This window comes from Natator depressus, chromosome 3, assembly GCF_965152275.1.
Source record: "Natator depressus isolate rNatDep1 chromosome 3, rNatDep2.hap1, whole genome shotgun sequence".
NCBI classification, from domain to species: domain Eukaryota; kingdom Metazoa; phylum Chordata; order Testudines; family Cheloniidae; genus Natator; species Natator depressus.
The window spans coordinates 203,274,225-203,387,253 of NC_134236.1; the positions used below are offsets into that span (position 1 = coordinate 203,274,225).

The following is a 113,029-nucleotide window of genomic DNA, read 5'->3' on the forward strand; positions in this document are numbered from 1 at the left end:
GATGGCAGAAAGCGCTACTCACAGATGCTGCTATGTATTATCTCAACATCAGTGAGGAACCCAAGAGTACTCAGACTGAATTGACCAGTTGTGGGTGTGCGTCTTCAACCAACGGAGACCTCTCCTTGGTTTAACCTCTTCAAAATCCTTCCCTTTGTCCACCAGCATCACCTCTGTCTTCATTGGGTTCATCCATGAGCTGATCTCATGTCAGTGCTGGGCCATCGTGGGTAAAACTGTGTATCATCTGCACATTGCTGGTCCTTGAATCCATAGCATCTGACCAGCTCACCTCATGGGTGCAAGTAGATGCTGAGAAGGACCAGAGAATTGAACATTATGGAATTCCACAAGTGGGGGCTCTAATGGTAGAGGTGCTATTTCCCATCACTACTTGTTGAGCGTGTCCTTCCAGGAAGGACTCGAACCGTTTTAGCGCATTACCCTTCACCCCTGCCACCTCTCTCAGGTGAGACAGAAGAATCTCAGTCAGCAGTGTCAAATGCTGCAGAGAGGTCCAGCAGAATGAGAATGATGTTTATCTTTAACCATTGACAGGAAGATATCGTCCATCAGTCCCCTAAAGTGGTTTCTATTCTGCGTCCTGGGCCTGGCCTGAATCCAGATTGTGCTGGGCCTAGCATGTTGGCTTCAGTTAGCGGAGCTTCTGGTTGGCCTCTGGCTAGCTTCTCTATGACCTTGCTCAGGAATGGGAGGTTTGACACTGGGCAGTAGTTGGCTAGGACTGAAGTGTCCAGGGTGGGTTTCTTTGTGTTGGTCGCACTATTGCATGTTTGAAGGATGAAGGGAAGATTTGCTCTCTGAATGAGGTGTTGGCTATGTTGGCATGGGTTGTTCATGGCTCTCTTTCACAAGCCAGGAAGGGCATGAGATGGATTCACAAGTCTTGGGTCAAGACTCCTTTAGGGTGTCCAGAACTTCTTGAGGAGTGGATGTACTGAACTCTGGGAATGCAGGTGGGGTATTGAGGGTTGGGTGCAGGTGAAGCAGATCCAGGCTCTTTGAGAAGGCTTCACAAATCCATGTGATCTTTTCAGCAAAGTAGAGTGATAGTTCTTCGCAGCACTTCGTGCTTGGCTTTGATGCAGGTTGTAGGCATTCGGGATTGCCACCGTGTATTGCAACTTGTGATGGGATGTGGCAGTCTCAAAGGAATCTGATAGGAAGGTTCTCTTGGCCTGTAATACAGCCTCAGCATAGGCGTTGAGGCATTAATTAAATTTCATCCTGTCTGAATCAGCCTTTGTTTTTCCATCATTGAAAAGTTTCTGCCCCTCTCTTGTCATTTAGCACAGGATGGCAGAAAACAAAGAAGACCTCCGTGGGAGATGGGGAGGACGGAGCTGTTTGGGAGCAAGCGTATCAAGGGTTGAGGCCAGTGTAGAATAGTAACGATTCACCAGGTCCTCAACTCCTTGTCCTAAGGGTGAGATACTGCTGTGATTTAGCAGGCTATGGAATTTGTTGGAGTCCATGAATCTTCATGGTTGAAGAAGGATCATTGGTCTTTCTTGGTGCCTGGATAACAGAAGGTCTCTGACCACTGCTCTAAGGATGTGATGGCCTGTCCAAGAAAGTGGCTGGGTTGCGATGTCCTCTATTTTAATGTCTAGGCCAAAGATCAGGTCCAGGGTGTGACCAGCTATGTTGGTTAGACCTTGCATAAACGACAAGGCTGGAGCCCATGGGAGTTGGGCACCTAAAAATAAAATGACAACAGGGCATAAAAACTGGCCTGTTCTGGTTAATTCATCAAAGATTAGAAAGATGATCATTGGAAACCTTCAGGCTGCAAAGACCCTCCTGCTGTTGAAGACCCTGTTGTGTATTGTATTCTGTCTCTTAGGCCGCTTTGAAAATCCAGGTTCTGTTCACTCCATTTTTAAAAGGAGCCTAACTTTGCCTTTTTATCACTGTAGTTTAAGTTACATTTTCACATGAGCCATCCAGTATTAACCGAACAAACCAGCCAAGTGAAAAGAAAAGAAATCATGCTGCACCTGTTCTTTTTGTGTCTGTTTCATTTTAAATGCGGCATCAAAGCTCTCAATTGCAGTCTAGCTTGTCAAACAGTGTGAAATTGCTCCGTTGAATGGGTGTGAAGCAAGTTTGCCTTGCTGTATATTATCACATTTGGATAGCTTTCTCCGCCTGATGAATTATTGTGTATTCCAGCAGAGATTACAATTGCACATTGTTCTTCCACAATTCAGCTCCCCAGGCTATTGGAATACGTTACTGGATCCTTTCTCTTTTTATTTAGCAGCAGGGGAAGGGGGGTGCAGGGGGGGGAAGGTTGTCTGCACCAACCAATGAAAAGTTTGGCCTTTTCTGTATTTGAGATTAGCTACGATTTAGCCATCAGTGGCCAGTAACCAGTGTAGCTGCACCAGGGCAAATGCCAAATGTAGACAAGGAGAGCCATGATTCGTATTGGCTAAGTTTACTCTAATATTAGGCGGGGATAGATTCTCTCTCTCTCTAGGGTGACCATATTTCCCAAAGGGAAAATGGGTCACTACGTAGGGCTAGCCTGAGCGCCTCCCCACCCCTGTGTGGGGCTGGCCCGAGCCGCTCGCCTGAGCCCCCCTGCCTGCACGGGGTCACCCGAGCCCTGCCTGTCCCCCCTTCCCCCTTGAGAGGCAGGGGCTGGCACTGGTGCTCGCCGGAGCCCTGCCTCCCCCCCGCGCAGGGCTGGCATTGCTGCTTGCCCCCCTGCACATTCCCTGCACCCCACGTTTTCAACAAAGGTGGGCATTTGTCTTGTTTGCTCTTGACAACCAATCAAGTTGGCCAGAGCAAATGGGACAAATACCCACTTTTGCCAAAAAAGTTGGGACAACCAGGACAGGGCTTAAAAAGGGGGTGTATGGTCACCTTCTCTCTCTCGGGATGCCTTAATCCCCCTCCCCCACAACCCCCAAAATGTAGGGATTGCATGAATAAATACAGGAAATTCTGAGCTTGGAACTCACCCCCAGACTCACCCATACATGTGTGTTCACACTCTCACACCCAGACTGTCTCACACACGTGTTCACACTCATTCATGCCCACTCACACACACCTCTGCTCACTCTTACCCACCCCCAGACTCACTCACACCCATGTGCTCACAGTCATGCACGCAGACTCACATAATCAAGTGCTCTCTCACACACACACCACTGCCCCGTTCTGAAATTCTGGCTCCAACCCTGGGAGATGGTGGCTGGGGCTCCATCTGGTCCAGAGTGGTGTGTGCTGGGGCCCTCATGGCACCAGAGTCCCTCCCTGCTGAGAGCTGGGGTGTGGGTTGGGGAGGGGTCCCTGCTTCCTGTGCTCCCTCCCACTGCTCCCGGCACTGCACAGGGAAGACTTGCTGCCTCCTGGGGGTTTTGGTTGCTCCCCAAGGAGGCCGTTGATGGAATCCTTCCTTCCATGTTTCATGGAGCCACAGGGGCTGCTGGAGGGAGGCCAAGTGCCCAGACTGACCCCTTTGATGAGCCCAAGGGGGCGGGACCTGCCAGTCCACCCATTATCAATATGGCTGCTCCTGGCAGTAATCCCATTGGACAAATTGCTCACAAAAGGCAGCGTATCAACAGAGATACCGGACACTCTTTGAAGGGATGAGTATGCAACACACTTGTCTGCATCATAGCAACATAAACCCAGTGCTCTGGCTGACTTTACTCTGCACGGACATGTCTTCCTTAAAGCTGATTATAACCCTTTACTTTTAACCCCACACACCAAGTATTTCTGTACTGGTTGCATTTTGGTCTCCTAGCGATGCCTGTTACCGTGGGACATTCCGTGCAATTTAAAGGCCACCAGTTTACAATGGACAAAAGAAAAGGCATTTTCACAAGGCACACGGCCTGTGGAACCCACGGCTGCAATAGATGATTGAAACCAATAACTTAGCGGGATTCAGAATGAGAGCAGATGTTTATATGGACAATGAGAACATCCAGTGTTATAACAGGAAGCATTTTAAAAAACACAACAAGAACACGGCGGGATATAAATACGCATGCTTCAAGGCATAATTCAGCCTCTAACTAATAAGGGTCAGGAGGAAATTTTCCTTAGTGGCAGATTACTCCAGAACTGCCTTTTACATCCCTTTCTGCAGATCTGATCCAAGGTAGCCGTTCCTAGGTTCCTAAAAATAATTAAAACACTTTCTACAGTTCAAACATCTCTATTAAGCTGTACAAAGGGGAGGGAGGGCTGTATTTTAGGACAGCTGCATTTTCAGCTCCCCTGCGAACAATATATCTGTGTTAGCAATCCCCTTTAAGCATAAACCTTGCGTTATAGAAACTTCCTGTACTAGGAGTACAAATGGCATCTCTTACACTGTGCTGGGACTTCCTCATACATGTCATACAATCAGTTGTAATAAAATCAGTTGAACGCAAACACGAACATTGAATCTCCTTGTAGTTTAAAATGAACATTGTTCTTTTTACATCAGACTGTCTGCCAGGTTGGGCTTGGTGTATAGTCCCCACCCAGGACCTGCTGGTCATTTTCTCCAATAGCATTCGTATTGAGAGGCTCATGGGCATGGTCTACACTGGACTTCATTTCCTGAAGTTTCCCCATCATTGCTGTCACTGGCCCGTTTCCCCAGGTGGTACCAGTGGTAGGGTGCTAGTGTAGACAGGACCGTCCTGGCAGCTTCTGGGGTTTTAAGCCCCTGTCTCCTAGATCTGCCCCGAGCATTAGATGACAGAGTGGCTACAACCCTGGCACCTGGTTTACGCTAGCACTCCCATTGGTGGACCTGCACTGGTGGTGGTAGCAGCAAGGGGAAACATTAGGGGGGAAGCGAAGGTGGATGCCCCAGGCTGCTTGGAGATGGCTCTGACTGATGATTCACCCGCCCTGTGACAGACTGTGATCCTTGGTTTGCTCACTATTTGGAAAAGACCTGGTTATAGGTCTGCTATGCAAATGCCTAAAGCAATGCAAGTGTCAAGTGTGGTACTTGGGACCTCTATTTGAAGCTCTTTGGCAGAAGCATCTGTGAAGCATAAGGCTTTTATTTGCTAATTGCCCATTCCTTCCAGTGGGCCTGATTCTTGTCTGTCTTGCTCCTTGCCTGTCATTTACTCCCATGTAAAGTGAGTGCCTTGTAAAATGCTGCTAAATCAGAATGAGAGGATTTTACACTGCCTTTGCATTCAGTCTACACAGGGATAAACAGCTACGCAAGGGGCAAGTGTATAGGGCCAGATCCACAGGTGATGTGAATTGACATCACTCCCTTAAAGTCAATGGATGGAGCAATGCTGGCATAGACAAGCTGAGGATCTGGCCCTATGGGTTTGTACCATTGTGCCTAGTACAATGCCTCCATGTCCAACCAGTCCTGTGGTCTTTGAGCCCTGGCAGAACATAATACATCAGTAATTCCCAGAGAGGGTAAAGTGTATTAAGTGTTTTAACTGCTTCTGTTAGCAGGGAGGCGAGTATTTGGGCATTAATTCGCCATAGCTATTAATTGATATTAGAGCAGAGCATAATTGGAACGGGCCTATAAACTTTTAAACTTTGTAATGTTGTGAACAGTCCAGAGTAAAGACATCAGACTTGATCCAGCAGCAGAACAGAACAACCAAGGATCTTTCGCAGGCCATGGCTTTAGACTAGGATTTTATCGTGGGCTAGATTATGCATGTTGGTAAGCCCCATGCTCTATTGATTTTAATGAGACTACTTGCCAAGTAAGGTACTACTGGACATGAGTAAAGCTATCAGATTTCAGCCTAATCTAGGTCCTTATATCACAATGGTCTATCATCACCTGTATCTGGTATGTGCAGCCCTGCCCCAAGGGGAATATAACAGGAAAATAGGAGAAATGAAACAGAAATGGAACCTGGAATTTATTTTACCACAAAAACAGGTGGAACAAGAAAGCACATAGTTTGTATTAGAGAAAGCATGCTTGTCATCTAACATCCTACCGCCCTTGCGTTCAGTAATTCTGGGAAAGTCTCTCTCAGCCTGGGGGTGATATGCTGACTGCCACTTGTACGCTGATACTATTAAATCATTTCAATAGTGATTGGAGGCCTGAACTGAGATCTGGATTTTGTGGCACTAGGAGTTGTTCTCCCACATGAGACACACCCTGCACCCAACAGCTTACAAGGGAGGAGAGGGGAAATAATCACACAGCTGCTCAGGGGCAGACCCAGGAATTGAACTCAAATCTCTTAGCACAGCACTGGCTTTGCCCGCTGGACCATTGGTGCTGGTCATTAGACATGCCCTATTCTAGCTAACATACAGCTAGTCTGTATCCACAAAAACAACGAGAAGTCCGGTGGCACCAACAGATTTATTTGGGCATAAGCTTTCATGGGTAAAAAACCCACTTCTTCAGATGCAATCCATGAGTTTTTTACCCACGAAAGCTTATGCCCAAATAAATCTGTTAGTCTTTAAGGTGCCACCGAACTCCTCGTTGTTCTTATTGGCTTCTTTGTGCTGGCCCAGCTCCTGTTTTCAGCCAGGTGAATACTCTTCCCTGGTACGATCGGTTTCCCTTCTGTGCCCATATTGCTTAGTGCAGATGGTGTTGGGGAGAAATGTCCCCTGTATATTAAGGGTCATATATGCACCAATGTCCCCTATATATTAAGGATTGTATTAAGGCTCCAAGATGTGGAACTGAGTCGGGTGGGGCAGCAGTGCCCTGCAAGAGCAAGTGGTACCTAGGGGTACACTGCTTGCATAACAGAGAGCCAAGCATGACAGCCCAGACCCTCCAAGGTAGTTAGGTGCCTAAGTCCCAAAGAAATCACTAGGAGTTTGGTGCCTAAATGCTTCTGAGGATCTGCCCTGAGGGGAGTGCATTCACCAGCAGCCCCTCACCTGTACTGCTTCCCACACAGCCCTTCCGCTACTGCCCAGAAGAGTGAGGCCATGGCTCTAATCATCCTCCCTGATATGTTCCCTCTGCTGCCAGAAGCACTAGTATCCCTCCGTCCTTGCCTGGCATTTTGTGGGAGGGGATTTCACTCCTCTCCCCCCTGCCCTCCCAGTGCACCTACACTGAGGGGCCATAAGTTGGTGTCCAGAATTCCATCCTGGGGAACTCTCAGCTCAGCATGCAAACCACACAGAGAATTCCCTTTGTCATGCAAGCTGCTGCCTAGTTCTTTCTGGATTACTTCACTATCATTTTGGCACAGGGGCCTTTATCACCGTTGTGTTTTACAATGTTTGCAGATACAACACGCCTCTAAATGTATTGCCCAGACTAAATTCCCAGCATTACAGCTGCTGTATTTGCCTCTCTCTTTCTACCTATGGAAAAGGTTGTGGGAAATAAAACGTCTATGTACAGTAATTATAAAGCTCTCTGTCTTTATACCCACCTCCTGCTATTGGACTACGAGACTTTGGCCCCTAACTGAGTTATAACCTCCTAGAATTCACTATAGCCGCAGAAGCTTTGGAAATGTGTTGGGTGATCCTCACAGGGGTCAGAGGTTTGGTTCAATTCAGCAAACTGCCCCAAAATGTAGATTTTTGTCCATCATGTATATGAACCCCTTGTCTCTACAAAACGGGGTTGGGAAACTTTACAAGAACAGAGTTCCTTGCTGGCTTTCTAGTGTTTCCTGCTTCTGACCTGAACCAGGAAGGGCAAAGGCAAATTAAAAGTAACTTTTTTACAAGGTGAATAAAATAGAAAATAAAAAGCGTGGCATTGTGCTCTCAACCGAAAAACCTGGGTTCTGTTCTCAGCCCCGCTACCGGCCTGCTGGATGACTTTGGGCAAGTCATTTTGCCTGTGTAGGCCTCAGTTTCCCCATGTGTAAAATGGGAATAATGATACTGACCGCCTTTGCAAAATGCCTTGCGATCTACTGATGAAAAGTGCTGTATAACAGCCAGGTACTATGATTATTAGCTTCTGTCAGAAAAGTGTATTTCTCTGCTTTGTTTTAGCCTTAGAAATATCAGAAATGTCAAGTTTGCTTTTCCCTGGCTTTGCTGGAGAACTCATTGGGAGGCACAGGGATAGCAGAGTGCAGCCTGCAGCTCTTAAGTGAAAGAGTGAGTAATGAATCAGTAGTAAAGAATCTTCTCTTAAAGTGTTTCTTTGGTTAACAAGGTGCTAACAAAAATAACCCAAAACAAACACAAACAATTAAAGTCTGCATAAACCTGCCCCTGCTCCAGTTAATCATGTTTTACTTGTATGATGTCTCTGCTGTCATAATCTGTTCTCCAGGTGTGCACAGTGTCTTCCAGGAAAAAGAAAAAAGATAAGACCTCAGTTTTTAAGATTCAAAAGAGACATCTGGGACAGAAAATGCAAGTTTAAGAATCAGTTACTCTGTTTGTAATTATAAAAATAATGAATAAGAAACCTTTATGTAAGGCATTGCATTCCAAAGCACCTCACAGATTGTACACAGTGCACTGCTGGAACACGGCCGGGTGGAATGAAGAGTGGCGGACGCCAGCCCATAGCGTACAGCGCAAGAGTTTGGGGAGGGAAAATGTTGGCTAAGGACTCCAGGGCAAATTCCCACTCCTAGAAGAAGTGCCCTCATGGGCTCTGTAGCCACACATTGCAGACAGGCCTTTGGTTTTGAAGGCCTCTTCTAGTAGACCCACCTTCGGTGAATTGCACAATACTTAATATATGTATATATGCACCTCCAAACAAGCAAATAGAGTTAGCAATTCATTATCAGCCTGCACATGGCACAAACATCAGGTAAGATCAAGGGCTCATGTTGTTCTGGGGCTCTCTGACCTCAGCAAGAACCTTTGAAAATCCCGTAAGAAGTGCTTGACTAAGCATCCTAATGGTTTTTTTTTTTTTCATTTGGCCAAAGACCCTTTTCTCTGAAGGCCTGGTTAAAAAAAAGCTGTCCATTCAGCATCTGACCTCAGACATGCTACAGAGGGCAACTGTACATGGGTCAGGCCTGTCTGCACTGGGGGAAAAGGGTCTGCTGTCCTATCCCATGTCAATAAGCATCTCCCAACACCTCTGTGAGGTAGGGCAGTGCTATTATCCCTTTTGTACACAGGGGGAATTGAGGCACATAAACACTAAGTGGCATGGCAAAGGTCACAGGGGGATTCTGTTGCAGAGGAGAGAATTAAACCCATTTCTCCTGAATCACTCACAATCCACTGCCTTAACAACGCCGTCCTTTCTCCCGTACCCCACTCTGTTATATGAGAGACCCGGGCTGTCTACACTACAGCCACTGCAGCTGTGAGGCTGTAGGGCCATAGTGTAGCGGCTTCCTACATCAACAGAAGGGGGGTTTCCATCAGAGTAGTTAATTCACTTCTCCGAGAGGTGGTAGCTAAGACCTAGCTATGTCTACACTGGGGGTGAGGTCAATCTAACTATATTTTACACAATGTGAAATTTTTGACAGCCCTGAGCAATATACCTAGGTCAATCTAATTTTCAGTGTAGACTGGGCCCCACTAATGTACTGTGATCTTCTGAAGTAGACAGCCTTCATCCTACCACTTGGATGTCTGATTTTCTTCACTGCAGAACTTAGATCCCGTGAAACACCTTTGAGGCAGTCCTGGACCAATAAGATCCATGTTGGCTGTGCAATACCCTGCAAGACCTATTTGCTCATATGTTTCTGCATTCTCACTAAACCATCCTGATTTGGATTTTAGCCCTTTGCACTGCTAATATTAGAGCGTCCGCTGGTGTAAACCAATGGACCTCCCCAGATGTCAACGGAGCAATGCTGATTGACACGAGCTGAGGATCTGGCCTGGCTCCCTCCCATGTAATATCATTTCCTGCTACCAGACAGATGATTATTCATACTTCTACAAATTAGTAAACATACCAAAGTGGACAAAACAGTTATGCCAAATTCAGATGTTATCGGCCAAGCCAATTTTGCACTCTGGTTTAATCATGTTTGCTCAATATACAGATATGAGAAGATTATAACTGAGAACAATGATTGGCTTTATACATTTCATGACGTTTGGTTTCCCATTCAGATCATGGCTGGGTTTCAGACACACTGCAGCATTCAATTGGTGGCAAAACAGTACAGCTGAAACTGCAAAACTGTTTGCAGTATAACCCTCCTCTTTCACAGGCTCACAACTTCCAAAACATAAAAAAATCTCCTTTTGAACTGATAGTTTCCAAGCTTGTGTTTGGGATCAACTACACCATTCAATCCAAAGAGATGTAAATAAAATCGTACAGTATTTTGTTTATGACAACACCACTTTGTTTTACAGGAAAGAAAGAGACAGAAAGCAACAAGGATACATTAAAAAGTAAGATGCCCATTCCTCCTTCAGAATATTGGTACAAAATTGATTATATTATAGGCAGGGCCAGTAGTGCCACCAATTAAGGTTGCCTAACCCTTCCCACTATAAGACCCTGTTTTCTGTTGCTTATAACTTTCCCAAACTTTAATAATTTGGGCTGATTTTTTCTGTGTTAGGTGTCTGCTTCAGGCTGATTGTTTTTGGAAAATTTCAGCCAAAATGGTTCAGTTGTTTCCGAAAACAAGGCCCAGGGGGAAAAAGTTTTTTTGCCCATGTTAAATGCCGGTGATCTTTTCTTTGAGAATCCACAGCACCTCAGTGTTTTCTTTGGAGCAGGGACTGGAAATTTGGCAGAAGAGTGACCTTTGTGTCAGTTTCAAAGGGTGACTGGCCCCTTTAAGGGGAGATGAGCTCACTCACACTTGTGCCATAATTAATTAGCTGCTTCCCAGCCAGAGGAGGTGGAGCTAAGGGAGTCAGGTGATAGCTTAAGGGGTGCCTGGGCATTACAAAAACGGCTTGTGAGGACAAGAAAGATCAGTCTGTGAGGTGTGAAGCTATGGGGAGTGGGTATGCTGCTGTGGATAACTCTGGGCTAGGCTAGGCAGAGTGCTGCGTACTTCAGGGCAAACAGTCTAGGAGCCCGGTGCTCTGTACTGGGGCAGGGGAGGATGTAAGGGACAGAGTCCAGGAGGGGCTGAGAATGGTGCTCCAGATGAACCAGCCTGGGGTCTGAGTGCTGAACTCCAGAGCCAGAGGGACTCTCAAAGATAGCCTAGAAAGGAGTTGTGAAGGGAGTGGGGGCTAAAAGGAAGCCCTTGACATCCAGAAGAGCTCTTCTTCCACTGGAATTTCTTAGCTGGACTTTTGGTAGCCTGGATGGGATTACATTTGTTTACTGGGCTGGCCATGGCTCTAGTAGAGACTGGTGGGTGGAAAGCTGAGACCTATCCTGGGGGTGGGGGGAAATGAAACTGAGACAGAGTGCCACAATTGGCCAGCAGGAGGTGCTATTGGGCAGTCATGATCCCATGATAGTCAGGTATGCACCTTTTGCTGTCCCTGTGAAACTCTGGCTGAATCATAAGCTCTTGAAAAACTGCAGTCCACACATGCTCAGTCTGGATAGAGTTTTGCAGCTATATCCCCTATAACTCCATCCAGGAGCAGGATGTTCCCTGCAATTGTCACTCTGGGTTGGTGCGGGCCAGGAGCTGGTATGGAGAAAAGGAAGTCTCTTTTCTCAGCACTCAGTGCCTCCCCTGCTGATGCCCAGGCAGTGAGGAAGAAGCTGACTGACCTGAATGCAGAGGGGAGAAGAGATGGACTGGGTAGGCACAGAAGGACTGGGAGGGCTTGTAGGTACTCCACCTCCCCAAGAAGAGGTAGCTACTTCAACAGGAGAATTGTCCCTAGCATGGTCTTCACTCGAGGTTAGGTCAGTTTAACTGCACCACAGGGATGTGGACTTTGCACACCACTAAGCAACATAATTATACCAATCTGATTTCCTAGTGTGGAGCAGCCCTGAGCCCAGGAGCTAGGGGCTACTGTGGATGCTAAGGGCTGGTCTACACCAAAAAGTGGTATCGGCATAGATACCTCTTTCAGGGGGGTGAAAAATTCATGCCCTGAGACGTGTAGTTAAGCTGACCTAACCTTCGGTACAGACGCTGTTAGGTCCATGGAAGAATTTGTCTGTTGATCTAGCTACCGCCTCTCAGGGAGGTGGATTGCCTACAGCAACAGGAGAACCCTTCCTGTCACTGTAGTGAGTATCAATGCTCGAGCTGTGCTGCTGTAGTGTTTTAGGTGTACACCTATCCTAAGGTTGGACAAGGACACTGGGAGCCAGTAAGGATGGAGAACTTTGGTGGAAGGTAGACTGGATGCTGGGGGGCAGGCAGACAGGTTGAACAAGAAGCTGGGAAGTGGGGGAACTAGGAGTGGACCTGGTCAAGTGGACTGGGAAATTGGACAGGGGGAAACCAGGACAGGCTGGGGTTGGGACAGAAGGGGTCAGGCTTGTAGGGAATGGGCAGAAGAGTCTGCCCACGAGGCAACACTCCTCTCTAGAGCCTAGAATGGAACCCAAGGTTCCTGTGGCTGAAGATTTCTCTGCTGTCAGCAAATATCTATGAAAGTGTCTTCCCACTCCAGCACTGGTCCACACAGAGGATGACAACCTACTACTGTTATCGGTTACTCCATTAGCCCAAGAGGCAGAGATCTGTGCGGTGGATCTCAAGGTTCCAAACCTGCTGCTGACTCTTGTGGGAGTCTATGTATTGCCGCATGATGGAGTGTCTGATTTTTCAGTTTGCTTAAAAAAAAAACAAAAAACAAAACCAAATCCTAGGAAATTGCATGCACATACACAAAAATGCATTAAAAGAACAGGAAGCTTGCCAAGCCCAGCACTCAAAAGTCAGGACACCCCAGAGTTAAAGAGGTCAGTGAGTTTCCTATATTTTTTAAATGCCAGACTTCTCAACCTGAACAATGCAGCTGTGTGTGTAATGTGTTATTTGTAGTGCAGTAGCACCTGGAGACCCCGATGGAGATCAGAACTCCCTTAGTCGTGGTGCTGTGACAGTCCCTGCTTTCAAGAGCTAATGGACAAGGCAGATGTGGAAGTGACTTGCCCAAGGTCACATCACACCACAGGCAGAGTGCAGGTCTCCTGCCTCCTGTCTACTAACTAACCCATGTGGCCTCGCCTCCCCAATCTATCATTTTACACCAGAGTCTTGTGTCCCCCCTAAAACACAAGCTAGAGTGAACAGGAAGAAATCAGAGGGAAATATAACTTCATAACCTTCCACAGGAATGGCTCATAGGGTTTTTTTTTCCTTTTCCATTTTTTTCTGTTTTTCTCTTCCCTTCCTCCATCTCTCCCACTTTCTTTTCTTCTCTCCCTTCTATTCTTTCTCTCCAGCAATTGTTTTCTTCACTGTATTTTATTGCTAAGGAGTAGCAGAAAGGTTGGAGTAAAGGGAGAGACTAAAATGTACTCTTTTGCCCTACTAGGGTGTGGTTATCTTTTGAGAGCTGCATTTAATGCTCTCTGTGCAAAAGTTATTTCCTCTACAGCCTGATTAGTGCTTTTCATTATGAAGGATCCCAAAACACTTTATGATGTAAAGTCCATCAATGGCTATTAGCCAGGATGGACAGGGATGGAGTCCCTAGCCTGTTTGCTAGAAGCTGGGAATAGGTGACAGGGGATGATTACCTGTTCTGTTCATTCCCTCTGGGGCACCTGGTATTGGCCACGGTCTGCAGACAGGATACTGGGCTAGATGGACCTTTGGTCTGATCCAATATGGCCGTTCTTATGTACTCAGTGGGGCAGGCCCTCAGCTGTGGCAAAGGGCATAGCACTATGGAAGTGAAAGGGTCTATATAACTGACTACAGCTGAGGATCTGCCCCTGCCTATATATGCAATAGTGGGTGTGGGGAGGAGCTGTTCTGGTTTATGGCTTGATCTACCACAGTAAGTGCTGCATGCAGAAATAGGTTTCACAAGATTGAACCATTAATGGTTACCACCTGATGTGCTGCCACATAGGAGGATGCCACATTGCTGTTGGAGTACAAAATAACACCCCCAAAACTGGCAAGGACTTGGCAGCTTAGCCAATCTAACGCCCCTGCATTCTCCAGCAGTTTGCACGGTGTGGACTCTGGTTGTTCTAGGCAAGAATACAAATACAGACCTGGGAGTTTTCCCATAATGAAGCAGTCTGCCTTGAATTCAGGAAGGTCTTTTTTGTTTGTTTTGACAAGGTGGGTGACGTAATATCTTTTATTGGACCGACTTTGTCACAACTAAATACCAGGTATAACAGATTATTTAGCATAAGTAGTTAACACATTTCAAGGGACCATTCAGAGTGAAGTGGACTGTTAACACCCCTCCAATCACAGGGGGAGAAGGGAAGTGTGTGGGGGGGGTTGTTAGTGGGTTACAGATTGCTGTAATACAGTGGCTCCAACCTTTCCAGACTCCTGTTCCCCTTTCAGGAGTCTGATTTCTCTTGCATACCCCCAGGTTTCACCTCACTTAAAAACTACTTGTTTACAAAATCAGAAATAAAAATACAAAGGTGTCACACCTACTATTACTGAAAAATTGCTGACTTTCTCATTTTTACCATATAATTATAAAATAGATCAACTGGAATATTTAATATTGTACTTACATTTCAGTGTATAGTATATAGAGTATTATAAACAAGTCATTGTATGAAATTTTAGTTTGTACTGACTTCACTAGTATTTTTTATGTAGCCTGTTGTAAAACTAGGCAAATATCTAGATGATGTATCCCCTGGAAGACCTTTGAGTATCCCCAGGGATGCGTGTACTCCTGGTTGAGAACCACTATTGTAATAAGCCATAAATCCAGTGTCTCTATTCAGTCCATGATTCTTAGTATTTAGTAAAGTTATGAATTTTAGCACCCAGGCTTGTCTTTTGAAGGTGTTGTGCAGGGTTCCTTTGAGGATGAGGACTGAGAGATCAGCTATGGAGTGATCGCTTTGTAAAAAGTGCTTGCTCACAAGTGATATGGTGTTTTATCTTTTATAATTTTTCTGTGTGAGTTCATTTGAGAGTGATTGTCTGGATTTCTCCCATATAGTTGTTGGGGCATTTAGTGCACTGGATGCGGTACACCACATGTGATAGGCATGTGCAAGACCCATGGATCTTGAAAAGTGTCCTAACCACACAGCACTGGAGTTGTTGGCCAGCTTCTACTGACCGACCTTCCTTGAACTACGGGTAACAAGGAAATCAAACTTCTTTTGTTGGTGATTTTAACAGTGGCAAATGGAGCTTTACTCAACAAATTGTGTCTGAGTTTCTGCTCTGATACAATCTGCAGAACACCAGAGGGAAACAGTTTGGCCATTAATATGATTTGGGGGGGGGGGGGGGGATTATCCACTTAAAATACCCAGCTTGAGGTATTTCTTAGCATTTTTAAAGGGATGCCCTCTGGCAATCTAGTCAGTTTCAAAGGGATCTACAGTAGTTTTGTGGCTTCCCCATCCTGAGGGCTTATCTACACTTGAAATGCTACAGTTGCATCACTGTAGTGCAGGGGTCGGCAACCTTTCAGAAGAGGTGTGCCGAGTCTTCATTTATTCACTCTAACTTAAGGTTTCGTGGGCCAGTAATACATTTTAACGTTTTTAGAAAGTCTCTTTCTATAAGTCTAAAATATATAACTAAACTATTGTTGTATATAAAGTAAATAAAGTTTTTAAAATGTTGAAGAAGCTTCATTTAAAATTAAATTAAAACGCAGAGCCCCCCGGACCGGTGGCCAGGACCCGGGCAGTGTGAGTGCCACTGAAAATCAGCTCGCCTGCCGCCTTTGGCACATATGCCATAGGTTGCCTACCCCTGCTGTAGTGCTTCAGTGAAGACACTACCTTTGTTGACGAGAGGGGTTCTCCAATCAGTGTAGTTAACCCACGCCTCTGAAAGGCAGTAGAATTCTTCCATCAACTTAATGCTGTCTACAGGGGGAGAGAGATGGTTAAGTAAGCTTAACTACATCATTCAAGGCTGTGGATTTTTTCAGGTTCCTCAGCCTCACAGCTTAACTTCTTAGGCTATGTCAACACTACAGACCTTACAGCAGCACAGCTGTACCACTATAAGGTCTCCCGTGTAGCCGTTCTATGCTGACAGGAGAGAGCTCTCAGTTGGTATAATTAAACCACCCCCAACGACTGGTGGTAGCTGGGTCGGCTGACATAGCGCTGTCCACACCAGCTCCCAAGTCTCCCCTGCTGCATGCCCAGGCCCATCTGCTTGGCCCCACTGCGGCCATGATGACACCAGTCCCACCTGGCAAGGACCTGCACTGCCCCCAGAGACCACCACTGCCACCCTGGGGCCTGGCTCCCTCCCAATTTAACATCAACGGCAGGCTGCTCCATCGCCCTGCGGGGAGGAATTTGCTGCTGTTCCTATGTGCCTTGCATGGAGAGATGCTTTGCTGGGGTTGCTGGTGCTGCTGGAAAAACCCTGATCCTTGCACCTCCTTTACTTCTCGCCTTGCACTGCACACCTGCCCAGAGAGGGATGCTTGGTCTCTGGGGAAACCTGAGACTCCATACCAAGGATTGCAGTTATTGCCCTGCTGCAAGAGAGCCCTTCAGGGAGGGGGTGCCACAGGGATTGGTTCTCCCCCACCACTAACACTGCTGCATCTTGATCGGATGTTACCTGCCTGTTTAACTACTGGCATGCAGGCAGGTGTACCCCTTAGTGATGCCAGCTTGTGGCAAGCTCAGGCACCTGGAGTCACCTGCCTATTACAGCAGCCACGACCCAGGCTTCCATGTAGTCTCATGCTGAGGGAGCAACTGAAGCAGTGCAACCCCCTAACGAAGATGCAAATGGGCATCATGCAGGGCTAAGTTATACCCGTGCAAGCCCTGTTTTGAACCAGTGCAGCACATCTTTGTGCTAGGTTTAGAGTGCTGTAGCTCCAGCCGTGCAAATGTCTCCAGTGCAGACAGGGCTTAAAAGAACAGACTCCAAAAGGAAGGATTGGAAGGAGGAGAGTGAAGTTATGCAATTCACGGGATCAAGGAGGAGATTCCAGTCAGGGGGGCAATATGAGAAAAGGCCCAATCACTTATGAAGGGAGCAGAGGAGGGGTGTAACAAGGGGGGCTTAGATGGAAGCAGAAGGCACAGGGAGTGTAGGGGAAATTAAAACAAGGAGTAGCAGAGCTGACTCTTCAGATGTGGTTTGTGTGTTTTGCATGAATATCAGCACAAATAACAAACTGCACTTATCTGGTACTGTTCCTCCTTTGTAAGTGAAGCTACTACAGGGGTAGGTGGCCAAGCATGGTACCCCCTTGAGACAATGCACATCGGAGCACAGGAAGGTGTTGATGAGATGCACTTGGCTTTGAGGTGATGTTGGTGGCAGCCTGAGGACTTAAGAACCCTCCCCCACAAGTCCCCTTCCTACAGATAGATGCAGCACTCCCTGAAGAGGCCCATGGTGGTCCAAGCACTGAGCTCCCACAACATCACTCCACCTAGTAGAAAGGTAGGGAGCTGGTGTGGGAGCAGGAGAAGAGGTGGCCAGAGCTACGTGTAGACAGGCAGCCAAAGGGAGACAGGAGATGACAGGAAGGCCTAAGGTGGGGAGAAGGTAGCAGTAGGCACTCTGCCCCAGGCAAAGGAGCTGGAGCGTGCTGTGGGGTGTCTCTGCACCATAGCAGGCCCATTCCATATCACGGGGCTATAACATCACTGATGGAAGGTGGGGATCACTCTCCCCTCATCCCTGGGTTCGGAGTGGCTGAGGCTCACAGAGGGGAAGAGGCCAACAGCAGAGCTGAGGAGTGCTGGGGAGGACAGCTATGGGGTGGGGGTGAGGGCTGACAGCTCCTCTGAATGTACCAGTGCAATGGCCTAGCACCCGCCCTGCAGCCCCCTCCCCCTCCACGCATAGGGGCAATGGCCCAGCATCCCCAGCACAGCGACAGCCCCCTCCCCTCGTACCAGAGCAATGGCCCAGCACCGGGAGTTCAGCCCCCTCCAGCATCCCCTACGCAGGGAGGCACAACAGCCCCTGCCCAGGGCAAACAGCAAGACCCCCTGAGCCCTGCTGAGCTCCAGCCCTTCCCCAATCCCGATCTCGGGTTTCGATTATTTTGGGCTGGGGCTGGGTGGAGTGGAGGGATCGATGCGCTCCGCGTTCTATTTATCGCGCGAGTAAGCGCGCGCGCGGCCCGTGCAGAGAGTCCCGCCCCCGGCAGCCGCGGGCTAGCACGCACGCGCATGCCCTGGCCGCTCGAGCTGTGCGGCTCGCGCTCCGCAACGGTCGCGGAGGGGGAGGGGATGTCGACGGCCTCCAAGGTGGCGCTGGGCATCTCCGTGCTGCTCTCGGCCGGGACGGTGGCCGCCGTGCACATCCAGCAGAGGCGCGTCAAGGAGGTGAGTGAGCGTCACCTGCCGCCGCCCTGGCTGAGGGGCCGGGGAGAGGGGCCGCCCCGCCCTATGTAGGTGCTAGCGGCCGCCCGTCACCTGCTCCTCCGCAGCCCCGCCCCCGGCCTCCGACCCTGTCCCTCACTCAGAGCCCCGCCCCTTCACGTCCGGCCCCGCCCCCCGCGCGGTCCGCCCTTACTCAGCCCCACCCCCCACGAGGTTCTGGCCACGCCCCTCAGTGAGAGCGACCCCCCTCTCCTGTCCTGCCCCATCACTCAGAGCACTGTGCCTCGCTCATAGCCACGCCCCTTACATTTGGCCCCGCCCACACAAGGTTCTGGCCCTGAGCCTCGAGTAGAGTGACCTCCTTCCTGTCCCGCCCGCCAGTGAGTCCTGCCCCCTCATAGTCCAAGCTCCACCCAGCGCGCCGCTCTTCTGCCCAGTGCCCTCCAAAGGTGTCATCGAATGCCTGCCCCGCAAGCCTCCTGCCCCCTGCATGCATCCAGCTGAGCTGTTTCCGTTTCCATTCTGTGCCCAGAATGCTGGGGTCACAAGTTCGAATCTCGCGGGGCCCCAGGTAGCGGTCTCAGACTCTCCTCGCTAGTGCGCTCATGCTCTGTGGCATCCCCTTCCTCCACGGCACGCCGAGAGTGTCTGTACCTGATCGTGCTCCATGCCATCCCCTTCCTTCGAGGCGTGCTGAGAGCGTCTGTACGCGCTCGTGTTCAATGGCATCGCCTTCCTCCCAGCTGTGCCGAGAGCGTCTGAACCCACTCATGCCTCACGCCATTCCCTTCCTCTGAGGTATGCTGAGAGAGTCTGTATGTGGGACCTCCTCGTCCGCCTCCTCCTGGAATGGCCAAGATGGCCATCGGAAGCTGAAAAGTGGGGTGCTCTGTTTTTGTGGGGCCTATTTCTGTTCCCTTGTTTGATCACGTCCCTTTGCAGAGTTCTTCTGGGCAGTGTCCACTGAGTCCTTAGATGCCTTTGAGATGCAATGGGTGCTGTCCAGGGTTCTCTGCTTGGGGTCCCATTCTGGTTCCTTGATTTTCAACCTTTGACCTCACTTCTGTTCCTGTTTTTTCATTTGTTGCCCTATTTACTCACTTGTGGCCTGGGCTTAGCAGTTTCTCGCCGTGAGGGCCATTGGTTTTGGGCGGGCCTAGACCTGTCTGTCCCATATCCAGATAATACCCTTTCTCCCAGTCTTGCCTGTTCCCTCTGCCTCTTCCCTTCTGGAGTCCTGCCCGTTCCTGTGGCTTCCCCTTAACTGCATCCACCCCCTTCTGTGCCCAGCCCTTCTTCTGTCATGGCCCTCCTCTTTTAGTTCATATCAGCATTAGGCTAATAAGTTTGACGTTCGGTTAGTATATGTCCAATAAATTTTCCAAGCACCTATCACATCCTCAATGTCATCTCCTAGAAGGGCTGTAGATAGGCACTCGGGTATTAAATTGATATGGGGGTAGACTTCTGTCTTGTTTAAGGGTGCACGTTGGCTGCTGATCTGGGTGAAGTTATGGGAGGTGGTTGAGGAAAGGAGTTGATGGGGCATTTACTGCCTTCACTGCTTGTTCCTTTGCATTTCACGGTTTGCACTGATGGATATGCAGTCTAGCAATCCAATCTCATAGCTGACAAAGATTTTGCATGGGCTTTAAACTTGAGAAGATTGTTGCCTTGTACGTGCATATCTGAAAGCTGTTGGTGAACCCCAACCCTGAAGGTAGTTTCCTACAAACTATGAAGTGTCACTTGAGAAGATGCTGAGTCCTTGTATGGAGAAACCTGACTAAAAGTGTTCTAATTCTGAATGAAATACTTTCTTGTAGGTGGGACTGGGAGCACCACCTATAGTTAGGGTTGTCCAACAGTTCCCATTATAGGGTCCCGTTTTCAGTTCCTTATAACTTTGCCAAACTGTAATTGGTCAGATTGAAATTTTCAATGCTGGTTGTATGTCTTGGTCTGGTGTTTTTTTGTTTTGTTTTTTTGAGCTAAAATCATTCAGCCATTTTCAAGGACAACAATGGGGAAAATGCACTGTTTTGTCCATGTTAAAATAATTCTTTCAAACAGTTTGTTGAGAAGCACAAGCACCTCCTTGCTTTGGAGCAAAGAGTTGGCCTTTGGCCTTTGTATCATGGATGTGCCTTTCTGCTGTTCTGTGAAAAACTGGCCAAATTATAAGCCTTTGAAATATTTCATTTCACACATGCTCAGTAGAGAGTTGGTGGCGTTTAGTAGCTAATTTAATTGAAGATTCAGTCTGTGTTGAGTATGCTCCATCCTGGGGCTGTAGATTAGAAGCTGAGCAGAACTTTCGCTGCAATTGCTGCTCCCCACTGCTTTGTACTGGGGTGGGGTCGAGCACCAGAACTGAGAATAGGGCGACTGTCTTGTGCTCTCATTCCTCACACTGCTTCATCACCAAACAGTGTGGAGGAGGAAGCAGCCTGACTTGTATGCAGAAGGTATAAGAGCCTGACCAGGAATGGGGTTGTTGAGGGAATTGGATTGAGACAAGGAACTTGGTGGCTGTGCAAAGAAACTGGGATTGGGATGAAACTAGGACTTGGATGGGAAACCCAGAAGGGAAGATGGACTGGGTAGGGCATGAGACTTGGACTGGATGGGGGAGACAGGACTGGGAAAGGAGTCACACATGGGGAGAAAAGGTGTTCATTAAGTCAGCACTATCCATTCTGTGCACAGGGATGCTGTGAGGAAAAATAGCATGTGATCATGTAATTAAAGGCTGTATCATATTGCATCCACGCAAGGGGCTGAATTAAGGTGGTACATCTGGCATTTCCTCTCTCTTGAGTGCTTAACTATGCAAACTTAGTGTTCTTCTAATGTAATTTGTGCATGTATGTGTATGTAAAAGGGGAACTGTGTAGTGGATAAATTCATGTGGTCAGTCCCTCAAGATGGCTCATATATTTTTTAAGGTTACAAAAAGTATGGGGACTTAGCCTGACTCCAAACAGCCCTGTCCCCATCTTTCTCTGTATCATTTCCAATGCCCCCTCCCTTTCTATAAGTTTCCATAGCCCCAGGCCACAATTCCTCCTTTAGACTTTCTCTGTTGACCATAAGGCTTCTCTCCCTAGTCCTGTTCCTTAGAACTGTGAAGATTCCTGTAGGTTCAGCAGTATTTCTGCTACTACCTTCAACTTCAGCTCCATTCACAGAATAGTATTGAGTGTCTTTGGTCAGGCACGTTCAAGATTGCCACTGTACTTCTGACTGGAAATCCCAGAGGATGAATAATTGAAACAGTTGTCCAGCTGCCTAGCAGACATACTGTATTGCCAGATCTGATGGACTGAGTGAAACCCTCTAAAGATGGAGGGTACAGAGGAGCTTGTTGGTTAGCTGGGAAAATCTGTCTCGTGGGGCACAGTCAGCATTAGCATTTTGTTGGGTGGCCTGTGAAACAATGTTATATCCCCATCCCTTTCCACCCAAATTGTAATCTGTTCCTCCAGCCATCATGATCACACTACTTTAGGCACAGACAGCTGGCCTAGAAATTTTAGGGAGGGTTAGTGAGATGATTCTTTGGGATATACCCCAAACTTAACTGAATTTTACATGAAATGATTGTGTGCACTGGGCGATATTTAGCATTCCCCAGAGCCCTGATGCAGAAGTGGGTTCCAGCTGCTTGATCCTTTCAACCCTAGTGATCAGCTTAAATTGGTTCACATTTTCAAGGCTCTGTTCACAAGCAGTAGGGCCAAAAACTTAATCATTCTTAAATGAAAGGTGAGATTCTCCATTACATTTCTCGTTACCCCAGATCCAGGGACTGATGACCACAGGCTTTATGGGGACCTAAAGATTACAAGGAGAGCAGAGTCCCTGGTTAGGGCTATGGGGGAAAGCAGAGACATGAAATGAAAAAGATGGTGTAGAATAGATGGAGGTGTGGATGGATACAGTCTTCAAAGGTTCACATAGATTCCCTAGTTTCTTAGCTATAACTAAGGCCTGGTCTGTACTTAAAAGTTAGGTCAGCATAGCTATGTTTCAGAGTAACAGCCGTGTTAGTCTGTATTCGCAAAAAGAAAAGGAGGACTTGTGGCACCTTAGAGACTAACCAATTTATTTGAGCATAAGCTTTCGTGAGCTACGGTTGCATCCGATGAAGTGAGCTGTAGCTCAGGAAAGCTTATGCTCAAATAAATTGGTTAGTCTCTAAGGTGCCACAAGTACAGCATAGCTATGGTACTCAAGGCTCGGAAGAATGCTTCCGTCAACCTAGCTACTGTTGTTTGGGGAGGTGGTGTCCTGCAGCAATGGAAAAACACCTCCTGTCGCTGTAGAAAGCATCTACGCTATGATGCTACAGCGGCATTGTTACGACACTGTAACTGTGCTGTTGTAGTGCCCATAGTGTAGACGTGGCTGAAACCTTGTACGTCTGTGTACTCTTCCCCCAGTTCTCCTGCACTGTATAAGCAAAAATGGCCTGTCTAATCCAGGGCCTGATAATCAGCATTTACTAATGCTTTGTCTATGCTCAGAAGTGCACCAGTTTATCTAAATTGTTTTAAAAATTAATTTAGTTAAACCCAAGGCAGACCCCCGAATGTGGACACTTAAATCAGTTCATGTCTGCTTTATGTTGATTTAATTTAAGAAATTTTTGGCCTTAATGAACTAATTCGAGATAAGTCAACTGAATTTAAACTTGCACAGGTTTAACTAAATTGATGTAAAAAATAAACTGGTGCAACTTCTGTGTATAGACCAGACCCAAGTCAGTTTGTATGTATTCTGATTGTGCTAATGATGGATGGTAGCTCTCTGTCATTTGGGACAAAATATAAAGGTTTTTTGCAAAACCCGTATATACCTGTAGCTGTGTAGCACTAAAGTGAATGAAAACACAGCCTGGTAGGTTACAAGACTGCTGTATTTTATTGGATAAAGAGACATGCTTGATGCCTGCATTGATCAAAATCTCTACCTCTTTTCTGTATTTTCATTAACTAATACTACCTACTAGTCTGTCAGGATAGTAGTAATTTTATAACCTGAATTAAATTGACTGAAACTGATGGGAAAGAACCTCTGCCATCAAATTCATTTCCAGAGAGATTGATATTTTTGGGTGAAATACTTTTTGTCTTTGACTCCATATTTTTGAAAATAAGATTAAAATATTTCTTGCGCAAAATATTTTTTCTTGATGATTTTGATGGAACAAATTATTTCCCTTGAAATGTGTACTTGGTGAGAAATAAAGCCTCTTTCTGTTAGAATTGGTCACAGTATTCACAGATAGTTTATTTGATCATTTTTGGGTGTATTTTTTCAAATAAATGATTTGCCAATGCATTTTTAGCTCTATTCAGCCAGCCCTACGTCGTTTCAGATGATATTAATCAAATAAAGTATTCATCTTTTTTGTCATTTGGCTATTAATTTATTCATAAATATATTTTTCCAGCATTCAGCCAGTCAGCTGTAGTGCCTGTGAATACATTTGTGTCCTGATGATCATAGAATCATAGCACTGGAGGGGACCTCGAGAGGTCATCTAGTCCAGTCCCCTGCACTCAAGGCAGGACTAAATATTATCTAGACCATCCCTGACAGGTGTTTGTCCAACCTGCTCTTAAAAATCACAAATGATGGAGATTCCACCACCTCCCTAGGCAATTTATTCCAGTGCTTAACCACTCTGACAGGAAGTTTTTCCTAATATCCAACATACACCTCCCTTGCTGCAATTTAAGCCCATTGCTTCTTGTCCTATCCTCAGAGGTTAAGAAAAACAATTTTTCTTCTCCTCCTTGTAACAACCTTTTATGTACTTGAAAACTGTTATGTCCCTTCAGTCTTCTCTTCTCCAGACTAAACAAACCCAGTTTTTTCAATCTTTCCTCATAGGTGATGTTTTCTAGACCTTCAATCATTTTTGTTGCTCTTCTGTGGACTTTCTCCAATTTGTCCACATCTTTCCTGAAATGTGGCACCCAGAACTGGACACAATACTCCAGCTGAGGCCTAATCAGTGCGGAGTAGAGCAGAAGAATTACTTCTTGTGTCTTGCTTACAATACTCCTGCACATACATCCCAGAATGATGTTTGCTTTTTTTGCAACAGTGTTACACTGTTGATTCATATTTAGCTTGTGATCCGCTATGACCCCCAGATCCCTTTCCGCAGTACTCCTTCCTAGGCAGCCATTTCCCATTTTGTATGTGTGCAACTGATTGTTCCTTCCTAAATGGAGTACTTTGCATTTGTCCTTATTGAATTTCATCCTATTTACTTCAGACCGTTTCTCCAGTTGGTCCAGATCATTTTGAATTTTAATCCTATCTTCCAAAGTGCTTACAACCCCTCCCAGCTTGGTATCGTCCACAAACTTTATAAATGTACTCTCTATGCCATTATCTAAATAATTGATGAAGATATTGAACACAACCAGACCCAGAACTGATCCCTGCAGGACCCCACTCATTATGCCCTTCCAGTATGACTGTGAACCACTGATAACTACTCTCTGGGAACGATTTTCCAACCAATTATGTACCCACCTTATAGTAGCTCCATCTAGGTTGTATTTGCCTAGTTTGTTTATGAGAAGGTCATGCTAGTTGGTATCAAAAGCGTTATTAAAGATATACTGTTTCTACTGCTTTCTCCCATCCACAAGGCTTGTTACCCTGTCAAAGAAAGCTATCAGGTTGGTTTGACATGATTTGTTCTTGACAAATCCATGCTGATTGTTATTTATCACCTTATTATCTTCCGGGTGTTTGCAAATTGATTGCTTAATTATTTGCTCCATTATCTTTCTGGGTACAGAAGTTAAGATGACTGGTCTATAATTCCCTGTGTTGTCCTTATTTCCCTTTTTATAGATGGGCACTATATTAGCCCTTTTCCAATCTTATGGAATCTCTCCAGTCTTCCATGACTTCTCAAAGATAATCACTAATGGCTCAGATATCTCTTCAGTCAGCTCCTTGAGTATTCTAGGATGCATTTCATCAGGCCCTGGTGATTTGAAGACATCTAACTTGCCTAAGTAATTTTTGACTTGTTCTTTACCTATTTTAGACTCTGACCCTACCTCATTTTCACTGGCATTCACTATTTTAGACGTCCCATCGCCACCAACCTTCTTGGTGAAAACCGAAACAAAGAAGTCATTAAGCACGTTCTGCCATTTCCACATTTTCTGTTATTGTCTTTCCCCCTTCATTGAGTAAGAGGCCTACTCTGTCCTTGGTCTTCCTCTTGCTTCTAATGTATTTGTAGAATATTGTCTTGTTTTTATGTGCCTAGCTAGTTTGATCTCAGTTTGTGCCTTGGCTTTTCTAATTTCGTCCCTACATACTTGTGTTATTTGTTTATATTCATCCTTTGTAGTTTGACCGAGTTTCCACTTTTTATAGGACTCTTTTTTGACTTTTAGATCATTGAAGATTTCCTGGTTAAGCCAGGGTGGTCTCTTGCCATACTTCCTATCTTTCCTACGCAGTGGGATAGTTTGCTCTTGTACCCTTAATAATGTCTTTTTGGAAAACTGCCAACTGTCTTCAATTGTTTTTCCCCTTAGACTTGCATCCCATGGGATTTTACCTACCAATTCCCTGAGTTTGCTAAAGTCTGCCTTCTTGAAATCCATTTTCTTTATTGTGCTGTTCTTCCTTCTACCATTCCTTAGAATCATGAACTCTACCATTTCATGATCACTTTCACCCAAGTTGCCTTCCACTTTCAAATTCTCAACCAGTTCTTCCCTATTTGTCAAAATCAAATCTAGAACAGCTTCCCCTCTAGTAGCTTTCTCCACCTTTTTAAATAAAAAGTTGTCTCCAAAACATTCCAAGAACCTGTTGGATAATCTGTGCCCTGCTGTGTTATTTTCCCAACAGATGTCTGAGTAGTTGAAGTCCCCCATCACTACTAAGTCCTGTGCTTTGGATGATTTTGTTCATTGTTTAAAAAAACCCTCATCCATGATGCAAAGCTTAACTTTACATATATCAATTAGTAAATTAGGGGGGCATATAAGCCTTTCAAGGATCAAGATCATACATAGGTAGTAAAAAATATGGCCCTGATCCTGAAGTTGGATCCATGTGGACAGAACCCTGTGTTTGTTACAGTATTGGCTTCCATGCAACCATTTTGTGTTTTCCTAATCAAATATCATATTTTAATATCTTCTGTTAAATGTGCCACCATCAGCTTGAAATCTACTAGTAGTTATAAACAGTTTCAGGTACTACTCCTGCCACATAGTTCCTTTGCCAACTTTTATGGTTTTGCAGATGTATTTTCTTGTTTTCAATATGCCTTTCTTTCCCCTATTGTTATGCAAAATACCCACATAAACAAAAAAGGAAATTGGCAAAGGCCCAGATTCAGCAGTTGGATCCACTTGCAGGGATCCAGTTTCAAGATCAAGGTCTGACTTACTATACAGGGGAAACAGTTAAATTGACTATATACAAAGTACTGTGAGCTCTATGTGGGTGGACCCCTATGTGTGCATTGGAATCCCCACTGAAATTTGCGTGCTCTCCATGGGTGCGGAGCACTGTCCCTGGGATTAGGACCAAAATGCTGTCAAGTGCACAAAATAAAAAAGTGGAAAAACTGTTTCTCTTTCAGTTATAGTAATCTTATTAAATTTTCATTTAAAAAAAATGTAGCCTCCATGTTGTGTATACCAATGTCTATTTAACTTTAATGAACATTTTGAAGAAAAGATGTGATTCTTCAAATACGTCCTACTTTTTCAAGAGCCCACAATAAATGTGTTGTGGGACCTCCAGTGGATCTCCAGCAAAACCAGGGAAGACTTTACATACCAGATATTTTTAAGTTAAAAAAAAACAAGCTGAAATAAACTTTTTCAGCCAGCTTTTATACATCATAAAGAAGCAGAAAAGTTCTTCTTAACATTCTTTTCAGGTCACCTTAAAAATTCTTCTCAAGCAGAGGAACACAGGTTGAGAAATTTGGGGCAGATTAGTTGAGTTCTGGTAGGGATGGGGGAGAAGTCAATCTTCTATGGAGAGATTGCTGTCTCTCCATAATTTTGTAGAGCTTATCAATATACAATATTTACAGTTGTCCAACACTTTATCATTATATTAAGATCATACAGCTAAGCCAACAAATACAGTATTCCTGTATACCAGTATACCAGTAGTTTATCAACATCCACACATCAGATCTCAGCTCTTGTAATTTTAGACTCCAAAAGTAGCTCAGGTCGCTAACAGAGAATTAAAGGTTTGTAACAGTTATACTCTTGGCAGAGGGTGACAGAGGTTGGAATGCAAATGGGCATTAGTCCTCCGCAACCCAGGACACACTATAATGAACCGTCTCTTGTATTTTCAGAGGCTGCACGAAGGAGTAATCAGAGACCTTGAGAGACAAAGCCGTAAACTGGAAAACATTCGTCTTTTACAAGAACAGATTACTCTGACCAAGCAACTTGAAGCAGAAAGAGACAAGATATTAATGGAAAAGGGGTCCCCACAATCCTAGACCTAGAACTGAAGTATTAGAGTTTGGACTGAGGAACACAGCAAGGATTTGTATTTGACTATTCCCAGGTGTTTGAGTAAACAGAAGTCATTTCTGAAAGTCCATCTCTTTTAGATACATTTTGATCAAGTCCAGGAAATTATATACATTAAGAAGTGCAAACACAAAGTTTTTTCTCTAGCTTCTGTATTTTCACTTGTGCAGAACTATTGTGTAGGAAGCTTCATACCTGGCTGGCTCATCTTATATGGATAGTATTTTAAATGCTGGGAGGGAGAGCCTCATGTAATGTAAAAAAAATCTTCCTCTACTTGCCAGGAAGGGATGGATAATAACGTTCACATGAGTGGGCTGATGAGTCGTCATGATGACGAAGCTACAAGGACATCAACTTCAGAAGGGCTGGAGGAGGGTGAGGTGGAAGGGGAGACTCTCCTGATTGTTGAATCTGAGGATCAGGCTTCAGTGGATTTATCCCATGATCAGAGTGGGGACTCCTTGAACAGTGATGAGGGGGATGCATCCTGGATGGAGGAGATGTCCTATTACTGTGAGAAGTGTCAGAAGTGGATACCAGCAAGTAAGGGTCAAGATTTTCCTCTGTTATCTTTGTCACTTTCCTTTTCTGGGTTTACTGGTTCTTTTCCTCCCAAAAATAATGCATGTTCTTTTCCTGAATGTATGGGAGGCAGGGATGCCTAGTGGATAGAGCACTGGTCTGTGACTCAGGAGATCTGAGTTATATTCCCAGCTCTGCCACTGGCCTACTGTGTGACCTTGGGCAAGTCAGTTCCCCTCTCTGTGCCTCAGTTTCCCCATCTGTAAAACAGGGATATTGACAATTCCTTTGTAAAGGTCTACGAATGAAAAGTGCTACATAAGAGGTAACTATTATTTTCCTGATTGGTTTGTCATTTCAGTGGGATGTATGAATAAATTTCAGCCTTCTGTATATAGGAATGGTTCCGTGGTCTCCTGAACTTAGATTAGCATTCACAGAACAATATAAAACCAGTAGCAGCAGTCCTGGGAAGAAGGTATTTTGTGCTAAATAGCTAAAATGCTCTTTCCAGTATCTCCATTTAACATTATATAAACTCTTTTAGCTTTCTTCATATTCTAGTACAGCAGTTTTTCCTTTCCAAAATCAAGATCTACCTGAACACTGTTCATTTTGTGGCAGGAAGTACTGAATTCTTCTGGCTTGCTGCACACCTGTCAGTTAGTTCAACTGCCCAGTTTGGCAAAAGCTGTAGCGTGAAATCCTTTCTCCAGTGAAGTCATTGGGAGTTTTGCCATTGACTTTACTAGAGCCAGGATTTCACATTTGGTGTTCAGTAGGAAGAAGTTAAAGGGACACAGTCAACTTGAAATCTAGTCTGTTTAGGTACTACATCTGATCCTGTGTCCTTTTGCCAGTTATTGTGGTTTGACAATCAGTTTTTTATGTTTACTTTTTTTTTTCTGTCTTCTGTTGCTGTTTGAAAGACCCAAACAAGGGAAATTGATCACTAGAATGATCAGTGAAAGTGACTAGACACAAAGTGCTGTCAAATGCACAATGTAAACAAGCCGAAAAAAATGGAAATATATTTTTTCTAATGTCTTTCAGTTAGTGTTTCAATTACAGTCTGAGAAAGGTACTGAGTGTGTCAGTACCTTTCCCAGACCTGAGAAGAGCTCTGTGTGGCTCAAAAGCTTGTCTTTCTCATCAACAGAAGTTGGTCCAATAAAAGATAATATTTCCCACACTTTGTCTCTCTAATATCCTGGGACTGACTCGGCTCCAATAACACTGCATGTATTAAAATCTTTGCCTTTTTACATGTATTCAAGTATTAGGTAGGAAAGCCCCTCTTTAATGTGTGGTTTTTTTGCTATTGATCCCTTGTTGACTTCTGTAACTGTAAATTAAGCATCACACTGAGTTTCTATACTTCTGTAATGGAATTATCAGGGTTGCTGATCTCTTGCTCAGCGGATAAACACTGTTCTGAATCCAAATTTACTTTGCTCCATTTTTCCTATAAAAGGACTGAGGCATATCCCTTTTGCTTGTTTGTTTTAGGTCAGCTGAGAGAACAACTCAGCTACCTCAAGGGAGATAACTTTTTCAGGTTTACTTGCTCTGATTGCTCAGAAGATGGAAAGGAGCAGTTTGAACGGCTGAGACTAACCTGGCAGCAAGTAAGTAAAAGCATTCACTCAGGCATAAAACCAACAAGACCTTCAAAAGTTGCTGTGTGTACAATGTACATAACACCTAGAAATTTGGAGTTAGTCACAGGTGGTGAAGAAATTTACCTGTGAGTTTTTTGTGGATTGCTATGTACCTGCTTATCAGAAAGTGGGACTTCTGTGAGTAAATTGAAAAGATTGTCTTAATGTGTTGTAAAAAAGCCAAATTCCCCATTTTTCATCAATACTGTGCATTGCTCAATACAACTGAACACAATTTTAGAAAAGCAAAGAGAATGTGATTTAGCTGCTGTGCATTTAACAATTTTTTGACATATGGGCATTGTTGGAAAAGTAATACAGCAAAACACAAAATGTCCAGTAAATTCTTGGAATGTTTGGGGACAACCGTTTGTTTCAGATAATAGAGGGAGTAACCGGGGGGCAGCCATTTTAAATTTGATTCTGACAGAGAGGAATTGGTTGCGAATCTACTGGTGGAAGGCAGTTTGGGTGAAAGTGATCATGAAATGATAGTATTCAGAATTCTAAGGAAAGGAAGAAATGAGAGCCACAGGTTAAGAACAATGGATTTTAAAAAAACAGACTTTAACAAACTCAGAGAACTGGTAGGTAAGGTCTCATGAGGAAAAAAATTATAAAGGGAAAAAGGAATTCAGGAGACCTGGTAGTTTCTCAAAGAGACAATATTAACATGACAACAGCAAACTATCCTTCTGCGAAGGATAGAAAGAATAGTAATGGGCCAATATGGCTGCACCAGGAGGCCTTTAATGACCTGAAAATCAAAAAGGAATCCTGCCAAAGTAGGTTCCAGAGCCCTAAGAAAGAGGAGAATAAGTCTCTATAGGAGACAGCCTCCACGGGAGTTGAGTGGTTGACAGCAGAAGCTCCAAACTCATCTGCACCATTAATATTTGTATTCCAGGCTGAAGTGGTTCAGTGTAATTGATAGTTTGTCCTCTTAGATTTATTCACAAACAGACAGATTTCCAAAACTGTGCTTTAATTTAGGCTCTTAGTGAGTCAATTGGGTTTGTTTGTGATGTATGTAAATGTGCTCTAAAAGGACTGTGTTCAATAAAGACAAAGCAAAAGCAGAGTGATCCATGGGACGCAGTGTATTTTTATAGATTGCTCTGCTTTTACTGGATTCTAAGTGGCAAGAAGACATTAAGCAAATAAAAACACCCGAAGAGTCTGTCCTTGTGCACACATTTCTATAAGATTAGCAAACTGGGGCATCTCCATCCTTTCTGGAGAGAAAAGACATCTTGTCCCCAGTCTGGATCCTCACCCCCTGATATGCTCTTTTATGCCACTCAAGCTGTGCAAAGGGGCTATAAAGCAGCATCACCAGATAGCTGAGGATTCCCCTGGCATGAGAGAGTCCCTGGGTGAATAAAGCAGGTGAGTGTGACAAACAATAGGAAGGGAGAAAGGATGAGTACAATTAACAAGATCATGGGTTACATAGATTGGCGCTGTGGTTGTGAATCAATTGGAAGCTTTACATAAATAGGTCAAATCGGCAAAGAGTGGAGGGGGTGTTTCCCCGCCAGACAAAATGGTAATGGACCATTTGAATCCATTCCCTTTTGTGTTCCAGGTTGTCATGCTGGCGATGTACAACCTGTCTCTGGAAGGAACTGGCCGTCAAGGATACTTCAGATGGAAAGAAGATATTTGTGCTTTTATTGAGAAACACTGGACTTTCCTATTAGGGAACAGGTAAAGCCAATATTTCCCTGAAACTTTGAATGGAGATCACAGAGGGAAGAAATTGTGTTACTCAGTTAGGAAACAGGAATTCCAGACTATTCAGAGATATTTCTCTCTATTCAATTCAGGGCGGACAAGAAGGAAGAAAGTGGAGGGTTTGATCTGCAGAGCTCAAACAGGGATACGAAGCGATTTCTCAGGAATAAACCTGTTACATAGTGAAAGAGAGTTAGTGTTGTACAGAACTGGACACAGAGCTTTGTACTTTTGTGGGAATTTCCCAGCTTCCGTTCAGTGTAACCCTCCAAAATCATAACCCTAAAATCTCACTTAATTGCTGAACACATAGGGCCTGATTCTAATCTCATTTACGCAGGTGTAAATAAGGGAGGATGCCATCAAAATGAATAGAATTACACTGACACAAAATTGATGTGGGATCAGAACCCACAGAGAAAGAAACTAATTTTTCCTATTTCATCTTATTTTGGATCTTTTCTTAATGAAATCTCTTGTTTGCTAGTCACTACAAAATATTGTGACACTGTGGTGTTTTTCACAGTATATGTAGGGCCCTACCAAATTCCCGGTCAGCAGCTTCCTCTCTCCAGCTGCCCAGCTCTGAAGGCAGTGTCGCCAGCAGCAGCGCAGAAGTAAGGGTAGCAGTATTGCAATCCCCTCTCCTCCCCCCTCCCCGCCAAATAACCTTGCAACCCCCTTCCCTCAACTCAGTTTTTGGGTTAGGACCCCTACAGTTACAACACCATGAAATTTCAGATTTAAATTGCTGAAATCATGAAATTTATGATTTTTAAAATCTTTTGACCGTGAAATTGACCAGAATGGACTATGAATTTGGTAGGGCCCTAAGTATATGTTTTAGCTATAAATTCGGGGGGTTAAATAAAAGAGGCTCACTTTACATTTTTAACCACTCTGGGATAGCCTAAAAATTTCAGGGATGTACACCAAAGTTTGCTTATACCATGTGTGACCTTTGGATGCGTGTGATAAGGAGAGAGTCAATATAAGATTTTCCTTCAACAGCAGGGATCATTCTATTTTCTAATTGATTTAATGGTGTCAGGAAAGTAGCTAACAGAATAAAATGTCCTGTTCAAAGCTGATAACCCTTTTCTCTCTCAGCACAGTAGTTTGACATTGTTAGGCATGCAGAGCATGGAATGTGTTTTTCTAAGTATGCCCTGCAACTCACTGAATCTGTTCTGATTCTGATGGAAAGGGGCACGCATATGCCAGTGGGGACACAAGGCAGACAAAACAAGCCTCTGGAGTTATAGTTTGGATTGACAGAATGGACATAAGTGTCTGGCCTTTCTGTCTAATTGGAAGGTATTTCTTTGCGTTATTGTTTCTGTTTAAAACACAGGTACCTGATTTCTGTGTTACCCTGACCACCACCATTGAAGGTACCAATAAAACAGGATTCAAATGAGGCAGCTGTCCCACCAGGCTCTGCTTCTAGAGGTTTTAGGACTGACTTCTTTGCAGGCAGCAGCATCATCATAGGAAGACAGCTGATGGCTCATTCTCCCTCACTGTGAGATCCATCACTTCCTGTGTGTCCTACTCGATTCTGGGACACGTTGCATGCACTCTTCTCCTTTCCTTGTTACACCTAGCCTCCAGCAGGAATGCTTCCTGTCCTCCATGCATGCACCCCTGTGGGAGAATGGAGGATGGTTCCACTTGCTTGGAGGAGAGAAACCAGAACAGCCTCCTGCAAAATGACTTCTGCCCTGCATGTTGTCCCAGAGCTTGGTGGTGCAGCTGCTTCATTTGAATCTAATCACAGGTGAGGCTGAACCCAGAACTCTCTTAAATGGCTGGCTTGCCCTGTGGCAGCCTACAAAAAAACTCAACACCGTCTGACCTGCTGTCACGGGTTGAGGTGGCCATTTAAAGGGAGTCCTAGGTTCAGTCTCACATGTGACTAGGTTACTTCTCAGTCTACTAGATCATGTGATGAGACCATGTGACTCAAAACCAGGCCTGCTGGGAAATGCAAAGGCAGCCTGAGAGAGCACTCAGAGAGAGTTCAGGGAGTCTGCTGGAAGAGGGCAGGTTGGTAACAACTCTCCAGTGCTCCCAGGCAGAAGGCCTGAGAGAGAGAGACCTGCAGGGAGCAAGAGCCTATTGAGGAACAAGTCTTAGCTGAGGGGCTTGCAGGAGCGGGCTGCTGCTGGGAGAGAAGCCACAGCTTGGAGGGCTGGAAAGGATTGTGAGCCTGAGGAGAAGAGCTGTAGCATGCTCAGGACTAAGTACCACGTATGAAAGGTGGGAGCCAGCTAGGAAGGGCTGGATGGAAGATTTGTGTTGTTGTGAACTTTGTGTTCATCATGCCAATTCCCCCAAAAAGGGGAGTTAGTGAGAAAAGGCCCACAGGGTGAAGTTGGATTAACTGGGGAAGAAGGGGAAACCGAGGAAGTGACAGTGCCTCAAGCCCGAATGGGTAAGGCCTGCTACACAGGCAAAGAGGACATACTCTTCACAAGTGCAGAAACAAAAGCAAAAAGGCAGTTTAAAAAAAATCCCACCAGCGGTAATACCCAGTGGAAGCAAAGCAAAGGAAGGAGAAGTTCTGCTCCTTTCCTCCTCCTTGTTCTTTGTCCCCACCATGTCTCATTGCTTCCCCCTTGCCTGACTCCTGTTTCAAAATACTACGGAGGTGGCTGCCGTTCCCCAAGAGCAGAGGGGGCGAGGGCAGGGTCGGGAGAGAGCATCCCCACTACCTTTCCTCAAACAGCATCATTGTGCAGCCCCCTCACACACCCCCAGCCCTCTGCCCTGACTCTGAACCCCCCACACCCCCCAGCCCTCTGCCCTGACCCCTGCACCTCCTTCACACACCCCCAGCCCTCTGCCCTGACCCTGAACCCTCCTCACACACACCCAGCCCCCTGCCCTGACTCCGGCACCCCTACACATACCCGGCACCCCTACACATACCCAGCCCCCTGCCCTGACTTCTGCACCCTCTTCACACACTCCCTGCCCAGACTCTTGCACCCCCCACACATACCCAGCCCCCCCACACCCCATGCCCTGACTCTTGCACCCCCCACATCCACATCCCCACCCCCACCCTGAGCACCAAACGGGAGCTCCTGCACACACACCCCCACATTCCCACCTGCACCCCTTGCACCAAATGGGAGCTGCCCAGGTAAGTGCTCCACACCCAAACCTCCTGCCCAACCCTGAGCCTCCTCCCTCATTCTAGCTCCTGGCCAGACCCTGCACCCCAACCCCCAGCCTGCTTCTTCACCCCCAACTCTGTTCTCAGTGCACCCCCACCCTCATCTCAGTGCAGAGAGAGGAAGAGAATGGGCCAGAACCAGGGAGAAGGTAGGTACCTACTCTATGTGGACAGGACTGGGACCCAAGACCAGCAGCGGGCTGAGTGGGGCCGGCAGCCGGGACCCTGGCTGGCAGGAGCCGGCGGACGGAACCCCAGACCAGCAGTGGGCTGAGCCGCTTAGCCCACTGCTGATCTGGGGTCCCAGCCACCGGCCCCGATCAGCCCGCTGCCGGTCTGGGGTTGTGGCTGCCGGCTCCTTGCCAGCCGGGGTCCCGGCCGCAGGCCCCGCTCAGCCTGCTGCCGGCCTAGGTGAACGGAACCCCAGACGGGCAGCGGGCTGAGCGGGCCGGCGGTGTAAGATCAGCATTTTAATTTAATTTTACATGAAGCTTCAACATTTTGAAAACCTTGTTTACATACAACAATAATTTAGTTATATAATATATAGACTTATAGCGAGAGACCTTCTAAAAAACGTTAAAATGTAGTATTGGCACGCGAAACCTTAAATTAAAGTGAATAAATGAAGACTTGGCACACCGCTTCTAAAAGGTTGCCGACCCCTGATGTAAAATGACACCTTCTTACTCAGTAGATCTCTCCCTTCTCTCTCTCTCCCCCTTCCAATACCCCTCTCCCTTATGTGTCTTGAGTCCTATCTACTGAATTTAACAACAGAGTAAGTTTTTACTCTTCTTAGCACTGTTAAGTTAGCACAGCTACTGGAGAGTGAGCTGGATTCTGTTCTGGCTCTTCTATCGTCAATAGAACTGTTGATTAAGACCCAACTGCAGAATCTTTATGGTTTGTGATGTGAAAGCCGGAATAAACAAAGCACCAGCAGTTAGGAAAACCATCTCTTTACTTGTAAACTCCGCATATTTGATATTGCGAGTCCCTGAGAGAGAATCAAAATGGAATCACTTTTCAGAGCAGAGTCTAGTTGTTAATTCATAGCTGGGTCTTGGAACTTGGTGCCCCAGATTCCAGCTGGAAATCACCCAGTGGAAATCAGAAAGAGTGGCACTGCTGAAATGCTTCAAGTCTGGAGGTCAAGTGAACTACTACATCAGAGTAAATGGCACAAGCATTCATCCTAGTCTTTTTGGCAAAGGAGAATAAAGTCTAATTAAAATGTTCTTGGTGTCTCTCATTTTTCCCTCTCTTGATTTAGGAAGAAGACTTCAACTTGGTGGAGCACTGTTGCTGGTTGTCTTTCTGTAGGGAGCCCCTTGTTTTTCCGCTCAGGGGCACAGGAATTCGGAGAACCAGGATGGTGGAAACTTGTTCACAATAAGCCTCCTACGATGAAACCTGAAGCAGAGAAGCTCTCTGCATCTGCACTGAAAGCAAAAGGTAACTGTCATGATGACAACACACAGAATGGAATGGCACAGCTGTGGATGGGGTGGGTGGGGTTACAGGGCCTGATTCTGCTCTCATTTGCACTAGTTTTACACTGGTGTAAATCCACTGACTTCAGAGGAGTTTCTCCGGATTTATACCAGTGTGAGAAGAGACCCATAGTTTTTTACACCCTCTTTGTAGCGTACATACACGTATTGTCATTTAAATGATCCAAGTGCTTTTGTATTTTGTATTGCTTTCCTGTCTCTGTAATTACCACAATTTCTCTACTCCCTGTTACCTTGATGTTCTTCTCTTTTTAAAGCATCTTTTGTCAGTTTAGTCACAAGGAGTGAAATTCACTCCTGTGCAGAGGGCCAATATCGGAATTCAGTGGTGCCTAACCTTTATGCCGGATGCTCTGCACAGGGGAGAATTTCAACCATGGCTTGAAGGCCCTTCTTAAAAGACTACCATCAAAACTTGCTCATGTGGATACAAATGATGAGTAAAGGGGCATCAAAAGCTCAGTGCCTTTTAGAATAAATAAGCTATTTATTCTCTAGCAGCTTCAAAACCACCTCTGGATCCCATCATTACAGTGGAGGGGCTGAGGAAGCGGGTGAGCCGCAATCCTGTAGAGTCAGCCATGGAGCTGAAGGAGAAGAGGTCTCGCACTCAAGAAGCCAAGGACATTAGGAGAGCCCAGAAGGAGGCAGCCGGCTTCCTGGACCGAAGCACCTCCTCCACTCCTGTCAAATTCACCAGCCGAGGTCGTCGCCCTGACATGGTCCTTGAGAAGGGAGAGGTGATTGACTTCTCATCTTTGAGCTCCTCGGATCGAACTCCTCTGACAAGCCCGTCTCCTTCCCCATCTCTGGACTTCTCTGCTCCTGGGACGCCAGCTTCCCATTCAGCTACTCCCAGCCTGCTCTCAGAAGCAGATCTCATCCCGGATGTAATGCCGCCACAGGCCTTGTTTCATGGTAAGAGATGCCATGTGTTGTGTTTAATAGGAAGTGACAAGCAGTTTCTAACAATAGGGTTGACATAGTTATCTTGACAAAAGAATACCCTGTTTGCTTTACTTCAAGGCATGATGGAAAATAACTGGCAAAGTGCAGTTTTCTTCCTAATTACATGACAATCTAAATTAGATTGTCACAGACAGATGTAGTCAGAGATTCTAAGGCAGGAAGGGACCACTTGGTCATCTAGTGTGACATCTTTTATAACACAGGGCAGACAACTTCACCCAGTAATTCCTCCATAAAACAATATGACAGGTAATAGTGTTGCAGTGTCACGTCAAGGCAAAATTAGAGAGCTCTCTTAAAGGAAAGAGTCTTTCACATCAGTAAAGTATTGAGGTTTTTGTTTGTTTGTTTTCTAGTGCTTTCATTTGTCTGAGTACAGACATGTAACATTCCCTAATCAAAGAGATGAATTCTGGGTCAGGTTGTGAGATGCTTACTGAAGCTGAATAGTACTTTATACCATGAGTAGTCCATTGAAATGAATAGGGGGAACACATGGAATAAGCACTACTCACTGTAAGTAAGGACATCACATCAGCTTTGCTCCATTAACTTAAGCGGAACTTGTCCAGCTTACACCAGCTGAACATCTGGCCAGTAATCTGTAAGGCTTCAGCTCAACTCTGCCATTTTATTGCATCAGTTTTCATGCTCTTAAGGAATTTTTAAGGAAGCCATTAAGTAAAGAACAATTTTAAAAAGTGTTCCTTTAAAATAGAAAAAAAAATGAGTCTACATTTTGAAGGGACTATTGGTTTCGGTTGCTCCTGTTTTAAGGGGCCAAACTGTGAGACACTTTAAAGAGACCTTAAATGGCAGGTGCTCAGCACTTCCTGAAATCAGGCTCCTTTAAGATGTCTCAAGTTGGGCATCCAAAATCACTAGTTACTTTTGAAAATGTAGGCCCAGGAGTGTCTGACAGGCAGGCTATTACAGGTAAACGCCACATTATATTTCCTTCACACTTAAGCCACAAACCCCCTGGGCTGATGATGTTCTTGCTATGCTGGGTTTGCATTTGTGTGTGTCTACTGAGTTATTTTGGTCTTCTGTACAGATGATGAAGAAATGGAAGGAGATGGAGTCATAGATCCAGGAATAGAGTACATTCCCCCTCCTAGTGGGCCAATGGGTGCTGGGCCTATGATAGTGAGCCGAAAGAAAGTGAAAACGCCTGAGCAGATCAAGCAAGAGGTGGAGAGTGAAGAAGAGAAAGCAGAGAGGATGGAAGGTGACAGCGAAGACCCTGAAGATTCAAATGCATCCCTACAGGCCAGGGGACGAGACAAGAGGAAGCCACAGGTGGAGAAGGACAATAAGCCCAAAGCTCCCAAGTACACATCTGTAAGCATCTATGAGGAAAAGCTACTTCTGAAGAGGCTGGAGGCCTGTCCCAATGCCGTGAGCATGACCCCAGAGGCCCGGAGGTTGAGGCGCAAGCTGATAGTCCGGCAGGCCAAGAGGGAAAGGGGACTGCCTCTCTTTGACTTGGACCAGGTTGTGAATGCTGCTCTGCTCTTGGTTGATGGGATCTATGGAGCCAAAGAAAGAGGCATTTCCAGGCTGCCAGCAGGGCATGCAACATACAGAACGACTAGCCAGGACTTCAGGATCCTGGACAGGTACCAGGTGAGTGCTTTCAATTCCAAGTTAGTTCCTGGGGCCATCTGTATCAGGGTTTCTGTTACATGCAGTAGACATCAAACTGGGGAAATCTGGCTCCCAAAGTAAAAAGGATTACAAGAATGAGCTTCATTTTTTAAAGGACTTGTATCCACACCAACGCACTTCCCAGCTCCATTCTACAGTTGGGTAATACTCTATAACAGGGGTGGCCAACCTGAGCCTGAGAAGGAGCCACAATTTACCAATGTGCATTGCCAGAGAGCCACAGTAATATGTCAGCAGTCCCCCATCAGCTCCCCCACCCTGCTCCCAGCGCCTCCCACCCACCGGCAGCCTGGCTGATCAGCACCTCCCCCTCCCTCCGCGCACCTCCCAGTCAGCTATTTTGTGGCGTGCAGGAGGCTCTGCGGGGGAGGGGAGAGGAGCAAGGGCATGGCAGGCTGAGGGAAGGGGGCGGGAAGGGGTGGAGTGGGGGCAGGGCCTGAGGCAGAGCCAGGGGTTGAGCCGTGAGCACCCCCTGGCACATTGGAAAGTTGGCGCCTGTAGCTCCAGCCCCGGAGTCGGTGCCTAGACAAGGAGCCGCATGTTAACCTCTGAAGAGCCGCATGTGGCTCCGGAACCACAGGCTGGACACCCCTGCTCTATAAAATACAAACATGTGTAGATGCCACCGTTGCTAAGTTCCAGTTGCTCATGCTCCTTCTACACTCAAACACTTTGGTGATGGAGCCTGTGTAAGTACCTTACAAATTGCATTACTTTCTTGCCATCCAGGACCGTGGGCACTCCCAAGATGACAGTGGGTGATGGGTGCACTCAGAACCTTGCAGGATCAGGCTCTGAAATTTGGGGGAGCTGTGGAGTCACTATGGGCAGGAGCACTGGACTGTAGGTGCCAGACTCCCTGGTTGGACAGGTGGAAACCCCGACTGTGAGAAGTCTTTCCCCCTCTGTAGCTTTGGGTTCCAAACATTAGGCTGTTGGCAGCTCCCCTGACATGACCATTTATTTTTGTCCTGCCATGTAGACTACGCTGCCTGCTATGAAGGGATATAGGCACCAGACAACAAAATTTCTGTACCGACTAGTAGGCTCAGAAGACTTGGTGACAGACCACAGCATCGTCAGTCCCTACACGTCTCGCGTCCTGAAACCTTACATCAGGTACAGACTCCTAGAGTCTGAATCTCACTTCTGTCATTCTCTCCTCCCATTCTTAGGGGCAGACTGGTGCAGGGTGCTCAGGATTGCAAAAGCATCCTGGCTTCTGGTGAATAGCTTGTATTTTTGCCTGGTTGGGCACAAGTTTCCACAGGAATGAATGGAACACAACATCCTCTTGTAGCACTTGTAGTATATCAGAGGAATATTTCCTGTGCAGCAAACATTTAGTAGCAGTGGCAGTTATTGTTACCAGCTTGTCTTTCACATTGTTGATTGTTTTTGTGGTACTGGCAGGCGTGACCATGAGACGAAGCCTCCTAAACTCCAGCTGCTGGCAGAAATCTGTGCCCATCCACACAAGAACGATCCCGACTGGAAGGCTGAGCCTGAAGCACCCATTGATTACTGCTACGTTCGCCCGAACCACATCCCCACGATCAACTCCATGTGCCATGAATTCTTCTGGCCTGGTAGGATTCCCTCAGTACTTGGTTTTCTAGGAAAGAAAAGGTTTTGTTTCAAAAATTATTTTTGGAGCAGGTCTGTTTCCTCAGTGGTTATTTGTTTGCCTCAGTTATTCTAGAAATATTTATTTAAGAGGAATTCTGTCAGATGGTCTGTGGTGGAAAGACATGTCAGTCTCTATATTTCTGAGATCAAACCGTACTGGGCAATTGGGCCTTGAGTCAGCAAAGCACTTAAGCATGTACTGTGCTTGGAGTGTGTGAGCTAAGAGGACTACTTGCATGCCTAAAGTTAAGCACCTGCTTAAGTGTTTTGCTGAATCAGGGCCTTATCATAGTAAACAGAGGTTTTACCAGACACTGTTCCTAACTGGTGTGAGAAGAAAGTTTCTTCCCAGTAAGCACAAGGCCGCAACGCACTGGACTGGAACTCAGGCAATCTGGGTAGGATTCCTTCCTCTGCCACATGCTCCCTATGTGACCATGGGCATGGTCCTTAATCTCTCTGGGCCACAGTTTCCCTTTGGTAAAATAGGGATTATAGTATTTATTTGTCTGTGTTGCTTTTTATTTATTTTTTTTTATTGTAAGCTCCTTGGGGCAGGATCTGTCTCTTACTATGTGCATGTCACTATGCAGCCCTGATCTTGGGTGTGGTTCCTAGGCAGTAGAGACTTAGTAATGATGATCTGCTATGTGGTTCAGCATCTCTAACACTGCAAACTAAGTTTTTCATAACACACAAGCAAGCAGTCCACACCTATATTTTAAAATCAATATTTGCACTACACTTGGCCGATTATTATTATTAGATATTATTTGTATTGCAATAGCACCATTAAGCCCTAAATCAGTAGTCGATAAATTGGCATGTCTGTCTTTACACATGCCACTTTGGAAAGCATGAGACACCCTCTGGTTCTAACAGAAACCGAACGCCTTTATCACAACTCTCCCCCACATCCCTCCAAATCCCTCAATCCCCCATCCACTCAGTGCCTATCCTTATGGCACAGACTGGAATTTGTGATAAGCACCAAGGCCCAAATACACAGTTATTTAGGCTCATAGTGGAAATATATCTGTCTAGTTTTAATCTAGCTAGCTCATGTACCAGAGCACTGAAGATGCGACAGAGTGGGCTAGCCCTGTGAGTAATTACCCAGGGTTTTGGTCAGCTGCCCTGGCTTCCCTGCTCTGGTACCTGAGCTAATGAGATTAAAGATAGCTTGGGTATGTGTAGCTAAACTGCAGTCACACCGGGTATCAGTTAAAGGTGAGATTTTCTACTGAAATAGTTATACCAATACCGCCCTTAGTGTGAATACAATTATACTGGTATAAAGGTGCCTGATACTGATACAAGAACCTCCACAAATAAGGCTTGTCTACATGTGGAAATTATACCGGCATAAGAAAGGGTGTGAATTTAAAGTGCTATTACCAGCAGGAGAGTGAGTTTGTATGTGTGTCTGTGTGGGGAGGGGGGGGGGGGAAGGGTGAGAATACCTGGATTTGTGCTGGAAATGGCCTTCCTTGATGATCACTTTAGATAAGCTGTTAGCAGCAGGACAGTGGGGTGGGAGGAAGTTTTGTTTCATGGTCTCTGTGTGTATATAATGTCTTCTGCAGTTTCCACGATATGCTATGCATCCGATGAAGTGAGCTGTAGCTCACGAAAGCTCATGCTCAAATAAACTGGTTAGTCTCTAAGGTGCCACAAGTACTCCTTTTCTTTTTTCTTTTTACGAATACAGACTAACACGGCTGTTACTCTGAAACCTGTAATTATACCAGTGTGACTCCCTATGTGGACTATAAGGTGGATAGAAAGCTGGCTAGATCATCAGGTTCAATGGGTAGTGATCAATGGCTCCATGTCTAGTTGGCAGCTGGCATCAAGCGGAGTGCCCCAAGGGTCGCTCCCGGGGCCAGTTTTGTTGTATATCTTCATTAATGATCTGGAGGATGGCGTGGATTGCACCCTCTGCAAGTTTGCAGATGACACGGAACTGGGAGGAGTGGTAGGGATAGGTTTGCTGGAGGGTAGGGATAGGAAACAGAGGGACCTAGACAAATTAGAGGATTGGGCCAAAAGAAATCTGATGAGGTTCAACAAGGACAAGTACAGAGTCCTGCATTTAGGAAGGAAGAATCCCATGCCCCGCTACAGACTAGGGACCGAATGGCTCGGCAGCAGTTCTGCAGAAAAGGACCTAGGGGTTACAGTGGACGAGAAAAGCTGGATATGAGTCAACAGTGTGCCCTTGTTGCCAAGAAGGCCAATGGCATTTTGGGATGTATAAGTAGGGGCATTGCCAGCAGATCGAGGGACGTGATCGTTCCCCTCTATTCGACATTGGTGTGAGGCCTCATCTGGAGTACTGTATCCAGTTTTGGGCCCCACACTACAAGAGGGATGTGGAAAAATTGGAAAGAGTCCAGTGGAGGGCAACAAAAATGATTAGGGGGCTGGAGCACATGATTTATGAGGCGAGGCTGAGGGAACTGGGATTATTTAGTCTGCAGAAGAGAAGAATGAGGAGGGATTTGATAGCTGCTTTCAACTATCTGAAAGGGGGTTCCAAAGAGGATGGATCTAGACTGTTCTCAGTGGTAGCAGATGACAGAACAAGGAGTAATGGTCTCAAGTTGCAGTGGGGGAGGTTTAGGTTGGATATTAGGAAAAACTTTTTCACTAGGAGGGTGGTGAAGCACTGGAATGGGTTACCTAGGGAGGTGGTGGAATCACCTTTCTTAGATGTTTTTAAGGTCAGGCTTGACAAAGCCCTGGCTGGGATGATTTAGTTGGGGAGTGGTCCTGTTTTGAGCAGGGGCTTGGACTAGATGCCCTCCTGAGGTCCCTTCCAACCCTGATATTCTATGATTCTGTGTGGAGTTGTAGTTATGGCATAAGAGTGGCTTTTTTCTGGTTTAGCTTATGTAGCTTTGGAAGCAGTTTAAACAGCCTAAAAAAGTTACTCATTCTGGAATGTGTGTGTCTAAACAGGAGAGTTCTACCAACCAGTATAATGTACAGTGCTTTAACCATACTGGTATAATTATACTAGCATAAGGGAAACACCTCCCATGTAGATGAGCCCTAAACTGTACTTATGTAAAGCCAGTATACACGCCATGTTGGGGCTGTACTGCTTTATAACCAGTAGTCAAAGCCATACAGCTTTGTATACAGACAAGCTCTGAGTCATTTCACAGTAGACTGCAGCCCTGAGATAATTAACACTTCTTATCACTGATTCCTCTCCACCCAGCTCTTTCTCAAGCAAGAGATTGGTTAATTCCACTGTTTGCTCCCAGTATTCCATGAAGTTTTAAATCTCAAGAATAATTCGTGTTACAGAAAAACAATACGCTGTTACTCTGTTACTCCACCTTTGCAAATACATCCGTTGTTGGCATTTTTGTGATGGTTTTAATGAGCATATGAGGAAACATGAAGGGTCTGATTCTTCCCTGCCTTGCATCTTGCTTAGGCATTTCCATCTGTGGAAAATGGGTATAAAATATTACCAAATTAGAATGGTAATGGCTTACATGTACTGGGCACTACCTTTGCCCAGGTGTAATGGAGAATCTGGCCCTTATATTTATTATTAATGATTTCTGTTACCATAGTGCTTAGGAGCCCCAGGCGTGGCCCAGTACCCCATTGCACTAAGGACTGTACAGACACCGATCAAGTGCACTGTTCTACTCTGAAAAGTGACTTAAAGGATAAGTCTATTGCCACTTAATTAAAGGTAGTTCAGACCTTTGTAAAGGCTTAGAGAATTAAAATCTTTTGTTTACAGGCTAGGAGGGATCAGCAGAGGGTAAACCAAAAACATGTGAGGAGTGTCCAAACTAGCTTTTACAAAGGTTATGTCTTCACTGCAAAAAAAAAAAAAGAAAAGAAGAAGGGGGGGGGTTGGGTTTTTTACACCGAGATAATAAAATCCTACTAGAGATAAGGCAATATAGTTTTCCCCTTGAGGTAGCTAATTGAAGTAAACCCCGGGTGGGGATTGTAGGGCTGATTAACTGGCTATGCTAAGATAAAAACTACAATGCCTTGTATCCACTAAGATTGTGCATCAACATCTTGCCATAAAACCATAACTTTTTTTTCCCCCAATGAAGACATAACCAAAGATACTCACTTCCTCTATTTAACTGATGCAAAAAATCTCTAGTGAATCCAAGCTCCATAAATCAGATTTAAATCTGGGAGGATCATTTTAATTTCTATGCTTCATTTCAAAATCTATGAACCCTTTCTTGCATCTGCAAAAAGTCCAGTGTTACTCTATCTTCCTTCTTCATGAAAAGAGGTCTCATCTGCAGAAGAGAGGAGGTGGCTTCCTTACACATGGCTTCTTGGGGTTCCACATTGATTGTACCTCCCTGACTCTCGACCGGATCTGACCAGTGTACGAATACAAATACAGTTTTTCAGTCTGCAGCCCTCGAATCTCAACCTGAGATCTGAAATTCTTTTGGAGTCACATATTGCCAGCAATACAATCCTGTTGATGAGCAAGCTGTAATAGAATCCATTACACTGTCCCATAGCTTTATTGGCTATGCAGGGCAGAAGTACTATCAGAAGTAAAGAGCAGTACAAACACATTTAGGACCCAGTCCAGCTATCATTTACACATGTAACTTTATTCATGTATGTGTTTGGAATTGGGCCCTTTATGAATTCAGTAGCTGTGGCTCTGAATACACACAGGAAGATCATCAGTTGGGTAACAAGATGCCATTTTTACCATCACTTTTTAGAGCAGAACCACATTTTAAGTTAGTTTTTTGTCTTTATTTTCATACCATTTGGGTGTGAATCAGTGTTGTTAATTTCTTAGCACCGGCTGCCGTAGAGTCCATTTTTAAGGATTTTTTTTCTTCTGTACATGGGCTAAATGCTGCTCCCATTGACTTCAACAATAGGACTTCTTTTCTGGCCCTACAGGCTGATAGCATCTTTCTATGCATAAGAGTTTGAAAATGACAACAAAAAGTAGTAGTTGAGCAGATTCTCCTGAAAAACCTGCTTTTTAACACTCTTTAAGCTGTTAATTTCCCTTAAATTCCATCATGCCCTGACTGTATAATATTGTATGAACTGTTTTGTATTGAATTAACATTTCCCTTTGGTTTGCAGTGCTTTATAGCTGTGCTCTTCTCACACCCTGTAGGAATTGATTTGTCAGAATGCCTGCAGTATCCAGACTTCAGTGTTGTTGTCCTTTACAAAAAAGTCGTCATTGCCTTTGGCTTCATGGTGCCAGACGTGAAATACAATGAAGCTTACATCTCTTTTCTGTTTGTTCACCCTGAGTGGAGAAGAGCAGGGATTGCAACCTTTATGATCTACCATCTTATTCAGGTAGCTGCAAGATTCTTCTCTTTGATAAGGAGCCAGCATTGTCCCCATCTTTATGTGTGGATGCAAACAGTGCTGAGTCAATACCGCTTGTTTTTATCCTCTCTCTCTCTCCCCTTCCCATCCTTTGTTACCTTGTTTGTCTACTTACATGGGTGACGTGCTACCATGTGTGAATTTTTATTGTGAAAATCATTATACTCAAACAGAATTTTTTAATGGATTTAAAAGGACATTTTCAAATAGGGTAGGCTATGCGTGATTGGATGGCCTAGGAGATTAGCCAAGTGATATAGGCCTTGTCTGTCTTTGGGTTTGGCTCTAATTCATCCATCAGCAGCCAGTAACTGTGCAGCAGCAACATTGCAAACCGCAAGCGTAGAGAAGAAAAGTTGCGATCTGCACTGGATGAGCTAATCCCAGTTTCAAGCAGGGGAAGGCTCAGTCAGTAACAATACAGCTTTCCTTACCTGTAACTCAGCTACACCAGTCACTGGCCACCGATGACTAGATCACAGAGTTAATGCCATAGACTCTGACATGTAGGGTGCTTGTTCTAATGTATCTTGGTTTAGGTAAAGAACAAATGTTTGTCACTTGGATCAAATGTGAGGAATGCCCACATTTTACAAATGTGTTAACTGCCTCGAGTTCACTGGCATCAGTGAACTCAAGGTACAAAAGTCTAGTGAGGACACATCCTTAGAAGAGATGCCAAAATTCAAAGGGGCATGAAAACTGAATTAGGTCTCCCCTGTGGCAGCGTTTCGGCCCATTGATGGGCCATTGTGGAAAATTACCACTACTGTTTGAAAGTAACAGCCGTGTTAGTCTGTATTTGCAAAAAGAAAAGGAGTACTTGTGGCACCTTAGAGACTAACCAATTTATTTGAGCATAAGCTTTCGTGTAGCTCACGAAAGCTTATGCTCAAATAAACTGCTTAGTCTCTAAGGTGCCACAAGTACTCCTTTTCTTTTCACTACTGTTTGCAGGATCTAAAATAAACAGTTGACCAAATTCTGCTCCCAGTTACACTGGGATAAAACCAAAGTAATGCCATCAAGTTCAGTAGAGCTAACCAGGATTTGCACTGGTGTCCCACAAACAGTGTGGGTCCCACAAACCGACTCCAGTGATAACGAGAGATTGCCACTTCACATTAGGCTTCTGTTTGACTACCACTGATCTGCTGTGTATTTGGGTCTATGGTGGGAGGCAGGTTATATTCAGTTTGAGATGAACTGCTGGCAGTAGCATAATCTACAATAGACTAGATTCCATCCTCTGATGCAAACAGTGCACTGTGAATTGTGTGAATGCAATTCCAAAAGTTACACATTTCACTGGGGGCAAGGCTGAATATTTCTAATGTTCTGGTTCTAACTTTTCTTTTTCAAAAATGTCCCTAATTTTGATTGCTTTATTCTGGCCTCATACAGGTGGGAGTCTTATTACTAGCCTCTGAAAACAAGAATTAATTTTTCTTGCACGCCAAGATCAAATGCTCTGTCATTAAAATTCTTTAATGGCTGTATCCTCCTCCTTCCTTGTACTTACCGTTTGGATGTAATGGATGCAAAATGCTTTCAGAGCATGGCATGAAAGGAGTTCTAAAAGTCAGAAGAATTATTATATTAAACATATTGGAGAGTTTTTATGAATAATCTGATTGCTAAATAACAAGGAATCTCCAAGTTAATGTCAGAATTGCCAGTTACTATCTGAACACAGATATTTAGCTGGGCTTCTCAGGCTGTGAGCCCGGGGGCTCAGGGATGGGAGTGGATCAGGCTGGGATCTACTGGAATTCCAGTGTGACACACCTGGAGGTAACCTAGTGGTGCCAGTGTGATTCTAGCAAGTCTAGGTGTATTTGATGACAGAGATGTGTCCAGCCCCAGAAGCAGAATGCCTACTCTTTTGGATGTTTTTTTCTTCAGGTCACTGTTAGTAAGTGTTTGAGATTATTTTAAATTAACCATTACACTGAGAAGGAGATAGGAAAATTGACAAATTAAAGTCTAGTTTCTGTTCCTGCCCTTAAACTGCTGATTACTCAATCACAAAGGTTTTTGATAAACAATAGTTCATCTGATTTCAGCTGTTGCTGTGTGTTGTAATTTCTCTGTTTCCAGGCCTCTGCTTTTCCCACATTTCTCTAAGTAGTTAAATTCTAGAATTTAAGAGTTTCTTCACCTCCTCCTTTTCCCTGGAGGCGCTCTCATTGTCTGGCTGTTTTTTTTCTTTGGCAGACCTGCATGGGCAAAGATGTTACTCTTCACGTCTCTGCAAGCAACTCCGCTATGCTGCTGTATCAAAAATTTGGATTTAAGACTGAAGAATACATTTTGGATTTTTACGACAAATATTACCCCTTAGATAGCAAGGAGTGCAAGCATGCATTCTTTCTGAGATTGCGACGATAATATATCACGGATACACAGCTCCGTGGAAAACCTGACAGGCTGTATTAAGAGTTGCCATGGATTTCAGCTCAGGAGGTTGGCTGTTAGGGTGCAGTGATGCCATTATCGCTAACATCAGCAGTGATACACTGTATGCTTAATTTGCAATCTGAGATTGATTTATGGCCTCCATGGGGGTGTCGAGCAACAGGCCTGAGAATATGAACTGGGACACAATGGAAGGGGAATTTCCTGCCCTCTTTTTGGAGAGCCCTTTGACAAACAATTAGACTTCAAAGGGGCTGGAGGACATTAAATTTCTCAAACCTAACAGTGTGTTGCAGTGGTTGTGTGTTCAGTATGAAGTTTGTGCAGTGCACAGTATTCTGTAGCAGGAACAGGATGTCAGGTGTGTTCGTAGCTAGGTGAGGTTAGCTACAAGAGCTGCTAAGTCAGCTCTTTGAAATCTTTAAGTCCATCTATCAGTTGTTGAAGCTATAAAGCACCCCTCCAACCATGGGCCCAGCCTTGCTGGCTCCAGCACCCCACCCCCTTATGCCATAGGCAGTCTGGCTTGAGGAATCTTAGCACAAGAGGAGAGGCAGTTGTGAGATTTGAAATCTGATCCTTGCTTTATGGCATTAACCTATTGTAACCTAGCGGGAACAGGGGGCAAAGATGAGGCAGTAACTTTTCTCCGAAGAGCCCAGTCTGTGATTGCAAGGCTCTAAATGTTACCGGGTAAGCCAAGAAAAGTGTTAAGGCAACAAAAAAAGCAAACACAGGGCTTGCCTCACACGGAGGACTAGTCCTTTTCCTACATAGTTTAGCAGCTCCTACTCCCCTTTTACTGCAGGTGAACGGTAGCTTGCCAGATTGTTTTACAGTTTAGCAGGTTGTAGATACGGCAGTCTGTGCATCTGGAACATGAGCCACACCTTCTGCGTAGTCTTAATGTCAGAGCCACATAGCTGCAGAGAACAGATGTGTTTTTTTAAATCCACCTTGTATACATTTCAGGTGCCTAAGTATGGTAGTTGTTGCCTTAATGGAGTCTGCATTCTAATCTGGGCAGAGAGACCGACACTCTGTCTGTTTCTGTACAGCCAAGGTAAGCCCTCCCTGAGACACATATGTAATTGGTACTAGAAAAAACTCATGACTTTTGAAACCATTTGAGAACTATCTGCCCTGCCATCTGTGCACATTTCCAAATATTTTATGACTGTGTGTGAAAATCCTTGATGTTACTGATGTTAAGAGTTAGCTGTTTCCGGAAAGTTCTGTCCTTGAGTGAAATTAAAGACCTTCTCTTGGACAAGCCCAGCTGCAGTCATATAGTGTGTTCATTTATTTTTCCCACCATTCACTTCTACTGTCTTTTTTTGATGTTGAGGGCTCCTTACACTCGCCTCTATTGCGCAACTGCATAAGGGCCATAGAGGATCTTGCCTTAACAGGCCCTTTCCACACACTCCAGAAGACAACATAAAAAGTGTTTGATTATGATGAAATCAAGCAGTTATCTTAAATAATCCATGGAAATGAAACTGTTTTTTGGATTTTAAGACAAAATATGCAGTGAGATTTTCAAGACACCCTTAACTTTGTATGTGCACAACTGTGCCCCATCCAAGAGAGGAAGGATGGGCCAGTGATTAGGGCACTAGCCTAGGACTTGAAGATCCAGCTTCAATTCCCTGCTCTACCACAGACTCCTGGTGTGACTGTGAGCAAGTCACCTATCCTCTCTGTGCCTCAGTTTCCCATCTGTAAAATGGGGGGAATGGCACTTCCATACCTCACGGGTGGTGTTAAGCAAAATATATTCTTGATTGTGAAGTGTTCTGACACAATGCCAATAGAGGACAAATAAGTTAAATAGATTCCTCTGCAGTTTTGTGGGCAAGTGAGATATAAGCACAAGTGACAATACAGAGATGGCTACATTCTCTGACTTGTAAATATTGCTTGTCCATGTAAAGGCAGCCAGTTAGCTGTCTAAATTCTGCGCCTGGTTCCTACAGTTTATTGTACTCCCAGAACTGGGGGGTTAAAATGAGATACCTGATTACCATGATTAATATACTCTGCAGTGTGCTATTGTGCTGTCGATGCATACACAAAATCCCTTTCACAAAGTGCTACCTTGTTGAGGTCCCTTTGGAAATGTGGTTCTCATCTATTCGTCATAATGTTCTTCTGGTGTGAAAGCAGGATGCCACCAGAACTGGCAGTAAAATCGCTCTCGCAGGCAGTCTAGCAAGACATCGCTGGCATTGAATGGCCATGGAAATGAAAGCAACCTTGAGCCCCATGAAAGTCCTTCCGAGTTGAATCTGAAGTACGTGGGTGGGGCTATGCTGCTCGTGTTGTACCTGTCCAGGGTGGGTTTGGATTGATGGCTCTATAGGATATGGAGTTTGTTTTCACTTGTGACTCAAACTGCTATAGTGTCTCAAAATTCAGCTGCTTCTATTTTATCAGCTAACCAGGCAGAATGCAGAAAAGCTCATTAAACTGACGTTTCCTTTAGAGATGATGGGCTGGGCCGTCCCCAGTATGAGAGATCAGGGTCAGGTCCTTAGGCTGGTAGCATTGAGGAGGCAGCATGTCCAGTCCTGGGGAAGCACTTCCTTCTCTACGGTGCAGTTTTGATGGGTTCCAAGGGAGCTGTGCACAGCCTTTCCCCATTAGACAGTCACCACACCATGAGGCCTTTGAGGGGGTGGGAGTCCAATGAGGGAATTCTTTGTGCTCAGAGGACCCACCTGAAGAGGTAAAAAGGCAGTTTTACATCCCAGAATATTAACCGTTGGTCTCCCCAACCACCAGCTATGGTTGTACTATGGGGTGACTCCAGTCTCCTTTCCTCTCACATGTTGAATCTATCTTAGGCCTTGTCTACACTATAAAGTTTTGTCCATAAAAGTTATGCCGCCTTAATTGAAGCCACTGTTGCATGTCCACCCTAGCTCCCTGTGGGGGCAGAACACATCCACACTAACAACTCTTGCATCAGACCCAGAGAGCAGTGCACTGTGGTACCTATCCCACTGTGCAACTGGCCGCAGGGTGCTTTGGGAAGGGTTTGCCATGCCTCATTGGGCAGGTACAGCATCACATGGGGCAGGTTTCTCAATCCCATCCTTGTCAGCCACTTTTCAACTGAAGCGTGGTGCGGGAGGGAGAGGAGAGCAGTGTGTCTGGGGTGCGGGAGACAGCAGGCAGACTGACCGACCTACCATGCGGCAAGGTGAGGGGGACACCCTCCCATGTCATCCCCCAGCTCTGCTTGGCACAGCAGCCTCTCCCGAAACAACCCGCTCTGCCTGTCTGCGTACCTATGGTTCTGGGATTCCTGCTGAGTTCTCCCACAGCCGTATCCTGAGCACCTCCGTGAGCTCAGCTCTCCCTGCTGAGGAATGTCAAAGCAGCCCAGCAGTCCCCTCTCCCATGCTCCCCCACCCCCGCTCCCTGCAGCAGCAGTCTGCCTGCCCCTGTGTTCCCAGTGCAGGGCAGAACAGCAGCATTCCCCGCTAATGATTTGCTCTTTGTTCCCGAAAGGGAGCAGCAGGCTCAGCTGTCAGATACTTTCCAGAGTTTTGAAGCAGAGGGGCGCATGCCTGCAGGGCAGCAGAGATCAAAACAGTGAGCAGAGCGGTCACCACAGGCATTGTGGGATACTGGTGGAAGCCAGTTATGTCAACAATGCAAACAGCAGTGTCTACGCTGATGCTTTGTTGCTTTAATTTTGCTATAAAAAGCTCTATGCCTCTCGTGGAGGTAGTTTTATTTTGTCGGGAAAACAGCAGATTTTTGACCCCTAAAGTAGCTTTGTAGTGTGTACACGTCCCCTGTTTTGTCGGCAAAAGGCAGCTTTTGCTGACAGAACTTTGTTGTGTAGAAAAGGCCTTACATAAATGGAAAAGGGACCCAGAACTCTGAACTTCCAAATGGCTCTTTGCCGTTCAAGGCCACTAGTATGAAAACAAGCGCACACACAAATCTCCATGGGGCAGCTGGCTTTCTCTGGAATAGCTAGAGCCCTCTGGTAGAGTGTAAGTAGAGCATGCTATTCACTACTGAGCTTTCCTTTCCTTTCCGCCTCAGCCATTTGACTGCCAAGCAATCTTACCACTGATTAAAAAAACAACACCCCATCAACTTGAATTATGTTGCAGCTCCACTGAGCTGTACAGTGACTGTGCAATTCCAATTGCTAAACCAGCACCTTGGCATAGCCAAATTCAGCTGAGCAATCTTACCTTTGTGACTAATAACTGAATTTCACCTTCCTCCTACGGGACAAAAATCCATCTAAGTGGCCTTACCTGTGTAGGTTAATATTACGTGATAGGGAAGCTGCCTGTGCCAGCAATGCCCCCTCTGCTATGTACATTGGTCAAACTGGACAGTCTCTACGTAAAAGAATAAATGGACACAAATCAGACATCAAGAATTATAACATTCAAAAACCAGTTGGAGAACACTTCAATCTCTTTAGTCACTCGATTACAGACCTAAAAGTTGCAATTCTTCAACAAAAAAACTTCAAAAACAGACTCCAGCCAGAGACTGCTGAATTGGAATTAATTTGCAAACTGGATACAATTAACTTAGGCTTGAATAAAGACTGGGAGTGGATGTGTCATTACACAAAGTAAAACTATTTCCCCTTGTTTATTCCGCCCCCCACTCTCCACTGTTCCTCAGATGTTCTTGTCAACTGCTGGAAATGGCCCACCTTGATTATCACTACAAAAGGTTCCCCTTCCCCCCTGCTGGTAATAGCTCACCTTAAGTGAGCACTCTCCTTACAGTGTGTATGGTAACACCCATTGTTTCATGTTCTCGATCTATATAAATCTCCCCACTGTATTTTCCACTGAATGCATCCGATGAAGTGAGCGGGAGCTCACGAAAGCTTATGCTCAAATAAATTTGTTAGCCTCTAAGGTGCCACAAGTCCTCCTTTTCTTTTTGTGAAAACAGACTAACACTGCTACTACTCTGAAACCTGAATTTCATTGGGGTCATCTTGCATCTAGATCTGCAACATAAGATGAGCAAGATAGGCAAAAGAGATTGTTTTATAATTACCTGAGCACTAAATAATTTGGGCAAAATCATGCTTGGCACTTCACCTTGACAGAGGAATCTAATTACTCTTTGGACAAACAAGGCTGGGAACTGGCAAAGTCTGGTACAGATACTGCAGTGGTTCTCAAACTCCTGTATTTGTGACCCCTTTCACATAGCAAGCCTCTGAGTACGACTTCCCCGTATAAATTAAAAACACTTTTCAATATATTTAACACCATTATAAATGCTGGAGGCAAAGTGGGGTTTGGGGTAGAGGCTGACAGCTTGCGACCTCCTATGTAATAACCTCAGAACCCCCAGTTTGAGAACCCCTGATATAATGCTACAATCTCGTGTGTACATGTACTTTACACAGCTACAAACATACATGGTGGAGCATTCTGACTGTTTGCAGACTAACAGGATAAATTGCTATCACCCATCTCACGTGCACTATGGTCACTCATCCCTCTCCACCAAGACTAAGAATATTCCAGACCAATGAGCAGCTTCTAATAGCTGTCATTTAAAAAAAATCAACCTGACACAAAAAAATGTTTCCTCCTTTCCCCACAAAACTGGATTTGTGCCTGTTTTCGTTCGGCTGTAGGAAGCACTGAATGGCCTAAGGACAAACACAGAGCATCACAAGCAACATGTAAAGTAACATGCTGTGGGATGTCCTACTACAAAGAGCTGGGGCAAAGAAGGATGACTGTCCAAATCCATTACGCAGGCAGTTAGGCGACCTGTCCATATCGCACAAAAGCAACATGCTGAACTGGTTACAGAGACAACCATATGGCAGCCCAGGCCCGTGACAGGAGCAAAACACCATGAGCATTTGAGGGCTACACAGAACGTTAGACATATTCTGTGCTGTCACAAAAATCATGTTTAGAGCCAGTCATACCATTAACTGGCTACAAATTCCATGAGATGTTATTGTATAGATAAGGCCTTAGGACTTGAGCCACAAAATTCTTATTCACTAATCCGTACTCATGGGAGAAAGGGCTTGCATGATTCGGCCTGTACAGTGCACCTATTGTGTAATCAGAGACAGATTTTCAAAGCCAACTAGGTGATTTTGCCACACAAATACCATTGAGTTATGTGGCTAAATGCCCCAGTCGGCTTTGAACATTTCAACCTTGGTGTAAAACACTAAGTAAATGTATAGTTAAGGTTCCACAAGGAAGCACTCTAAAGTCAGGAAATGAGAAAGTTAAGGTTTAACATGCAACTTTCATTCTATCATTTTGCATGCAGGCATTTATAATGGGATTTTTAGTCATGTGAGCACATAGGATTTCAAATACCATTTTCCTTACAGCCTTACATACACTCACAAATCTAAAATAACGTATGGGCGTGTATTTAAAGGCTAATTTGATCATACACACAAGTAGCACGATTAACCCTAACATTTGTATTTTCCAACTTTTGGCTGCATTTTGAGTTACACAGGAAGTGCTTTGCAACTTGACCTGCAGCAATGACTGCTGGTACAAGCACTATGTCTTTTTGTATTGAATAAGAGTGATTAATTAGCTTTCCCCATGGAGCTAAGCATACAATTGTGCAAAGTGCTGTAAAAAGTTCTTCAACCCAGCTGTTTTAAACTCTTCTTTTTCTTCTTGTTACATTCATTCAAAAATGTTGGTCAAAAATGTTAAACTTTGCCCTAAATATGCTTTTAATAGTCCGTGTTATTTCTGGGTTTGATATTATTTCTATTGCAGTAGCATTTAGAGGCCCCAGCTGAGACTGCAGTCCCATTATGCTGGGCTCTGTAAAAACACTTAGGACTTGTCTGTACACAGGTGTTGCACCGTTTAATTAAAAATGTGATGTTAAATCAACTTAGTTAAACCAGTGCAAAAGTCCTTGTGGACACTCTTATTTTGGTATGGCTTCAGTCAATTACTTATTGACTGAAGCTAACCAAAATAAGACTGGTTTCAGAGTAGCAGCCGTGTTAGTCTGTATTCGCAAAAAGAAAAGGAGGACTTGTGGCACCTTAGAGACTAACCAATTTATTTGAGCATAAGCTTTCGTGAGCTGCAGCTCACTTTTATAGTTGCACATACAACTGTCGCCACATAGAAGTCACATTTAGAAGTTGTACTGGTTTAACTAATGGAGTTCACTGCTCCACCCACCAGATAACACTGCCTCGATAGGATCTGTCCTACATTTTTTTAATGCCTATTCTCCTTTAATATTTTCTGTGATATATAATGTATTCATAAGAACAATGTTTACAGGAACTCATCTATTCCTAACTGAGTAAGCCAGATTCTCACCTAGTAACAAAACAATGTTTCCAGCCAGTTTATTGCCTGGCCTAGAGGTAAATACAGTTGGCAGGAGACTTCTTCATCTCTCCTGAGAATACAGTTACAGATTGTTAATGTCTAGTTTGTAAGGGATGTTAAAAGAAACATGTTCAAGTTTTGTACTGTCCTCAGATCATTGCATCTATTTGAAGTGGACAGGAAAAAAACACCTCTGTAGGAGACTTTTAAGTTACACAGTTCTATTCAGACCCTTATAGTGTGATCACAGTAATCGTTCTCAATTATTGTGGGTTCTTGCTACTGAAGTACTATAATCTTATAGGAGATCTTTTTATTCAGTTGTAAGGCATGGGATTTATCATGGTATTCCAAAAGAAACCTTTCCACATGTATTGAAACACACATGCTGTTGACTCAGATTACACTTATATCTTGATGACTGATAAGTATAAAATCTTGGATGGCCAATCAGAAAGTTCTGTGACTGAGCCCAGTTCATGATTTTTAAAAAAAAACACTTTAAATATGAAGTTAAATGGTCACATTTTGGGCTTAATTGACAGCAGGCATCCCTGAATGCTGTCTTTGTGGTATTAAGCACGCACCCATACCCGTAGAGAGTATTCATGCCAGCAACAGAAATGGTCCTCAGAACAGGGGTATGTGGGGCTGCATCAACATCAGCCAGGCCTCACAATGTGACCACTATACCCCACCAGGCTTCCCTTGTCCTTTCAAGAGAACTAAGAAACTTCAACGTTCTTGTGTGCCTGGCTGCTCCCACTGAACTTCACCATGCTTTCATCATGAGTACACCAGCTCTTATATAATTTTTCCCATAACATCAAGAAGGGCCAACAATCCTAGCACCCCACCATAATCCCACCCTAGAGAGCAGGCTTTCCTAGAGTGTGACTTTTGTGGAAGTGACATTGTAATAACCACACTGGGGAGGTTCTATGTCTGATACGTCTTCATGATTTCCTGACCAAACTTGTTCAGTTTACAAGTAAAACAATGGATTTTTAACTGCCAGTCCTGCAGACTCAGCCTGGCATCAAAAACTCAAGGATGTTTTTTTCTGGCTCATGTATTACCAACCATAAAAATTCTGCAATCAAAATTTAGCTAATTGTTCTACCAATGATGCACAAACAAAAATACAATCCAGCTTACTCTCTTGGCTCTGGAATGTTTACAGGAATAAAAAGTAGCACAAACTTATTGATAGTCAGTAAGGTCAGCAGCTTTGACTACAAATGGGACCATGTTTTTAAGTAAGATAGCACCACTTTTACAGAGTTGCTTTTAAGATTGGAGCTGCCCTTTAAGAACTTCTCCATCTTTGCTGTTTCTGAAGCTGGAAATCAAGTTTATATGGGAAAAATATGAGGCCTGTATAATCAGCACAAAAACTGAAGGCTGAAGGAGGAAAGACTCAGAGACCACCCTCAAAGGGCCTATGTCTTCACTGCAGAATTAGTTCAGGCTCTTACTTGGTGTTGCCTCTCTAACCCCTTTCCCGATCACACAGAAACTTCTCATACAAATTTAGTTATACTTTCAGTCTGACACAGCTGGAGATGTGAATTAAAGGCCGGGTTCCACTTTCACTTGGGCTGGCAACCAGCCCACTTTGAAGTGAGGACACAGGTAAACCACTTTTGTGCAGACAGTTCTCCAATGCCTTCCCACACGCCCCCCATGTTCTCAAAAGGACAAACAAGTTCTCACACAATTCACTGGGAAATAATAAAAGAGCAGCTGACCTTACTGCAGCACAAAGAACCATAGGCAGTCAGTCCCCAGCAGTTCTAGCCACACACATGGGTGAGCGTAGCACCAGTGAGGGTGCAGTAACTGGGGTATGGCTTTGAGGTGTGGCAACTCACGCATCGGCCAGACTAACCCAGCTGCTGATCACCTGGGCTAACTCTGCAGTGAAGAGCTGCTGAAGCTTTTCTTTATATATGAGGAAATATCCACAATTACTGCAATGGGTTCTGTGCCAAGAGCACAACCTGCCCCAAATACCAATGCATTATCCAAGTAATGGTATACCAGAGGACCCCCTCCTCCTCCGCAGCAGAATGGCCAGCTGATAAGTAGAATAATTCCAAACCTTGATTGTGCCATCATTCACTCATGACAAACAAGGCAGTTTCTTCACTTATGACAAACAAGGCATCTGAGTTCAAAAACAGTGCAGCCTGCTTTAAAGTAGATCTATTTCCATTCACAGGAAATAATGTTGAGAATCTGGATTAGAGACATATTCTTTCTGACACAGGGATGAGGACAAAGCAGTTTTGATTTCTTTGCAGAAATATATAACAATTTTATTGAAAGTTAAGGCCTACATTTGCAGCAGTAAGCTCTGATTTTCGATACATGTTTTGAGACACCTATAGTCTGATTTTCAGAGGCGCTAAACATGCCCACAGCTCCATCTGAAGCCAGTGGTGTTACACCTCCAAAAATCCTGGCCCTTGGGTCTCAAGTTGGGTACCCAAAAATTGAGGCACCTAAAATGAGTGAATATTTCTAAAAATTTGGACTGGATGCCAGATATTCCACTTACTTAAGGAGAAACATCAAGGGCTACTACCTGGGTACTACCTGGCTATAATATTAATTTGCAAGTTCAGTGCACTATGAATTATGCACACACTACGGAACAAGTTTTTAAACACGAAGACTCAAAGTCCGTAGGTAAAAATGTGTACCCAGTAACTGAAGGCACAACCTGGGTACCTGCTCAGAAAAATGGTCATTTAGGAATCAATAATACAATTTAAAGGTCAAATAATCAAGTACTCAAAAATTCCAAAGGCTGAGCAACAGTGCTCCCTTGTGCATCTGCCTCAAGGCCCCCCAGCACCTCCACAGCATCAATGAGCAGCTCTAGCTGAAATGGACACACTACTTGGCATTTATCCCCCTGAGACACTGCTCTGTTTCAGCAGCAGGAGATATCTCTCAGATCCACTGTGAGCTATTATCTGCAGTGTAACATGAATATTTTTCCCAGTGGGAAAAATTCAGTCCCCCATATCAAATCATATAAATGATTAACCAACCTTTTAATCACCTAGAAGAGTTCTGTAGTGTGTAACTGTGGACACTATAATGGGAAAAAAGATGCCTTCCTTCACCTTCACCATAACAAGATCCAGTGGCAGTTAATTAAGGCCTGTGTTATGCAGCAGGTCAGATTTCAGGGGTCAACAACTTTGAGAAGTGGCATGCCAAGTCTTCGTTAATTTAAGGTTTCACGTGCCAGTAATAAATTTTACATTTACAGGGGCCCCCCGACAGAACCCCAGACTGGCAGCGGGTTGAGCAGTGCCGGCGGCCAGGACCCCAGCTGGCAGGGGCTGGCGGCAGGAACCCCAGACCGGCAGCACGGGCGGCAGACAGAACCCCAGACCGGCAGCACGCTGAGCTGCTCAGCCCGCTGCCGGTCTGGGGTTCCATCTGCCAGCCCCTGCCAGCCAGGTTCCCGGCCGCCGGCCCCGCTCAGCCCGCTGCCGGCCCAGGGTTCCGTCCATCCAGGCCAACAGCAGGCTGAGCGGGGCCAGCGGCCGGGAAACTGGCCGTTAGCAGAGTGCCACTAAAAATCAGCTCGCGTGCTGCATTTGGCATGCGTGCCGCAGATTGCCAACCCGTTTGATTAGACGATCACAATAGTCCCATCTGGTGTGGTAACCTGCAACCATAGAGTTTTGAACATCAAAAGCTCTTTATTCTGCAGAGCAGTCAGACTGGCCACAAGACTTCCACCAGGAATATTCTCTCTCCACGGTTGTAGGGAATCAGTCTACCATTGTGACCTATGAAGATGAAGCTAGTATAGAAAGTGTCTGAAGCCCACCATACCAATAACAGAAGACAAAAGATCACTATAAAATCTTACCACACCACTGATAGAGCAGTCATTCAGCTGAACAATATTCTCCCTCATGGCGGTCTGGAAACAGAACCAGCAAAAAAGGGTCATTGCCCTGACAGAATAAAGAAGACAATGGTCAGCCCATGACAAAGAAATAATATTTTCCTGCTCAGCTTTCAGGCTGGAGCCAAACACCAGGAGTGAACTATTGGCCTTATGAAGGCAATGGGAGTTTTGCCATTGATTTCAAAGGGGCCAGGATTTCACCCTGACTTGAGCGTGTCCAACACTATGAGTAAAGATGGCAACTGTCTACATGACATGTGATGGCAGCCATAAAATCCTGAGATGATCCGGAACAAACATCATGTAAATGACATTGAAAGTTTTCGTCAAGATAGTTGTGTAATAGCTAGGTGTATTTATAATGAGTTTCAGTGGAACTGAGAAACAGGGTTTGACTAACTCCCTGAAAAAAGCGACAGCATAACCTTTGATTTCTTGTGAATTACAGACACCCACACAGGGCTGTTATTCATCTGCCAATTGTGGCAAACATTCACAAAACAGAACTCCCTTTGGACTGGGTTGTTAAGGATTAGCCTAAGGGGTTGAGTGCCCCACAGTACCTATTATTAAAGTTACAGCATATTTTCCATAAAAGCTTGCTTTTCACATTAAATAAGGAGTTAAGCAGAACATACCAGTAAGAGCTAATTTACTATGCAAACTCAGTAGTGATCTTAGCAGGCAGTTATTACACTTAGACAGCTACAGCTTGTATTGTTCTTTTTCAAACCAGTAGCAACACCACCATCTTTCGTAGTGTTATTCTGTGGGAGCCAGCATATATGAATTGATACACAAAAGCACCACGTTGTGCATCAGATAAGGTTGCTCTGTACATAGCATATCTAACAAAAGGAAATAAGTTAAGACTATCAGAAATATATACCCCAACCTCCTCCACTCAAAGACACACCTCATCTTTAGCACAACCATCATATACCTCAGAATATTAATCAAGCCTCAGTCGGGATGCCAGCCTATCAGCAACCTTTCCCCAAACGGGCCACAATTCTCCACCCCCTCCAACCTCAAGTTCTGTGGTCTGAGGTCAGTCTTTATTGTTGGTGCAGTTGGGATTAGCTCCCTGGACTGTATAGAAGAGGGAGACTAGCAAATACAAGCTATACAAGGGTTTCACTCCCGCCTCAATTATAATATAAAAATTTCATCTTTAGGTAGCACTAAACAAAACTGGCTTTCATGCTTAGATCATAAGCCTCTTGGGGTGGGGACTGTCATTTTTTCCTGTTTGTACAGTGCCAAACATAATGAGGTCCTGGTTTGTAAAGGGCTCCTAGGCATGACTGTAAAACAAATAATAATAGTGCTCATTTAAATCCAAAAAGCAATGAAACCTGAATCAACTGAGCTTGCACCTGTTTGTGTCTGTTCCCTATAAGGGCCCAATCTCTGCTCCCAGCACAGACCCAAACCCATCCTCTCATTCCAGCCTTTCCTTTTCTGGCTACAGGCTCAGACTGACGGGTAGGGGTTGCGATTCACCACCTCAAGTATTAGGGGGTAGCCGTGTTAGTCTGTACCCACAAAAACAAGGAGTCTGGTGGCACCTTAAAGACTAACAGATTTATTTGGGCATAAGCTTTCATGGGTAAAACACCACTTCTTCAGGTTCACCACCTGTGTCACTGCTCATGCCCTGTTCCCAGGATGGGGTGAGCTCTGTCCTGCTCCCCAAACTACCAAGCAGCAGGGCTGGGGCAAAGAAGGGCAACACCGCCACTCAGCGCAGAGTGCCTCAGCCCCTGCCCTGACACATATCAACACCCTCGCAACCCTGACACCCCTAACATCCCCCCTTGGCCCAGTGCCCCCCCCACAGGTCAACAATCCCACAGCCCTAATACCCCCAATGTCCCCCCCACAGCCCCTCCCTCAGCTCAAGCTTTCCACAGCCCTGACACCCCCCACATCCCCCATGCCTCCCCTACAGCCCCCCTCTCAGGTCAACCCCCCCACAGCCCTGACACCCCCACATCTGCGCATGGCCCCAATGCCCTCCCCATGGCCCCTCCCTCAGGCCAACACCCCCCCACGGTCCCGCTCTCATCTAAACACCCCCAAAGCCTTGACACCCCCACAACCCCCATGGCCCCGATGTCCCCACAGCCCCTCCCTCACATCAACCCCCCCCCCCGATCCTCTCTCTCTCTCTCTCTCTCTCACACACACACACCAACACCCCCAAGCCCCGCCCCGCCTCTCTGTGACGCGCTATCCACGCACGAGGGTGCAACCGCTATAACGGCCCGCCCCGCGCAACCCCTCCCCCGCCCAAACTACAGCTCCCAGGGTGCCCCGCGCGCGCGGCCGCGCCCCGTCCCGGCAACCCCCGCGCCGCCGCCGGGATTTGAAGATGAAGTGCCCCGCGGCCGCCGCGCTCCTGCCCGTCGAGTGGCAGCTCTACCTGAGCGAGGCCCGCCTGGCCACCTACCGCAGCTGGCCCTTCACCGAGGGCTGCGCCTGCACCCCGGAGCGGGTGAGGCTGGGAGCTGGGGCCCCGCGCCCGCCCGCCCTGCTCGGGGGCTGGCCCCGTTCCCCGGCCCCAGGCTCCCCGCTCTCCCGGGGCTGCGGGCGGCGGCGACTCCAGGACCCCGGAGCCTTCGGGACTGGGGCCCCGCCCTCCGGAGCGGGGATCTCCGGCCTCTGCCCCGGGCCCCTGCTGTGCCCGCCGCCAGCCCCCGCGGGCCGGGCCGGGCCGGGCCGGGTCAGTCCCCCCTGTCGGGAAGGAGCGCGGTGGTCTTGCTGATCCGGCTTTCTCTTCTCTCCCCCCCCCCCCCCCCCCAGATGGCAGAAGCCGGATTCGTCCACTGCCCCAGCGAGAATGGGCCTGATGTGGTTCAGTGCTTCTTCTGCTTCAAGGAGCTGGAAGGCTGGGAGCCTGAGGATGACCCCATGTAAGTATCCCCGTCCACGGGGGCCACCATCGCCCTGCGCTCTGCCCACAGGTAGAAGCTGCCTGTAACAGGGAGACGAGACCCCTGCAAACCAGGGTGCCGAAGGGTCCCGTGGCCGCATTCATTTTCTTGGCCATGTGGCACGTTGTCTAATTACACATCACTGAAGCTACCCAGCATGTGCCTCTTGGGTGGAGTTGTCTCCTGATTATTGCAGGACTACAGGCTTATGTATTGAATTTATGCTCCTCAGAGGAGAACAAGGCGCCTCTGCTACCCCAGGCCTGCTTTGGTAGCTGGGCCCAACGTTCTCCTAAGTATCACAAGGAAAACGAATGTCCTCTGTGTCCTCAGTAAGTAACTTGAATTTTTACTCAGGAGTGGAGCCAGTCTATTGGACCTCCATAGAAGGAGTTCCACTGTAGGAACCACAGTAGCTTCCCCCCCTCTGGGGGCGTGTGAAAGTCACAGACACAGAGGTCCGCTAAATATGGGAGTGAAGCCAGAGTACCATACTATGCAAGACAGCACATCACTGAGCAGCAACTGGAACACTCCTGTCTTTAGCCTCCTCTAGGACCTTGTTCTTCACTCATGCCAAGTGAGACGTGGTTACGTTCTACTTTTCTTAACTAATAGCAATCAGAACAGAGGACTAGGATCCTTTAAATAGTTCCCTGAACCCACAGCCCAGTTGCTACTATGGGTTTGGGACTGAGCCCTGAGGAGACTGAAGTGGCTGAGAGTGAGGAAAGTACTTTAGGATTGAAATGCCAGCTGAACCTCAATGGTGGAGTGTTTTAGCAAAATACCAGTAACTTGGTATCTTCTCAGTATCGCAGGGTGTGGGGTTGAGGAGTGACTCACTTGTGGTTCTGAGACTAGTGGACATATGGTAGAGCACAGGTTCTCAAACTTTTTGTTGACAGACCCCTTTTCAAATGTAATGTTAATCACAAACTCCCAACTGATAAACTGATTGACAAAAGTATGTATACTTCATATAAACATGTACTGTTAGTAATGGTTTAAGAAAAAGTGTAAGAGATCTGTGAGATGGGTGTGCCTGCTTCTTACTGCAGCCTCTATCCAGAGGCAATGGGTGTGTGTGTGCACGCAGATGTGCCCTGCCAGATTTCTGTCTTCCTTTTGGCCCTGCTACCTGAAGAGCTGATGTAGCAGGGCCGAACAGTGGTGTCTCTCCTTGGCTAGCTGCTGCCTGCTCATGCAGTCAGTAGTTGTGAGGCAACTCCTTCTGATGGCAGGGGGAGATCTCTCTTCTGCAGTGACACACTGCAATTTTTAGTTGCGTGACAGGTGAGGTGGAGGTGGCACTCCCTCCCTGGGCCCATGAACATTTTGATGGCTCCCCCTGCCATCAGAAGGGGTTGCCCCACACCATTGACTCCACAAGCAGGACCCCATATGGCCCCCCAGACATCGCCTCTGCTCATAACATTTTGTGGAGCGCCTGTGCAGTCTCTAAGGACCCCAGTTTGAGAACTCTTGTGGTGGAGGATGGGGTGAAAGCAAGTAACTATTTGTGCCTTTAACATGAACCTGGTCTCCCTTTCCTAGGGATGAGCACAGGAAACACTCCTCTGGCTGCGCTTTTCTCTCCCTCCGTAAGAACCCTGTTGACCTGACACTGCAGGAGTTCCTGAAACTGGACAAGGAACGAACAAGAAACGTGATTGTACGTACAGCTCAGAATTGGGGTGTGTTTTAGGTCTCTATTCCAAAAGGCTAAGGTAGCCTCCAGTCCTAGGACCTGTTGGGCCAGCCAGCATGTCACCTTGAAGTTCCCTCCCTTTGCCCTGGGGGGGAGTGCTGAGCTCTAGTACCTTGTCCTTTTCCACCAAGCTGAGTGTGATACTCCCTGTACTAAGCTGAAGGAATTTTATTTTTGATCTTTCCAGAAAAAGCAAATCTCTCAGAAAGTGACGGAGTTTAAGGAAGAATCAGAGCGTGCACGTCGTGATATTGAGAAGCTGGTCTCCTAGGCCCCTGCGACTTGCTTGTGTGCAGTGTCTGACTTGTATACATGTTCTCTAGAGTTGCCTCTTTGTGCCTGCGTGGTGGTGGTAGTTCAGGTCCCTTTCACGCAAGGATCAAAGGGATGTATACTTATAAACAAAGGGGGAGATTTTCAGAATCATCTAAGGCGTTTAGGACTGCAACTACCATTGATGTTTGTGTTCCTAAATCTCTTACATGACTCTGCAAACCTCCTTTGAAATTATTTTGTCTCATGTTGACACATAAATAAATGTCTCAAGGAAACAACGCACAATGATTTATTTAACTGCTCAAACTGACTATTCTCTAGTGAAGTGTATCAATCTCTCCTATTAGAATAGTTCACATACATTCTTTTTATTTTAAAATGTAAGTTAATCACAGTAACTGCTGTCTTAAGGGCACCACTGCAAAAGTGGTGAAAGATCCATTTAAGATATTTCCAACAGCACCCTAATCTTAAAGGCACAATTACTCTCCTTGGGCTCAATCCTGTAGTTCTTACAAGTATAAGAAGATTACTTATGATTTTGATATCAAAAGGTGTCAGCTACTTGCTTGATTCAAAGTCCTAGTCAGTTTTAAAAAAAAAAAAATGCATCGCCAAGGCTTGCTGTCTTTTAAAAACCAAAAAAACCCACTTTCTTCCTCTCACACACACACAGCATCCAGCTCTGCCTTGGATAAGAAAGCTCCAATCAAGCCATGGCCAGACTGATATTCTTGGGCTTGGTCAGTTTGTCCAGCATTCCCTGTCCAAGTTTACTAGCAAACAATGAAATTATTTCCTCATTCCCAGTCTTCAGTGCCAAGTCATATGCTGATAAGCCTTTTCCATTCTTCTTTTTAATGTTTGCATTACAGCTGTAAATAAAGAACAGGCTGCTTAAGCTAATTTAGAAAAGGAATCTGTTTCAATTCACTACAACTCAAAAGTAAATCACAGAGGGTCAGATTCTGATGCTTACTCGTGTTACAATGTAAGTGATGATATCTGAGTCTGGCCCTGGGTCCTGTTGTACATGTACAGCACAGTATTAAGTTGCGGGCACTCAGCTCCTTGCTGGATGAAGCCCATACCTGTTACTGATTACACGTAGCCCAGAGTTGCACTGGATGCCACAACAGCAGAACTTACCCTAACAAGACTTTGATGCATTTCTTTCCCTCTAATCCAAGCAAAGCTGCCTCATGAAGAGCAGTGGTGTTATGCCTGTGTAGGTGGAAAACAGGGGGTACTCAAATAATTTATATTATTTAAAAAGAAAGTCATGACTTTATTTAAAGGAATGTTTGATCTCTACTAGTATATCAACTGCCTCAAACTAGGTGGGAAAATCAAGGACCAACAAATGTAGTCTCCGGTGAGGTGGCTATCCTCTCCTTTTTGATAGGGAGAAATGGTGGAGGAGAGAGAGGGGGGGGGGGGGGGGACAAGGAAGGTACCAGTGACGGGAAGATTGAGGGGAAGGGTTTAGGAGGAGGATTGAGGCTTTGTAGAGCTAAAATATGGGGCCACATTTTCAAAGCTGGCCAATTAAAGTGAAGCAATAAAAGGGGGAGTTGTCTGTTGATTGACCTGTTTGCAGCTGTGGGTGTGTGTGTGTTTGGTTTTGAAAATTTGATTCATGGTCGCTTTAGGAGATTTTAGTCCCTTTTGGTGAAATTAAGTCTCAAGTCCCCCTGCTGGTCAAACTCTATAGAGGATTCTTGTTAGAAATTGCTCACTTACGGTCCTGACTGCTGGTCAATATCAGCACCTTTCTGAACAAGAACTGGAACCACTTCATCATGTCTGTTTAGGACAGCAACTGTTAAAGCAGGTCGGTCTTCACTGTTGGTGCAGTTTGGGTCAGCTCCCTGGAATGTGCAGAAAAGGACTAGCTTATTACAAGCTATACATGTTTCAACTTGCCTCCCCGATTTAATATAACAAATTCAGCTTTAGTTGTCACATGTACTGTCACAGTCTCTCTCAAATCTGCTTTAACGTTCAAAACACTAAAGAAACAGCCAAACCTGGAAAATTCAACTTTCATGTATTTGTCTTTTTTCGGTCAAGCCCTTGTGGTTGTGCCGAGCACAAAACCAGAGTAATCACATGGGAGGGAGAAAAGGAGTACTTGTGGCACCTTAGAGACTAACCAATTTATTTGAGAGGGTCAAAGGCTTCCCCACCCATTTGGAGGAAAGACATTGCAGCTACTTTGTGGCCACAACTCCAGGCAGAGGTGGTGGTAGTGTTGTTGTGATGATGAATTTGGCCAATGGAGGACTCCCCAACCTGCTTTCACCTCAGAGCTCTCGCTCTTCTTGCGTTCTACTGTGCAGTATATCACCATGCAGTTAAGGTGCATGCCCTACTTTAGGGCAGGCTTGTGGCAGTTCTTCTAAGGATTTGACCTTAACCCATAAAATGGTTACAGAAAAGGTTACTTTTTTCCTTACTGCAATGCTGCTGGTGTGACGAGGGCAAACTTCTCATGTATCTGTTCATTATCAATTTTGGAAGAGGATATATGAAAGTAGATTTTCCTGTTTCTTTTTATTTAAACATTCATTTTCTTTAATTCTGGGGGCAGTAAGGCCCAGAGCCTCAAAAATATTTAGGACTGGTCTACAGTACACAGTTAGGCTGACTTAACTACATCGTCCACGGCTGTGTAAAACATCATGCCATGTGTAATGTAATTAAGCTGCTCTAAGCCCCAGTGTATCACTGCTTGGATGATGGAAGAATTAATCTGTTGTCTTAGCGACAGCGTCCTGGAGAGGTGGATTCACTACACTGACAGAAGAACCCCTTCCATTGCTGTCGTAAGTGCCTATGCTACAGCGGCACAGCTGCTGTAGCATTTCTAGTGCAGAGGTTCCCTTAGGCTCCTAATTTCCATTGAAATCAGTGGAAGTTAGAAGCCTAAGTACTTTTGAGGATCTAGGCCTAAAAGCTCTACTGCAGTGATTGCCCTGGGAACAATCGTGTTGGGTTATGTTTATTATTTTTCTTTTTAAAAGTCATGAAGGCAGGACTAAAGTTTTAAAAAAGAGTAATTTCTAGTTCAGGTTTTCAAGACACCGATCCAGGCCCATTTACTTCATGAACTTACTTCATCAAGCAATTGTTCTACCAATGAAATTTTTCCTTCCCCTTCTGGACCCACTTCTTTCAGGAGCTGTCTAGCCTCAGGCTGTGAAAATACAGAAATCAACAACACTCGATAACATTTCACAGAGCAGAAATATGATCACAGGGAACTCACACTGGCAGAGTAGTGCAAATGTAGCTGAGGGCAGAATTTGGTCTTATGTATGTTAGGCATTTGAACCTCACTAATCCACACACAATTTCTACAAAAAAAGGCCGTCTCGCCCTACTACTGAGCAAATATTGAACAGCAGGGTGCTATCGTCAACGGTCATATTACTAAGGTCCCAATCCTGAAATCACTTATACATGAGCTTAACATTACTACCATGAGTAGTCCTATTGAAATAAAATAAAACACAAGATAATAAGGTTAAGCACATGCATATCTTTGACCATTCAGGGCCTTTGACTTCCTGTTTTTACAAAATACACTGCATAATATTTAGTAGCATACTATGAAGTTTTATCAAATTAAACTCCAACTGCCAAAGCACTTTAACAAAATACACTTTGTGATTTCCTAGCCTTGCTTTTTAATTGTGTTTGTTCACTTAAGCCAAACTCCAGCATCCAGTCTGAAAATCTGGGCTGTACATGGGTGACACGAGGACAGAAAGAGGTGGGAAATCCTACTAGGCCTCAGAGTCACTCTATGGCATGCAAACTCAAGCCAATGGCGGGATTAGCCTATACAAATATTTTCACCCCACAGTTCCCTAGGTCTATGGCCCAGTGGCTTTCGGCTGAGCCTAAATATGTGCAAAGCCCAGGAGAGACTATAAAATAGCAGGGAGTGAGGGAAGCACTTCAGCATGTAAAACACATACAGTGGCCCCATCACATTGTCACACAGAGGTTCTCGTGAAGTATGGCTTGCAGAAATGTGATCTTTTATTTGGGGTGTAATTCACTGGAAGTGTTTTTATTTTTGCACTGAAAATCAGTTATCTGGTTTTTTGTTCATTTATTTTTTTAAAAGCCATGAAAATTCAGGTATTCATGTTATATTTCTTACAATGTAACATGGAAGTCTCCTCTTGTCCCCACTGGATAAATGATGTAACCACGTCCATGGTAGCTTGCTTTAAAGGTTTCCATAACACATTTTCTGTAGCATTAACACTCCCAATTAGTAACAGTGACAAAGATTCTGGACCTGATCCTGTTCCAATGGGAGTGCTACCATTCACTCCAAAAGAGAAGAATGGGTCCAAAATACTTTAATTAAGCTATTTGCATACTGTCCAGACAGTAATGCTTTTGTTAAAAAATGAAAGCTATCTAGTTAAAAAACAACTTTTTCAGGGAGTAGGGGAAAATTTGGTTAAATCCAACTTCTACAAAAATATACACATGCCAACCAACCATTCCTATTTAGAAAGAGAGTCATTTTTTAAACCAAATTTGACTATGTTCCACCTTTCCCTTCCAAAATGTTCTCCTAGACCAATGCATTTAGAAGGTGTTAAAAAATAAAGCAGCCCAGTTTTTCCATTGGATGTGTCGATTAGCATTAGCACTTTGGCAGTCCCACTATCCTTCTTACACTCACAGATTGTACATATACGTACAGTTAGCTTATCTTCTTTTTCTAACAATTTTCTTGTCTTCTTTGCTCTTTTTACTTTTTCTTTGGGGCTTGTGATGCTGTGACCCTCTTCACACACTAAAATGGGAGAATCCAGAGTTAAAACTAAAAGTCATATTAGTGGTGTAGCAAGAACTCAGGAGCCATATGTGGTACATACATTCATACACTGTTGTGGCAGCGTGAAATCAACGCCTATCCAGAGCGCCAGCATGAAGCCTAAACCCCATTTAAGTGGCCCCTTGTGCTGGCCATTTGCACTGGAAATGAACTTCAATTGGAGTGTTTCGGATTTGAATAGCATTGAAAATGGGTTAACTCCACAGACCATGCCACATCCCAAATCTCAAGTGACTTGGTGTACAACAGCTCTAATAAGGAAAACTGACAGGAATGTGTAAATGCAGTGTTGTTGTAATCGTGTTGGTCCCAGGATATTAGAGAGACAAGGTGGGTGAGGTAACATCTTTTACTGGACCAACTTCTGTCGCTGAGAGAGAGAAGCTTTCGAGTTACACAGAGCTCTTCTTCAGGTGCACGCTTGAAAGCTTGTCTCTCCTACCAGCAGAAGCTGGTCCAATAAATGATATTACCTCACCCATCTTGTCTCTCTAGGTATATATAAAAGCATTAAGAAATAAATAAGGCACCATGATAATTCACATGCATGTGCATTTATAAGAGCAGTGTTGATAGTAAATGGCAATAAAGCCAGAGTCCAATAACAGGTGGCCTGATTTTCACGTGTTAAGCGTTCACACCTCCTACTGAAGCCCATGGGTGGTACGAGTGCTCAGCACCTTGGAAAACTGAGCCCTAGGATTATACATGTAATCATTTCTGTTTCATTTGTCAAATGTAGCAAAACCAAAACCCCGCAAACAACAGCTCAAAAATCTAGGAGTTGTGGCCTTCAGATATTAAACAAACACCTGTCAGGGATGGTCTAGGTATACTTAGTCCTGCCTCAGTGCAGGGGCTGGGACTTGATGACCACTTGAGGTCCCTTCCAGCCCTCCATTTCTCTGATTCTATTACTGCCCGATTAGAGCCATACAGTGTCACTGGGCATGGATTTTACAACTAGGATTCAAAACCCTGAGCTTCAGCTGCACTTACATGATCTTTTCAGCTATTCTCTGAAGATGTAATTCAGTGTCTGTGAGCACTCAACACAGCCTGCACAATGCCTATAAATCACTTAGGCCCAGATCCACAAAGATACTGAAGCACCTAAACCCCAGACTTGCTTGGTGCCGATGTTTCACCCTCTGGGCATGCATACTGCTGCATCCTGTTAGGTGTTCGGACTCCTGTCTCTCCACTTAAGCCCTAGAGTGAGTTACAAGATAGGGGTATGGACGCCTGACCTGCATGCAGGGCTCAAGCCAGTAGGCATACTCGGAGGCCCCTGACTGGATCAGGTCCCATTCAAAAACTAGGGTGGGTGGGAGTGGTGCCTGCCTTATAACTTTTAGTCCAGTGGTCAAAGCGCTTGCCTGGGATGGGGGAAAGAGGATTTGAACAAAGGTCTCCCACCTCTCAGGAGAGTGCGCTAACCACTGAGCTGTGGCTATTCTGAGGAGGGTAGGGTCCCTCAGTCTGTCCCGCTGAAGCTCTTCCCCTGTGAATAAATAATGAAAGAGTGAGTGGAGCACGGTGGCTGGACTCTGGGTAACACACCTCCCAGGTGGATGCCCTAACCACTGGACCACAGAGTCATTCCCTCTGTGGCCCAGTGGCTATTTAAGTATTTATCCACAGTGGAACAGCTCCAACGTGAGAGCTCAGGGATTACAGCATTCCTGTGAGAGGCGGGACTTGAACCTGGGTCTCCCACATCTCACAGGAGTGCTCTAATCATTAGGATAAAAGTTATATGGTGGGTACCAGCAGCACCACCTCCTTCTCCAGCTATTTTGTATGGAGAAAGGCAGGCCTAACTCATTCCCTCAAGAAACGCTTCAGGAGCCTAAGCCACCTGACTCCAGGAAAGAGGTTCCTGGTCGTGCACCACTAAGTAAAGACAGGCGCTTCTCTGCAGCCTGGATTTAGGTGCCTACATCTTTGAGAGGGATGGAATTTAGCACAGCCCCCTCTCATTGGCTCCCTGCTTCATGCTGGATTTTGTGGATTGCATTCTAAGACTCTGCTCTCTTCCCATTCCTAGGCACCTAACTAGACTTTAGGGAGTCCGTTGTTGTTCTTTTGATTTTTCTAGGCACCTAAGAAGTAGGTGCCGCAATGCTTAAGTCCCTCTGTGCATCCCACCTCTAAATCCCACTTACACCCTATTTTGAGGTTTTAAATGTTGCAGGCTGTCTGCACAGTGATAAATTTCCCTGTTTGAGCATCTAATATGTTATTCATAGGAGACAGATTCCTATTCTTGACTGCTGTAGTTAGGTCAGGTTATAAAGATATAGGAAAACTCACCCAAACTAGCCTGACTATCATACCATCCATCTCTGCCTTCTGTCACAGTGCTCAGATAATGATTGTCAAACTTCATTGGTTTACCAGTGAGAATATCCTGGGGAATCATAACATGTGGACATTTAATCAGATGATCACATAATTCAGTAATATCCTCAGTGGCATGAAATGGGAGGAAGTTATATATGAGAAAAGATATACAGCTATTTAAAGTCTTCAATCTTAGTTAATCCTGTTTCAACACAGGCAAAGGAAACAGGTTTTTAAAGCACCTCACTATTCAAGACTTCTTTTAATGCAAAAATTTGATCACCACCTCAATATTGTGAAATGAAGACACACATCCAAGGAAAACCATTATATATATATTGATTAAGAAAACCTCTTAACATATTGCTTGTCAAATGAGATACAGCAATAAGAAGCCAAATGATACACCTTCTGAAACACCTTTCATCAGGGTGCCCTCCAAAAGACATAATCTCTAAGTTGAGCTGGATTCCTTGGAAGGATTGGGAATGTGGGTAAACAAGGTAATATTGCAGGAACACGCAGAGCCTCAGAGCAAAATTAGAAAAAGCTCTGGCATGTGCTGCCTCTGACCTGTATTTGGAATTAGAAAACCTGTGCCACAAGACAACCAGTTGCAGTCTGGAGAGTAGGAAGATTTGAGAGCAGGAGGAAAGTGGTATTAAGGCTATTAAAAATCTTCTCAGTTGAAAGAAGAATGTTAATATGAATAGCATACTTTATAAGATGCCTTGGCAATGAATACAAGATAACAGCAACATGACCATGAAGTCTGGTTTGATCAATAGGGATTCCTGTTTACTTAGCTCAAACAGAAAAAGAAAAGACTTTCACTTTAGAAAGGAATAACACCCCCCCAACAAGAGACATTCTGGAATAGGGTTAGAGATACATATTAGTGCTGAGCTGTCAAGCAATGGCTATTGGCTCAGTAGGTCAACTTCTCCAATGATTAGCCTAGTCCCCTAAACTGACCTTGTTTATGGCAAGAGTATAATTTAATCTGAGACTGACTTCATAACCATCCTCATGGACTGTAGCAGAAATAATCTATAAGGAAAAAAGCACAAGTTAGCATCTCTTCTTATAAAAGTACAGGAAGACAGTTTCAGTAATGCTAAGTAGTCCTGATGTGGGCTGAAAGTGTTTATCAACTGAACCAGTACATTCATAAATAAATAATACAGTAATAATAATAATTAATAATTCACACTTTACTTCTTTACAGCACTGTACGCACATTAACTAATAATCTTTCCACAGTAACTGAGTGAAGGGGTAAGAATTTATAACAGGTGATATTTTGAGATAAGTAGAGAAACCTGAATGACTGAAAATGCCAAATGTCTAAAAATGATATTAATGATTCCTCATACTCTTATCCCAAAATGTTGTACATGCCATGAAACAGATTCACACCCATGGCTGCAGAGGGATGGCATTTACACACACACACCCTGCACCCAGAGGGGCAGCTATTGGCAAATACTACAGTGCACAGTGCTCCATAAATACAGTAGATGCAACAGATATGATAAATAGAGATGCTTTACCATGAAGGAGGGCTGGTGCTAAGTAAGCATATTTCTCAGCTGACCTGGCCTCTCTCCCACTTTGGGCTGTACCATATGGCTACAGAGCCCCAGTGGAGCATGAGGTATGGGCAGCTTGTGCCACCCTGCTCCAGGAAGACTTATCACCAGTGGACAATTGCCACCTGGGTTGTGCCAGTTTGCGCCAGCACATGAGCAGAGTGCTGTATATACAGGGGGGCTAACTTCACCCGCTACTGAAATGCAGCCTGCTGCGGAGAGGAAACGGCACCATTCTGTGGCAGCCACACCATATAAACACTCTATGAAAGTGATTTCAAGAGGAGAAATGGTGTTATTTATAAAATTGAAACTTTAGACAAGTGGCACATAGCTGGTTGGCTTATGAAAGCTGATAAGATTACAATGCAGGTTGGCATCACTGCAGGCTAAGAACTTTGATTTTTATACATTTATATATAAATATTCTTCATGAAACATGAAAAAGCATTAATAAAGACCAAATATTGGCATTTGCCTTGAATCAACACTGATACTTTTCTTGGCAGAGGTTTCATTACAGTAGGATTATAGAGGCCTAGAAATTGCAGGAATATCCCTCCTGGAGATGTTTTCCATATCTTTCCAAACTGCATATGCCTGAACCTTCTCTCAAAGAAAACAAATTGCAATGAGCCTGATTCTCATTTCACTAAAGGCACTTTACACCTCTCTGGCAGTGTAAAAAGGCTTTAAAATAGACACCACTCACATGCAGGACCCTGCGCAATGTCAGAGAGGTAATAAGGACGTGATGGGATGCCACACCGCCAAAGAGTGGCAAATGGCTATGCCATTCCTGCTGCCAGCCACCTGCATTTTCAACTGTTTCTGTTTGGTATGATTTTTGCATTTGTGCCATTGAGAGCAGTCACGGCACGTAGAAGGAACCTCAAATTTCCATCTCCCCAGTATGACCATTTTAGCCATCAATACAGCCACAGCTAACCATTTTTTAGTGTTGGCTAGTGATATTAAGTCAGCTAATATCCCTAATATGCACAAGCCAAGTGCCTGAGGTAAGAACACATTGTTCCAATAATGGCATAGTTTGTGGCAGAAATAAAGTATATGACACAAAGTGACTTGCTGCTGTCTACTGGGGAAATTCATCCCTGTGCAGAGGGCCAGCCCAAGGCAAATGCACTACTTATAAGTAGGACTTAAATAGTGCATTGGCCTTGTGCTGACCCAAGGCACAGGGGTGAACATCTGCTCTGGGATATAATAAAATCAGTTGAATAACACCTCTGCTCTGATAGGTCAGCAAGGCCTTTAAGGTTGTTGTGACCATCTCCCCTAACTTCAGGGGTGGTTCCAAAGAGAATATGTGAGAGAAGGAAGGAAATTATAACTAGAGAGAAAGCAGAAAGAGCTCAACAGCAAACTAAGAAGAAAAAACCGCAATAGAATGAAAGAAGTGAGAAAGAGAGAACAAAATGGAATTAGAAAGAGCGAGCAGGAAAAAAAGTAGGACAGAAATAAAACACAGGTAGATGAATCAAGACAGTAATTGGCACAGTTATTTAGGCCAGGTCTACACTACAGACTTCTGCTGCGCAGCTATGTCAGTCAGGGCAGGAAGAGGTGTCTGATCCCTGAACAACACAGCCGCGCCAGCAGAACCCCCTAACGTAGATGTAGCTCTACTAGCAAAGCTGCACTTTAACCGGCGTCGCTTGTTTCATTCATGGGGGGTGGTTTTCCTGAACCCCTACAAAGTGCTGCTTTGTTGGTATGGCGGCATCCACACTAGGAGCACTGTGCTGGCATAGTGCGCTGGTATTCCTATACTGGTAAAGCGCTCCTAGTGTAGACATGGCCTACGGGGCTAATTTTCTAGAAAATAAAAAAGTATTTTGATCAGATTTATTTGCTCTTCAATTGTTCCTTGATACATCACAAGAAAAATGTTAGGTGCACAAGCTATTTCTTACCTTTCCCATTCGAGGTTCTCCAATCAAAGCCCTGAACTCTGGGTTGTTCTGAGCATAGCTTCTAAGGTGAGCGCAGACATGATCTAACTGTTTTCTCCAGTACCCTAAAAAGTAGGAGTTATGAAAATGAAAATACCCTGTAATTGTCATCAATAACGCTTCCACTGATGTGGTGGAGTAAGTAAAGAATTGTAGATTTTGACCAGGACAAAGAACACTGCGTTTTTCTGTAGCAAATCCAGTTTACCATGGAGGAGGAAGAGAAGCAAGCTGCACCCCATAAAGGGGTGAAATAATACACTGCCTCTCAGATCAAAAGTGGAGCACTGAGTCATTCCTTCCCAGTGCTCCTCTTGGGATGGAAAAGCTATGTGCTGGCCCATATTCAGTGTTGAGTCTAAAGACTCACGCTAGCCCTGTGTGACAGAGAATGTAAAACAATTTTAGGGGAAAAAAAGTTTGCATTAGTGCAATATTAAGCCGGAGTTATCAGGCATGACTGAACTGATTTTCAGGAAATTTGGCTTGCTTTGTAGATCTCACAGAGAGTTAAAAATGAAGCCAGGTCTGAAAACTGCATACACTGTAACAGCGTATAAGGGTTTCCAGTTTGTATTATAAACTGTATTATTGGACAAATACTTTATAATTTCCTAAAGACAAAGTATATTTTAAGGCATAAACAGAAGGAAGTACAGATAAGGATGAGTTTTGACATGCAATTTGTTGGGAACGGGAGAAGTTCTAACAAATCAATATTGGCTCATTAACTCCAGATGAACTGTCTCTGTATTTCCTTCCATAGGGGCCCCTCCACTTGAAATGGACTGAGCTGATACAACTGACAATTGCCTTCTCATCTTTCAGAGCCTTTTTCCAGACCCACTTCTGAGACAACACCTACGAGACATTAGCCAATTGCTAGGTAGCATCTAGGGGGTAACTGGAGACAGTTTATGCATATAGTGTGGAGCTGCCATTAGATGTTCCAGTCCTAACACTGATCTCTCTGCTTGTATATTGCAGGGGTAGCCAACCTGGGGCTCCGGAGCCACATGCGGCTCTTCAGAAGTTAATATGCGGCTCCTTGTCTAGGCACCGACTCCGGGGCTGGAGCTACAGGTGCCAACTTTCCAGTGTGCTGGGGGGTGCTCACTGCTCAATCCCTGGCTCTGCCACAGGCCCTGCCCCCACTCCACCCCTTTCCACCCCCTCCCCTGAGCCTGCTGTGCCCTTGCTTCTCCCCCCTCCCCTCCAGCGCTAGATATTATTCATCCCTACCTCAAAAAGCTTGTAGTCTGATAGACGAAGAGCAGACAGAAAACTGAGGAAAGAGATACAATATACCAGGGGTGGCTAACCTGAGCCTGAGAAGGAGCCAGCATTTACCAATGTACATTGCCAAAGAGCCACAGTAATATATCAGCAGTCCCGCATCAGCTCCTCCACCCTGCTCCCAGTGCCTCCTGCCCACCAGCAGCCCTGCTGATCAGCACCTCCCTGCACCTCCCGATCAGCTGTTTCATGGTATGCAGCAGGCTCTGGAGGGGAGGGGGGAGAAGCGAGGGCACGGCAGGCTCAGGGGATTGAGCAGTGAGCACCCCCCAGCATATTGACTCCGGGGCTGGAGCTACACGCACCAACTTTCCAATGTGCTGGGGGGTGCTCACTGCTCAACCCCTGGCTCTGCCACAGGCCCTGCCCCCACTCCACCCCTTTCCACCCCCTCCCCCAGGAGGCACTGGGAGCGGTCGGGGAGCTGATGGAGGACTGCTGACCTATTACTGTGGCTCTTTGGTAATGTACATTGGTAAATTCTGGCTCCTTCTCAGGCTCAGGTTAGCCACCCCTGGTATATTGTATCTCTTTCTGTCTGCTCTTCGTCTATCAGACTACAAGCTCTTTGAGGTAGGGGTGAACAACATCTAGCACATTCTGGGTGCCGCCACAATCTAAATAATTAATAAGAAGTCAGAGTAGGATTTATTTTAAATTCTTTTGCAATCTGAATACATTAATTCCAAGGCAATATTCTGTGTTTAGTGGACAAAGGGATGGAAGGACTTGTTTTAAACCTTAAGTGGCTGTGTATTAGGATCCAGCCAACTTTACTGTAGAGTGCACTTATAGAAAGTACAGAGAGTAAATAAACTGTGGAGAGTACAGAGAGTAAAATAAGCTGTTATATACTTAGATAAAAAACAGTCATCCCTGATTTAATATCAGGATGTACAATGGGGCCCAACCCAATGGAGGCCTCTGGACACTACTGCCATATAAATGTTATATATATATATATATATATATATATATATATATATATATATATATATATATACATATATATACATATATATATATATATATACACACACACATAAAGGTCAAAGTATAAACAAAGAAATGATTCTCTAAACATCTTTGCCCTTGAGGAAATCAAGGTAAGGAAGCTTAGAAGAAAAATCAACAAGTTCAAAGGTTGGCCATGTAGAAACTATGGTAAAGCAAAAAGACAGACTTTTAGGGTATTGATCATCAAGATAAGCTTTAAAGAAACAAACTAAGAGGGGGTACTCATCTCTACAGGACCCAAAATTGTTCCCCTAATGGCTTCCAAAGCAGAGGCATTTTGCTTTAAACTAAATCACAGACTGCAATAAATACTAATTTAAAGTAACAATTAAACGTTACAACTGGGCTACTACTTTGTGGATGCAACGCCCAGTGAAGTCAGTGATAGTTGCACTAGGTAAGGCCAGGGTTAAATTGGGCCAGGTGCCCGTGACATAAAAATCAAGATGTAAAACCAGGACGCCAGAAATACATTTGTGCGTGCTTGGCTTCACGCTACTTATGTTCGTTATGTATCTTAAAGGATTTCTGGCAGCCTTGACTGAATATCTGAACTCATGTTGTCATTAACCGGTTACACCTAGATCGGACCGATTTACTGTATATTACAGTAAATAAAGGGATGGCTTCTCTGTGATATTTACTTTGCAAATGCTTTTGGCTCCTGTTCAAAACCAACTGAAAATACAACAGATAAAACAGAGCTCAGATCAGAAAACTGAAACTTCTGTTTTGTTATTTCTCTCTCTCTAAATTGTCCTATACTTGTACATCTTTCCCTGGAAGCATGATTGTCTATTCAGTGCAGGAGGCTTATTTGTTTAGGGAGGAAACAATTACCTTAATTATTTGGCTTTTTAATTTAGCAATAATGTCATAAATCAAATACAGTTGCATTGAAGAAATGATGTATGTATGTGGCCTGGGTGTCACTGAATGGCTGTGGTTGGTACAAGTGTCTCTGGCCTACGTAGCTTAGCACGAAGCGAGGGTGATGATGTGGAAGGCTGAGTCCTGTGGGCTAACAAACAAACTGTTATGGATGTGTGGGACAAAGCCTAGGGGATTCTAATGGAGAACGACCTGCCAGCCACCCCTGCTCTATATTCAGCAAAGGCCTCTGGGGACTCTAACTCTATGTCAGTTGATGAGGTTCAACTGTAATACAAAGCAATTCAAAGCTTCTCCTCAACTTGCCCCTGTGAAGGGAGTTCTCTTTCACATGGTGAAAGCTGCACTTCCGATGCACAGACACAAAAGTCTTTAGAGTTAAATATTTTCTCAGCCCTATTTTGGGCCAATCCCTTACCATTATCTGATAACTTCTTTGACATGTTGAGTCAAGTACTCTATTCACTGCAGTGATGGGAACTATGAGGAGATTCCTCACTGCAAGGCAGTGTAAAGAGTTATTCCCCAAGTACTGTAATAGGTTAAAAATAAAAAAGCCTCACCTAGATGTTTACAAAAAATTTAGGAAGGCCTGAAAGATGCATTAACCCCTTTTTTTACACTACAGACATATACATCATTCTAACCAGTCCTTTGGCTGGCACAGTGAAAAACACCAGTGTTCTAAGAGTTAGGTACTCTACTGAATGGGAGAATAGCTACAGATGGGTGAGCCAGCTGGGTCAAAAATCAACCCACCGAACCATTGCCCTACAATACAACAATACAATTAGTTGTATTGAGGCTCTAGCTCTTTAAAAGTTAAAATATCCTCTGGGCTGACAGACTGGAACACATCATGAGATTAATGAGGTCAGTGGGAGCTGCTGGGTGCTCAGCACTTTTGAAAATTAAGCCACTTATTTAGGTGCTCAAATATAGCTATAGGAGTCTGTCTTAAGGCTTCTTTTGGCCCTAAACTGGAATTCTGCCAGGACACTGGGGCTACGATCCCTAACCGTAAAGGATTTTTAATGACCACAAACAGTCAAGATGTTGGGTTTAAGCTTGTCTATACAGGGAAATTGATCAGAATAGTTATTGCAGAATAATCTATTCTGCAATAGTTATTCCAGAAGAGCTCCCTGTGTGGACACTTTATTCTGGAATAATCTAATAATCTATTCTGCAATAGTTATTCCAGAAGAGCTCCCTGTGTGGACACTTTATTCTGGAGTAACAGTGCCTTTTTCATTTAATTTGTTTCCACAGTTTATTCTGCAATAGCTATTCAGGTCAATGTTCCTGTGCAGACAAGCCCTTATATATTTTCCACAAGACAGCGCCTCCAGCAGCACTAAATGCCACTATTGCCAGAACGAATAAGAACACTGATTATGTGAACACCACTTTCAGACAAAACCTGAGTTTTCCTTGGTAGTCTCCAATCCAAATACTGACCAAGTCTGATACTTCGCTTGTGAGATTTGATGACATCACAGTCAAATGGTAAGGCTGCACAAAGGCCTTATAATATAATTCTTGTGCATTCTGTGAAGGCTTGCTGTGCTTTAGAGAATGGCTGGGGTCTCAGATCAAAGCACCAGACACAGGGTATACAGTTATTAGGGGGAAGAGAGACCAGAGTAATGATGTAAAAGAGTGGCTTTTCAAGGGATTATTCCACAGAGGACCCGTTTTAAAACAATACAAGGTAAAGTACTGTAGTTTTGTTTCAGAACCAGAGGAAGTTTTCCTTGCTGACCATGTGCAATCATGAACTATTTCTAACCTCTTCCAGGACTAATAGCTGTGAGCAGGGGCTTGCGATCACTCATCTTATCCTGTTTTTCTTTTTGAGAAATCAGCTCAAGTTCCTTCTTCTCCAAGAGTGTGCTGGATGGGTAGAACAGGCCAATGGTCTGGGTTCCTTTGTCTTTTCTTTCTGTTATATCTAGTCTTGACTTTGGTAATGAAACAACCAGAGGCTCCCAGGCAGCTCGAGTCTGTAATCCTTTATCCTATTGGGAACGATCAGTGCCCGGATGACAAAAGTGATAATAAAGTGTAATTAATAGTTATATAACTTTATACAAGAAAAAAAAATCACCAAAAAAGGAAAGAAACTATGTCTGTAAAAACAATCCTAGAATGAAAAAAAGTCATCAGAGATGCAAACTGTTTAAAGGAAGAATTTTAGTAATGCCCAATTACAGTTAACATTTGGGAAAAATGCCACCCTCACATATCACAAATACTCAGAAAAATCCATGCAACCTATTTCTTGTAAATAGAAATTGACTTATGTTCTAATACCTTACATTTGTGCTTGCTAAGTATTACGGTCTTCTCTTAAAATATAGTTTTTTAAAACAACGTGGCATATGCATTAATCAAAGAAAACCTTAAATTAGCCAGATATAATTTGTGAGTGATTGTGTCAGAACCAGATAAAAGTACTTAAAGAGCAAACACTTTAAGAAGAGATGGATTGCTTCTCATTTTGCTGTACGTAATAATGATTAGGGATGAATAAATATCCACAGCAAACAATTCCCTCAGTGAACGTATGTAAACTCTTTTTCTGCTCACAGAATGCTTGCAAGCAGAACATGGTATCCTCAGATGGAAGAAGTCTATGGAGTTACACCAATTTATACCAGCTGAGGATACCAGTCTCTCTACTGTGGTCTCAGCCTCGTTTGTGACGTTATGTGACTTACCTCAGAAAACACAAAGGTATCTCCAGCACCCAATAGCATGCTATTCTGAGAGCCCAGTCTTGATGAAGGCTCAATATAAACACCACAAGATCCACAGAATCTAGCATATGGGTGGTTGCTTGCACCACACTTGAAGCAAGTAAAGTAGCTTGGAGGAGGACCTGGCTGAAAAGTACAATGAAACTGTTGTCACCATAGGAGCACATAAATATATAGCACAATAGAGATCTATCTTCTTGTACTCCCAGAAATAAACTACCAATCAGACCAACCAGTATGAATTTAGAGAAACTAGAGTAATAGTGGTTACAATTGTTAGACTGGTGACTTGGTTGCCAGTTCTAAACCAGGCTCACACACTGACAAAAGCCAGACCAAATATACAGCTCATCACCGTCAACTGTGGCTGAACCAGGCCATGCAGAGGTAAGGTTTTGCAGATGGAATCAGCAACTACATAGGTTAATTTTTAGGCCTACCAACCTTAAAATATTGATATCAAATGCACTTTTAAAATATTATTCTCCTCTTGGAAACCCTGTCATCAGTACTGCAGAGCTCTGGAACATCAAAGCATCTCAGTTAATATTCTGTTCAATGGTGCTCCTCCCCAGGCCCTCTCTCTATGAAGACCCATGATTTCACTTTCACCTTGCGTCCGACAAAGTGGGTATTCACCCATGAAAGCTCATGCTCCAATACGTCTGTTAGTCTATAAGGTGCCACAGGACTCTTTGCCGCTTTTACAGATCCAGACTAACACGGCTACCCCTCTGAAGCATGATTTCACTGGCATATATAGCAAAGTTCCTAATTTTTATAAAAAAACAACGAGGAGTCCTTGTAGCACCTTAGAGACTAACACATTTATTTGGGCATAAGCTTACACAAGCTTATGCCCAAATAAATGTGTTAGTCTCTAAGGTGCCACAAGGACTCCTCATTGTTTTTGCTGATACATCAGACTAACACGGCTGCCACTCTGAAACCTGTCTAATTTGTATGTGGCCCTAGAAGATACAGTTTGAACTTCCCTATCCTGGTGGGGGTGAATCTAGCACATTTCTATGAAGAAATACATAGAAATATGGTTGCAGAAATACATTACATGGGGACATCTTTACATTGACTATTTTAGGTAAAAACTCCTCTGGTCAGGGAACATGGGTGAAATTCTGGCCCTCTGGAAGGCAATGGGAGTTTGGCCATTGACTTTAATGGGATCACAATTTCATCCTATGTCTTTAATTTCTCTTTACTGAGCTCTGCACATCTATAGCACTTTATACAAACATTAAATAATAACAATATAAAAACATGCCCTAACCCACAAGATTTTTGGGAATGGAGCTATGTAATTGCTTCAGGTCACAGATGAGTAAAACCAGGCTTGTCAACACAAACACCAAATGCCAATGAAACAGAAAGAGAAAACAGTCTTTACAGAAGCCTGAGCCTAAAAGCATACCTTGGCTCCACACCAGTCACAGAAACGAGCATCACAGTGGTTATCACGGCCACATTTTGAGCAGGATATTGTTCTCCCTAGATGACTAGACAAAGGTGGGGGTGTATCTCCACTTAGTGCAGGCTAGTAAAGCAAAACAAGAATTTCATAGGCTACAGTAAAAGAAAAGCAAACAGGAAATAAGGGGAGCGCAAAAGCAAGCCAATTTGAAAGCACAAAGCAATGTTCAATCTAAGGGACTGCTCAGACTAAAGCTATGCTTTCAGCAGTGAATTAACACTGGGTTTACTCTGATCTAATGTGGAATTTTCTCATTAAAAGGATACAATAAAATATGTTTTTAAATAGTTTTTTGTGCTTCTAACTTTCCATTATTCATCCTCTGAGAAATCTGACCACAAAACCTTATTTCCTAACATATTTTGTCCTTTCTTAATAGTGCAATTATTTACCTAGAAACATGGCGGCATAAGGAAAATCTGAAATTAAAACAGGCTATGTTGAAAAAACTACATTCCACAATAGAAAATTTGACCAATATTTGTCTTATTTGTTTGCAAGATTCGTGTACATCTTAAAATGTTGGCGTGAGTGGAGGGCCGGGGGGATTAGATCACTGGTTTCACATTTATTTTGAGCCCTCATCTTCTATAGTTGTTTCACTGCCAGCAAGTCAGCTCCTCAGTGTAACCCTACTACAATGAACCAGTGAGAGTGCACAATGTGCTTAATTTAAAGCTTGTGAGTAGTCCCACTGAAGTTTCAAGATTACAGGGATTGTCCAGGAAACCTCTACACCCAGGTCCTGGTAGTTTTAGCTAAGATCTAGCATTGTTGTCATAGTGACCAGTAGGCAATGAGATCCAAATTATTACTGTCTTCTCTCATCTCTATATCTCTCCCTGCTTAGCAAAAGGAAATCTCTCCTTGGGCATTTAGAAGAGATTTTGCCTAAGGGGTAGAAATTAAAAACTACTCCACCCAGCCAAATGAACACAGCTAAACTGGAAGATGACACAGACAGCAATCTTAGAGGGAAAATTCACTGTTGTTTCTCTCACCTCTGGACAGAGTCACTGCCAAAAACAAGCATAGCAGTTGTACGCTGATAGGGAATGCAGGAAGTGGACATAACAAAAATAATTAAAAGATCACGAATACACACAAAATTTTAAATTGATATGAGTGGTCTTTCCTGCTGCAAATACCCATCATTGTTGTCAAGATTTATAGCTTTTAATTGCAATTTAAAAGAGAACTGAACATACACAAGCTTCACTAAATTAAGGAAACTTTGAGTCAAGACCATCACCTTTAACAGACATTTTCAAAGCACCTTTTGGCAGAGACAGCAGCACTGTACAATTGTGGCTCCCGCAGGAGAAACAAGAAGGTGTGTGATGGGATTTCCAGTATTCTTGCAGAGCTCGGAGCAGGGTATTTCAAAGGGAGAGCTGCTAGGTGCCAGAATTCTGTCCTAGGCTATGCAAGAGAAAGCACAGTCCCCAGCACAGGACCAGATTTGGCCCCATGTTTTCAAGAATAAGAAAATTAAGTTCATTCACTGATCTCATGTAACCAAGTGTGACTGTTTTGTACATGAACCTTACCGTCTGTATTTCAGGCAGTCTGCTTTCACAGGTCACACAGTGTTTTATGTGAATAGGATTTCCTGTGCCACACACCCGACAGATTACTTTGCCCTTTAAAATACAGAAAAAAACAGACTAATCACTGGATAATTTTAAATTGCAGCCAACAGGATGGTAAAGATAAACCATCTGCTCAACAGGGATTTGAGCCTGCAGAGGTACGAGTAGCTTCGTCCTGCAGATGGAGGAACTCCCTCAAGTGTGCACACACAGTGCTCAAATAACTCCTGTAATGTGGGCTTTAATAAAGTTAAGCTACCATGCCCAGCTGCCATGCAGATCTGCAGCTGATGGCAGTGTTGTTGAATTGGCAAGACATTTGCCTCAGGGGCTCCAACATCAGTGTTCCCTTCAGGCTGTTTATACACTAGTGCCAATTTGCTTAGTTATACACACAGTTCCTTGCAAACAGTCTATTATTTGCAGGGAAAATCAAAAGAAAGCCACCTTTACCTTTGGGCTACTCTTCCTGGGGAGATCTCACTGGCCAGCCCTGGTTACTGCTACGGAGTGTGAGTTTCCACCAGTGCTAGGAATTATGAGTATGACAAATTCTAGTGTCGACAAGCGTGTCCACACTAGACATGCTCAATTGGTTTAGGATTGCCGCTCTCTACCTACATTAGGGCTGCTCTAAACCATTTAAAGCGTGGGCTGATGTCTATGACAAATGTAAAAACAACAACGGGGAGTCCTCAGCCAGTGAACATCCCCAGTTCACTTTCTGACAATCCCCATTCCCACAGTTCTTCCTTCAGCAGCCTCCTCCCTTTCCCAGAAATGCCTCCCCAGCCCCTCATACCCCATGATAACAAGCTAGCTGAGAATCACCAGCTGAGACTGCATTCTACATCCCACAGGAACCCCCCAGAACCTGTCTCCCCCTCACCCCATCTCCAGTAACTGCTCCAGCTGTGCCATTCTCATAGAATAAGTAATATTTCACAATCAAGAGAGGCAAATAGAATTGTGAGGACAGATTTATTAGAGTTAAAATAGCTATGAGTAAGGTATAAATGTCTAGACAGATCAAATTAACATACTCTATACTGTGCAGAAGAAATGTATCCCTACCTCACTCAAATAGATATTACTGACATATTGCGCTCTTGTACAACATGCTTTGTCATGCTACTGAGGTCTACCTTTAATGACAGCTACTGTTCAATAAACATTTTAAATCCTACTAACTCAAAGTTGCGGCAAGGTAAAGACCCAAAGCCAAATGGAATCAAAACATCTGTGACAAAAAATCATCTATGGGAAACATACAAAGCTCTAGGTAATTTACTTATTGGTTACATTGATTCTTAATTACCTTTAAACAGATGCTGGCCTGGGGCTGCAGCTGTGGAGCTATAGGGGCCTCACATACAATACAAGTTGGTGTGTTCATTGGTACCATAGTTCTGCATTCTACACATAGTCCCATCTGTACAAAAGACAACATGATGTTTCTTTATAATGGAAAATTACACTATCACGAAAGTTAATATCAGACTTTACAATATTATCACTTAGCAGAGGGTAAAGCAGTAGGCACAGGAACCTGATATTAGGAAGCACCTACCCTACATATTATTCCTGCTACAAACGGTAAGATGTTGTCATTACTAGAGTTCTTTATAAGACAAATCCTGTAATCCTTAGTCTTTACTCAGGAAAAAAGCCTCACACTGATTCCAGTGGGACATTTACTCAGCATTGAGTCATAACACACTCACAACAGACTGGCTCCTTTCCTCTGAGATAGGGTGTCAGGGAATGCTAAGGAAAGTACACACTGCAGCACACGGAGCATTACAATGAAATATCTATGGCAATTCACACTGCAGGAAAGTGGAATGAAATTAAGAACAAAAGAACGACCATACTGGTTCAGACCAATGGTCCATCTAGCCCAGTATCCTGTCTCCCGACAGTGGCCAATGCCAGGTTCCCCAGAGAGAATGAACGGAACAGGGAATCATCAAGTGATCCATCCCCGGTCGCCCATTCCCAACTTCTGGCAATTGCTTCCTAAACAGCTAAATCCTGGGCTATGCCCTGAGTAGATAAACCTTAGGCTATGCTTGGAGTAGCCTCGTGGTTGTGGTGGGGAAGGATTTCTTTCCCCTGACAACATCCTGCCTCTGTAGGGAAGCTTCACAGCTGCTCTTATGGCTGCAACAGTAACACAGTGGGGAAAAGGAGGAGGAAGGGAACATCAGGGACCTCTGACCTCACCCTCACTTAAGCCGCCCCCCCCGGCCCCAGCTGGAGTTTACATTGCACAGGGGTATACCCAGGACATCTATGGGTATTTCAGGAGAAGGGAAAAGAATCTTCCCTCCAGGCTGCAGAGTGCCATTCTGCAGCACTTATTGCTGCTTTAAGGTTCCAGTAGGCCGGGGAGATGATATGTGCCCAAGGGCCACTTGCACAAGGAGAATAACAGTTGTATGTGCACACTTCCACACATCAGCTGCTCTTGCCATGCCCATAAATTACACCTCCCCCATGAGCCTCGTAGAAATGGGCCCTGTGCCAGACAGGATCTGCTGCAATCCACCCACCATACAAGGAACCATGCGAGTTCCAGAGCTTTCTACAGCCATGCAATAGATGGGGCAAGATTTTCCTCAATAATCATAATAACCAGTGTATAATACACAGTGAATACTAAAAAGCGTCATGAACCATAGCTGTCAAAAGGAACTATTCCCATTAGACAAGTGCTCTGCTAAAAAGTGGATTCTAAGCTCCTTGGGGCAGAGGCTGGTCTTCCTATGCCTAGCACAAAGCACCTAGCACAAAGTCCTGATCAAGCCCTCTGGCACCACTGCAGTACAAATAATAAAGATTATTGTTACTTTAGCTGGGGGAAAGGGGAGACAAAGTAGAGACTGGAAACCAGGGCAGGGACGGTTTTTCAGAGTCCCATAAAACTAAGAAAACAAAAACAAAGGACAAACTCATACAAGGTAAGTTTTGCTCAAAAAATAGATGCCTGAGTGGAAATTTGTAACTTCATTTGTCAACCCATTTATACACATTTTAGAGCTAAATTTTACCTCCCTCAAAATAATGGTTTCATTGGAATTGATGATGAACTCTAATGTTGCCATTATAAGAGTTAATTCCAGAGTAACGCTGCCATTCAAAAACAAGTCAATCCACATTCTCATCTAGATACCCAGCTCAGCAGATTAAATAAGGAGGCTGCTGCTGTTCTGAAGGCCTGGTGTTTATTTACTATTATTAGAGGAAAACAAGTCCAACACGAGTACTGTACTGACATGTAAGACAGTGTTTGAGGGAGAATATTCTCATTTGTTTCAAACAATCTCTCTCTCCTCATATGTGATCTCAGAGATTACAGGATGGGTTCTTACCAGAAAATACCTGTTGCTTTTCTGTGTCTGTCATTCAGCATTACCCTGCTATGAATCATTTTTTAGGATAATGGGACAAGTGATTTGAATCCCACAACATTACTTATTTTGATCCATGCAGTCTTAACACAGCAGAATCAATGTTACCCATGCAATTATGGTGTACTTATTCCATAGATATACCATATCATTCAAGGTCCCTAAAGTTCTTCTCTTTCCTACTACTGTAACTCTTGTCCAGGCCTTGGTCAGCTCTCATCTGATATAACCTCCTATTTCCTGTTCTCACTGCTTCTTATTTCAACCCCTACAGTCTATTCAAAATGCCACTGCCAAACTTGTTCTTCTCCTGTCACTCTGACCATACCACCCCTTTCACTGGCTTTCCACTGGCATTCATGTCAGATTCAAACTTCGCATCTTTCCCTTCATTCAAGCTGGGCACTGCCTACATCTCTACTCTTTTCTCCCACAAAATGTCCCTGTATGTCTTCACACCTTTGTCTTTGCACTGTCTTCTATGCTTCCCCTTGTGCTTGGAACTCCCTCTTCTTCACCAAATCATCTCCACCACAAAGTAATAAGGGTCAAATCCTGGCCCCATTGAAGTCAGTGGCCAAACTCTCACTGATCTCAGTGGGGCCAGGAGTTCATGCTAAGTGTCTAATGTAACATTTAAAAGAAAGTGAAATCTACACTTTGTCCATCATCTGGCATGTGTCTGCATTGTTTAACTAATTATGGCGTCAATATTGCAAACACACACCTAAGTAGCTTTAGGTATGTGACCAGTCTCATTGAAATCAATGGGACTGCTTACATGTGTGAAATTACTCGAGTGTTTTCAGGATCAGAGACTTAGACTATTACTTGTGGCAATGACTATCTCTGTGTTTTGTACAGGATCAAACATCCTGATTATGCTTAATAGATAAGAAATAGAGCTATACACTAGGCTAAGATTTTCAAAGCCACCTAGTGGATTTAGACACACAATTCCCATTAATTCCAATGGGAACTGTGCATCTAAATCGGCCTCATTGTGTTATTGTGACTATTATATGTGTGAGCAAAATCCTAAAACTGTGACAGAGTGCTAGGAATCAGCACCTATTGAAGCACTATGGTCACTGTTTAATCAATTAGGCCTAGGGGATTAAGAAGAGGAGTTCCTGATGTTCTGATTGGGGCTGGGGAGCTAATGTGCTAATTAGCACATTACGGAGACTGGATAAAAGAGCGCAGGAAGGAAGCAAAGGAAAAAGCAAAGCAGGAAAGAGAAGGAGAGGAAGAGTGCAGAAGGAGGAGTCCTCTGGGAGGAGGGAGACAACTTCTCCCCTACCCTTTGTAACAGGGGTAGTAAAGCCGGATAACATAAAATACTGTGACTGCACTAGTATAGAGAAGGTGGTGGAGTAAAACACCATAAATGAACTGTACGGTGGTATCTACATGGTGTCCCTCACCTCTGTTTGCCAGAAGCTGGGAATGGGCGACAGGGGATGGATCACTTGGTGATTACCTGTTCTGTTCATTCCTTCTGGGGGACCTGGCACTGGCCACTCTCAGAAGACAGGATACTGGGCTAGATGGACCTTTGGTCTCTCCCAGTATAGCCTTTCTTATGACTCTCTGAGAAGCTTATGCAAAGCAAAGAGGATGGGAGAAGTGTGTGCCCCATCAGAGAAATAATTAAACCATACATGCAGTCCATCAAAAGCATAATATTCATTTTCAGCTGCAACAAGTTCAACATTAATGATACTGCAGCAATGTCAAAACCTAACTATCGCTAACGGGGTGTGCTCCAGCTATAGTTAAAGTTACCTAAGTAGTTCCATTTTAAAGGCTGTTCCTTAATTACTGACAACTGTCTCAAACTTTCACTTTTCAGGCTGAAATTGTCCAGATCCCGTCTCTGCCTGAAGGCAGAAAGTTAAGCAACAGTTCTGAGAACTAAAAGAGTAAAAAAAATACACTTTTGCCACAATAACATTATTCTTGCAACTCAGTGACCCTGGCTGAGTTATAACCACCTAACAGCACGTGCATGCTTGGTCCATTTTTAATAACATTTTTAAAAAAATAACAAGTTCGCAAAATTCTAAAGGAAGGGGGCTACACTATACTTTGTATCACACTGTATTTTGTATTGTATTAAAATGGATCAGCATTAACTCCCAGGTTTATTTATCCTAAGAAATCTGCTGGGCTCAGTGGGAACTGTACAGTAGCTGATCCTCCATTTTAGCTCCTCCTGTCTGATATATTACCTTGAGATCTGCAGAGGTCAAAACCCAAGACAGTACCTGAAGAGGGGTTTCTTGGGCATAGCGGGAGCGTGATGAAGATCCGTTGTTCTCTAGTTAAGTCACACTCCCTTGTCCAGTCCCACTGACTCTTGCTCCCCATCATGAGCACAAGGGAAGGGTTACAACTGATCCTATACCATTCCACTTTCAGTATCAGGTTGCTGATAGATTTGTGTGTGGACTCCAGTAATTGCATTTGCTTTTCAAGTAGGAGCCATTTATGGAGCTGAAATAAACAAGACCTACTCTTCCCATGGGTATTTAACCCTATACATTGTTCACTGAGGCAAAAAAGCTCATGAATAAGCAAAATCTGAAATTGGTTTTGCTAATTCAGTCAGATTTCTGCAGAACCCAAGAGTACAATCCTGGGTACAGATACGTTCTTGTGGAAGTTACATTGTTTGTTGGCCTGACCAGCTCATGATTGGATACTGCCCCCTCTATGAGACAGAAGGAGCAAAAGTGTTAGTTGCAAAAGCAATTTATTTTCCAATCAGAGCCTGACCCTGCTCTCAGTGAAGCCAGTAGAAATGTAAGTATTCGTAACTTTACAGTTTCTGAAGATTTGTTGGTCACTGCAGCTCTCATGGGAATCTATATCGTTGCTCTTTTCTGGCACAGATGAAGAGAAAATAATTTATTTTTCCAGAATATGCTTACAAGAACAGATCCCATTAGAAACTTGCCCTGGTCAGCTGAAAGCCACAGGCAAAACAAACCAGAAAGAATTATTATTGTCCCTCCTGCCAAAGTTACTGACCGATATGAAGAATTGCAGAGAGCAGGATTTTCCAACGGAAAGTGTGATGAAAACACAGTTCCCTCAGCAGTAACTTATATAATTTGTGGAGGCTGATTCTCGAAATAGGAGGGAGTTGGTTACAATTTTTTTGCTGACCTGAGCTCCTTCAGGGGGTGGAAGGCGACACCCTGGCACTGGCAGGATAGGAGAACCACATTCTTGACAGAAGCGAGCAAAGGGATCAGATGGGCGAGGAGCTAAGCAATGTGCACACCTAGAAATAACAGGAAACTGGTTGAACGTGTTCTCAATTTGTGCTGCTAAATCCTGCAACCTCCTGTAGTGAAACCCAGCGCAGGGAATCAAAGAGCCTAGACTGGTGAGCACTTACTCACACTCACTGTCTGGGACTACTCCTGGGCAAACGCTCACCAACACGAGAAAGGGCTACATACTGGAATTTTAAACCCAATTCCTCCCCCTCCCCATTCCTTGGGATGTCAGATCACTAATTAAGTTGACATCTCACTATAATAAGACATTATCAGTAAGATACAGTAACATTAAAACAATATGACAACAGCAGTCCCCTTTTATTAACTAAATGTCCACACTTACCTTCCTCATTTTAGTTTAATTTAACAGCATTGTCCCTTCAATTGTTAAAGCAATTTCTCTGTGATTCCCCTACCACAAACAGCATGGGGGAAAAAAACACCTTACTTGAGGAAGTCTGTTTCCCTCTGGATTCTCATTGTCTGGGTGCTTGTTAGACTTTTCCTGCTAGACACTGCGGAACTAATGAACTGAAATAAAGATGGTTCTTTAAGGTAGTGAAACATGCACTGTAAAAATATTAATTTGATTACAAATGACTTATTACCTATAGGCTGATCTACACTGAAAAGTTAGATTGGCATAGCTACTTTGGCAAGGGATGTAAGAAACCACACCCCTGACCACTGTAGCTAAGCCAACCTAACCCGCAGAATAGATGCAGCTATGGCAGTGGAAGAGAGCTGTCAACACAGCTGACTTCGTTTGGGGAGGTGGCGTTCCGACACTGACAGAAAAACCCCTTCTCTCAGTCCAGGCTGTGTGTACGCTGCATTAGTCTCCAAGTACATTTATAGTCTCTAAACTGTGCCAGCATAACCCCAAAGTGTAGATGCAGCCTACTCCAATGAAAGGGTTTTTTCCCCATCAGTGTAGGAAGTCCACCTCCCTGAACTAAGTTAAGTACGTTGATGGAGGTATTTTTCCATTGACATAGCTGAGTCTGCGCTTGAGTATAGGTCAGCATAGCTATGTCTGAGGAGTATGTCTTTTCCACACCCCTGACCAATGTAGCTATGTCCACCTAACTTTTCAGTGGAGAACAAGGGCTGGTCTACACTGAAAAGTTAGGTTGACCCAGCTACATCCCCATATGAATGCTTATTGTTCAAGGTAAAACTCACTGCAATTCAGAGGCTTCAGGTAAGGCCTGCTAAACCAGTGAATTTCATCTGTGATCCACAATAAGGACCTCCAGCTCCTGATAAAATAAATGTGAGTCTTACTATTTACTTTAATGAGAGCAGGATCAGATCCTACATTTTAACAATTTCACCTGTATTTAACAAACAGAAACTACTACTGCTGCAGGTCTATCAATCACTAACGAGTTAGAAAGAGAAACAGTAAGAGTCAGTCATCAATTATTTGCTCTGCCTCATCAGTCTTTACTGATGGCTGAGTTCTGCTTTGGACGTTCCTTGAATTATGTATTACAGGCCTGTCACCACCAGCTTGTTTAAATCAGTACTGTACAGTATAGGCAGAGAAGTGAACTAGATGGAAAAAGGAATGAGGATGACTATGAAAGCTTCAAATATTTTTAATTGTTTAGGGCTCAGTTCTCATCCAGTCCTGCATGGCTGTGCAGGAGAGTAAAGGGATCTCAGGCCACCCTGCAGGACTCACTCATCATAAATCATGATCTGGGGGAACAGTAAAGCCCATAGACCTGATATTGACCCCAGCAAGCTAGTGCATGGGGAGCGGGAAGGGCCATCAACCTGCATCCTTTATACACCAGCCAGCAACCATGCTGGTTCTGGAAATGGGCCAACCCAACCAAATTCCCCTGCCTCCAATTGGGTGCAAGGCAGGAGCGCTGGAGGAACTGTGATTCATAGGCCTGTCTCTGACTCACAGCTCCTTTCTGGAGCTATTCCCTCACACTGGGCTGAGAGTCAACTCTCAGCCTAGCCCTTATTGTTTCCCCCAGTAACAGTTTAACTTACCTGGGACTGGTGTGTTGGTGGTGATGAGATGGACTTTTCTCCATAACCTTGTGTTTCCAAATGACCATTCACAAACCGTGGCCCTTTCAAAGACTTGTGGACAGTTCTTCTCTCTACCTCCAAGTCTAAAATTACAGGCAAATTTCATCCCATCATTCCTCTATCATGCACTTCAGAATAACATGAGATTTGGTTAACATTATGCCACATGTAATCCCAGGATCACATCCCAATATCTAAGAACAGTTCTAGCCGTTTTGGAAAAGGTTATTTGGCAAACAGTTTTCTGGTAGTGGAAATCTATCACAAGTTCCTCACTAACGAAGTGTTTCCTTTTGCATTTTCCCCTAAATTAAGATTTTCTCCTCTCCTAAAACCTCCACCCAAAAGTAAATTAGTGAGCGATGGCATTAGGATCTTATGCTCTTAAGCAGGCTCATTTATAATAGCTATGGAACAATCAGCTTTATTTATAGCATGAATAAAATCTGAGTTAAGTTTTCATTTTTGCCTTGTGGTATAATCCTGCACTCCTTATGCAGGCAAAACTCTGAAGGCCCTCGACACAATTGTGTCTAAGACATCTGAAACTCCCATTAACTTAAATGTCTGTAGCGTTGTTGTGGCTGTGTTGGTCCCACGATACGAGAAGGTACGAGACAAGACAGGTGAGGTGATAACTATTATTGGACCAACTTCTGTTGGTGGACGGTACAAACTTTCAAGCTTCAAAGAGCTCTTCTTCAGGTCTGGCGAAGGTAACCAGAGCGTCTAAGCTAAATACAAATTGGGACAGATTGTTAAGCATAAGGGGTTCTACAGCACATGGGAATTCACAGAGAATGCTCAGTCTCTGAGATATCTGTGAGGTTTCCTGCAGAGAACAGAAAAATACACTCCTACCAACTACTTTCAGTGGGGTTAAGGTCCAATTTGGCTTCAATGCAGTCATACCTTGAAACTCTTGGGCTGTATCATTCCAGCTGGATTTGCTTTCCACTTTCACTCCTTTCTTTTTTAATTTTGTGACAGACAGTCCACCTTCCAGCTCCTACGAATACAAAGATTACCTGTCTATAGTCACACATGCACACACCTTAGAACACTGAATTGAAACACGTGCCTGTGCTCAGTCTAGTCATCACTCACCTCAATTATTGTCGCCTCATCTCCTTCGGCTTCCCTGATAACAATATCATTTCCCTCCAGTATGCCTTAGGTTATGTCTACACTACAGCGCTATTGTAAGGTCTCTCATGTAGCTGCTCTATGCTGATGGGAGAGAGGTCTCCAGTCGGCTTAATTAAACGACCCCCAAAAAGTGGCGCTAGCTATATTAGCGAGAGAACGTGTCCCGCCGACATAGCATTGTCTGCACCAGTGCTTTTGTCAGGGAAACTTCTGTCGGTCAGGAGGTGTTTTTTTCACACCCATGACCGACAAAAGTTTTACCAACAAAACTGTGTAGACATAGCCTAAAACACAGATGCTAAAATGATCATCCTTCCCTTACCCTAACTACATGGAAACTCCCCTGAAGGGACTTAGGAGGTGTCCAGGTCTTTGGGTTGGGAAAGGAAAGGTATGGAAGGAGGAGGGTTGTCACTGCACTACCAGACCACCCTCATAGTATAAATTTCTTCCTAACCAATGAGATTTGTACCCCGTGGAGATAGCAAGTGGGTGCAATCTCAGCATGTGGTGGAGTGCAAGAACTATAGTAGTGCCAGGCAGTTGCAGTTGGTGGTGGTGGTGTACAAGTGGGACCAGATTTCTTGTGCACATTCCCCCCTTGCACACCCAAGCAGCAGGGCACAACCAGGCTCTGAGTAAGAATTTCAAGATTTGGCCCTTTCCGGACTTCTCGTTTTCAGATGGTTAATTTTTCTAATGAGATCAGAACAATCCCAGAGAAAACATTACAGGACACGTTGAAGTGTTATTTCCAGACGAAGTCTCTGTATAAACCTTTCAGTTAAACACAACATTCCCTGAGCACGATGAATGGCAAATGTTGTAAGTTACTAGAAACTGAAACAAAACCATTCTTGCATAATGTCAGCAGCTCATAAGTAAAAGAGATGTATCACAATAGTTTTAATTGGCTGTCCCAATAAAGAACCAACCATTTGAACTTTCATAGATTTCAATACCAGAAAAGGTTGAAAACAACAAAGATGGGCAGATAAAGAAATAAAAGTAATGAAACTCTACAGCTACCTGGATTTTGTCTCTCTGTAATAGAATACAAAATGTTATGGTCAAACAGGGATTTACCATTGCTGTAACTTGCCTGGTTGGAGAGGTCTTTCAGAAAATTCTCATCATTATCTTCATCAGCAAAGAGTATGTTTGGTGGCTCATATTCTACCAGAAATACCTTTGTTACAATGGCGCTCTCCCTGCAGTCTCTGAAAGTTAATAATCAAAAGGCTACAGAAAGCTAGAGCACAAAATTATGGGTATTATTAGAAAGGAAATCAGTGGTGAAAATGGGTCTTTTATTGAAACTCCTCCTGCTAGCCAGATTACTATTTCAGTAAGCTGCCATGATCCCTTCATACTCCCAATCAATCGGTGCTTTTAAAAAACGATAGGAATTCTATGTGTGATAAAAAATTACCCGTTTAAAATGATGAAAATATGGATAATTTTAATATCTAATTCCCTTTCATATAAGATATTCCTGATATACCTTAATCCATGTCCTCCTTCTGTCCTTGTTACTGTACAACTCCCTTGTGGTGGGGAAAGGTGATATGCTCCACATTATACATAATGCCACATGGAATGGGAGCACTTACCTCCAAAGCTGAACCACATTCAGCTTGCCATTCCATACCATTCATTATATGTCATCGCTGACATTTGATACCACAGACATTCACTGTCCATGCCATTCATTTAGCAGGGGATGAAGAGCTGAGAACATGTCTTTTCACAATCACAACAATAAAAAAAAATGTATGGTCTGGACAGCGATACCAAGAACTATATATAAGCCTTGATTCTGCAAGTCCTTGCACAGGGAATGCACGGTAGTTTCACTCCAGGGCAAGTATGAGCAAAGGCAATTTGTCCCTGATCCATGGTTGGGGCCCTAAGCACCCCTGCAATACAAGTAATTACTATATAATAATAATAAATGTTCTGGCATAGAAGATACTGATGTCCATACAGAGGAATACATAAATATTAATTAGATTGTAAGCTCTTTGGAGTAGGGGCTGTCTTTTTGTTCTGTGTTTATACAGCACCTAACACAATGGGGTTCTGGCCCATGACTGGGACTCCTAGGCACTACAGTAATGCAAATAAATTACCATAATTATAATGCACTATAGACAGTTGCTACTTACTTGGTGACTGCCAAAGCTTTTACTGTTATTTTCCCATCAGGTAATCTGATAGGTTCCTTATACTTAAAAGTGTTATGTTCTCCATAGCCAGGTCTCCTAACGAGTTCTGGTTTACTTCCATCTAAAGTGTAATATATAGTGACATCAGGAGTATCTGAAAGACATGAATAAGATAATTACCAAAACTGTATTAGAGCTGTTCAAAAATAAGCCTCACTCCTGCAAATGCTTACACATATGCTTAATTTACTCACATGAGCAACATAAGGATGTGAGTAAGGGATTGCAAGATTAGGGCCATAATGTGTGTTTTGGTTTTTTCCCTTTCCCTCTCTCCTCACAAAATTTGGTGACAAAATAATCACAATTTCATTACAGGCCATTCATCTTCTCACAAAAAAGTTGCAAAAAGGGTATATGAAAATATGCACAGGTTCTACATGTGGCATGTTCGGATATAAAAAATGATCATGGTTGAAATATAAAAGTTGGAATTTCAAAACTGAGACTCTTGCTAACAGATAGGGCCTTTTCAGTGAAACTGACCCATGCTATTTTCAAGTACCAGTTTTGCAAAATCACAAAACACAAAATAATCAAATTCTAAGATTTTCATATTTCATTGTGACTATGAAACAGACACAATAGCACAGAAATATAAGGCCCGGATCTTGCAAACACTGACACATTTGAGTTACGTTACACATGAGTAGCCCTATTAGCTTCAACGGGACTAGTCACATGAATGAAATTAAGCAGGTGCACGTTTGCAGGATAGAGATGTAAAGGATTAATTTATGCAAGGTATTTATGAAAACAGATACTCATCAAAATCACAATAAAATGTGAACGCAAACACAGTATCAAAAAGTGAGAGTCAAATGACAAAATAAAAAGAACAGGGTTTATAGAACAGATTTAAAGCTGTTGTTTATACCTGATTTTATTTCTACATGTGTATTTGTGTCTATTTCATGTTTAGCCTTCCCTGGCAGAGGGAGTCGAAGTGGTATAATTTGAGGCACTGACACTGAACCAGCAGTCATTTTTCTTAGTAGTGATCTGAAAAAATAGCAGATGTTTCTTTTAAAACGTAAGAGTAAAGCAGAAATGAATCTTCATGCAATTTCACACCTCTATTCCACCTCCCTGAAAAAAGAGAACATTAGATGCAGTAAATTGTTAATCCTTATAACAATAACATTCTTATTTGTTTTGCTGTCCATTGAAAATTTTTTCCTATTGAACCCATCTGAGCATGCTAAAAGCTAATCAAAATTTTGACCAGTTCTGCAACTCTGGAATTTTGGACAGAGTGTGAGAAAAGTACCACTACTTTCATTCCAATCTGATCTTCATTGCACGAGTTTAATTGATCTCTGCATACACAGCTGAAACCAGCTTTGCCAAGGTCAGCCCTGTCCATGAGGTGTCAGTGATACATGCCGGATCTGAGTGACAGTTCATGAGATAATCATGAAGAGTGTTGGCCTTGTTTTTAATAGATGTGGCTCCATCCATCTAATATCTCATGCAGGAGAAATCAGCTACTTATTTCACTATGTCTATATGAGTGCCTACATGGAACCCAAGATTATTTGCTGAAGAGGACTAAAATAAGGCACTCTCTGCTATTCCTGAGTGGTGTCTCACCTGCAGTATATTAGGACAAATGATGCTGAACATGATTTTGTCCTGGTTTACAATGGCCAGCACTGTGTCAATGAACTTAATTGCGAACAACTGTGCTTAGAGATGATAAAAGTGTATAATCTAGACAAGCCCCTAATGTAGGTCTTGGGTGGTTATGTTCACAGCCAAAGGCCTTGTCTACACTAGCAAGTTCTGGTTTTAGAATCAACTTTCTAACCCCCCAACATGTCTGTAACATGTCACACATAAAACTACTACCCACTCTGCACAGACAGTCATTCGTTCATGAGAACACTGGGATTGCACCTGTTCTGATCAAGGGTAACTATAGTGTCAATCTGCACTTCTGTATTGCCTGTACAGATAGCAAGCACTGTTAGAGCAATTTCCAGCACTGCCATTACTCCTCCCACCAGATACGCCCTGGTGCAGCACATTTGCCAGAATCTGCCACCTCGAGCGCAGGATTAACAGATGGCAGAACCATTCCGATTGGTTTTCTACCACCCTCAGGTGGCCAGCTGACCACACCGGTTTATTTGAGAAGCTGGATGGCTCTTATGCACCTGCGGGAGGCAGAACCAAAAATGGTAATTCTGTTGGTGCACCGAGTAGGTTATTTTACCGCATTCAGAATAAATGCCAAAGCCGGGCAGCCACCAGCAGCCCCTGGCTCTGGTTGTTCTACACGGCTCCCCACGCCCCGGACACCCCCCACCCGGGCTCTGGTTCCCCCCGCCCCGCATCAGGTTCCCCGGGCTCCGGACCCCCCCCCAAACTGCGCCCCGGGCTCTGGATCCCCCCGCCCCGCATCAGGTTCCCCGAGCTCCGGACCCCCCCCAAACTGCGCCCCGGGCTCTGGATCCCCCCGCCCCGCATCAGGTTCCCCGGGCTCCGGACCCGCCCGAAACTGCGCCCGCCCCGCCCCGGGCTCTGGATCCCCGGGCTCCGGACCCCACCCCCCCCAAACTGCGCCCGCCCCATTCCGGCCTCTGGATCCCCCCCGCATCAGACTCCCGCCCCACTCCAGGCTCTGGACCCCGCCCCCATGAGGCTGCTCCCGCTCCACTCCGGGCTCGCCACCCCGGCTCCCACCCTAGACTCCAGTCACCCCCCACGCGGCTCCCTCCCCATTACTCACCCGGCTCCTGTTCCCGTTCCCGTTACTAGAGACGCTGTAACACCGGCAAGAAGGCGGCCCCGGATTGGCCCGCCTCCGGCTGCTCCATGGCAACCGGGTCCCCTCTGTGACGTCATCTCCCCGCGCCCCGGCGTTGGGGGACCTGGCTGGGGTTTGCGCCGCCGGGGCAGTGTATTGCCCCGCGTCACTGCGGGGTGCCCCCCCCCCCCCTCCGCCCTCCCGGCTGCCATGGCCGAGGTGAAGGTGAAGCCGGAGGTCCCGGACCCGCTGGAGATAGAGAACAGGTGCGGCTGAGGGGCCGGGGCCGGGGCCGGGGCCGGTCTGTCTGGGTGGGGGTGAGCGGTGCTGGGTAGGGTGCGGGCCCCCAGCGCCTGCGGAGTGGCCTGGGACAGAGCTGGGGGGCGGGGACGGTAGGGGGATGGGCTGAGATGGGGGCAGGGCTGGAGCGCAGCTGGGGTTGGGGTTGGGGTTAGGCCTGAGAGGGGTCGTGGTGGGGCTGCGTCTGTGTGTTGTGATCTGACTCTGCTCCTCCTGTTCTCGCCTCCAGGATCATCGAGCTCTGCCACCAGTTCCCTCACGGCATCACCGACCAAGTGATCCAGAATGACATGCCCCACATGGAACCCCAGCAGCGGGCCATGGCTATCAACAGGCTGCTCTCCGTGGTAGGGGTCACCTCCCCATCAGTACAGCCCGTTCTGCGGTGCTGGAGGGATCGCACTGCCCTTTCATATGCATGCACGCAGTGGACTTCATCAGCCATTACCAGCGTAGAGCAGCTGCAGAGTTGGGCCTTGTGTATTAATCTTCTGCGATCTAGCAAAGCAATATGAGTGCGTTTCTGTTAACGACTGTAACTGCATCTCAAACCTCATTGGTATTGTTCTGTAATATAGGGACAATCTGAAAGAGCCATAGATTTATCTACCGTTATTGAATCCTGTTGGTATCTGCTTTTAGAGGGAGGGTGACATCCTGGCCCCATGGAAGTCAAAGGAAGTTTTGCCATTGACTACAGTGGGGCCAGGATTTCACCCAATGTTTACTAGATTCCAGCTTTTAGGTCAAAGTGTCTGGGATTATCTCATACCTTTTGACTTACTGTAGTTTTAGTTGCACTTATTATTATAAGACACATGTAACCAATATAACTGAGTGCCATTCATATGCGAGCATGGAACCAACCAACATATTACCCAAAATGGCGACAATGTTTCCTGCATTTCTCTACAGTAGCGTACTCAGCTTCCCTGTAAGGATTTGAAGTGGTGTTTAACAATTTAGCAGACCATCAGGAAAGTCCAAGCCTTGCTGTTATAGTTAAAACCTTAATAACAAGACATCTTGAATCTTGCTCTAAAAGTGACCAGACCTGAGTCCTGATATAGATGTCAGAATTGAACTGCAGATGCAAGAAGCCACCACTGAGAATACTCTGCACTCATCTCTCACATGCTTCACGCTTGGCATAGATAGCAGGTGTTCCCTCTGAGCACAGTTATGTAGCACATGGGAAGAGCATTCTTTGAGATAACTGGGAGCATAGAGTATTTAGGGTTTCCACCTATAAATTAATTGGCAGGCAATGTAGAAAATTATGCACTGGCGTAGTATGCTTCTGTCAATTTGCTCTGTCTAAAAAGGTAGATCTTCAAAGTTAGTCCAAGTTAGACCATGTTGCACTTTTCCTGCTTTGAGGTAACAGACATAGGTAATCATGGCAAAGCCTGCCACCATCTCTTGGCCAGTTGAAGATGAAAGAATGTGTTCTTACTCACAGCTGTTATGTGGGAGTCTGGGAATGATAAGGAGGAGAATCTAGCAGCATCCTGAGAATGTGAATTATTCTGACAGTAGGTGGGTAAATTCACTCAACTGAAGGAACTGTCACAATTTTTACTGCAGTTTAGAATGCTTTCTCATACCATATGTATCACCTCCATCTTACCTGAGCTGAGCCGAAGTAATTTTTTTTTTTACATTGACTTATGTTTTCAAGCTAACTGTTGGCTATGTAAATGAGCAATTAAAAAAATGATTCAATGGACATGTTACTGCAGGCTGAGAGAGGTGCATGCTGGAGCTTTACATCCTTTGTGCCGTGGTGGAAGATGAAAGAGTAGATTTCTACATTTTAGTTAATGACACGTGTTGCAGAAAGAGACCAGGAGCAATGTCAATAACTTCTAGCAGCTGGATGATAAATGAACAGAATATTTCCTGAGCAGAGCTGTCTAAAATGTCCTAGTGTTTCCAAAGGATGAAAATGTATTTTGGTTTATATTTTATTTAGGCAAAATTAAATGAGATTTCATGTTTAAAAGGTAAATGTCAAGCTCTTAATAATAGTATTTGTGCCTGTCTCTTTCAGGGACAGCTAGACCTTCTCAGGAGCAACACTGGCCTTCTCTACAGGATCAAAGAGTCTCAAAATGCTGGGTAAGCTTTATTTTGTTGAAGGGACAGTCATTTGATCATAGTTCTCATGCACTCTCCCAGTGCAATCATGGTGATGGTAGTAATCATCAAGTGTTATTCACCCATTCATTCCAAGATGGCACATTTACTTACTTTGGGCCCCATCTTGTAAATGCTCTTGGAGGTCATGCTTCCCACTGTGAATAGTTGCATTGAAGTGGGATTACATGGTGTGGGAAGCCCTATTGCTGGTTGTAAAGCCCCCCATCAGGTGATCTGATCCATGCAGGCAGACCTGTATGCCCAAGTGGAGTCCCACTGAAATCAGTGGAGCTCTGCTGTGGGTCCAGGGGGTCTGCCTAGATGGAGCAGAGAGCAGGATCAGGCCCTATATTTGTAACAGTCATCCAACCCCAAGTATATTACTCTGTATACTAAATGGGAGTTTTATTTGGTTCATAAAATGTGCCTGTACAAAACTGAGTAAAGACATACTCTGTTTGCTTCAAAGAAGGAAAATCCCCCAAACCTAACAGTCCTCCCCACTCCACCACCACTCTCAAATGCTTCAAAAAAGAGATGAACCTCCCACTGTGGCCTGGAGCTTGGCAGAATCAGGCTGTCTTAGACCAGTGGGGAAAGCAAACTTCAGAGCTGAGAGCACTTTGCTGCACCTTCCCAGATGTTCCATCCAGGGGCTGCTTATTTTGGGTAAGATTTTATTTGGGATTGAGCTACTGCAGTTGTAGGTGAGCAATTGGTGGTCGTGGTGGGGAAACCAGAGTACTGCACCAACAAAATGCTGACAGTTACTTTGGCTGACTTGCCGTGACATGTAAGAAATGATTAAAAGCTGTCTGTAATAACAAGGAACTGCAATAACCAGCTAGTGCCAGCTGCTTTCTTTTTGTGTAATTGAATTCATTTTATAGTTTTGCTTTCCACAGTTTAAAACAAATCTAGTTTACTTCTATCCAGCCTGCTGGACATTCACAATAACTAACTCCTTTTCCTTTTGTAATCTGTCCTTTACAGTAAAATGAAGGGATCTGACAATCAAGAGAAGCTGGTCTATCAAATTATAGAGGATGCAGCCAACAAAGGTGACTTATTCAAGGGCTATTATAATTTTATTCATGACTCGTTGCTTAGCGTGTATTTGGGGAAAACAGTGTGTACTGTTTCTCAATGCTCAAGAATTAAAGGCATGGTAATAAACAACCAAAGCATTATTAACTCTAGCTTCTTTACTATAGTTGTTTTAAAAGCATCTGTTTGAGGTATTACATGCTTAACTAATCACTAAAAATAAACAAGTAAAGTATCAGTATCCACATTAGGACTTGAGTCAATTCCTTTCCCAGCTCCTTCTGTGACTAAAAAGTACAAATTCCCTATAAAATACCCTCCCCGGCCGGACTGTTTCATATCCCAAACTCTCTGAGAGAGCCTAGGAAATCAGATGAGCCTTGCAGCATATGAAGGCCAAGAAACTGGGATTCTGTCAGACTGAGGAGTGAAGGGATGAGAGTTCCAGAACCAAGGGGCCCTCAGAAAAAATGTTTTCCCCATTTTTTGGCCAAGTCTGTTGACAAAATATAACTCACCTGTATGAGCTCTCAGAGCAGGCAAGTTTGTGTTATAACAACTGTAGGGAGATGTTTGAATAATACGCTACACAGTGCATCCTATTTAGGTAGCGCTCAAGCAACATTGTGATGCGAATTCTGAATCGGAAAGGAACAGCTCGAGACTTGGCTTGAACATAAGAACAAATGTAATGTGCCTGAGACTTGTAATGCTCTGTTCATATTCATTTGAATTCAGCTTTCCTTTTTTCATTTTAAACAGGTATTTGGAGCAGGGATATTAGATACAAAAGTAATCTACCTTTAACAGAGATCAACAAGATACTGAAAAACTTGGAGAGCAAGAAACTTATTAAAGCTGTTAAGTCTGTGGCAGTGAGTAATCTATAGTTTTAAATACTTGAAATACTGTATATACTGCAAAGTATGTTTGTTAGAGCAGGTGACTGGCAGTCAAGAAACTTGGGTTATTCTCCCAGCTATGTCACTGACTCTCTGACACCTTGAGAAGATCACTTAACTTCTCTGTACCTCAGTTTGCTCCTCTATAAAATGGAGCCAATACTTTAACTACATTGTAAAGCACTGATGGCCTCAGATATAAGGCACTATCTAAGTGCAAATATTAGAGAAGGGTAGAGGTGCAATAACTTTAGCAAAGAGTTGCTGGTATCCTTTATTCAAAACAGTAGGAATCATAATAACCCTTATCACAATTGTCTCTTCTGCTATTAGGAGTGCACTGCTTAGGCCAAACTAAAACTTCTGTGCTTTGCTCTTTCCAGACTATCCCACAGCCAAAATTTTCTTTGGACATAATTTCTCTTAAGTGGGGGAGAGTTTTTAACCTGCTGATTATTATAACTGTGATTCAGGAAAACATTCCTATTCAGGACAAACTTAAAAGACATGCCTAAGTGCTTTCCTGAATCAAAGCCTATACTAATAACATGACTTCAATGGAGTTGAAAAAGCATCTAACCCAGTTTATAAATACTTGATTTGGAATATGTAAGCCATTTATGAGATGGCTTTGTGAAGTGTCTTCACCCTTCATTTATTGCAGAATCCAGGGGCTTTATTCGGGGGTTGCTGCATGTTCTGAGCTTTTTTCATCTCTTGCCATAGTTAATGAAGCTTCAGAAAGGCTCACTTTCAAATGTGTTCATTAGGCACTTGTGCTTTAGTGCAGTGTTGCTGCAGCCTTCGTGTGAGTCAGTTACACTATTACACTAAACAAGTTAGAAAGACAAGGTAGGTTAGGTAATATATTTTACTGGACTAACTTCTGGTGGCAAGAGAGAGAAGCTTTCAAGCTACACAGAGCTCTATGTGAGGTCTGTGACTGAAACAGAGCTCTGTGTAGCTTGAAAGCTTCTCTCTCTTGCCACCAGAAGTTAGTCCAGTAAAATATATTACCTAACCTACCTTGTCTTTCTAACTTGTTTAGTGTAATAAAACCCTTTTCCTGTTCATAGTACTGAATTCATGTTCACCATCCTGTGCAAAAGCTTGGGTACCGCTTATTGCCTACAGCATAATACATCGCTCTGGAATTACCAGAGCAAGATTTATAATTTACGGCTAAAGGTACACGTTTATATTTAAAAATCTTAAGATTAACTTCTCTAATTTAAAGATGCCATTGTATAACTTCAAAAGTTAACCCTCTGAAGTTTCATAGCCCCACTGTATTGTATGTGTAAATTCACCTGACTCTGTATTTCATCTCAGACAATGTCCTGTTGTAGCTGTTATGAGTCAAAAAGCAGAATAATGAGTGTCCTTTCCACAAAGAGTAAACTCTCAGAAGTGATTTTAAAATGGAAGCTGATTTAACTGGGAATGTTTATAGCGGGCATTTTGGCTATGTCTAGGACTAGTTCTGCATTAAACAATTTTAAAAGCGGTTTCTCATCCCCTTTAGACTAGGTCATCAGGCATGCTTAATCATCATTCTATTATAGGAGGGAGAGCTGAACCACATTCTGACCTGAAGGAGGGCCAAAACCAGGCTCAGAACTTGGAAGGATATCAGATAACAGGCTAAATTCAGATCTTTTGCAGCTTCATTGAAATGAAGTTGTAGCGATTCACACCCAAGCCTGAATCTGTCCCATTTTCTTTAAAGCCCTTTATCTTTGTGTAGTTTTGTTTCCCTTTTCCAACCCTGCTCCATAAAACAAGTTTGAGAGTCAGAATCCAAAAATACGACCTCCTCTTTAACCCCGGTATTCTTGGCGTGCAGATAGTGCTCCTAATGGTTTGCTGCAGCTATGCACTTCACATGTTTCGGGGCACATGGCACTACATGGATTGTTCCTATGCTTGTTTAAATGACATTTTCCTTTCATGGAAGATTTTCAGCTATTAAAAAAAAGTGTGTATTGTTCAATAGGCCTCAAAGAAGAAGGTGTACATGTTATATAATCTGCAGCCTGACCGGTCCGTGACTGGTGGGGCCTGGTACAGTGACCAAGACTTTGAATCTGAATTTGTGGAGGTGTTGAACCAACAGTGTTGTAAATTCTTACAGACTAAGGTGAGGGATTGCTACAGATTAACCCATCTTTGATTGTTTTTACAAGTAATTGCTTTTCCTTTAAAAACTGGTCGAAGAAAAGTTTGTATACAGTTGTTAATATAAAAATAGGTGGATTTTGTTATGTAGTTGCTGGACCATAATTCTTTATTGGCACTTTTCTAATTTAATTGCTGCTGCAAATGCATGCAATGGATCATTCACCTTAATAAACCCATAATTTGTGCTTTTAAACTTTTAAAAGAAAAGAAGCATCATTCCCCCAGATTCATATCTCAAACTGAGTATTGAAGAATGTAGGAACAAATTAGGAAAGGTCAGCTTTCCCATACTACCTCAGCTGTGCAAAAAAGTTGTCGGCCCTGATTATTGTGGACTGTGTCTAGAAAGTGTTACTCCCTATCCATGCGACAGGGAAAGCCCAACCTCCATCCTCTGAGTCCTAGTCAGATCGTGTCAATTTCCGTTTCCCTCCAAATTATACATTACAGGCCACTGGCTATGGCTGAGGTTTTTCCATAGTCGGGAAACTCAGAATGATGGTGCCTACGTTCTAACTCCTCATGTCAATATAGTGTTTCATGTTACTGTATATAGTGTTAACTTGTAATTTGCCACTTACTGTTCATTGTGCAATATATATCTAGGATTATTCCATTTGTTGACAATCATCTGCTTAAAACAGCAGTGGGGAACCTTTTTCTTATCAGGGGCCATTGATCCCCAGAAAAAATCAATTGTGGGCCACACACAGCCCCTCTGGTGGTGGGGAAGGTGGGCGCAAAGGCTCTGGGCTTCCCCTAGGGTTGCCAACTTTCTAATTGCACAAAACCGAACACCCCCCACACTTCTTTTAGACCCCGCCCTACACTCACTGAAGCCCCCCCTCCCTCAGTTGCTCACTCTCTTCCACCCTCACTCATTTTCACTAGGCTGGGGTGGGGGATTGGAGTGCGGGTGGGGGTGAGGTCTCCAGCTGGAGGTGCGGGCTCTGGGGTGGGGCCAGAAATGAGGGGTTCAGGGTGTGAGAGGGGGCTCTGGGATGGGGACAGGTGGTTTGGAATGCGGGAGCGGGCTCAGCATTGGGGCAGGGGTTTGGGGCGCGGGCTCCAGCCAGGCAGTGCTTGCTTCAGGCAGCTCCTGGTCGGCGGCGCAGCGGGCCTAAGGCAGGCTCCCTGCCTGCCCTGGTTCCGCGCTGCTCCTGGAAGCAGCTGCTGTGTCCAGCCCCTAGACAGAGGCGCAGCCAGGTGGCTCTGTGCAGTGTGCACTGCAGGCACTGACCCCGCAGCTCCCGCTGGCCACGGTTCCTGGCCAATGGGAGCTGCGGAGCCAGCACTAGGGGTGGGGGCAGCACACGGAGCTTCCCTGATCACCCCTGCACCTAGGGGCTGCAGGGACATGCCGTCCGCCTCGGGAGATGTGCGGAGCCAGGACTGGCAGGGAGCCTGCCTTAGCCCCGCTGTGCCACTGACCTGACTTTTAATGGCCTGGCAACCCTAGTTTCCCCCCGCAGCGGGCTGAGCCGGTGCTCGCAGCTCCAGCCCCGCGGGGCAGTGTGGAGGCTCAGGGTTTCTTGCCCATGGCGCCAAGACTTGCCACGGGCTGGATGAAATTAAGCAGGGGGCCAGATTCCCACCCCGGCTTAAAACTTGGGAGAGATTGTCTGGAAATTGCCTCTACAATGGTTTAAAAGCAGCTTGTTGTATACCTATAGACATTCTCTTCACAGGGAGCACTGACTGCGTATGTCACACTCTCCCCTCCATGCTTCCCCAGGCAGAAGCAGCTCGCGACAGCAAACAGAACCCTATGATACAGAGAAACAGTTCGTTTGCATCATCCCATGAGGTGTGGAAATACATTTGCGAGCTGGGCATCAGTAAGGTCAGAATGGCGTTTAACTTACCACCTTTCAAGTTGCTGCCGAATGGCTAGCATTTGGAATTGGGCCCTAAGTCCTAATTTTGGTGCCTGACTTGATGCATCCAAGTTTGCACATTGGGGTCTTATATTGCAGTGTGTATGAAGTAGGGGGTTTGTGCTGCATTACAGCTCAGAGCCAATTTAGTCTGGGATTTCCAAAGGCACCTAAGAGAGTTAGGCATCCAGTGCCCAGTCAATGCGAGTTGGGACCCATTTTCTTTTGGCAAGCCCAGCTATAGGGAATTTTATAATTGCTCTGTTGGAATTTCCCTATAAACATAAACTGAGATTCTTGAAGTCAGCTAGGAATTTAGCCACACAATTTTAATGGGAGATGTGTAACAAATTCCTAGCTGCCTTCGAAAAGCTCCATAATAATATGTAAGAGCAAGAAAACAGCCATGGGTTCCCTGTTAAGTGAAGATCTGGTACAGCCCTGGTCAAGCTTCCCCTGCTGGCCTCTCACCAGGCTGCTGTGTTCAGACTCACGCTGGATCTATGTGCTCTAAAGCTCCCATTGCTCACTGGGTAGGCTCTGGTTTAGCTGCGCTCTCTGGCTGTGGCCTCTCTGGCACCCTTCCTGGGTGCAGACTTTGTCTGGTGCCCTTTCTGGAAGTGGGACCCCATGGCCCTGCTGTCCTGGCCCTAGGACCGGTGCTGACCCCCGAGATATCTCAGTTGCTTTAGCATGCCCATTCCCAGAGCTTTTGTTCTGTGAACACTCTCTAGTTTACAGGTGTCACCTTCAGGGACACATGATAGTTGAAATGACTAGACACAGACTTTGTAAAAGGACTTCTAAAAACAGTCGCTCTGCTTTAGACAGCATGGAATATACAGACCCATAACAACAACAAATGCCTGTGTGCCATTCCCTGCCTCAGTTTCCTCACCACTCTTGAGAGTTCTATGGGATTTGGATCAGTGTCTCTTCAGGGTCCAAGTGCTCTCTGTTGAACTGCAAACCTCCAGCTCAAGGCTTCTCTAAATCATGGTGTGTGTGTTTCTCTCTCTCCCCTTCAATCAGTGTCCTTCAGCTCCAGCTGATCTGATAGTCAACAAGATTCCCTCTAGCTTATGACACCTGGCCCTTTATTCCTCTGTCTCCCTCTAAGTCCTCCTTCAACTTCTCACCCTTGTGTTTTTAAGCTTCTGCCCTGATACCTCTCTTTGTCCCCTTTCTGGGGATTTTCTGCTCCTTGAAACCTTAACTGTATGCAGACAAGTGAGAAAAGTTGTTTCTCTGAGGATACAGCCATCCTGTTCTGTTTGGGCAAGATTATATGCAGGTGTTGATGGTCTCTAAAGGCCATCCTAGTCAGCAATAGAGACTTGGCACTCCTCCCTGTTTCCTTAGAGGCACGAACATCACAATGATAATCATAAGGGCTTAAACATTATGATTGAACATTAGTTCATAATCTCAAACAGAATTCATAACCTGTGCTTAGATATCCCAAATCATCAGAGGGTTATTACATTGTATCTGAATTGTTGCAGACACTTGAGGAGTATGGGTGAATTCCACTTGGCAAATGTATCTGAAAGCCCAGCATTATTTTAAAAGAACTGTAAGAAAAACAGTGAAAACCTCACTCTCTTTGCTCTCCCCTTTTCCGCATAACTGCCATTCAGTATCCATGATTCAGTGAATTCTGTGCCTGTATCAAGGCTACACCAGACCTCTAAAGCCTTAGCAATGAGGGATGAATGTCATCATTCATAAATGAGAGTTTATTTTCCTTTTTGCAGGAGTTATTGCTACACCTTTTCTCTAGTTGTTACCAATATCTTTTGTTATATTTTTACAAAATTGCCTTTAGGTCGAATTGTCAATGGAGGATATTGAAACTATTTTAAACACACTAATATACGATGGAAAGGTGGAGATGACCATCATTGCTGCAAAAGAAGGGACAGTTGGCAGTGTGGATGGACACATGAAATTGTACAGATCTGTCAATCCTATCATCCAACCCACTGGGTTAATCCGAACACCCTGTGGACTCTGCCCAGTAAGTTACTGATTGTGTATGTGGAGGAAGAAGTACTTACTAATGTAGACCCGGGTCCGGCAAACACTTAGTCATGTGCTTAACGTTACACACAGGAGTAGTCCCATTGACTTCAAAAAGTCAGTGGAGGTACAAATGCCTTGGCTATGGAGTAAATAAAAGACCGATACTTTTATTTAGCCCATGATGTTTCCTATTTAAACACTGCATCTCATCCCTTGATCGCATGGTAAAAGGACACTGTTAAGTCAAACATGCTCCGAAATGTAGTCTTTTTATAAACAAATGTCTGGGAGATCTAAGACCAGTAGAAACTGTTTTAATAATTTTTTGTTTTGTTGGATTTTTAATTTCAATGGGAAGCTTACACAAGGACATGTCCCAGCTGAGTGACAGCCCAACCATTGTTGCATTGTTATAATGCATGGGAACCAAAAAGAGATACTACCTGGTTTATTTTCACTGTCCAAGATCAGAAATACAAAAAGCCTTGCAATAAGAAGGCAGAAATAAACACTAAATGGTTCTAACACTCTTTAGCTGTAATAATCAAAGGCGTTGAAAACGTGAGTAGGAAATGTTTTCAAACCAGCGTTTTAACCGGACAATGTCCATTTAGCTTTTTTCAAGCCCCTCTCTCATTTTTAACATCTTTACCCTCATCCAACTCATTTATTAGTATAATGTGTGAATGGAGTTTTTACAATGGGCTGTTTGTATTGATGTAATGATTTCTTGCACATCAAAGCCCCAGCATAGCTGTTGATTATTCCTGTTCTTTGCGATGGCACTGTGGTCTTGCCTAGTGGATACGGAACTGAATGGGGAGTCATAAAATGGGTTCTAATCCCAGCGCTGTTCCCCTGTTGTATGCCCTTGGGCAAGTTATTTCACCTCTTTGTAACCCTTTGTTTTGTCTGCTAATTTATAAACTGTCCAAGGCCGGGACAGTCAATCACTGTGTGTACAGTCCCTAGGACAGTGGGGCCCTGATCCTGAGTGGGGCCTCTGGTGCTAGTGTAATATAAATAATAATCTCTATCAGGGTTGGGATTAGATGATCTCCTGGATCCCAGTCTTGTGTTCATTTTACTCCTCCGTGGAGCAAACAGTTCAGTTTTTTACTTCCAATTGTGTTGTGCTCACCACATGTAAGGAAGTCTACTTACACCTGGTTTCATTTTACCACAGGTCTTTGATGATTGCCATGAAGGTGGTGAGATTTCTCCATCAAACTGCATTTATATGGCAGAGTGGCTAGAATTTTGATGGCAAGATAAGAACCATGGATTGTACCACTCTTTGCAGCCTACCTTGATGAACCAATTGGCTTTTTAATCGTGGACTCGGGTTTTTTTGTGAGTGACTTCAGGACATGATGTTAATTTTTTTTAATTACATGCAGAGAAGCAACACATTGGTTTGTTAGCAGTCCTGATAATGGACCAAAAGTGATGCACTACTTGAGGTCAGGTCATTGATGGCAACCTATCCTCATTCTCGCACCAAAAAGGCATAGTGACTTGACAAACATGACAACAGGACTGGGATGTAATAGAAAATCTTGGAGGGTTATGTATAGCTCTGTACTGAAGGTTATATTTTGAACATGAGAAAAGAAGTCGCTAGCTCTGATCTTTACAAAAAACTCTGATGTTCAAAGTGGTAATACTGAGCAGAGAGCGCAGTCCTAAAGGCACCACCTTACTCCAGTGGTAACAAAAGTCTGGTTGGAGACAAATGTTGCATAACAAAGGCTCGAGGACATTGGAAAGCATCACTCATTGATTCTTCCTTCTCCTCCTCTAGTGTTATAAATAAAACGCTATTTTAATATCAACAGGTATATTTGGTCTTTGTTTTCTTCATTACTTCTATTACAGTAGGACAATGGAACAGACTGCCTCGGGAGGTTGTGGAAGCTTCTTCACTGGAGGTTTTCAAAAGGAGGCTGGATCGCCATCTGTCTCGGATGATTTAGACACACCAAATCCTGCATCTTGACTGGGGGTTAGACTAGATGACTCTTGCGGTCCCTTCTAGCCCTATGATTCTACAGTAGAACCTGGCTGTGGGTACCCAGCATTGAGGGTCATTTAAGATTTTCATTTCACTCAACGAACAGCCAGAGAGATAATTTGTTAATCTTTGTCAGTGCATTCTGGGGATTAAAATCACATAACTGAGAGATAAGGCAAAGTCTTTGAATAGAATAACAGTGAGATTTAAAAAAATCTCCACCATCTAGTCTTACAGGTAGGAGAGTGTATTTCACATCGCTGGGTTACCACGGATTAATGTAAAATCACATCCTCCAGAAATTTACACACATCCTTTAGCAAAGGCTTCTCTGTGGGATTGGGACACAACTAGAAATAAGATAAGATCTTTTCCTTCGCCAATGACACCCATTGCAAATGATCCAGCTCTTCACCCAAATCACGAACCAAAGATTGGGAGAGCCATGGAATACTCACAATTGGCCAGCTATTCAGTAAAGAAACTTTTCTAACTTCTTTAGAGATGTTATCAAGATGGCTTTGTTTCTGATCTTTACATAGGGGCGAGGGAGATTGGGGTGCAGATGGTATTCTCATCGATCCTTTTGGCCAAGGGGAGGGGCCCAAGCACAGACATTCACACCCTGGTGGTGAACACATGGCTCCACAGATGGTGTTGCCAGGATGACTGGCTTCCTTGACCGCAGGATGCTGTTCTGAGAAGGACTGCTGAACAAAGATGGAGTCCACCTATCAAGGAAAGGGAAGAGTATCTTTAGATGCAGATCTGCTAATCTAGTGGGGCAGCAGACAAAAGCCCACAGGTGAGTGTATAACATGGAGACCAGGGTGAAGGATTGGAATCTGGGGAACATGGGCAATCAAAGCTGGGACAAAGGAGAGTCTAGAGGGGAAATCTAATGAACGTCTTAAAGGTCTGTATACTAATGCAAAAAGTAAGGGGATTAAACAGGAAGAACTAGAAATACTAGTGAATAATCACAAGTATGACATAGTTGGCATCAGAGATTTGCTGGCATAATTTACATGACTGGAATATTGAT

The 113,029-nt window shown here is 44.4% G+C and overlaps 5 protein-coding genes and 1 long non-coding RNA gene across 11 annotated transcripts; 4 read left to right on the forward strand and 2 right to left on the reverse strand.

Moving 5' to 3' along the window:
* Positions 1–18,070: 18,070 nt before the first annotated feature.
* PET117 (PET117 cytochrome c oxidase chaperone) lies at positions 18,071–27,834 on the forward strand. The gene is made up of 2 exons (XM_074949720.1): positions 18,071–18,301; positions 27,681–27,834. Exons 1-2 carry the CDS (start codon positions 18,146–18,148, stop codon positions 27,828–27,830), a joined length of 306 nt encoding a protein of 101 aa, XP_074805821.1. The 5' UTR covers positions 18,071–18,145; the 3' UTR covers positions 27,831–27,834.
* A 48-nt stretch (positions 27,835–27,882) lies between these two features.
* Positions 27,883–49,802, forward strand: KAT14 (lysine acetyltransferase 14). 3 transcript variants are annotated; one of them, XM_074949716.1, is made up of 11 exons: positions 27,883–27,898; positions 28,149–28,410; positions 29,899–30,017; positions 31,639–31,760; positions 36,248–36,429; positions 36,987–37,406; positions 38,515–39,086; positions 40,111–40,247; positions 40,542–40,717; positions 45,913–46,103; positions 48,354–49,802. In XM_074949716.1, exons 2-11 carry the CDS (start codon positions 28,155–28,157, stop codon positions 48,525–48,527), a joined length of 2,349 nt encoding a protein of 782 aa, XP_074805817.1. In that variant the 5' UTR covers positions 27,883–27,898; positions 28,149–28,154; the 3' UTR covers positions 48,528–49,802. The 3 variants fall into 3 exon arrangements, with proteins under 3 accessions (XP_074805817.1, XP_074805819.1, XP_074805820.1); XM_074949718.1 differs by lacking the exon at positions 27,883–27,898 and having other exon boundaries at positions 28,143–28,410; positions 36,990–37,406; XM_074949719.1 differs by lacking the exons at positions 27,883–27,898; positions 45,913–46,103 and having other exon boundaries at positions 28,143–28,410.
* Positions 49,139–60,605, reverse strand: LOC141985512 (uncharacterized). The gene is made up of 4 exons (XR_012638948.1): positions 60,491–60,605; positions 59,811–59,898; positions 52,841–52,927; positions 49,139–51,277 (listed from the first exon to the last, which is right to left on the reverse strand). It is a non-coding gene; the product is annotated as an uncharacterized LOC141985512 (long non-coding RNA).
* Positions 60,606–62,187: 1,582 nt separating this feature from the next.
* Positions 62,188–65,597, forward strand: LOC141985515 (baculoviral IAP repeat-containing protein 5-like). The gene is made up of 4 exons (XM_074949726.1): positions 62,188–62,352; positions 62,661–62,770; positions 64,349–64,466; positions 64,690–65,597. The coding sequence occupies exons 1-4, from the start codon at positions 62,230–62,232 to the stop codon at positions 64,771–64,773; spliced, it is 435 nt and encodes a 144-aa protein (XP_074805827.1). The 5' UTR covers positions 62,188–62,229; the 3' UTR covers positions 64,774–65,597.
* On the reverse strand, positions 65,084–99,567 carry DZANK1 (double zinc ribbon and ankyrin repeat domains 1). 4 transcript variants are annotated; one of them, XM_074949723.1, is made up of 21 exons: positions 99,479–99,567; positions 97,622–97,746; positions 96,685–96,838; positions 95,619–95,736; positions 94,280–94,376; positions 93,326–93,450; positions 91,761–91,843; positions 91,194–91,311; positions 85,925–86,038; positions 84,565–84,657; positions 82,955–83,077; positions 81,487–81,651; positions 80,556–80,784; positions 75,521–75,624; positions 72,967–73,041; positions 71,962–72,058; positions 69,509–69,603; positions 67,897–67,977; positions 66,522–66,649; positions 65,928–66,002; positions 65,084–65,653 (listed from the first exon to the last, which is right to left on the reverse strand). In XM_074949723.1, exons 2-21 carry the CDS (start codon positions 97,728–97,730, stop codon positions 65,488–65,490), a joined length of 2,349 nt encoding a protein of 782 aa, XP_074805824.1. In that variant the 5' UTR covers positions 97,731–97,746; positions 99,479–99,567; the 3' UTR covers positions 65,084–65,487. The 4 variants fall into 4 exon arrangements, with proteins under 4 accessions (XP_074805824.1, XP_074805822.1, XP_074805823.1 ...); XM_074949721.1 differs by lacking the exon at positions 99,479–99,567 and adding an exon at positions 98,644–98,937; XM_074949722.1 differs by lacking the exon at positions 99,479–99,567 and adding an exon at positions 98,600–98,937.
* A 34-nt stretch (positions 99,568–99,601) lies between these two features.
* On the forward strand, positions 99,602–111,785 carry POLR3F (RNA polymerase III subunit F). The gene is made up of 9 exons (XM_074949725.1): positions 99,602–99,762; positions 100,026–100,143; positions 101,850–101,917; positions 102,932–102,999; positions 103,748–103,860; positions 105,884–106,027; positions 107,804–107,911; positions 109,774–109,965; positions 111,157–111,785. Exons 1-9 carry the CDS (start codon positions 99,707–99,709, stop codon positions 111,232–111,234), a joined length of 945 nt encoding a protein of 314 aa, XP_074805826.1. The 5' UTR covers positions 99,602–99,706; the 3' UTR covers positions 111,235–111,785.
* Positions 111,786–113,029: the final 1,244 nt, after the last annotated feature.

What these genes read in the sequence shown, in the direction of transcription:
- POLR3F (XM_074949725.1), top strand. Translation starts at nt 99,707, where the DNA reads ATGGCCGAGGTGAAGGTGAAGCCGGAGGTCCCGGACCCGCTGGAGATA. An exon ending in TCAACAGGCTGCTCTCCGTG is followed by an intron (nt 100,144 to 101,849) that starts GTAGGGGTCACC and finishes TGTCTCTTTCAG; the next exon opens with GGACAGCTAGACCTTCTCAG. An exon ending in GTAAATTCTTACAGACTAAG is followed by an intron (nt 106,028 to 107,803) that starts GTGAGGGATTGC and finishes ATGCTTCCCCAG; the next exon opens with GCAGAAGCAGCTCGCGACAG.
- KAT14 (XM_074949716.1), top strand. Translation starts at nt 28,155, where the DNA reads ATGGATAATAACGTTCACATGAGTGGGCTGATGAGTCGTCATGATGAC. An exon ending in ACTTTCCTATTAGGGAACAG is followed by an intron (nt 31,761 to 36,247) that starts GTAAAGCCAATA and finishes CTCTTGATTTAG; the next exon opens with GAAGAAGACTTCAACTTGGT. An exon ending in TGATCTACCATCTTATTCAG is followed by an intron (nt 46,104 to 48,353) that starts GTAGCTGCAAGA and finishes TTTCTTTGGCAG; the next exon opens with ACCTGCATGGGCAAAGATGT.
- DZANK1 (XM_074949721.1), bottom strand. Translation starts at nt 98,774, where the DNA reads ATGTGCTGCACCAGGGCGTATCTGGTGGGAGGAGTAATGGCAGTGCTG. An exon ending in AGGGAAACAGACTTCCTCAA is followed by an intron (nt 91,312 to 91,760) that starts GTAAGGTGTTTT and finishes TGTTATTTCTAG; the next exon opens with GTGTGCACATTGCTTAGCTC. An exon ending in ATTGACCAGCAGTCAGGACC is followed by an intron (nt 66,003 to 66,521) that starts GTAAGTGAGCAA and finishes CCACCTACACAG; the next exon opens with GCATAACACCACTGCTCTTC.
- PET117 (XM_074949720.1), top strand. Translation starts at nt 18,146, where the DNA reads ATGCCCTGGCCGCTCGAGCTGTGCGGCTCGCGCTCCGCAACGGTCGCG. An exon ending in AGCAGAGGCGCGTCAAGGAG is followed by an intron (nt 18,302 to 27,680) that starts GTGAGTGAGCGT and finishes TTGTATTTTCAG; the next exon opens with AGGCTGCACGAAGGAGTAAT.
- LOC141985515 (XM_074949726.1), top strand. Translation starts at nt 62,230, where the DNA reads ATGAAGTGCCCCGCGGCCGCCGCGCTCCTGCCCGTCGAGTGGCAGCTC. An exon ending in GAGCCTGAGGATGACCCCAT is followed by an intron (nt 62,771 to 64,348) that starts GTAAGTATCCCC and finishes TCCCTTTCCTAG; the next exon opens with GGATGAGCACAGGAAACACT. An exon ending in AACGAACAAGAAACGTGATT is followed by an intron (nt 64,467 to 64,689) that starts GTACGTACAGCT and finishes TGATCTTTCCAG; the next exon opens with AAAAAGCAAATCTCTCAGAA.